General features: G+C 46.3%; 2 protein-coding genes across 3 annotated transcripts in view; one reads left to right on the forward strand and one right to left on the reverse strand.

Moving 5' to 3' along the window:
* Positions 1-3,962, reverse strand: part of LOC137304213 (NLR family CARD domain-containing protein 3-like) — an 87,213-nt gene extending 83,251 nt beyond the window's left edge. The window contains exon 1 of one of the 2 annotated variants that reach the window (XM_067972780.1): positions 3,208-3,962. The gene's annotated coding sequence lies outside the window, so the exon portion shown is untranslated. Of the gene's footprint in view, positions 1-3,076; positions 3,162-3,207 lie in introns of those variants that run through there. The other variant, XM_067972781.1, reaches the window with a different exon arrangement.
* Positions 3,963-42,123: 38,161 nt separating this feature from the next.
* Positions 42,124-105,151, forward strand: LOC137304215 (leupaxin-like). Its single transcript, XM_067972783.1, has 9 exons — positions 42,124-42,313; positions 53,872-54,071; positions 56,316-56,398; positions 72,037-72,136; positions 73,976-74,158; positions 93,850-94,023; positions 96,701-96,782; positions 98,707-98,855; positions 104,875-105,151. Exons 1-9 carry the CDS (start codon positions 42,301-42,303, stop codon positions 105,139-105,141), a joined length of 1,251 nt encoding a protein of 416 aa, XP_067828884.1. The 5' UTR covers positions 42,124-42,300; the 3' UTR covers positions 105,142-105,151.
* Positions 105,152-144,179: the final 39,028 nt, after the last annotated feature.

The raw sequence follows: 144,179 nt of genomic DNA on the forward strand, positions 1-144,179 counted from the left end.
AGGTGGGTCTGACCAGAACTGGACACAGTGCTCAAGCTGCAGTCTAACCAGAACTGGACACAGTGCTCAAGGTGGGTCTGACCAGAACTAGACACAGTGCTCAAGGTGGGTCTGACCAGAACTGGACACAGTGCTCAAGATGGGTCTGACCAGAACTGGACACAGTGCTCAAGGTGGGTCTGACCAGAACTGGACACAGTACTTGAGGTGTGGTCTGACCAGAACTGGACATAGTGCTCAAGGTGGATCTGACCAGAACTGGACACAGTGCTCAAGGTGGGTCTGACCAGGACTGGACACACTGCTCAAGGTGGGTCTGACCAGAACTGGACAAACTGCTCAAGGTGGGTCTGACCAGAACTGGACACACTGCTCAAGGTGGGTCTGACCAGGACTGGACACAGTGCTCAAGGTGGGTCTGACCAGGACTGGACACAGTGCTCAAGGTGGGTCTGACCAGAACTGGACACAGTGCTTAAGATGGGTCTGACCAGAACTGGAGACAGTGCTCAAGCTGCAGTCTGACCAGAACTGGACACAGTGCTCAAGGTGGGTCTAATCAGAACTGGACACAGTGCTCAAGATGGGTCTGACCAGAATTGGACACAGTGCACAAGGTGGGTCTGACCAGAACTGGACACAGTGCTCAAGATAGGTCTGACCAGATCTGGACACAGTGCTCAAGATGAGTCTGACCAGAACTAGACACAGTGCTCAAGGTGGGTCTGACCAGAACTGGACACAGTACTTGAGGTGTGGTCTGACCAGAACTGGACACAGTGCTCAAGGTGGGTCTGACCAGAACTGGACACAGTACTTGAGGTGTGGTCTGACCAGAACTGGACACAGTGCTCAAGGTGGGTCTGACCAGAACTGGACATAGTGCTCAAGGTGGATCTGACCAGAACTGGACACAGTGCTCAAGGTGGGTCTGACCAGAACTGGACACAGTGCTCAAGGTGGGTCTGACCAGAACTGGAAACAGTGCTCAAGATGGGTCTGACCAGAACTGGACATAGTGCTCAAGGTGGATCTGACCTGAACTGGACAAAGTGCTCAAGGTGGGTCTGACCAGAACTGGACACAGTGCTCAAGGTGGGTCTGACCAGAACTGGACACAGTGCTCAAGATGGGTCTGACCAGAACTGGACACAGTGCTCAAGGTGCAGTCTGACCAGAACTGGACACAGTGCTCAAGGTGGGTCTGACCAGAACTGGACACAGTGTTCGAAGTGGGTTTGACCAGAACAGGTCACAGTGCTCAAGTTGGGTCTGACCAGAACTGGACACAGTGCTCAAGGTGGGTCTGACCAGAACTGGATACACTGTTCAAGGGGGGTCTGACCAGAACTGGACACAGTGCTCAAGGTGGGTCTGACCAGGACTGGACACAGTGCTCAAGGTGGGTCTGACCAGAACTGGACACAGTGTTCGAGGTGGGTCTGACCAGAACAGGACACAGTGCTCAAGGTGGGTCTAACCAGGACTGGACACAGTGCTCAAGGTGGGTCTGACCAGAACTGGACACAGTGCTCAAGATGGGTCTGACCAGAACTGGACACACTGCTCAAGGTGGGTCTGACCAGAACTGGAGACAGTGCTCAAGCTGCAGTCTGACCAGAACTGGACACAGTGCTCAAGGTGGGTCTCACCAGAACTGGACACAGTGCTCAAGATGTGTCTGACCAGAATTGGACACAGTGCACAAGGTGGGTCTGACCAGAACTGGACACAGTGCTCAAGGTGGGTCTGACCAGAACTAGACACAGTGCTCAAGGTGGGTCTGACCAGAACTGGACACAGTGCTCAAGATGGGTCTGACCAGAACTGGACACAGTGCTCAAGGTGGGTCTGACCAGAACTGGACACAGTGCTCAAGATGGGTCTGACCAGAACTGGACACAGTGCTCAAGGTGGGTCTGACCAGAACTGGACACAGTGCTCAAGGTGGGTCTGACCAGAACTGGACACAGTACTTGAGGTGTGGTCTGACCAGAACTGGAAACAGTGCTCAAGATGGGTCTGACCAGAACTGGACATAGTGCTCAAGGTGGATCTGACCAGAACTGGACACAGTGCTCAAGGTGGGTCTGACCAGAACTGGACACAGTGCTCAAGGTGGGTCTGACCAGAACTGGACACAGTACTTGAGGTGTGGTCTGACCAGAACTGGAAACAGTGCTCAAGATGGGTCTGACCAGAACTGGACATAGTGCTCAAGGTGGATCTGACCAGAACTGGACACAGTGCTCAAGGTGGATCTGACCAGAACTGGACACAGTGCTCAAGGTGGATCTGACCAGAACTGGACACAGTGCTCAAGGTGGGTCTGACCAGAACTGGACACAGTGCTCAAGATGGGTCTGACCAGAACTGGACACAGTGCTCAAGGTGGGTCTGACCAGGACTGGACACAGTGCTCAAGGTGGATCTGACCAGAGCACTGGACAGTTTGCCTAGGATTTCCTTTGATGCATATTTTACTGTTCTATCTACAGTCGATTGGCTTTGATGATTGCAGCTCTGCAGTGGTCTGCAAATGTGACCAGTTTACATTTAGTTTCCAAATCCAAGTCAATGATGTAGATTAGGATCAGTCATGGTCCCAACACCAAGCCCTCGGCCACCCCACTTAGTACTATGTCCACACACCAACATAATTCCTCAAACAGTTACCTACTGTTTTCCACCCTTTAGGGAGAGAGGCAAACCGGGGAGTGGGGCTCTTGTGAGGGGAGGGGGTGAATCTGGGAGTGCGGCTCGGGGTTGGGTGGGGGGCGGGGGGGGGCGGTGGGGAGGGAGTAGGGAAAGAGAGGGAGGGTGTTCTGGGGGAAGACTGAGACACAACAGTCAGTGCACTGATATCTCCCTGAGGGAGAGGGGACTGAGACACACCAGTCAGTGCACTGATATCACCCTGAGGGAGAGGGACTGAGAGACACCAGTCAGTGTACAGATATCACCCTGAGGGAGAGGGGACTGAGACACACCAGTCAGTGCATTGATATCACCCTGAGGGAGAGGGACTGAGAGACACCAGTCAGTGCGCTGATATCTCCCCGAGTCTGTACTTTACCTCCCACAGTTGTAACATCAGTTGCCTGAAAGATTGCCTTTACAATGAGAGCGTTTGACAATCGGAGCACAACAGGCAGGGCGATTCCATCTTTGGCTTAATTCTCATTTCACACTTTGTAGGCACTTTACCCAATATCTGTGCAATGGGGCAGTGATGAAATCCACGGATGAACTCAGATGGCACTTCCTCCGCTAAACTAAACAAAATAAAGATTATCAGGGGAGTGACATCGCCGTGGGTCCTGCCGGAGATTGCCGTGTTCTGCTGGAGATCGCCGTGTTCTGCTGGAGATCGCCGTGGGTCCTGCTGGAGATAGCCGTGGGTCCTGCTGGAGATCGCCGTGGGTCCTGCTGGAGATCGCCGTGGGTCCTGCTGGAGATCGCCGTGGGTCCTGCTGGAGATTGCCGTGGGTCCTGCTGGAGATCGCCGTGTTCTGCTGGAGATCGCCGTGGGTCCTGCTGGAGATCGCCGTGGGTCCTGCTGGAGATCGCCGTGGGTCCTGCTGGAGATTGCCGTGTTCTGCTGGAGATCGCCGTGGGTTCTGCTGGAGATCGCCGTGTTCTGCTGGAGATCGCCGTGGGTCCTGCTGGAGATTGCCGTGGGTCCTGCTGGAGATTGCCGTGGGTTCTGCTGGAGATCGCCGTGTTCTGCTGGAGATCGCCGTGGGTCCTGCTGGAGATCGAGGTGTTCTGCTGGAGATCGCCGTGTTCTGCTGGAGATCGAGGTGTTCTGCTGGAGATCGAGGTGTTCTGCTGGAGATCGCCGTGTTCTGCTGGAGATCGCCGTGGGTCCTGCTGGACAGGGCTGATCAGTTGCCGATCCTCCCGCACGGCCCCGCTCCCCCGGGTTGGACCTTAACCTTTACTCCGATTTAAGCCGCAGAAAGTTGAGCCTCGAACTGACCAGGAACCAGGAACTGCGGCGGAATGAGGAAGCGGCGGGGCCGCGCGGAATGGGAGGGTTCGGAGCCTGGCTTCATTCCAGCCCGGGCCAATTCTGTGTCACACACCGATGACTGTTTCAGAGAATGATACAGCAGATGAGGAGGCGCTTTATACCTGTGCTGGCTCTTTGAAAGAACTGTCCAATTAGTCCCCAATCCCCTGCTCTTTTCCCATAGCCCTGCAAATATTTTTCCTTCAAGTTTTTGTTATTCGTTCATGGGATGTGGGCGTCGCTGGCGAGGCCGGCATTTATTGCCCATCCCTAATTGCCCTTGAGAAGGTGGTGATGAGCCGCCTTCTTGAACCGCTGCAGTCCGTGTGGTGAAGGTTCTCCCACAGTGCTGTTAGGAAGGGAGTTCCAGGATTTTGATCCAGCCACGATGAAGGAACGGCGATATATTTCCAAGTCGGGATGGTGTGTGACTTGGAGGGGAACGTGCAGGTGGTGTTGTTCCCATGTGACTGCTGCCCTTGTCCTTCTAGGTGGTAGAGGTCGCGGGTTTGGGAGGTGCTGTCGAAGAAGCCTTGGCGAGTTGCTGTAGTGCATCCTGTGGATGGTACACACTGCAGCCACAGTGCGCCGGTGGTGAAGAGAGTGAATGTTTAGGGTGGTGGATGGGGTGCCAATCAAGCGGGCTGCTTTGTCCTGGATGGTGTTGAGCTTCTTGAGTGTTGTTGGAGCTGCACTCATCCAGGCAAGTGGAGAGTATTCCATCACACTCCTGATTTGTGCCTTGTAGATGGTGGAAAGGCTTTGGGGAGTCAGGAGGTGAGTCACTCGCCGCAGAATACCCAGCCTCTGACCTGCTCTTGCAGCCACAGTATTTATGTGGCTGGTCCAGTTAAGTTTCTGGTCAGTGGTGACCCCCAGGATGTTGATGGTGGGGGATTTGGTGATGGTAATGCCGTTGAATGTCAAGGGGAGGTGGTTAGACTCTCTCTTGTTGGAGATGGTCATTGCCTGGTACTTTTCATGCACGAATGTTACTTGCCACTTATGAGCCCAAGCCTGGATGATGTCCAGGTCTTGCTGCATGCGGGCTCGGACTTCTTCATTATCTGATGGGTTGCGAATGGAACTGAACACTGTGCAATCATCAACGAACATCCCCATTTCTGACCTTATGATGGAGGGAAGGTCATTGATGAAGCAGCCGAAGATGGTTGGGCCTAGGACACTGCCCTGCGGAACTCCTGCAGCAATGTTCTGGGGCTGAGATGATTGGCCTCCAACAACCACTACCATCTTCCTTTGCGCTAGGTATGACTCTAGCCACTGGAGAGTTTTCCCCCTGATTCCTTGGTGCCACACTCGGTCAAATGCTGCCTTGATGTCAAGGGCAGTCGCTCTCACCTCACCTCTGGAATTCAGCTCTTTTGTCCATGTTTGGACCAAGGCTGTAATGAGGTCTGGAGCCGAGTGGTCCTGGCGGAACCCAAACTGAGCATCGGTGAGCAGGTTATTGGTGAGTAAGTGCCGCTTGATAGCACTGTCGACGACACCTTCCATCACTTTGCTGATGATTGAGAGTAGACTGATGGGGCGGTAATTGGCTGGATTGGATTTGTCCTGCTTTTTGTGGACAGGACATACCTGGGCAATTTTGCACATTGTCGGGTAGATGCCAGTGTTGTAGCTGTACTGGAACAGCTTGACTAGAGGCGCGGCTAGTTCTGGAGCACAAGTCTTCAGCACTACAGCTGGGATGCTGTCGGGGCCCATAGCCTTTGCTGTATCCAGTGCACTCAGCCGTTTTTTGATATCACATAGAGTGAATCGAATTGGCTGAAGACTGGCTTCTGTGATGGTGGGGATATCGGGAGGAGGCCGAGATGGATCATCCACTCGGCACTTCTGGCTGAAGATGGTTGCAAAGACTTCAGCCTTGTCTTTTGCACTCACGTGCTGGACTCTGCCATCATTGAGGATGGGGATGTTTACAGAGCCTCGTCCGACTGTTAGTTGTTTAATTGTCTACCACCATTCACGGCTGGATGTGGCAGGACTGCAGAGCTTTGATCTGATACGTTGGTTGTGGAATCGCTTCGCTCTGTCTATAGCATGTTGCTTCCGCTGTTTAGCATGCATGTAGTCCTGTGTTGTAAGCTTCACCAGGTTGGCACCTCATTTTTAAGTACACCTGGTGCTGCTCCTGGCATGCTCTTCTACACTCCTCATTGAACCAGGGCTGATCCCCTGGCTTATTGGTAATGGTAGAGTGAGGAATATGCCGGGCCATGAGGTTACAGGTTGTGCTGGAATACAATTCTGCTGCTGCTGATGGCCCACAGCGCCTCATGGATGCCAAGTTTTGAGCTGATAGATCTGTTCTGAATCTATCCCATTTAACACGGTGGTAGTGCCACACAACACGTTGGATGGTGTCTTCAGTGTGAAAACGGGACTTCATCTCCACGAGGACAGGTAGATTGGTGAGGACGAGGTCAAGTAGGTTTTTCACTCGTGTTGGTTCGCTCACCACCTGCTGCAAGCCCAGTCTGGCAGCCATCTCCTTCAGGACTCGGCCAGCTCAGTCAGTAGTGGTGCTACTGAGCCATTCTTGGTGATGGACATTGAAGTCCCCCACCCAGAGTACATTCTGTGCCCTGCTAGCCTCAGTGCTTCCTCCAAATGGTGCTCAACATGGAGGAGGACTGACTCATCAGCTGAGGGAGGACGGTAGGAGGTAATCAGCAGGAGTTTTCCTTGCCCATGTTTGACCTGATGCCATGAGATTTCATGGGGTCCAGAGTCAATGTTGAGGACTCCCAGGGCCACTCCCTCCTGACTGTATATCACTGTACCGCCACCTCTGGTGGGTCTGTCCTGCCGGTGGGACAGGACATACCCAGGGATGGTGATGGAAGAGTCTGGGACGTTGGCTGAAAGGTATGATTCTGTGAGTATGGCTATGTCAGGCTGTTGCTTGACTAGTCTGTGGGACAGCTCTCCCAATTTTGGCACAAGTCCCCAGATGTTCGTGAGAAGGACTTTGCAGGGTCGACTGGGCTTGGTTTGCCTTTGTCGTGTCCAGTGCCTAGTGGTCCAATGCCGGGTGGTCCGTCCGGTTTTATTCTTATTATGACTTTTTTAAACGAGATTTTACAACTGGCTTGCTAGGCCATTTCAGAGGGCAATTAAGAATCAACCACATTGCTGTGGGTCTGGAGTCACATATAGGCCAGACCGGGTAAGGACAGCAGGTTTCCTTCCTTAAAGGACATTAGTGAACCAATCCGGTAGTTTCATGGCCACCATTACTGGTACTAGTTTTTTTTAAATTCCAGATTTTATTTTAATTAATTGAATTTAAATTCCCCAGCTGCCAGGAATTTAAATTCTGCCCCCTCTTTGCCCTTTACACTGTTACTGTCCCAGGCTATATTGGGATAATTGACGTCCCCCATTATCACTAGTCTATAGTTCTTGCATCTTTCTGTAATTTGCCTGCAAATTTTCTCCTCTATCTCCTTCCCACTATTTGGTGACCTATAGTACACACCCAGTGGCGTAATAGCTCCTGTATTGTTCCTTAATTCCAACCAAATAGCTTCTGTCTTTGACCCCCTCAACGACATCATCCCTTTCCAGTGCGAGAATAGTTTCTTTGATCAACACTGCCACCCCCCCCTCATTTCTTTCCTATCTTTCCTAAATATCTTGTAGCCAGGAATATTAAGTACCCATTAGAATCATACAAGTTTACAACATGGAAACAGGCCCTTCGGCCCAACATGTCCATGTCGCCCAGTTTATACCACTAAGCTAGTCCCAATTGCCTGCACTTGGACCATATCCCTCTATACCCATCTTACCCATGTAACTGTCCAAATGCTTTTTAAAAGACAAAATTGTACCCGCCTCTATGACTGCCTCTGGCAGCTCATTCCAGACACTCACCACCCTTTGAGTGAAAAAATTGCCCCTCTGGACCCTTTTGTATCTCTCCCCTCTCACCTTAAATCTATGCCCCCTCGTTATAGACTCCCCTAACTTTGGGAAAAGATTTTGACTATCTACCTTATCTATGCCCCTCATTATTTTATAGACTTGTATAAGATCACCCCTCAACCTCCTACTCTCCAGGGAAAAAAGTCCCAGTCTATCTAACCTCTCCCTGTAAGTCAAACCATCAAGTCCCGGCAGCATCCTAGTAAATCTGTTCTGCACTCTTTCTAGTTTAATAATATCCTTTCTATAATAGGGTGACCAGAACTGTACACAGTATTCCAAGTGTGGCCTAACTAATGTCTTGTACAACTTCAACAAGACATCCCAACTCCTGTATTCAATGTTCTGACCAATGAAACCAAGCAAGCTGAATGCCTTCTTCACCACCCTATCCACCTGTGACTCCACTTTCAAGGAGCTATGAACCTGTACTCCTAGATCTCTTTGTTCTATAACTCTCCCCAACGCCCTACCATTAACGGAGTAGGTCCTGGCCCGATTCGATCTACCAAAATGCATCACCTCACATTTATCTAAATTAAACTCCATCTGCCATTCATCGGCCCACTGGCCCAATTTATCAAGATCCCGTTGCAATCCTAGATAACCTTCTTCACTGTCCACGATGCCACCAATCTTGGTGTCATCTGCAAACTTACTAACCATGCCTCCTAAATTCTCATCCAAATCATTAATATAAATAACAAATAACAGCGGACCCAGCACCGATCCCTGAGGCACACCGCTGGTCACAGTCCTCCAATTTGAAAAACAACCCTCTACACCCACCCTCTGTCTTCTGTCGTCAAGCCAATGTTGTATCCAATTGGCTACCTCACCTTGGATCCCGTGAGATTTAACCTTATGTAACAACCTACCATGCGGTACCTTGTCAAATGCTTTGCTAAAGTCCATGTAGACCATGTCTACTGCACAGCCCTCATCTATCTTCTTGGTTACCCCTTCAAAAAACTCAATCAAATTTGTGAGACATGATTTTCCTCTCACAAAACCATGCTGACTGTTCCTAATCAGTCCCGGCCTCTCCAAATGCACGTAGATCCTGTCCCTCAGAATACCCTCTAACAACTTACCCACGACAGATGTCAGGCTCACCGGTCTGTAGTTCCCAGGCTTTTCCCTGCCGCCCTTCTTAAACAAAGGCACAACATTTGCTACCCTCCAATCTTCAGGCACCTCACCTGTAGCTGTCGATGATTGAAATATCTCTGCTAGGGGACCCGCAATTTCCTCCCTAACCTCCCATAACGTCCTGGGATACATGTCAGCAGGTCCCAGAGATTTATCTACCTTGATGCGCGTTAAGACTTCCAGCACCTCCCTCTCTGTAATATGTACACTCCTCAAGACATCACTATTTATTTCCCCAAGTTCCCTAACATCCATGCCTTTCTCAACCGTAAATACCGATGCGAAATAGTCATTTAGGATCTCACCCATCTCCAGTGGTTCCGCACATAGATGACCTTGTTGATCCTTAAGAGGCCCTACTCTCTCCCTAGTTACTCTTTTGCCCTTTATATATTTGTAGAAGCTCTTTGGATTCTCCTTTGCCTTATCTGCCAAAGCAATCTCATGTCCCCTTTTTGCCCTCCTGATTTCTCTCTTAACTCTACTCCGGCAATCTCTATACTCTTCAAGGGATCCACTTGATCCCAGCTGCCTATGCATGTCATATGCCTCCTTCTTCTTTCTGACTAGGGCCTCAATCTCCCGAGTCATCCAAGGTTCCCTACTTCTACCAGCCTTGCCCTTCACTTTATAAGGAATGTGCTTACCCTGAACCCTGGTTAACACACTTTTGAAGGCCTCCCACTTACCAGACGTCCCTTTGCCTGCCAACAGACTCTCCCAATCAACTTCTGAAAGTTCCTGTCTAATACCATCAAAATTGGCCTTTCCCCAATTTAGAATTTTAACTTTTGGGCCAGACCTATCATTCTCCATAGCTATCTTAAAACTAATGGAATTATGATCACTGGTCCCAAAGTGATCCCTCACTAACACTTCTGTCACCTGCCCTTCCTTATTTCCCAAGAGGAGGTCAAGTTTTGCCCCCTCTCTAGTCGGGCCATCCACATACTGAATGAGAAATTCCTCCTGAATACACTCAACAAATTTCTCTCCATCCAAGCCCCTAATGCTATGGCTGTCCCAGTCAATGTTGGGAAAGTTAAAGTCCCCTACTATTACCACCCTATTTTTCTTGCAGCTGTCTGTAATCTCCTACATATTTGCTCCTCAATTTCCCGTTGACTATTTGGGGGTCTGTAGTACAATCCTATCAAAGTGATCTCTCCCTTCTTATTTTTCAGTTTTACCCATATGGACTCCGTGGGCGAACCCTCGGATATATCCTCTCTCACTACTGCCGTGATGTTCTCCCTAATCAAGAATGCAACTCCCCCTCCTCTCTTACCTCCTGCTCTATCTTTCCTATAGCATCTGTACCCTGGAACATTGAGCTGCCAGTCCTACCCCTCCCTTAGCCATGTTTCAGTAATAGCTATAACATCCCAGTCCCATGTCCATGCCCTGAGTTCATCTACGTTGCCCATCAGACTTCTTGCATTGAAATAAATGCAGTTTAATCTGGACTTCCCTTGGTCTTTGCCCTGCTTTCTCAGACCATCTGTCCGGTCTTGTTTTGTACACTCTCCCTTACTGCCTTTTGTTTCTGTCACCACTTTACTTCCCACTGACTTCCTGCATTGGTTCCCATCCCCCTGCCACTTTAGTTTAAACCCTCCCCAACAGCACTAGCAAACACTCCCCCTAGGACATTGGTTTCAGTCCTGCCCAGATGCAGACCGTCCAATTTGTACTGGTCTCACCTCCCCCAGAACCGGTTCCAATGTCCCAGGAATTTGAATCCCTCCCTCTTGCACCATCTCTCAAGCCACGTATTCATCCTAGCTATCCTGTCATTCCTACTCTGACTAACCCGTGGCACTGGTAGCAATCCTGAGACTACTACCTTTGAGGTCCTACTCTTTAGTTTAACTCCTAACTCCCTAAATTCAGCTTGTAGGACCTCATCCCGTTTTTTACCTATATCGTTGGTACCTATATGCACCACGACAACTGGCTGTTCACCCTCCCCCTCCAGAATGTCCTGCAGCCGCTCCGAGACATCCCTGACCCTTGCACCAGGGAGGCAACATACCATCGTGGAGTCTCGGTTGCGTCCGCAGAAACGCCTGTCTATTCCCCTTACAATCGAGTCCCCTATCACTATCGCTCTGCCACTCTTTTTGCTGCCCTCCTGTGCAGCAGAGCCAGCCACGGTGCCATGAACCTGGCCACTGCCACCTTCCCCTGGTGAGCCTTCTCCCACAACAGTATCCAAAACGGTATACCTGTTTGAGAGGGGGATAGCCACAGGGGACCCCTGCACTACCTGCCTGCACCTCTTACTCTGCCTGGTGGTCACCCATTCACTTCCTGCCTGTACTCCCTTTACCTGCGGTGTGACCAACTTGCTAAACGTGCTATCCACGAGTTTCTCTGCATCGTGGATGCTCCACATTGAGTCCACCCGCACCTCCAGCTCCGAGATACGATCGGTCAGTAGCTGCAGGTGGACACACTTCCTGCACACATGGTCGGCAGGGACACTGGTAGTGTCCATGACTTCCCACATCTTGCAGGAGGGGCATATCACGGGTGTGAGGTCTGCTGCCATGACTTGCCTTAGCTTAGTTACCCCTTTTAAATTACGTTGAAATTTGAAAATGTTAACCATACCAGGGACCTAGGTTCACTAAAAAAAACACTACCTGCTGTAAAAGCTGCTTAGTTTCCCAGCTCTTAGTTTAAACCAATGCCCTAATTTAGAGAAAAAAAACAGTAATACTCACCAACCAATCACTTACCTGCTGTCCTGTGACGTCACTCCTTGGTTTTCTGTTGTTGTTTTTGATCCGTTCAGGTCCGCCGCCGCTCTGGTCTCGGGTCTCGGGCCGCCGCTCTTTTATCCCCGCTCTCGGTCTCTCTCCTCTGCTCCCGATCAGGTCCGCCGCCTCTCTGGTCTCGGGCCTCGGGCCGCCGCTCTTTTATCCCCGCTCTCGGTCTCTCTCCTCTGCTCCCGTTCAGGTCCGCCGCCGCTCTGGTCTCGGGCCTCGGTCCACCACTCTGGTCTCGGGCCTGGGGCCGCCGCTCTTTTATCCCCGCTCTCGGTCTCTCTCCTCTGCTCCCGTTCAGGTCCGCCGCCGCTCTGGTCTCGGGCCTTGGGCCGCCGCTCTTTTATCCCCGCTCTCGGTCTCTCTCCTCTGCTCCCGATCAGGTCCGCCGCCGCTCTTTGAGCCAGGTCTCTGTTATTGCCACTATATCATAGTCCCATGTGGCGACTTGAGCCTGCAGCTCACCAATCTTATTTACACGCATTTACAGTGCATTTACACACATGCTCACCAAACTCATCTTAGACTGCCTCGCATTTGACTCCTGTTTGATCCCTCCTCTTTCTGAACTATTCTTAACTCTAGTGCTACTTGTCCCTCCCAATCCTGCGCACCTTGTTTCTCCTCTTTAATGTTTCACCCTGGTGCCCATCCCCCAACCAATTAGTTTATACCCTCCCCCCACAGCACTAGTTAACCTCCCCATGAGGACATTGGTCCCGGCTCTGTTAAGGTGCAACCCATCCATCTTGAACAGATCCCTCTTGCCCCATAACTGGTCCCAATTATCAGGAATCTGAAGCCCTCCCTCCTGCACCATTTCTCCAGCCTGGTTTTAACCTGTCTTGTCTTACTACTGCTATACTCACCAGCGCGTGGCATTGAGGGTAATCTGCTTGTTAACTTCCTCCCTAGCTCCTGAAACTCTGACTGCAGGACCTTGACTCTTTTCCTTCCCCCATTCCGCCAGCTAGTCAATACCCGGAAGTGACCGTGTCGGCATGTTAGTCAACATAGCCGCCACCAACGCTGGCTCCACCTCCTCCGTGGGTCTCCCAGAGTGCAGCACGGCCTGAGCTGACGATCCAATGGGGCCTTTTCTCCGCTGCGCTGCATTGTGGGAAGGCAGGGCAGCCATTGGCATTACTGTGTATCTGCGCACTCCGTGTCGGCACTAAGAGTGGAGAGCAGCCCAGAGAAAGCGCAGGATTCCCCCCCCAGTGGCCGACCGCTTAAGGGGACACCTGCCCTCCGGGTCCTTACCTGCAGATCACTGTACTTGACTTGGGCAGGTGCGACACTCTGGCCCGTTTATATTTTTAAGATTTGTAACTGGATTGCTCTTACAAAGAACCGGGCATGGGCCGAATGGCCTCCTTCCATGCTGTAACCATTCTAAAATTTGATGATTCTATTGCTCTTTGGTAGTTAAGAGCTGTTGGCCCTGATGTCTTTCTTTGGTCTGCTCACCCCAACCTCCCAGCCCGATGGCCATCGACTCAATGCCCATTTCACTTTATAATTTGGATTACAGGAAACCTCATGATAGTTTACTCTCGGTGTTTTGGATCCATTGACCGTGGACTGGGTTGCAGCGACTGAGTTGGGCTTGTTTCATCACTACAAGACTGACTAATAATACTGGGACTTTCGGTTTTCTATAAACTCATTCTTTCACCCAGGTAGGTGAAGGTCATGTGCTATTTTTTACAGAACAGTCGGATATTCAGGATAATACCCTGAGCTGGAGCTGGCCTCATCCAAATGGGGGAGTGTTCTCTGCATCTGGATCCTTCCCATCACGCTCCCGTTTGTGGGCAGAGCTCTCATCATTCCAGTGGTCAATCAAGAGCTTAGTCTCCTTCAGCAAGATAGAGAATCTGGACTGTAGGACATTAAAGTGATGCATCACCTCCCTCTCGTTTTTACCATTACCCCAACCTCTTTCGAAGCAGTCACTTTCTGCCATCTGTACAGCACAGACCAAGTCCAGCCTGACATGGTGAACTCTATCGGAAGTGGTTGAGGGCCCATTCATTGAGAACAATCACTGGTGCAGATTACAGGTGAACCCACTGTGAACCGGGGTTGGATTCTTTTCCTGTGCTGAAACAGTAGGCTGTAATGATTAGAGGGTCAGTCCCAGTAATGGGATCAGAACCATCCAACTCCACTGATTAGTGTAAATGGATTGTATCAGCTAGATCCATGTGGGTACAGGGACTGGCCAGGATGGACTGCTCATTACAACTACAACTTTCATTTATATAGAGCCTTTAACTTAGTAAAACGTCCCAAGGTACTTCACAGGAGCACAATCAGACAAAAAATGATAAAGCCAAAGAAGGAGACATTAGGACAGGTGACCAAAAGCTAGGTCAAAGAGGTAGATTTTAAGGAGCGTCTTAAAGGAGCAGAGAGAGGTGGAGAGATTTAGGGAGGGAATTCCAGGGTTTAGGACCTTGACAGCTGAAGGCACGGCTGCCAAAAGTGGGCGAAGAAAGTGGAGGATACACAAGAGGCCAGAGTATGACCAACGCAGAGTTCTAGGAGGATTGTAGTGCTGGAGGCTGGAGGAGATTACAGAGATAGCGAAGGGCGAGGCCATGGAGAGATTTGAACATGAGGACGAGAATTTTAATATCGAGACATTGTGGACCAGGAGCCAGTGTAGTTCCACGAGCACAGAAGTGATGTTTGAACGGGACTTGGTGCAAGTTAGGATACGGGCAGCAGAGTTTTAGAGGAGCTCAAGTTTACGGAGGGTGGAAGATGGGAGGCCGGCCAGGAGAGCATTGGAATAGTCAAGTCTGGAGATGACAAAAGCATGGAGAGTTTCAGTGGCAGAAGGGGCAGATCTGGGCAATATTACGCTGTCTTTCTGATGGAGAGGATGTGGGATCAGGAGCTCAGCACAGGCTCAAATGGGACACCGAGGTTGTGAACAGTTTGGTTCAGCCCAAGACACTGGCCAGGGAGGGAGATGGAATCGGTGGCCAGAGAACGGAGTTTTTTACAGGGACCAAAAACAATGGCTTCAATCTGCCAAATGGAGGAAATGTTGGCTCTCCAGGACTGGACGTCAGACAAGCAGTTTAACAACACAGTACCAGTGGAAAGGTCGAGAGAGGTGGTGGTGAGGAATATCTGTCTGTCGTCAGCGTAAATGTGGAATCTGAGGTTGTATTTTCGGATGTTGTCGCCGAGGGGCAGCATGTAGATGAGAAATAGGAGGGGGCCAGGGATAGATCCTTGGGGGACTCCAGAGTAACAGTGCGGGAGTGGGAAGAGAAGCCATTGCAGGTGATTCTCTGGCTACGACTGGATAGATAGGACACAAACCAGGCGAGCACAGTCTCATCCAGCTGGAGCATAGAGGCGAGGCGTTGGAGGAGGATGGTGTGGTCAAACATGTCAAAGGCTGCAGCCAGGTCGAGAAGAATAAGGAGGGATAGTTCACCACGGTGACATTTACATAGGAAAGACACCTTTCCCACAACTCCATGTTTGAATGAGGTCTCTGTCCCTGCCACATCACTGAAACGGCCCTTATCAAAGTTACAAATTACTTTTAAAAAATTCGTTCATGGGATGTGGGCGTCGCTGGCAAGGCCGGCATTTATTGCCCATCCCTAATTGCCCCTTGAGAAGGTGGTGGTGAGCCGCCTTCTTGAACCGCTGCAGTCCGTGTGGTGACGGTTCTCCCACAGTGCTGTTAGGTAGAGAGTTCCAGGATTTTGACCCAGCGACGATGAAGGAACGGCGATATATTTCCAAGTCAGGATGTTGTGTGACTTGGAGGGGAACGTGCAGGTGGTGTTGTTCCCATGCGCCTGCTGCCCTTGTCCTTCTAGGTGGTAGAGGTCTCAGGTTTGGCAGTTACTGCAGTGCATCCTGTGGATGGTACACACTGCAGCCACAGTGCGCCGGTGGTGAAGGGAGTGAATGTTTAGGGTGGTGGATGGTGTGCCAATCAAGCGGGCTGCTTTGTCCTGGATGGTGTCGAGCTTCTTGAGTGTTGTTGGAGCTGCACTCATCCAGGTAAGTGGAGAATATTCCATCACACTCCTGACTTGTACCTTGTAGATGGTGGAAAGGCTTTGGAGAGTTGGGAGGTGAGTCACTCACCACAGAATACCCAGCCTCTGAACTGCTGTTGTAGCTACAATATTTATGTGGCTGGTCCAATTAAGTTTCTGGTCAATGTTGATGGTGGGTGATTCGGCGATGGTAATGCTGTTGAATGTCAAGGGGAGGTGGTTAGACTCTCTCTTGTTGGAGATGGTCATTGCCTGGCACTTGTCTGGCATGAATGTTACTTGTCACTTATCAGCCCAAGCCTGATGTTGTTCAGGTCTTGCTACATGTGGGCATGGACTGCTTCGTTATCTGAGGGGTTGCAAATGGAACTGAACACTGTGCGCAATGCTTGGTCAAAGAGGTAGGTTCAAAGGTTTTAAGCAGCATCTTAAAGGAGATAGAGAGACAGAGAGGTTTAGGGAGGGAATTCCAGAGCTAGAGGCCTCGACAGCTGAAGGTATGGCCACCAATGGTTGGCTGAAGGAAGTGGGGTCTGCACAAAAGGCCCGAATTGGAGGAACGCAGAGATCTCGGAGGGTTATAGGGCTGGAGGAGGTTACAGAGATAGAGAGGGACGAGGCCATGGCGGTATTTGAACACGAGGATGAGAATTTCAAAATCAAGGTGTTCCAGGACAGGGAGCCAATCTAGGTCACTGACAAAATAAGCTCAGAGAGGACAAAATGGGAAATAGGGGAACATAGGGAAATTCACAGGAATACAGTAACTGTTTAATTAGAAATAGAGGCCAGCGGAATCTAGGGCAATACAGTAACTTTTTAATTAGAAACACAGGACAGGTGAATTTAGGGGAATACAACAATTGTTTAGTTAGAAATAGAATAAAGGGAACTACAGGGGAACACAGTAACTGTTTAATTAGAAATGGGGACCCATGGAACATAGTAACTATGTATTTAGATGTAAGTGACGGGGAAGATAGTAACTGTTTAATAACGGAGGACACAGGAATGTCAGGGAAACACAGTAGTTAGAATTCGAAATAGAGAAACTCAAGGGAACACAATTATTTAATTAGAAACAGGGGACAGGGAATCACAACCATATGGGATTGAATTTGACACAGTAATGTAATCGTTAACTTGATCATGCCTGTGCTTTTTATTTTACCTGTTGATATTATTTGATGTGGTTGATTACACATTGCCTTCCCACGATTGTAGCTGGGTACAGGTGCATCGCTGACCGATGCCTGACTCGTGCCTTAAATGCTGTTGGTCATCTGAATCCAGTTAAATGAGAATGTGCCTGTTACACAGAACTGCCCGCAACACATCGCCACTTCCCCCAGATGCTGGATGTCAGCTGGGTTGGCAGAGGCCGGGCTCCACAGGACCTGCAAACATGTGGAGTTTGACTTTTGTGGAACCTCAGGATGAGGTGGGATGTTGAAGAGCGACGGCTAAAGGATATATCGAGTTTCATCGAAACTACAGCCCAGAAACAGGCCATTCAGCCCAGCTGGTCTGTGCTGGAGTTTATGCTCCACACCCGTCTCCTCCCTTCTTACTCCATCCTACCCCTATCAGCATACTCTTGTATTCCTTTCTCCCTCATGTGCTTATCTAGCTTCCCCTTAAATGCACTTATACTATTTGCCTCAACTACACCTTGTGGTAACGCATTCCACATTCTTACCACTCTTTCGGGAAAGAAGTTTCTCCTGAATTCCCTATTCGATTTATTAGCAACTGTTTTATATTTAAGACCTTTAGTTTTGGTCTCCTCCACAAGTGGAAACATTTTCTCTGTGTCTACCCTATCAAACCCTTTCATTATCTTAAAGACCTCTATCAGTCACCCCTCAGCCTTCTCTTTCCTAGAGAAAAGAACCCCAGCCCATTCAGCCTTTCCTGATAAGGATATCCTCTCAGTTCTGGTGTCATCCTTGTGAATCTTTTTTGCCCCCTCTCCAGTGCCTCTATATCCATTCTATAATATGGAGACCAGAACTGTTCATAGTTCTTCAAGAGTAGTCTAACCAAGGTTCTAAACAAGTTTAATAAAACTTCTCTGCTTTTTAATTCTATCCCTCTAGAAATGAACCCAGCACTTGATATCCCTTTTTTATGGCCTTATTAACCTGCGTCACTAGATTAGTGATTTCTGTATGTGTACCCCCAGATCTCATTGCTCGTCTATGCCATTTAGACTTATTATCCAAGCAGCCTGTGGCCTCCTTATTCTTCCTACCAAAATGCACTACCTCACTTACCTATATTGAAATTCATTTTGCCAATTACACGCCCATTCTGCAAGTTTATAAATGTCCTTGCATTTTGATGCATTCTTCATAAACCCCCCAATTTGGTGTTGTCTGCAAATTTTGAAATTATACTTCCAATTCCTGAATCCAAATCATTAATAAAAATTTTGACCAAATTTTGGCCATAATCTTCCAATCCTCCTTAGATATGGGGGTGGTGCCAGAGGACTAGAGAATTGCAAATGTTATGTCCTTGTTCGCAAAAGGGTATAAGGATAAACCCAGCAACTACAGGCCAGTCAGTTTAACCTCGGTGGTGGAGAAGCTTTTCGAAATGATAATCTGGGACAAAATTAATAGTCACTTGGACAAGTGTGGATTAATAACGGAAAGCCAGCATGGATTTGTTAAAGGCAAATTGTGTTTAACTAACACAATTGAGTTTTTTGATGAGGTTGAGAGGGTTGATGGGGGCAACGTGGTTGATGTGTATATGGACTTTCAAAAGGTGTTTGTTAAAGTGCCGCGTAACAGAGTTGTCGGCAAAGTTGAAGCCCATGGAATAAAAGGGGCAGTGGCAGCATGGATACAAAATTGGCTAAGCGACAGGAAATAGAGAGTACTGGTGAACGGTTGCTTTTTGGACTGGAGGAACCCCAGTGGTGTTCCCCAGGGGTCGGTACTGGGACCACTGCTTTTTTTATGTATATATTAATGGCTTGAACTTGGGTGCACAGGGCACAATTTCAAATTTGAAGATGACACAAAACTTGGAAGTGTAGTAAATAGTGAGGAGGATAGTGATAGACTTCAGGAGGACATAGACAGGCTGGTGGAATGGGCAGACACGTGGCAGATAACGCAGAGAAGTGCAAAGTGATAAAAAAAATTATCAGGAAGAATGAGGAGAGGTAATATAAACTAAATGGTAAAATTCTAAATGGTGTGCAGGAACAGAGAGACTTGGGGCTCTCTATGCACAAATCTTTGAAGATGACAGGACAGGTTGAGAAAGCGGTTAAAAAAGTTTACAGGATCCTGGGCTTTTTAAATAGAGGCATAGAGTACAAAAGCTTTATAAAACACTGGTTCGGCCTCAACTGGAGTATTGTATCCAATTCTGGGCACTGCACTTTAGGAAGGATGTGAAGGCCTTAGAGAGGGTGCAGAAGAGATTTACTAGAATGGTACCAGGGATGAGGGACTTCAGTTATGTGGAGAGACCGGAGAAGCTGGGATTGTTCTCCTTAGAGCAGAGAAGGTTAAGGGGAGATTTAATAGAGGTGTTCAAAATCATGAAGAGTTTGGATGAAATAAATAAAGAGAAACTGTTCCCATTGCTGGAAGGTAACCTGTGTGTGGAGGCGGAAGATGTGTGTATGGTTCTTTACAAATACTTTGCGTCTGTCTTCACAAAAGAGGAGGACAATGCAGGGATTGAAGTTAAGGAGGAGGAGTGTGAAGTATTGGATGGGATAAACATAGTGCGGGAGGAACTATTTTGGGGATTAGCATCTTTGAAAGTAGATAAATCGCCAGGCCCGGATGAATTGTATCCCAAGCTGTTAAGAGAAGCAAGGAAGGAAATAGCGGAGGCTCTGACCATAATTTTCCGATCTTCTGGCTATAGGCGTGGTACTGGAGGATTGGAGGATTGCTAATGTTGGACAGTTGTTAAAAAGGGAGAAAGGGATTGACAGAATAATTACAGGCAAGTCAGCCTAACCTCGGTGGAAGGCAAATTATTGGAATCGATTCTGAGGGACAGTATTAATCGTCATTTAGAAAGGCACGGATTAATCAGGGACAGTCAGCATGGATTTGTTAAGGGAAGATCGTGTCTGACGAACTTGATTGAATTTTTTGAGGAGGTAACTAGGAGGGCCGATGAGGGTAGTGCGGTTAATGTAGTCTACATGGATTTTAGCAAGGCTTTTGACAAGGCCCACATGGCAGACTGGTCAAAAAAGTAAAAGCCCATGGGATCCAAGGGAAAGACGCCATTTGGATCCAAAATTGGCTCAGTGGCAGGAAGCAAAGGGTAATGGTCGATGGGTGTTTTTGTGACTGGGAGGGCTCAGTACTAGATCCCTTGCTTTTTGTGGTATATATTAGTGATTTGGAGTTAAATGTAGGGGGCATGATTAAGAAGTTTGCAGATGATACAAAAATTGGCCATGTGGTTGATAGTGAGGAGGAAAGCTGTAGACCGCAGGAAGATATCAATGGACTGGTCAGGTGGGCAGAAAAGTGGCAAATGGAATTCATTCCAGAGAAGTATGAGGTAATGCATTTGGGGAGAGCAAACAAAACAAGAGAATGCACAATAAATGGGAGGATACTGAGAGGTGTAGAAGAAGTGAGGGACCCTGGAGTGCATGTCCACAGATCCCTGAAGGTGGCAGGATAGGTAGATAAGGTGGTTAAGAAGGCATACGGGATACTTTCCTTTATTAGCCGAGGCATAGGCAGGGTAAGAGCAGGGAGATTATGTATAATCTCCTGTATAAAACATTGGTTAGGCCACAGCTTGAGTACTGTGTACAGTTCTGGTCACCACATTACAGGAACGATGTGATTGCACTAGAGAAGGTACAGAGGAGATTTACGAGGATGTTGCCAGGGCTGGAGAATTTTAGCTATCAGGAAAGATTGGATAGGCTGGGGTTGTTTTCTTTGGAACAGAGGAGGCTGAGGGGAGATTTAATTGAGGTGTATAAAATTATGAGGGACCGAGATAGAGTGGATAGGAAGGACCTATTTCCCTTAGCAGAGAGGTCAATAATCAGGGGGCATAGATTTAAAGTGATTGGTAGATGGATTAGAGGGGAGTTGAGGAGAATTTTTTTCACCCAGAGGGTGGTCTGGAACTCACTGCCTGAGAGGGTGATAGAGGCAGAAACCCTCAACTCATTTAAAAAGTACTTGGATGTGCACTTGAAGTACTATAACCTACAGGGCTACGGCTCGATAGCTCCTTTTTGGCCGGCACAGACACAATGGGCCAAGTGGCCTCCTTCTGTGCAGTAAATTTCTTTGATTCTATGATAAGGGTCGAGAACCAGAAGACAAAGATTTAAGATGATTGGCAAAAGAACCAAAGGCGACATGAGGAAAAACTTTTTTACATAGTGAGTAGTTATGATCTGGAATGCTCTGCCTGAAAGGGCGGTGGAAGCAGATACAATCATGGCCTTCAAAAAGAAATTGGATAAATACTTGAAGTGAAAAAGTTTGCAGAGTGGGGGAATGGAACGAACTGGATTGCTTTTACAAAGAGCTGGCACGGGCTCGATGGGCTGAATGGCCTTCTTCTGTGCTGTACACATTCTATGATTCCAACAGTGGTCCCAGCTCCAATCCATGTGGAACACCACTTCCCACCTTTTGCCAATCTGAGTAACTACCCTTAACCCCTACTCTCTGTTTTCTGTTTTGTAGCCAACTTACTATCCATTCTGCTACCTGTTCCCTGACTCCACATGATCTGACCTTAGTCATGAGTCTACAATGTGGTACCTTATCGAAGGCCTTTTGAAAATCCAGATATCCAAAAATCCACCTACTGCATTACCCTTGTCTACTTTTTCTGTTATTTCGTCAATGAATTAAATAAGGTCGGTCAAGCATGACTTTCCCTTTTGGTTTCTAGATTTTTTTTTATTACATCTTTGCATAAAGATTTAATTATCTTTCCTACCACCAATATTAAGCTAACTGGTCCATTGTTCCCTGGACCATCTTCAGCCAGAAGTGCCGAGTGGATGATCCATCTCAGCCTCCTCCCGATATCCCCACCATCACGGAAGCCAGTCTTCGGCCAATTCGATTCACTCCACGTGATATCAAGAAACGGCTGAGTGCACTGGATACAGCAAAGGCTATGGGCCCCGACAACATCCCAGCTGTAGTGCTGAAGACTTGTGCTCCAGAACTAGCTGCGCCTCTAGCCAAGCTGTTCCAGTACAGCTACAACACTGGCATCTACCCGACAATGTGCAAAATTGCCCAGGTATGTCCTATCCACAAAAAGCAGGACAAATCCAATCCGGCCAATTACCGCCCCATCAGTCTACTCTCAATCATCAGCAAAGTGATGGAAGGTGTCGTCGACAGTGCTATCAAGCGGCACTTACTCACCAATAACCTGCTCACCGATGCTCAGTTTGGGTTCCGCCAGGACCACTCGGCTCCAGACCTCATTACAGCCTTGGTCCAAACATGGACAAAAGAGCTGAATTCCAGAGGTGAGGTGAGAGTGACTGCCCTTGACATCAAGGCAGCATTTGACCGAGTGTGGCACCAAGGAGCCCTAGTAAAATTGAAGTCAATGGGAATCAGGGGGAAAACTCTCCAGTGGCTGGAGTCATACCTAGCACAAAGGAAGATGGTAGTGGTTGTTGGAGGCCAATCATCTCAGCCCCAGGGCATTGCTGCAGGAGTTCCTCAGGGCAGTGTCCAAGGCCCAACCATCTTCAGCTGCTTCATCAATGACCTTCCCTCCATCATAAGGTCAGAAATGGGGATGTTCGCTGATGACTGCACAGTGTTCAGTTCCATTCGCAACCCCTCAGATAATGAAGCAGTCCGAGCCCGCATGCAGCAAGACCTGGACAACATCCAGGCTTGGGCTCATAAGTGGCAAGTAACATTCGCGCCAGATAAGTGCCAGGCAATGACCATCTCCAACAAGAGAGAGTCTAACCACCATCAACATCCTGGGGGTCACCACTGACCAGAAACTTAACTGGACCAGCCATATAAATACTGTGGCTACGAGAGCAGGTCAGAGGCTGGGTATTCTGCGGCGAGTGACTCACCTCCTGACTCCCCAAAGCCTTTCCACCATCTACAAGGCACAAGTCAGGAGTGTGATGGAATACTCTCCACTTGCCTGGATGAGTGCAGCTCCAACAACACTCAAGAAGCTCGACACCATCCAAGATAAAGCAGCCCGCTTGATTGGCACCCCATCCACCACCCTAAACATTCACTCCCTTCACCACCGGCGCACTGTGGCTGCAGTGTGTACCACCCACAGGATGCACTGCAGCAACTCGCCAAGGCTTCTTCGACAGCACCTCCCAAACCCGCGACCTCTACCACCTAGAAGGACAAGGGCAGCAGGTACATGGGAACAACACCACCTGCACGTTCCCCTCCAAGTCACACACCATCCCGACTTGGAAATATATCGCCGTTCCTTCATTGTCGCTGGGTCAAAATCCTGGAACTCCCTTCCTAACAGCACTGTGGGAGAACCTTCATCACACGGACTGCAGCGGTTCAAGAAGGCGGCTCACCACCACCTTCTCAAGGGCAATTCGGGATGGGCAATAAATGCCGGCCTTGCCAGCGACGCCCACATCCCGTGAACGAATAAATAAAAAAAAACTTGTTCTATCTCCCTTTTTAAATACGGGAATAACATTAGCTGTCCGCTAGTTCTCTGGCACTATTCCCTTTCCTAATGAATTTTTATATACATGTAATAATGTCTCTGCAATCACCTCCCTAACTTCTTTTAATTGCTTGGATGCAATCCATCCAGACCAAGGATTTTATCCTCTCCGAGTTTAATTAGTTTATCAATTATTCCCCCCACCTTTCTATCTTAAATGTTTTTATGTCTCATTTGATCTCTTTTTCTGATGTCATGCCCACCTTTTTAATCTCCCTGTTCGATACTGAGGCAAAGTAATTATTCAATATTTCTGCCATTTCGCTGTCATTACCTGTGAATTTATCTTGTGCATCCCTTTGTGGCCCTATTCCTATCCTGATTTTTCTTTCATTATTTATGTGTCTGTAGAATACTGTACTATTTCTTGTTATATTCCTTGATAATTTAATTTCGTAATTCCTTTTTGCTTTCCTAATTTTTTTTCTTTTACTTCTTTCCTAACCTCTTCATATTCCCTTTTGTCACCCTCCTTTATTTTCTACGTACTGAGAGTATGTAAGAGTATGTTCTTTAGTTTCAATTTTACCCGCACCTCTTTATTCATCTATGGTGTTTCATTATTGGCTGGTTTGTTGCTTTTTAGAGGACTTGTTATCAAAATTGAAGCCCATGGGATTAAAGTGTGAACATGGTGACTGACCATGTCTTGGACCAGTTCTTCAGTGCATCTTCATCATGCACATCGCATGCTGATTGCTTCACGTGCAACACCTCAGAACATAAGGACATAAGAAATAGGAGCAGGAGTAGGCCATCTGGCCCCTCGAGGCTGCTCCACCATTTAACAAGATCATGGCTGACCTTCTACCTCAATGCCATTTTCCTGCACTATCCCCATATCCCTTGATGCCTTTACTATCTAGAAATCTATCGATCTCTGTTTTGAATACCCCTCTGGGGTAGAGAATTCCAAAGATTCACCACCCTCTGAGTGAAGAAATTTCTCCTCATTTCAGTCCTAAATGGCTGACCCCTTACTCTGAGACTGTGACCCTGGGTTCTAGACTCCCCAGCCAGGGGAAACATCCTCCCTGCATCTACCCTGTCGAGTCCTATAAGAATTTTGTCTGTTTCAATGGATCACCTCTCTTCTAAACTCTAGAGAATACAGGCCTAGTCTACTCAATCTCTCCTCATACGACAATCCCGACATCCCAGGAATCAGTCTGGTGAACCTTCGTGGCACTCCCTCTATGGCAAGTATATCCTTTCTTAGGTAAGGAGACCAATATTGTAAACAATACTCCAGGTGTGGTCTCACCAAGGCCCTATATAACTGCAGTAAGACATCTTTACTCCTGTATTCAAATCCTCTTGTAATGAAGGCCAACATACCATTTGCCTTCCTAATTGTTTGCTGCACTTGCATGTTAGCTTTCGGTGACTCATGTACAAGGACACCCAGGTCTCTTTGAACATCAACCTCTGTACGCACAGCGATATCCCAAGATCATGCAGCATGAGATATCCGATACGAGCCATTCCTACCCTTTCTGGCTATCTAGCAAAAGATTGCAGGGTCCAGAGGTGTTTGATTCAAGTTTCCCCCTTCATGGTCCTGATGTTATATATCCAAGCTATCAAAGACATTCTTCTCATTGTTCAGTAAACGGGTAGGAAGAGGAGGGGTGGGGCCAATTCAGGGCCGAAAATGAGATTTACTCATGGAGGCAGATGGCATTTTGTCTTTACCAAGGAAGAAGATGCTGCCAAAGTCTCAGTAAAGGAGGAGGTAGTTGAGATACTGGATGGGCTAAAAATTGATAAAGAGGAGGTACTAGAAAGACTAGCTGTACTTAAAGTAGATAAGTCACCCAGTCCAGCTGGGATGCATCCTAGGTTGTTGAGGGAAGTAAGGGTGGAAATTGCGGAGGTACTGGCCATAATCTTCCAAACATCCTTAGATTCGGGGGTGGTGCCAGAGGATTGGAGAATTGTAAATGTTACACCCTTGTTTAAAAAAAGGTGTAAGGATAAACAGGCCAGTCAGTTTAACTTCGATGGTGGGGAAACTTTTAGAAACGATAATCCGGGATAGAATTAGCAGTCACTTGGATGAGTGTGGATTGATTAGGGAAAGCCAGAATGGATTTGTTAAAGGCAAATCATGTTTAACTAACTTGATGAGGTAACAGAGAGGGTAGATGAGGGCAATGCGGTTGATGTGGTGTATATGGACTTTGAAAAAGCATTTGATAAAGTGCCGCATAATAGGCTTGTCATCAAGATTGAGGCCCATGGAATAAAAGGGGCAGTAGCAGCATGGATACAGAATTGGCTAAGTAACAGGAAGCCGAGAGTAGTGGTGAACGGTTGATTTTTGGACTGGAGGGAGATGTGCAGTCGTGTTCCCCAGGGCTCGGTGCTGTGACCACTGCTTTTCTTGATATATATTAATGACTTGGACTTGGGTGTACAGGGCACAATTTCAAAATTTGCAGATATACAAAACTTGGAAGTGTAGTGAACAGTGAGTAGGATTGTTAAAGATTTCAGGAGGCTATAGACAGGCTGGTGGCATGGCCGGACACATGGCAGATGAAATTTAACGCAGAAAAATGTGAGGTGATACATTTTGGTAGGAAGAATGAGGAGAGGCAATATAAACTCAAGGGCACAATTCTAAAAGGGGTACAGGAACAGAGATCTTGGTGTACATGTACACAAATCGTTGAAGGTGCCAGGGCAGGTTGAGAAATCAGTTAAAAAAGCATACGGGCTTTATAAATAGAGGCATAGAGTATAAAAGCAAGGAAGTCATGATGAACTTTTATAAAAAAACTGGTTTGGCCACAACTTGAGTATTGTGTCCAGTTCTGGGTATCACACTTCAGGAAAGATGTGAAGGCCTTAGAGAGGGTGCAGAAGAGATTTATCAGAATGATTCCAGGGATGAGGGACTTTAGGTACATGGATAGATTGGAAAAGCTGGGGCTGTTCTCCTTGGAACGGAGATGGTTGTGAGGAGATTTGATAGAGGTATTCAAAATCATGAAGGGTCTAGACAGAGTAGATAGAGAGAAACTGTTCCCATTGGCGGAAGGTGGTGGTGGACAATTAAACAACTAACGGGAGGAGGAGGCTCTTTAAACATCCCCATCCTCAATGATGGCGGAGTTCAGCACGTGAGTGCAAAAGACAAGGCTGAAGCGTTTGCAACCATCTTCAGCCAGAAGTGCCGAGTGGATGATCCATCTCAGCCTCCTCCTGATATCCCCACCATCACAGAAGCCAGTCTTCAGCCAATTTGATTCACTCCACGTGATATCAAGAAACGGCTGAGTGCACTGGATACAGCAAAGGCTATGGGCCCTGACAACATCCCGGTTGTAGTGCTGAAGACTTGTGCTCCAGAACTAGCCGTGCCTCTAGCCAAGCTGTTCCAGTACAGCTACAACACTGGCATCTACCTGACAATATGGAAAATTGCCCAGGTATGTCCTGTCCACAAAAAGCAGGACAAATCCAATCCGGCCAATTACCGCCCCATCAGTCTACTCTCAATCATCAGCAAAGTGATGGAAGGTGTCATCGACAGTGCTATCAAGCGGCACTTACTCACCAATAACTTGCTCACCGATGCTCAGTTTGGGTTCTGCCAGGATCACTCGGCGCCTGACCTCATTACAGCCTTGGTCCAAACATGGACAAAAGACCTGAATTCCAGAGGTGAGGTGAGAGTGACTGCCTTTGACATCAAGGCAGCATTTAACCGAGTGTGGCACCAAGGAGCCCTAGTAAAATTGAAGTCAATGGGAATCAGGGGGAAAACTCTCCAGTGGCTGGAGTCATACCTAGCACAAAGGAAGATGGTAGTGGTTGTTGGAGGCCAATCATCTCAGCCCCTGGGCATTGCTGCGGGGGTTCCTCAGGGCAGTGTCCTAGGCCCAACCATCTTCAGCTGCTTCATCAATGACCTTCCCTCCATCATAAGGTCAGAAATGGGGATGTTCGCTGATGATTGCACAGTGTTCAGTTCCATTTGCAACCCATCAGAAATGAGGCAGTCTGTGCCCGCATGCAGCAAGACCTGGACAACATCCAGGCTTGGGCTCATAAGTGGCAAGTAACATTCGCGCCAGACAAGTGCCCGGCAATGACCATCTCCAACAAGAGAGAGTCTAACCACCTCTTCTTGACATTCAACAACATTACCATCGCCGAATCCACCATCAACATTCTGGGTGTCACCATTGACCAGAAACTTAACTGGACCAGCCATATAAATACTGTGGCTACAAGAGCAGGTCAGAGGCTGGGTATTCTGCGGCGAGTGACTCACCTCCTGACTCCCCAAAGCCTTTCCACCATCTACAAGGCACAAGTCAGGAGTGTGATGGAATTCTCTCCACTTGCCTGGATGAGTGCAGCTCCAACAACACTCAAGAAGATGCTGTGAAGAATGGCGGCCTGTGCCTGGGCCGTGGGGAGCGACTGCAGAACCGACCCCGGAGAGGAAGCGGGGGGGTGGAAAGAAAGGGGGCGAGCGCTCGGGAAGCGGAGGGAACGCGAGACCCGATAACACACAAACTCGGGACCGAAGCGGCCTCTCAGGCCGGCCCGCCCGCAGCTGATCCGTCCGCCGACCTTCGGTCCTCACTGGCGCGGTCTCCCAGCAACGCTCCCGGCCCACAGCATCTGGAGAGAGAGGGCGGGGAAGAGCAACTGCTTCCGGGGTCAGCGCGCGCCTCCGGGCCAAGTTTAAAAGGTCAGTGGCGCGTGCCGCTCCCCCGCTGTTGCATTTTCTTAATAAAACCTATAAGGAAGGCACCAGGTTGTCCCAGGGTCATCATCCCAAAATAAAATAAATCCTAACAAAAGTGGTCACGTTTTTAGAAAGGGGGCGCAACTAATAAAGAACTTAAGCAAAAAAAAAACCAAAGGGAACTTAAATAATAATAATATTATTTGCACTATGCACAAGTTGTTATAATTCAGCAATGTTTCCTTTCAGGAAAAAAACAGTTTCGGCTGCAAAGTTACAACTTAAAAGTATGATGGATCAAACAAATGACATGGTAATTGTAGCCCGCGCATCTTTCTTTTGCAAGGAGGCGGCCTGTATCATTGGAAAATGTGACCTTTGTTCCTCCTTCTTTTCCCCCTCTTACAAAAGAACGTGTTTACGTTCAATCGGATTTACAGTTTGTCTCCCTCGTTGGTAGCTGTAGGTACTGTGTGTAAACATAAAACGTTACTTCTGTTTTAAGATTGCATCCATCAATCTTATTCATGAAGGGTGTGACGATAGATTTAGTTCAGGAGCAGCTGCAGTCTCAGGTCCTCTCTTAAGGTCTGATCCTTTATGTCTCCTTCGCTAATGAAAGGATATACTTGCCATTAGAGGGAGTGCAACAAAGGCTCACCAGACTGATTCCTGGGATTGTGGTATGAGGATAGATTGAGTAGACTAAGCCTGTATTCTCTACGGTTTAGAAGAATGACAGGTGATCTCGTTGAAACATATAAAATTCTTACAGGGCTCGACAGGGTTGATGCAGGGTGGACCAGCCACATAAATACTGTGGCTACAAGAGCAGATCAGAGGCTGGATATTCTGCGGCGAGTGACTCACCTCCTGACCCTCCCAAAGCCTTTCCACCATCTACAAGGCACAAGTCAGGAGTGTGATGGAATACTCTCCACTTGGCTGGATGAGTGCAGCTCCAACAAAACTCGAAGCTCGACACCATCCAGGACAAAGCAGCCCGCTTGACTGGCATCCCATCCGCTACCCTAAATATTCAGTCCCTTCACCATTGGTGCACCGTGGCTGCAGTGTGTACCATCCACAGGATGCACTGCAGCACCTCCCAAACCAGCGACCTCTACCACCTAGAAGAACAAGGGCAGCAGGTACATGAGAACAACACCACCTGCAAGTCACACACCATCCCGACTTGGAAATATATCGCCGTTCCTTCATCGTCCCTGGGTTAAAATCCTGGAACTCCCTACTGTGGGAGAACCTTCACCACACGGACTGCAGCAGTTCAAGAAGGCGGCTTACTCAAGGGCAATTAGGGATGGGCAATAAATGCTGGCCTTACCAGCGATGCCCACTTCCCATGAACGAATAAAAAAAAATGTTTCCCCTGGCTGGGGAGTCTAGAACCAAGGGTCACAGTCTTAGAATAAGGGGGAGGCCGTTTAGGACTGAGATGAGGAGAAATTTCATCACTCAGAGGGTGGTGAATCTTTGGAATTCTTTACCCCAAAGAGCTGTGAAGGCTCAGTCATTGAGCACATTCAAAACAGAGATCGATAGATTTCTAGATTTTAAAGGCATCAAGGGATATGGGGATAGTGCAGGAAAATGGTGTTGAGGTAGAAGATCAGCCATGATCTTGTTGAATGGTGGAGCAGGCTCGGGGGCCCGGATGGCCTACTCCTGCTCCTATTTCTTATGTTCTTATGTACTTTGTGGACTAGTGTCTCAGGCAGGACTAGAGTACAAGGGGGCAGAAGTTATGCTGCAGCTATACAAAACCCTAGTCAGACCGCACCTGGAGTATTGTGAGCAGTTCTGGGCACCGCACCTTCGGAAGGACATATTGGCCTTGGAGGGAGTGCAGCGTAGGTTTACTAGAATGATACCCGGACTTCAAGGGTTAAGTTACGAGGAGAGATTACACAAATTGGGGTTGTATTCTCTAGAGTTTCGAAGGTTAAGGGGTGATCTGATTGAAGTTTATAAGATATTAAGGGGAACAGATAGGGTGGATAGAGAGAAACTATTTCCACTGGTTGGGGATTTTAGGAGTAGGGGGCACAGTCTAAAAATTAGAGCCAGACCTTTCAGGAGCGAGATTAGAAAACATTTCTACACACAAAGGGTTGTAGAAGTTTGGAACTCTCTTCTGCAAACGGCAATTGATACTAGCTCAATTGCTAAATTTAAATCTGAGATAGATAGCTTTTTGGCAACCAAAGGTATTAAGGGATATGGGCCAAAGGCAGGTATATGGAGTTAGATCACAGATCAGCCATGATCTTATCAAATGGCGGAGCAGGCACGAGGGGCTGAATGGCCTACTCCTGTTCCTATGTTCCTAAGCTCGACACCATCCAGGACAAAGCAGCCCGCTTGATTGGCACCCCATCCACCACCCTAAACATTCACTCCCTTCACCACCGGCACACCGTGGCTACAGTGTGTACCATCCACAGGATGCACTGCAGCAACTCACCAAGGCTTCTTCGACAGCACCTCCCAAACCCGCGACATCTACCACCTCGAAGGACAAGAGCAGCAGACACATGGGAACAACACCACCTGCACGTTCCCCTCCAAGTCACACACCATCCTGACTTGGAAATATATCGCCGTTCCTTCATCGTCATTGGGTCAAAATCCTGGAACTCCCTACCTAACAGCACTGTGGGAGAACTTTCACCACACGGACTGCAGCGGTTCAAGAAGGCGGCTCATCACCACCTTCTCAAGGGCAATTAGGGATGGGCAATAAATGCTGGACTTGCCAGCGACGCCCACATCCCATGAACGAATAAAAAAAAATGGTCAAGAACCAGAAGACAGATTTAAGGTGATTTGCAAAAGAACCAAAGGTGACATGAGGAAAAACTTTTTCACACAGTGAGTGGTTAGGATCTGGAATGCACTGCCCGAGGGGGTGTTGGAGGCAGATTCAATCATGGCCTTCAAAAGGGAACTGGATAAGTACTGGAAAGTAAAAAATTATTGCTATTGCATAGAGCAGGCACGGACTCAATGGGCCGAATGGCCTTCTTCCATGCTGTAACCCTGCTATGATTCTATGCTGTACGCAAGGTCACAACCTTGAAAGCTGTCAATTAATTATCTTAACCATACTTTCCTGACTTTCACTAGATTGATATCTATTGGTGAGTGGTGCCCACCTGATTTAAGAAGGGACGGGCAGGATAGATGGAAGCAGACTGCTCCCATTAGTTGAGGAATCAAGAACTAATGGCCAAAGATAAAAGAATGAATGTAAGAGATTTAGAATGGAGGGTAGGAGAAACCTATTTACATAGCGAGTTGTGAGGCGGTGGAATTCACCAATGCGGAGAATATGTTGATTTTCAAGATTAAATTGGATAGATGGATGACTAATAATAAGTTGAAGATGTGTTGAGACAGGACGGCTAAAGAGATTGGATCTATTTGCTCGGGTGGAGGTTGGTGGTAGAGGCAGGGACCCTCAACTCTTTTAAAAAGTACCTGGACCTGCACCTGAAGTGCTGTAAGCTGCAGGGCTACGGACTGGGTGCTGAAGGTGGGATTAGAATGGGCACCTGGTTGTTCTTCGAGCCGGCACGGACACGATGGGCCGAATGGCCCCCTTCTGTGCTGTATCTTTTCTATGGTTCTAAGGATTCGTTGGGTCGAATAGTCTGTTCCCCTGTTTATAACATTCCAACATTTTGACGATCAGTTGAGATTTTAAGTAAACATCTGTAAACAGAGATGCCTAACGTCACATTGGCTAGTAAAGTTCCTACTGTCTCCATCATCAGACACTTATCAGGAGACAGGGCCCCTTGTATTGGGCCAGGAGACAAAAGGGAACAGGGGCCGGGGGGATACCAGCGCCTGCAACATTCACACCAAGATTACAGAAGAATTACAAATAACCACGACTGTAACACCCATTACTGTTTCTACACTAAAGGAAACTTTATCTATTAATTAAACTGGCGGGTCTTATTCCAGTACGTGCAGTGTAAGGCAGTTCACACTGACCCCATGTGTTCGATTCCGCTGTTCTCTCTAAATCTTGAACAACAAGTGCGCTGATTTAGCAGGAAACGATTATGTTCACCTGGGAAAAACAGTCAAACTCACATGTTTTCTGACAACTGTTAATTTTCACAAGAACAATCCATTTTCACCGTAACAGAAATAAAGCGAACCTAAAATGCAACACGGGCTGTAACTGAGCTCTCATTAGGACAGAAAGCTTTGGTTTGATTTTTACATTTTTTGTACCAATGTTAGAACTGTCCAAGGAGATCTGTTCACCATCTTTTGGAGCTCTTCCCTGAATTTAGTTGGGTAGCTGCATAAATACCGTCTTTGTACAAGAACGTGAATACAATGCGGTTTCAGAGGCGATGTATTCAGGAGCTGGATAATCCAGTCAGTAATGCACGGCCAGTTTGCGAAGCTAAAAAAACTCATGGGAGCTGTCAGCCACAACAGTATAAAACAGCCCGCAGCACTGAGCAGTAAAATGATGGATTTCTTTCGGTTCTCCATCTCTGGATCGCTCCGATTTTCACTGCTGTGACACCAGAGTCCCCTGTGGTATTATTGGCCACTAAAATGCGTCTGACTGTCAAACAATTAAACAGTGATATCAAGGCAAAAGGAATCCATGCAATGGAAATATTTTTAAACCAGATGTTCGCTTCACCTGGAGGCGATGTAAAAAAGGCCACACTGGGGTGGGAACACCAATTATTCGTTTATGTTCATATACAAACTAAAAGGGCAGATCTTCGAAACAAACCAGAACCGAGATTGTTGTTATAACTGCATCTGCTGTTCTTTTTCATTCGTTCATGGGATGTGGGCGTCGCTGGCGAGGCCGGCATTTATTGCCCATCCCTAATTGCCCTTGAGAAGGTGGTGGTGAGCCGCCTTCTTGAACCGCTGCAGTCCGTGTGGTGAAGGTTCTCCCACAGTGCTGTTAGGAAGGGAGTTCCAGGATTTTGACCCAGTGACGATGAAGGAACGGCGACATATTTCCAAGTCGGGATGGTCATAGAGTCATAGAGTCATAGAGTTATACAGCACGGATAGAGGCCCTTCGGCCCATCGTGTCCGCGCCAGCCATCAGCCCTGTCTACTCTAATCCCATATTCCAGCATTTGGTCCGTAGCCTTGTATGCTATGGCATTTCAAGTGCTCATCCAAATGCTTCTTGAATGTTGTGAGGGTTCCTGCCTCCACAACCCTTTCAGGCAGTGAGTTCCAGACTCCAACCACCGTCTGGGTGAAAAAGTTCTTTCTCAAATCCCCTCTAAACCTCCCGCCTTTTACCTTGAATCTATGTCCCCTTGTTATAGAACCCTCAACGAAGGGAAAAAGCTCCTCAGTATCCATCATATCTGTGCCCCTCATAATTTTGTACACCTCAATCATGTCCCCCCTCAGCCTCCTCTGCTCCAAGGAAAACAAACCCAATCTTCCCAGTCTCTCTTCATAGCTGAAGCGCTCCAGCCCTGGTAACATCCTGGTGAATCTCCTCTGCACCCTCTCCAAAGCGATCACATCCTTCCTGTAGTGTGGCGACCAGAACTGCACACAGTACTCCAGCTGTGGCCTAACCAGTGTTTTATACAGCTCCATCATAACCTCCTTGCTCTTATATTCTATGCCTCGGCTAATAAAGGCAAGTATCCCATATGCCTTCTTTACCACCTTATCTACCTGTTCCGCCACCTTCAGGGATCTGTGAACATGCACACCAAGATCCCTCTGACCCTCTGTCTTGCCTAGGGTCCTCCCATTCATTGTGTATTCCCTTGCCTTGTTAGTCCCTCCAAAGTGCATCACCTCGCACTTTTCCGGGTTAAATTCCATTTGCCACTGTTCTGCCCATCTGACCAACCCATCTATATCGTCCTGCAGACTGAGGCTATCCTCCTCGCTATTTACCACCCTACCAATTTTTGTATCATCAGCGAACTTACTGATCATACCTTTTACATTCATATCCAAGTCATTAATGTAGACCACAAACAGCAAGGGACCCAGCACCGATCCCTGTGGTACCCCACTGGCCACAGGCTTCCAGTCACAAAAACAACCTTCGACCATCACCCTCTGCCTTCTGCCACCAAGCCAGTTTTGTATCCAAAGTGCCAAGGCACCCTGGATTCCATGGGCTCGTACCTTCTTGACCAGTCTCCTGTGGGGGACTTTATCGAAGGCCTTACTGAAATCCATGTATACCACATCCACTGCGTTACCCTCATCCACACGCCTAGTCACCCCCTCAAAAAATTCAATCAAATTAGTCAGACATGATCTTCCCTTGACAAAGCCATGTTGACTATCCCTGATTAATCCTTGCTTCTCCAAGTGGAGACTAATTTTGTCCTTCAGAATTTTTTCCAATAATTTTCCTACCACTGATGTTAGGCTCACTGGCCTGTAGTTCCCCGGTTTTTCCCTACTCCCCTTCTTGAATAATGGTATTACATTAGCGGTTCTCCAGTCCTCTGGCACATCCCCTGTGGCCAGAGAGGTTCTGAATATATGTGTCAGAGCCCCCGCAATCTCCTCCTTTGCCTCACACAGTAGCCTGGGATACATTTCGTCCGGGCCTGGGGATTTATCTATTTTTAGGCCTGCTAAAACCGCCAATACCTCCTCCCGCTCGATGTTAATATGTTCGAGTATATCACAGTCCCCCTGTCGTATTTCTATGTCTACATCGTCCTTCTCCATAGTGAAAACAGATGCAAAAAATTAATTTAGAACCCCTCCTACATCTGCCGGCTCCACACACAGATTGCCATTTTTGTCCCTAATGGGCCCTATTTTTTCCCTAGTCATCCTCTTACCCTTAATATACTTATAAAACATCTTAGGATTTTCCTTTATTTTGCTCGCCAGTGTTATTTCATGGCCCCTCCTTGATCTCCTAATTTCTTTTTTAATTATCCCCCTGCACTTTTTGTACTCCTCTAGGGCTTCCTCCGTCTTTAGCCTTTTGTATCTGCCAAAAGCCCTCCTTTTTTTCCTAATCCATTCTCGTATATCCCCTGACATCCAAGGTTCCCTGGAGTTCTTGGAACCACCCTTGACCTTTACGGCAACATGTTGCCATTGTATGGTCTCAATCTCCCTTCTGAAAGACTCCCATTGCTCCGATGCGGATTTTCCTACAAGCAGCTGATCCCAGTCCATTTTGGCCAGATCCTGCCTTATCCTATTAAAATCGGCCTTCCCCCAATTTAGAACCTTTATTTCCGGCCCCTCCCTGTCCTTTTCCATGACCACCTTAAATCTCACCGAATTATGGTCACTGTCACCAAAGTGCTCACCTACTAGCACTTCTTCCACTTGGCCGGCCACATTCCCTAGAATTAGGTCCAGTACCGCCCCCTCTCTTGTAGGACTTTCTACATGCTGGCTCAAAAAGCTCTCCTGGTGTGTGACTTGGAGGGGAGTGTGCAGGTGGTGTTGTTCCCATGTACCTGCTGTCCTTGTCCTTCTAGGTGGTAGAGGTCATGGGTTTGGGAGGTGCTGTCGAAGAAACCTTGGAGAGTTGCTGCAGTGCATCCTGTGGATGGTACACACTGCAGCCACGGTGCGCCGGTGGCGAAGGGAGTGAATGTTTAGGGTGGTGGATGGGGTGCCAATCAAGAGGGCTGCTTTGTCTTGAATGGTGTCGAGCATCTTGAGTGTTGTTGGAGATGCACTCATCCAGGCAAGTGGAGAGTATTCCATCACACTCCTGACATGTGCCTTGTAGATGGTGGAAAGGCTTTGGGGAGACAGGAGGTGAGTCACTCGCCGCAGAATACCCAGCCTCTGACCTGCTGTTGTAGCCACAGTATTTATGTGGCTGGTCCAGTTAAGTTTCTGGTCAATGGTGACCCCCAGGATGTTGATGGTGGGGGATTCGGCGATGGTAATGCCGTTGAATGTCAAGGGGAGGTGGTTAGATTCTCTCTTGTTGGAGATGGTCATTGCCTGGCACTTGTCTGGCGTGAATGTTACTTGCCATTTATCAGCACAAGCCTGGATGTTGTCCAGGTCTTGCTGCATGCGGGCACAGACTGCTTCATTATTTGAGAGGTTGCGAATGGAACTGAACACTGAGCAATCATCAGCGATCATCCGCATTTGTGATCTTATGATGGAGGGAAGGTCATTGATGAAGCAGCTGAAGATGGTTGGGCCCAGGACATTGTCCTGAGGAACTCCTGCAACATTGTCCTGGGGCTGAGATGATTGGCCTCCAACAACCACTACCATCTTCCTTTGTGCTAGGTATGACTCCAGCCACTGGAGAGTTTTCCCCCTGATTCCCATTGACTTCAATTTTACTAGGGCTCCTTGGTGCCACACTCGGTCTAATGCTGCCTTGATGTCAAGGGCAGTCACTCTCACCTCACCTCTGGAATTCAGCTCTTCTGTCCATGTTTGGACCATGGCTCTAATAAGGCCTGGAGCCAAGTGGTCCTGGCGGAACTGAAACTGAGCATCGGGTAGCAGATTATTGGTGAGTAAGTGCTGCTTGATAGCACCTTCCATCACTTTGCTGATGATTGAGAGTAGACCGATGGGGCGGTAATTGGCCGGACTGGATTTGTCCTGCTTTTTGTGGACAGGACATACCTGCTCTGGAGCACAAGTCGTCAACACTACAACCGGGATGTTGTCGGGGCCCATGACCTTTGCTGTATCCAATGTACTCAGCTGTTTCTTGATATCATGTGGAGTGAATCGAATTGGCTGGAGACTGGCTTCTGTGATGGTGGGGATATCAGGAGGGGGCCGAGATGGATCATCTGTTTGGCACTTCTGGCTGAAGATGGTTGAAAACGCTTCAGCCTTGTCTTTTGCACTCACATGCTGGACTCTGCCATCATTGAGGATGGGGATATTTACAGAGCCTCCTCCTCCCGTTAGTTGTTTAATTGTCCACCACCATTCACGACTGGATGTGGCAGGACTGCAGAGCTTTGATCTGATCCGTTGGTTGTGGAATCACTTATAGCATGTTGCTTCTGCTGTTTAGCATGCATGTAGTCCTGAGTTGTAGTTTCACCAGGTTGGCACCTCATATTTAGGTACGCCTGGTGCTGCTCCTACCATGCTCGTCTACACTCCTCATTGAATCAGGGTTGATCCCCTGGCTTGTTGGTAATGGTAGAGTTCTCACTGGGAATGAGAATAGAACTAGGGTACCTCTACCACCTAGAAGGACAAGGGCAGCAGGTACATGGGAACAACACCACCTGCACGTTCCCCTCCAAGTCACACACCATCCCGACTTGGAAATATATCGCCATTCCTTCATCGTTGCTGGGTCAAAATCCTGGAACTCCCTTCCTAACAGCACTGTGGGAGAACCGTCACCACACGGACTGCAGCGGTTCAAGAAGGCGGCTCACCATCAACTTCTCAAGGGCAATTAGGGATCGCCAGCGACACCCACATCCCATGAACGAATAAAAAATAATGTGCACCAGAAGTGCCGTGATCTACAAGGTTACGGACCAAATGCTGGAAAGTGGGATTAAGCTGGATAGCTCTTTTTTGGCCGGCACGAACAAGATGGGCCGAATGGCCTTCTTCTGTGCCGTAAATTTCTATTATTCTATGATCCTATGATTAATGGGTGGTGTCTCCCTATATTTCACTGCTGCCCAGTATCTCTGCTCTATCTGTTGCTCTGGTTTTCATGGCTCACTGCAGTCTACTCCACAAGCCCAAACATCCTCGCTCTCCACACGGGTGCTGAATTTTTTTGACATCTGAGGTGACACCATAGAATCATAGAATCTTACAGCACAGAAGGAGTCCATTCGGCCAATTGTACCTGTACCTGCTGTTTGAAAGAGACATCCAATTCATTCCATTCCCCTGCTCTTTCTCCATAGCTCTGCAATAGTCTCCTTTTCAAGCATTTACCCAAATCCTTCTTGAAAGTTACTATTGAATCTGCTTCTACCATCCTTTCAGGCTGTGCGTTCCTCATCATTACAACTTCCTCCGTACAAAAAATCATCTTCATCTCCACTCTGGTTCTGTTGCCAATTATCTTAAATCTATCACCTCTGGTCACCGACCCTCTATGGAAACAGTTTCTCCCTAGTTACTCCATGAAAACCCCTCATAATTTTGAACGCCTCTATTAAATCCCCCCTTAACCTTCTCTGCTCCAAGAAGAACAACCTTAGCTTCTCTAGTTTCTGCACACAACTGAAGTTCCTCAACCCTGGTACCATTCTAGTAAATCTCCTCTCCACCACAAAGGCCATGACATCTTTCCCAAAGTATGGTGCCCAGAATTGGACTCCAAAATGACACATAATCAGTGATTTATGATAGTTTACTATAACTTCCTTGCTTTTGTACTCTGTGCCACTGTTTATAAAGCCAAGGATCCCATAGGCTTTTATACCAGAATCCTCCAACCCCAAGGAAGTGCATGTTTCTGTTGTATCCTCAAGCCTGGTATAAGGGTAGTTATGTTAATCATCTTTGTTTGTAGATCTCCTGCATTAATCAGACATTTGAAGAACGAGGCAGGGAATGCTCCATATTTATCAAAAATGCTCCATGTTTATCACAAATGCTCTATATTTATCACCAACAAACAAGGCCACGGCAGTCTTTATAAATTTCCAGCATGAAAATACAAAGTAGAAAGTACAAAGTAGAAAGGAAGATGAAGCATGCGCAGGAAAGCTCTCATCCGTATGATGTATAATGATCAACAACAACTTACTCTTATATAGTGCCTTTAACATGGGAAAACACCTCAAGGCACTTCACATGAGCGTAATCAGGCAAAAATTGACACAGAGCCAAAGAAGGAGCTATTGGGATGGTTGAGTAAATGCTGGGTGAAAGTGGTAGGAGTTAAGGAGCTTCCTAAAGGAGGAGAGAGACGATGACATTTAGGGAGGGACTTACAGAGCTTAGGGCCCAGACAGCTGAAAGCACGGCCGCCAATGGTAGGGCGAAGGAAGAGGGTGATAAACAAGAGTCCAGATTTGGAGGAACGCAGAGTTCTGGGAGGGTTGCAGGGCTGGAGGAGGTTACAGGGATAGGGAGGGGTGAGGGGCTAGATATCGACACTGACTGAGAGATAGGTTCACAAGTGGAGAGTGTAAAGAGACAGTTGATTTATCTTGTGTCTCATTGCCCATGATGCCCCATTTCTGCCACCTCCAGCACGATGCCACCACCAAACATGTTTCAGCTTCTGAAGGAACCATTCCTTCAGCGATACTCTGGTCCACTCGTCCATCACATCCAACACCCGCACCCCTTCCCACGGCACCTTCCCATGCAAGCACAGGAGATGCAACATCTGCACTTCCACCTTCTCCCTTCCCACCATCCAGGGTCCCAAATTCTCCTTCCAGGTGAGACAGCGATTTATTTGTTCTTCTTTCTGCTCATGAATTGGTCTCCTCTACATTGAGGAGATCAAACGCAGATTGAGTGATTGCTTTGCTGAACACCTCCGCTCTGTCCGCAAGGGTAACCCCGAGCTTCCGGTCGCTTGCCATTTTAATTCTCCATCCCCCTCCCGCTCTGACCTCTCTGTCCTCGGTCTCCTACACTGTTCCAATGAAGCTCAACGGAAGCTCGATTAAGCACTTTACAACCTTCTGGACTCAACATTGATTTCAATAACTTCAGATCATAACCACTGCTCCCATTTTTTTGGACAGCAGGTGCTGGTAATGGTTCTGCTGTTGCCATTTACAGCTCCTCTAGACCAATCTTTTGTTTTTTTACTTGTCCCATTCCCACCAACTTTGCCTCGCACCATCATCCCTTTTGTCATTAATCGCTCCTGCCCTCCACCCTATCACAGACCTTCCCTTTTGTTCTCCCATCCCTCCCCCCACCCCATTCCCTGGCTCTGTACTTGCTTAAAATCTGGTAAATATTCAACTTCTTCCAGTTCTGATGAAAGGTCATCGATCTGAAGCATTAACTCTGATTCTCTCTCCACATTTAGCACTGGAAAGGGATGATGCAGTTGAGGGGTCAAAGACAGAATCTATTTGGTTAGAATTAATGAACAATAGAGGAGCTGGGCATATACTATAGATCACCAAAGAGTGGAATGGAGATAGAGGAGAACATTTGCAGGCAAATTACAGAAAGATGCAAGAACTATAGACTAGTGATAATGGGGGACTTAAATAATCCCAATATAGACTGGGACAGTAACAGTGTAAAGGGCAAAGAGGGGGAAGAATTCCTGAAATATGTTCAAAAGAACTTTTTGGAACAGTGTGTTTCCAGCCCAACGAGGAAGGAAACACTGTTGGATCTAGTTCTGGGGAATGAAGTGGGGCAGGTGGAGCATCTTTCAGTGGGGGAGCATTTGGGGAACAGTGATCACATCATTAGGTTTAGAATAGTTATGGAAAAGGACAAGGAACAATTAAATGTGAAAATGCTTAACTGAAGGAAGGCAAATTTCAGTGAGTTAAAAAGGGATCTTGCCCAGGTGGATTGGAATCAAAAATTGGTTGGCAAAATATTAATTCAACAATGGGAGGCCTTCAAGGAGGAGATGGTTCAGGTACAGAGTAGACACATCCCTACGAGAGGGATAGGAAGGGTAGTCAAAGCTAGAGCTCCCTGGATGACTGAAGATATTGAGATTAAAATGAAACAGAAAAAGGAGGCTTTTGATGAATGTAAGGTTCATAATACAGTAGAAAACCAGGATGAATACAGAAAGTGCAGAAGAGATCTAAAAAGGAGAGAGTATGAGAATAGATTGGCGGCTAACATAAAAGGGAACCCAAAAGTCTTTTATAAACATATAAATAGTAAAAGGATAGACAAAGGAAACATCGGACTGATTAGGGACAAAAAAGTTCTTCTTGTGGAGGTAGAGGGCATGGCTGAGGTACTGAATGAATACTTCGCATCCATCTTCACTAGAGAAGAGGATGCAGACATTGTAGCAGTAAAGGAAGAGGTAGTAGCGATATTGGATAGGATAAAAATAGATAAAGAGGAGGTACTTAAAAGGTTGGCAGCGCTCAAAGTAGAAAAGTCACCCTGTCTGGATGGGATGCATCCTAGTTTTCTGAGGGAAGTAAGGGTGGAAATTGCAGAGGTTCTGGCCAAAATTTCCTTGGATGACTAAAGGTATGGAGATGCTGCCAGAGGATTGCAAATGTTACACCCCTTTTCAAAAAAGGGGAGAGGGATAAATCTGGCAATTACAGGCAAGTCAGCCTAACGTCAGTGGTGGGGAAACTTTTAGAGACAATAATCTGGGACAAAATTCATTGACATTTGAAAAAGTCAACACAGATTTGTTAAAGGAAAATCGTGTTTTACTAACTTGATTGCGTTCTTTGATGAAGTAACTGGGAGGGTTGATGAGGGTAGTGCAGTTGATGTCGTGTATGTGGACTTCAAATAGCATTTGATAAAGTGCCACATAATAGACTTATTAGCAAAATTAAAACCCATGGGATTAAACGGACAGAAAGCAGAGAGTAGTGGGAAATTTTGCTGGGCCATTGGGAAAGAGCAGGGGCCTGGGACTAATTGGATGGCGCCTTCAAAGAGCAGGCAAAGGCAAGATGGACCGAATGGCCGCCTTGTGTGCTATATGATTCAAGTCAATGTTGGGATTGTAAATCCATTTACACCATTTGAACATTTAATAGGAAACTTAACTCGCATCAATACCACGTGAATCAGCTACTGGGCGGAGTAAAGTAAACCCGAGGGTTCGGGTTAGACTCGACTGGAACTTTAGATTTGAGGAACATTTTAATGTGAGACGTGACAGCGAGGTCCAGGAGCGCTGGGCTCAGAGTGTGTGGAGCGGAGTCCCCGAGTCCCAGAGACCCAGAGAGCGGGGCGGCAGCAGTACGGGCGTGATCCAGTGAGGCTTCAGTCTTTTCAATGGACGAATTGGGTGAGTTACTAATGGTCTGATAGTGGGCATGGAAAAGGTAAAGAGAGAGTGAAAGTGAGGGATGGGAGAAAGAGATGCCTTAGTTATTTGAACTCGGAGTCCAGTATTATATAAAAGTAAACACATTAAGTGCAGAACTGTTTATTAAAAAAAACTGTGCAGGTTTCTGAATATCAGAATCATAGAATAGTATCATCGAATCTTAGACCATTCGGCCCATCCTGCCTGTGGCGGCTCTTTGAAAGAGCTATCCAATTAGATCTTAAATCTGTGCCCTCTGGTTATCACATATTAACCTTAAAATTATTTTTCTAATCATCCGTTTATCATTTAATAAATATCTTTAATTTTACTTAGCAGGTGTAAATATCAGAGAGAAACAGGCCCTTTAGATTAACTTTAAAAGTAAGGCGGGCCAAGAAGCTTTCAAGCGATCCTTTTAATTAATATCATTCTTAAGAAATGGCAATCATTGAAAGAAATTATAAATGTGTTCTTTGAAAAGCAAATAAAACTGAAGTGACACATATTTCGAAACACTTTTTTTTCATTTGGTAAGTTGTCAGCAAGTTCGGGGAACGGAAACGAGATCTGTTGCAGCATTAGCATCTGCTGCCTGCGGTTTGCAAACTGCAGACTGGACTGTGAAGTTTACCTGTCCCCATTCTCCCCTCACACACACGCTTCTGGGTGGAAACCAGATGGTGAGCAGAATTACAGATGACAGCTAACGCGGAGAATCAATCAACACCAAATGCTCGGGACCCCATTATTCTCAGGTGGATGTTAAGTCAGATTTAAGCCCTGTGCTACTTTAATCTAAACACAGTGGGATTGAATAACGATTCTTGTTAAAAAAACTGAAGGGGGAACTGAGTGGGTCTCAACATTTGTGCACCTGAGCGATACAAAGTAAAAGCAAAATGTTTAAACTTGCAGAGACAGAAGCAAACGGTTTCCGTTTGTGGGCAACTCATTTCCTCCAACTTTGGATCGATATGAGTAAGAGGTTTTTGCACTTCGCACGTAGACAGCACTTGCTGCGTCTGACTCAACGTTTGATATCGACATGTGTCTTCTGGCATTTTAACTTGTTAAATGCCAGTCTGTGTGGGATTTTAGAAGTTGGCATTGGTTAAAGGTTATATTTCACCATCCTGCCACTTCTCACCCACACAAAACACACCCACACACGCACACTGATATATAGACACAGTCTGTCTCTATCTCACACACAGTCACCCACTGATGCAATGTGTGTCTCTCTCAAATACACACACACTGAGATTCACTCACACACGCATCCCCTCGCTCTCTCTCACACGCATATTCATATTCACTCAGGGATATACTCACTCATTCTCTGCCTGTGTCTCATACACACACACTGAGTCACTCATGGATTCACACATCCTGTCTCTCTCTCTCACACACACACACACACACACACACTCATTGATACACTCGCACATTCTCTTTATCTCTGTTTTTCAAACAAACACACACATTGGGAGTCATTCCCTTATATACACACACATTCTTTGTCTGTGTCTCTGTCTCCCTCACACACACTCAGGCACTCATTGATATACACGCAATCTCTGACTCTCTCTCCCTGTCTCTCACACACACACACCCACACACTGAGTCATTCACTGATACACACAAGCATCCTTTGCTTCTGTCTCTCTCTCCCACATACATACGCACACTCCAAGTCACTCTGATACATGTATTCGCTCCCACACACATACACACACTCCGAGTCACTCTGTGATACATGTATTCTCTCCCACACACATACACACACTCCGAGTCACACTGTGATACATGTATTCTCTCCCACACACATACACACACTCCGAGTCACTCTGATACATGTATTCTCTCTCTCACACATACACACACTCCGAGTCACTCTGTGATACATGTATTCTCTCTCTCACACATACACACACTCCGAGTCACTCTGTGATACATGTATTCTCTCTCTCACACATACACACACTCCGAGTCACACTGTGATACATGTATTCTCTCCCACACACATACACACACTCCGAGTCACTCTGTGATACATGTATTCTCTCTCTCACACATACACACACTCCGAGTCACTCTGTGATACATGTATTCTCTCTCTCCCACACATACACACACTCCGAGTCACTCTGTGATACATGTATTCTCTCTCACACACACACAAACGCACTCAGATTCGCTCACTGATATACACATGCATTCTCTGGCTCTGTCTTTCACACACGCAAATATACACACTGATACATACACGCATTCTCTGTCTATCTCTCTCACAAACACACACACTTAGATTCACTCACTGATACACATAGGTATCCGATGTCTTTCTCTCACACACACACTCAGTCATCCACTGATGCACACAAATCCACTCTCACACAAACAAACTCAGATTCACTCACTGATATAGAACACACATTCACATTCCCTCTCTCACATACACACAGTCAGAGTCACTCACTGATACACACATATTCTCTGTCTCTCTCTCTCCCTGTCTCTCTCTTTCTCCCTGTCTCTCTCTCACACACACACACACACTCAGAGTCACCCACTGATACACACATATTCTCTGTCTCTCTCTCACACACACACACACACACTCAGAGTCACCCACTGATACACAGATCCACTATCTCTCTCACCCACACATAGACACTCATTGATATAGACAAACATCCTCTGCCTCTCTCTCTTTCTCACACACACACAAGCACACACACAGTGAGAGTCACTCACTGGAATACACATGCATTCTCTGTCTCTATATCTCTGTCTCTCTCATACAGACGCACTCAGATTCAATCACTGTTATACAGACCCATTCTGTGTCTCTCTGGCTAAGGGAAAATAAGCAGAGAGTATTGGTGAATGGTTGTTTTTCAGACTGGAGGGAAGTATACAGTGGTGTTCCCCAGGGGTCAGTATTAGGACCACTGATCTTTTTGATATATATTAATGACCTGGACTTGAGTATAGAGTCAAAGTTTGCAGATGACACGAAACTCAGAAATGTAGTAAACAATGTGGAGGATAGTAACAGACTTCAGGAGGACATAGACAGACTGGTGAAATGGGCAGTCACATGGCAGATGAAATTTAACGCAGAGAACTGTGAAGTGATACATTTTGGTGGGAAGAATGAGGAGAGGCAATATAAACTAAATGGTACAATTCTAAAGGGGGTGAAGGAACAGAGCGACCTGGGGGTGCACAAATATTGGCATCTACCCGCCAATGTGGAAAATTGCCCAGGTATGTCCTGTCCACAAAAAACAGGACAAATCCAATCCGGCCAATTACCGCCCCATCAGTCTACTCTCAATTATCAGCCAAGTGATGGAAGGTGTTGTCGACTGTGCTATCAAGCAGCACTTACTCACCAATAACCTGCTCACCGATGCTCAGTTTGGGTTCCGCCAGGACCACTCGGCTCCAGACCTCATTACAGCCTTGGTCCAAACATGGACAAAAGAGCTGAATTCCAGAGATGAGGTATCAGTGAGTACCTCTGAGTTTGTGTGTGTGAGAGAGGGACAGAGAGATAGGGGATGCGCTTGTGTATCAGATCTTTGAGGGTGGCAGGGCAAGTTGAGAAGGATGTTAAAAAAGCATATAGGATCCTGGGCTTTATTAATAGAGGCATAGGGTACAAAAGCAAGGAAGTTATGCTAAACCTTTATAAACCACTGATTAGGCCCCAGCTGGAGAATTGTGTTCAATTCTGGGCACCACACTTTAGGAAGGATGTCAAGGCCTTAGAGAGGGTGCAGAAGAGATTTGCTAGAATGGTACCAGGGATGAGGGACTTCAGTTTTGTGGAGTGACTGAAGAAGCTGGGGTTGTTCTCCTTAGAGCAGAGAAGGTTAAAGGGAGATTTAATTGAGGTGTTCAAAATCATGAACGGTTTTGACAGAGTAAATAAGGAGAAACTGTTTCCAGTGGCAGAAGGGTCAGTAACTAGAGGACACAGATTTAAGGTGATTGGCAAAAGACCCATGAGGAAATATTTTTTTACGCAGCGAGTTGTAATGATCTGGAATGCACTGAAAGGGCGGTGGAAGCAGATTCAATAGTGACTTTCAAAGGGAATTGGATAAATACTTGAAGGGAAAAAATTTACAGGCCTATGGGGAACGAGCAGGGGAGTGGGACTAATTGGATAGCTCTTTCAAAGAGGCATGATGGGCTGAATGGCCTCCTCCTGTGCTGTACCTACTATGATATGTACAAGCATCCTCTGTCTCTGCCTCTCTCTCTCTCTCTTGCGCACACACACACTCCGAGTCATTCAGTGATACACACTTGCATCCTCCATCTCTCTGACTCTCAAACAAATACACACACTCAGAACCGGTCACTGATATACACACGCATTCTCTGTCTCACATACACACTCAGAGTCACTCACTGACACACAAGCGCATCCCCTATCTCTCTGTCCCTCTCTCACACACACAAACTCAGAGGTACTCACTGATACCTCACCTCTGGAATTCAGCTCTTTTGTCCATGTTTGGACCAAGGCTGTAATGAGGTCTGGAGCCGAGTGGTCCTGGCGGAACCCAAACTGAGCATTGGTGAGCAGATTATTGGTGAGTAAGTGCCGCTTGATAGCACTGTCAATGACACCGTCCATCACTTGGCTGATAATTGAGAGTAGACTGATGGGGCGGTAATTGGCCGGATTGGATTTGTCCTGTTTTTTGTGGACAGGACATATCTGGGAAATTTTCCACATTGTCGGGTAGATGCCAGTGTTGTAGCTGTACTGGAACAGCTTGGCTGGAGCTAGTTCTGGAGCAAGTCTTCAGTATGACAGCCAGGATGTTGTCAGGGCCTTTGCTGTTTCCAGTGCACTCAGCCGTTTCTTGATATCACATGGAGTGAATCGAATTGGCTGAAGACTGGCTTCTGTGATGGTGGGGATATTGGGAAGAGGCCGAGATGGATCATCCACTCGGCACTTCTAGCTGAAGATAGTTGCAAACGCTTCAGCCTTGTCTTTTGTGCTCACGTGCTGGACTCCGCCATCATTGAGGATGGGGATGTTTACAGAGCCTCCTCCTCCCGTTAGTTGTTTAATTGTCCACCACCATTCACGACTGGATGTGGCAGGACTGCAGAGCTTTGATCTGATCCGTTGGTTGTGGAATCGCTTAGCTCTGTCTATAGCATGTTGCTTCTGCTGTTTAGCATTCATGTAGTCCTGAGTGACTGCCCTTGACATCAAGGCAGCATTTGACTGAGTGTGGCACCAAGGAGCCCGAGTAAAATTGAAGTCAATGGGAATCAGGGGGAAAACTCTCCAGTGGCTGGAATCAGACCTCGCACAAAGGAAGATGGTAGTGGTTGTTGGAGGCCAATTATCTCAGCTCCAGGATATTGCTGCAGGAATTCCTTAGGGCAGTGTCCTAGGCCCAACCATCTTCAGCTGCTTCATCAATGACCTTCCCTCCATCATAAGGTCAGAAATGGGGATGATTGCTGATGATTGTACAGTGTTTAGTTCCATTCGCAACCCCTCAAATAATGAAGCAGTCCAAGCCCGCATGCAGCAAGACCTGGACAACATCCAGGCTTGGGCTGATAAGTGGCAAGTAACATTCGCGCCAGACAAGTGCCAGGCAATGACCATCTATAACAAGAGAGAGTCTAAACACTTCCCCTTGACATTCAACAGCATTACCATCACCAAATCCCCCACCATCAACATCCTGGGGGTCACCATTGACCAGAGACTTAACTGGACCAGCCATATAAATACTGTGGCTACAAGAGCTGGTCAGAGGCTGGGTATTCTGCGGCGAATGACTCACCTCCTGACTCCCCAAAGCCTTTCCACCATCTACAAGGCACAAGTGATGGAATACTCTCCACTTGCCTGGATGAGTGCAGCTCCAACAACACTCAAGAAGCATGATACCACCCAGGACAAAGCAGCCCGCTTGATTGGCACCCCATCCACCTCCCTAAACATTCACTCCCTTCACCACCAGCGCACTGTGGCTGCAGTGTGTACCATCCACAGGATGCACTGCAGCAACTCGCCAAGGCTTCTTCGACAGCACCTCCCAAAACCGCAAACTCTACCACCTAGAAGAACAAGGGCAGCAGGCACATGGGAACAACATCGCCTGCACATTCCCCTCCAAGTCACACACCATCCTAACTTGGAAATATATCGCCATTCCTTCATCGTCGCTGGGTCAAAATCCTGGAACTCCCTTCCTAACAGCACTGTGGGAGAACCGTCACCACACGGACTGCAACGGTTCAAGAAGGCGGCTCACCACCACCTTCTCAAGGGCAATTAGGGATGGGCAATAAATGCCGGCCTCGCCAGTGACGCCCACATCCCATGAACGAATAAAAAAAAATACGCATGCATTCTCTGTCTTTATCTCCCTGTCTCTCTCTCTCACCCGCACACAGAGACACTCACTGATATACGCAAGCATCCTCTGTCCCTGTCTCTCTCGCACACACTGAGAATCACTCACTGATATACACACGCATTCTGTCCCTATCTCTATGTCATCGTCTCTCTCTTATGCACACACACGCACACTCAGATTCTCTGAGATACACAAATATTATTTCTCTCTCACACACACACTCACACTACGATTCACTCACTGATATACACACGCACTCTCTGTCTCTCTCTGTCTCTCTCTGACACACATAGGCACGTATCACTTCTGCCACTCTCAAAGCTGATTTTTGTAAGATCGTCATAATGTATGAAGTACAATAAGGGATTCTTTTTGTAAAAGGATATCTTTTAAATATGGCAGATTGATTCATTTATAACACAGGAGCCGGAAGTATTACATTGCTTTATCGGAATGTAAGAACATAAGAACATAAGAAATAGGAGCAGGAGTAGGCTAATCGGCCCCTCGAGCCTGCTCCGCCATTCAATAAGATCATGGCTGATCTGATCCTAACCTCAAATCTAAAATCATGTCCAATTTCCTGCCCACTCCCCGTAACCCCTAATTGCCTTTACTTCTAGGAAACTGTCTATTTCTGTTTTAAATTTATTTAATGATGTAGCTTCCACAGCTTCCTGGGGCAGCAAATTCCACAGACCTACTACCCTCTGAGTGAAGAAGTTTCTCCTCATCTCAGTTTTGAAAGAGCAGCTCCTTATTCTAAGATTATGCCCCCTAGTTCTAGTTTCACCCATCCTTGGGAACATCCTTACCGCATCCACTCGATCAAGCCCCTTCACAATCTTATATGTTTCAATAAGATCGCCTCTCATTCTTCTGAACTCCAATGAGTAGAGTCCCAATCTACTCAACCTCTCCTCATATGTCCGCCCCCTCATCCCCGGGATTAACTGAGTGAACCTTCTTTGTACTGCCTCAAGAGCAAGTATGTATTTTTTTAAGTATGGACACCAAAACTGTATGCAGTATTCTACATGACCAAAAAAGAAAAATTAATTCCATTTTGGCAGCCCAAAGAAAATGTCAAATCTTCCTGCGGTAAATGATACAAATTACAAACAGGCCTTGCTTAACAGCAGCTTTCTGTATTGTGGCCTTGACTTCAAATGAACTTCATGGAACTGGGCTCCAGTTTCCTTTCCCGGTAAACATTTAGAAAGACTTGCATTTATAGTGCGCCTTTCACATCCACAGGAAGTCCCAAAGAAGTACCTTTTGAAATGTAATCACTGTTATAATGTAGGAAACATTGTAGTCAATTTACACACAGGCAAGATCCCACAAATGAGATAATGATCAGATAATTTGGTTGAAGGATAAATATTGACCAGAACATGGGGAGAACTCCCCTGCTCTTCTTCCAATGGTGCAGTGAGATCTTTTGGGTCCATCTGAGAACGTTAATTTCTCATCTGAAAGATGGCACCTCCAACAATGTAGCATTCACTCAGTACTGCACTGGAGTGTCAGCATAGATTTTGTGCCCAAGTCTTTGGGGTGGGACTTGAGCCCATAACCTCTGACCCAGATGCAAGGGTGCTACAAACTGAGCCACGGCTGACATCTTGAACTATCATTCACCCTGAGGTCTCTGGAAACTCACTGGCTTCTCTCCATAGTAGTAACCCTCATCGACCTGGTGGTTTTATTCCATCAGTTAACTCATTGCAGTGTAAAGGCCCTTCCCCTGAATATAGTTCAAATTTTTCTCTGAAAAGGATGAAAATGAAGATAACTTTGAAAAGTGGAGAGTGGAAAATTCATGCGGAGAGGAAAGTGGGAACAAAGGTTACCTGGATTTATCGGATGATAGGTTCAAATAGATTTGCTTCAAAATGCAACATTTTAAATCACCACTTTGTTTTACTGATCTGTATTTTGAAGATTACGCATAATTCCCTCAAGTGAATTGTGCTTAAATTAACATTTTTTCCAACTTCTGCTAACCAAGTGACTCATCTTGCAGGTTCCATTGGAAACCAAGAGGCCACTCCCATAAGTAAATCTTAACAGTCATTGTGGACACATTAGCCCTCACGCATTTCGCAATCCACGCCGAGCTGAAGCCCCAGTGCTGTTTGGTAGCAAGCAACTGAACAGTGAAAGCGGACCACAACTTTAGTCTATTTTGTCTTATCCATAGTCACTGAGCTGGTATTAACAAACCCATAAGACCATAAGAGATAGGAGCAGGAGTAGGCCACTCGGCCCCTCGAGCCTGCTCCGCCATTCAATGAGATCATGGCTGATCTGATTTTTACCTCAACTCCACTTTCCCACCTTTTCCCCATATCCTTTGACTCCCTTGCTGATCAAAAATTTGTCTAACTCGGCCTTGAATGTATTCAATGACTCAGCCTCCACAGCGTTTTGGGGTAAAAAATTCCAAAGATTCATGACCCTCTGGGAGAAGAAATTCCTCCTCATTTCCATCTTAAACGGGCGACCCCTTATTCTGAGACTATGCCCCCTAGTTATAGATTCCCCCATGAGGGGTATCATCCTCTCAGCATCTACCCTATCGAGTCCCCTCAGAATCTTGTGTGTTTCAATAAGATCTCCTCTCATTCTTCTAAACTCCAATGAGGATTGACCCAACCTGTTCAATCTTTCCTCATAAGACAACCCTTCCATACCCGGAATCAACCTAGTGAACCTTCTCTGAACTGCCTCCAATGCAAGTATGTCCTTCCTTAAATAAGGGCACCAGAACTGTACGCAGTACTCCAGTTGTGGTCTTACCAGCACCCTGTACAATGTAGAATGATTTCCCTGCTTTTATACTCAATCCCCTTAGAAATGATTGTTTGCCTTCCGGATTACCTGCTGCACCTGTATGTTGACTTTTTGTGTTTCATGTACGAGGACACCCAGATCCCTCTGTACTGCAGCATTTTGTAGTATTTCTCCATTCAAATAATATTTTGCTTTTTTATTTTTCCTCCCAAAGTTGATGACTTCACATTTTCCCACATTATATTCCATCTGCCAAATTTTTGCCCATTCACTTAACCTGTCCTCATCGCAACTTGCTTTTCCACCTATCTTTGTATCATCAGCAAATTTGGTCACAAGACACTCTGATCCTTCATCCAAGTCATTGATATATATTGTAAATAGTTGAGGCCCCAGCACTGATCCCTGCGGCACCCCACTAGTTACAGATTGCCATTTTGAAAATGATTCTTTTATCCCGACTCTTTGTTTTCTGTTAGTTAGCCAATCCGCTATCCATGCCAATATATTACCCCCAACACCATGAGCTCTTATCTTGTGCAGTAATCTTTTATGTGACACCTTATCGAATGTCTTTTGGAAATCTAAATATACGGCATCCATTGGTTCCCCTTTATCATCTCTGCCCGTTACTTCCTCAAAGAATGCTAATAAATTTGTCAGACATGATTTTCCCTTCATAAAACCATGTTGACTCTCCTTGATTGTATTATGAGTCTCCAAATGTCCTACTACTACTTCCTTAATAATGGATTCCAGCATTTTTCCAATGACAGATGATAGACTAACTGGTCTATAGTTACCTGCTTTCTGTCTCACTCCCTTCTTGAATAGGGGTGTTATGTTTGTGGTTTTCCTATCTGCTGGGACCTTTCCAGAATCTAGTGAATTCTGGAAGATTAAAACCAATGGAAGATTACACTATCTCTGTAACCACTTCCTTTAAGATCCTCGGATGCAAGCCATCAGATCCAGGGGACTTGTCAGCCTTTAGACCCATTAGTTTATCTAGTACTTTTTCTCTAGTGATAGTGATTGTTTTTAGTTCCTCCCTCCCCTTTGCCCCTTGATTTTCTACTATTATTGGTATGTTATTTGTGTCTTCTACTGTGAAGACAAATACAAAATATCTGTTCAATTCCTCTGCCATTTCCTTGTTTCCATTATTATTTCCCCAGTCTCATCCTCTAAGGGACCAATGTTTACTTTAGCTACCCTCTTCCTTTTTATATACTTGTAGAAGCTTTTACTGTCAGTTTTTATATTTCTTGCTAGTTTACTCTCATAATTTATTTTCTCCTTTATTATTCTTTTAGTCATCCTTTGCTGGTTTTTAAAGTTTTCCCAATCTTTGGGCTTACCAGTAATCTTTGCCATAACTATTACACCTGAGATCTACATAAGGTGCATTACACAATCAGACACCACGGGGGTAATTTTATCTTAACTCGCCTGGCAGGAAACTGATGGGATCTTGTGGATAACTGGTTTTACACCCCAGTCAATATTACTCTCCGTTGATTTCAGACGGGCCTGGTTAAGTTAAAATTGCCCCCATGAATGAGTTTCCCTCCTGAGTCACTGAGAGCAAGTCAAGAGCAGAGCTGAATGAAAATGGTGCTGTTTTCTCTCTGGCCCGAGGTGAATCTGATTTTCCAGTGATGTTCACAAACTTTGTTCCGAACATTAAAAATGGCTGTTTATTTTTCCAGTGGGATTTCAACAACGGATGAAGTGCTTTGTAATACAGAATCTTTCAAGACTGAAATGGTAGTCTTTTCTCATGAAGCTTATTCAAAATTTGTTTTTAGCTCATTTTAATGCAGCGTTTTTAGCTCATTTTAATGCAGCGTTCCACCCAATCCTGTTAGTTTACTGCCAGGCAGGCAAGGTTAAAATTACCCCCTGTGTATTAATAGACAGCTTGAGGATTTTTAGTTTCTACCTGTTATTTTCCTGTCAAAATAATAGTTCCTTTTAAAAGTGAGAATTAATTCTTTGTAGGTAAAGAATTCCCTTGGGTGAAAACATAGGGTAGAAATTCATCATGAGCACATCTTCAAGTTGATGAAAGAATATTCTTCAACAAAGTCCAAGTCATGGCCAATGTTTTTACCCTTAGCCAAATAAGGGCTTGTGATAACTACTGATCATGCATTCATTCAGTATTTCCCTGTTCATTGGCCAAATAGATTTTAGAAGCTGATAAGTGTTAACAACTTAAGTTACATTTCTTCAGGGAAAGTTCAGTTTGTTTGGGTGTGTGACTAATGGCCAATGTGAATTAATGTTTGTTCCAATAACCATCTTGCCTTTCAGATATATTGCTAGCTGAACTTGAGAAAACGTCGGTGAGTGATTATGGAGGTAACCCGAATCACCCTGCTGTATCTGAGTATTCCTTGCTGAAAGCATTTACAACAACGGACAGTCCTTTACAGGCGCCAGTAAATACTAAAGAGTTGAACCAGCAGGCCGCTGGCAGTAGTCATGAGGCATCATCTCCGGCACCAATACCGGTAAGAAGCATGTTATCGTTACTGAAACTAAAAATAATGTACGGAATAGACAGGATTGATTGCTAAAAAATAATCATCTATGTTGCATGACTTGCTAGACTTGCTTGGACAAAACCTCGACTTGGTAGAATGTTTGGTCCCATATTGATACCCCAATCATGTGGATATTATTGCCAAGTTATTTGCTTCATAACAATAATGATAATAGATTCCATTTATTTAGTGCCTTTAATATCTCAAGTCTCTTCAGAAAGGTGTGAAGGGGCAAAAATAGGTTGCCATTTACCAGAAATTTAATTGCTTCCACGGTGACATATAAATACCAGAAAAAAAATCATGGGAACACCAGCACCGCCAAATGCCCCTCCAAGTCTCACACCATTATGACTTGAAACAACAGCACTATTTAATCATCATAGTTGGGTGAATATCCAAACATTCCCTATCTTAAACATTTATGGAACATTACTAAATGAGTAGTTTGCATCTGTCTTTACCAAGGAAGAAGATGCTGCCAAAGTCACAGTAAAAGAGGATGTAGTTGAGATACTGGATGGGCTAAAAATTGATAAAGACTAATGATAATCCTGGACAAAATTAATACTCACTTGGACAAGTGTGGATTAATAAGTACTAGAAAGGCTGGCTGTACTTAAAGTAGATAAATCACCCGGTCCGGATGGGAAGCATCCTAGGTTGCTGAGGGAAGTAAGGGTGGAAATTGCAGAGGTACTGGCCATAATCTTCCAAACATCCTTAGATATGGGGGTGGTGCCAGAGGATTGGAGAATTGCAAATGTTACACCCTTGTTCAGAAAAGAGTGTAAGGATGAACCCAGCAACTATAGGCCAGTCAGTTTAACCTCGGTGGTGGGGCAGCTTTTAGAAATGATAATCCTGGACAAAATTAATAGTCACTAGGACAAGTGTGGATTAATAAAGGAAAGCCAGCATGGGGTAAATCGTGTTTAATTAACGTGATTGAGTTTTGGATGAGGTAACAGAGAGGGTTGATGAGGGCAATGTGGTTGATGTTGTGTATATGGACTTTCAAAAGACGTTTGATAAAGTGCCACACAATAGGCTTGTCAGCAAGATTGAAGCCAATGGAATAAAAGGGGCAGTGGCAGCATGGATATCAAATTGGCTAATTTCGATATATATTAATTGGCTAATTTTGATATATATTAATGACTTGGGTGTACAGGGCACAATTTCAAAATTTGCAGATGACACAAAACTTGGAAGTGTAGTAAACAGTGAGGAGAGTGAGGAGATAGACTTCAACAGGACAGAGACAGGCTGATGGAATGGGTGGATATATAGCAGATTAAATTTAACGCAGAGAAGTGCAAAGTGATACATTTTGGTGGGAAGAATGAGGAGAGGCAAAATAAACTAAATGGTACAATTCTAGAGGGGGTGCAGGAACAGAGAGACCTGGGGGTATATACGCCCCAATCTTTGAAGGTGGCAGGACAAATTGAGAAAGCGGTTAAAAAAGCATACAGGATCCTGGGCTTTATAAATAGAGGCATAGAGTACAAAAGCAAGGAAGTTATGTTGAACCTTTATAAAACACTGGTTCGGCCACAACTGGAGTATTGTGTCCAATTCTGGGCACTGCACATTAAGAAGGATGTGAAGGCCTGAGAGAGGGTGCAGAAAAGATTTATTAGAATGGTTCCAGGAATGAGGGACTTTAGTTACGTGGATAGACTGGAGAAGCTGGGGTTGCTCTCCTTAGAGCAGAGAAGGTTGAGAGGAGATTTGATAGAGGTGTTCAAAATCATGAAGGGTTTAGATAAAGTAAATAAAGAGAAACTGTTCCCATTGGTGGAAGATTCGAGAACCAGAGGACACAGATTTAAGGTGATTGGCAAGAGAACCAAAGGCGCCATTAGGGAAAACGTTTTTACGCAGCGAGTAGTTATGATCTGGAATGCGCTGCCTGAAAGGGTGGTGGAAGCTGATTCAATCATGGCTTTCATAAAGAAATTGGATAAATTCATGAAGGAATGGAATTTGCGGGGCTGTAGGGAAAGAGCAGGGGAGTGGGACTAACTGGATTGCTCTTACAAAGAGCCGGCAGGGGCTCGATGGGCCGAATGGCCTCCTTCTGTGCTGTAACCATTCTATGAAATACAAATTATTTCTCCTTATGTTTGGTCTATTGCTATTATGAGTCTGTTTTAAGCACGCAGATTAAGACCTTTCTCGTTAATTTTGTATTTCCAATTACAGCCAGTCTACCTGTCCCTTGTCAGTGACGCGAAGGCAACGAGTAGTAAAAGAGAAGAACATAATGAATATGATCACCTTTGCAGGTGAGCTCGAATGATGCAAACGTTTACCCTTAGACTGTCTATGAAACTCTGCTGGTTCGCCACTCATTCCTCCTATTGTTACCAAATTTGTAGTTATCATGATCTCACAAGTAAAAGTACCAGTGCCCGGAATAATAGATCGATGGGGTGAAATTGGACATTGGAAGGGACGCAAAACAGGCAGTGTCGCATCGGTCGCCTATTATACGCTCCACATGATATTCAGTTCCACTGGCTTCAGTGGAAACGAATATCGGGTGTGTTGTATAACGGACGGGTAAAGTGATTCCGCCCGTTTTATGTCCCCGTCCATGCTGAATTTCAGCCTCAGAATTTCCTTTTCCCCTCAACCATAGGCTGAAAATTATGCGTTTTTCCCATTTTACCTTCCTGATCAATTCAAATAGTTATTGTATTTGTGGGAATCTGCATCACATATGAAATTTCAAAAATACATTTTGTTTATCCTTTCTGTACAAGGTAGGTTTCAATCCATGATAAAATAGAATGAAGACAATTATTGAGATATAAGTTTCAGAAATAAATCACTTAAAGTTATTTTTTGGGTAAACTTGTTCATGCAAATTAGGTGAGAATGCCTTTCATCATTCTGTTCCTCCCTAAAATATTATACATGTACCAAAGTTCATAATACTTATACACCAATTAGTAAGGGAAAGAATTTATTATCTTTCTCTGAGAGATTCTGACCTAATTCACCGAACCCAATTCTTCATATTAATATACAGAGAGAAGCTGTTGCTGTCATATCTTCACACTTCCCCCTTGGAGAATAGTATGAAGTAATGCAAGGATTTGCAGGCTGATTAGCAATCTGATAGGTCGTGATGTGAACACTCCTTTCATGGTCGCAACTATCTTCGTATCAGCCCATAGGGTTGTTAATCTTATAGGGCGGGAGAGTTTTATCCCACATTGGATATCAACCCAGATTCGTCGGGATTGTCTGGAGCAGAGCACCTTCTGAAGGTGAGAATTATATGATGAAGCCAAGAGCACACTCCTACAGGGTAAAGGGAGACAATTATCTAATGTAGGGCTATGTCAAAAATAGAAACGGTGAACAATTCATAATTACATTCAAAACAAAAATATTTACTTTTACTGAAAAGTTCAAATTATGACATTTGACTGGGAGGAAATATTTTCAACCAGATGGAAAGGGAATTGGCTGAAAGGTCTGGCAAATAAGAGTGGGATATTTTCCAGCCGGAGATATTTAGAGCCCAAACAAGACACGTTCCTTGGAGGTAAAGGGCGTGCAGCAAAAGCTGGAGCTCCTTGGACAAGTAGATACATTCAAAGGACAATTAGACTAAAGGAAAGTATTTGACAAAGATAGGGTTAGTAGTACAAAATTAACTCAAGCAGTCTATTAAAATATAGACGGAAGTGACAAGAAGATAGGGATCAGGAGAAAGGAGAGGGAATGAAGAAAGACTGTTAGATACCAGAAAGACAAATGAAAGGGTAGAAGCAGTGGAGCAATTAAACCGAATAATTATTAATAAGGAAGTAGTACTAAAAACAGTGCCGAAAGTCAGAGAGATAGGGGCACTGGGACCAATCGCCAAGCCTCCTAGGGAAATGACAGGGTAAACATCCAGGCTTGGGCTTATAGCATTCACGCCACACAAGTGCCAGGTAATTGCTAAAATTGGATAAAATACTAGAGCCTGGTCTTTAGTTGCTTCCAAGCCTTTATTCACAGAGGATTCACACACACCACACCCTAGATAAGCTTGCCGAGAAAAAGGATACAAGAGAGTCCCCAATTGATAACCACCACCTGAATACAATTAACATTAATTGATTTAAATCGTACAATTAACAGATTCCCTTCTCTTTAAAGAAAAAAAGTTAATCTTTATATATAGAATACAAACAAAAATTTCAAAAAATCAAACCCTTCCATACTCTTTACAACTTATACTATTGACCGCATTACGTTGTGAGGTGACCCTTCTCCAGGGTCTCGAATAATTCCTTCGTACGTGTACCTCTTAGTAAAACAATTTGACAGTTGATGGCTTGAGTCCACCCATTTGATTTTCGAGATTTCGGGGGGGAGAATTGAATAAGGCTTATTTTCAGGTGCGGGTCGGGCGATCTGCTACTAACCCAATGGCCCCCCGCGCAGGCAGGACCAGACTTCCATCTGACCTGGATGTTGGAAATCAGCATTGACATGAGGATTCAATGCAATTTGCATTTTCCAGCAAAGGGGGAACCCCAATTTCTTAAAGGGAGGATGGCTCTTAAAATCTCTTAAAGGTAGCTATTTGCTAAAAATAGCAGTTTGATTTCTGCATGGAGTCTGAACGGAGATCAGACATTGCACACGTAAAACAGATGCAGGTCCCGTCCCTATGTTTACAAACTGATGAGTTATGTTAAAAATTGAATCAAGGTTGCGCACTATTAAATCCCATCTCCTCCAATCTGCATGCCAGACCTCACCAATCTGCTGATCTGAGTTTGTACCAGGCCTGCGAGAGTGCATGCACCAAGGTTCTCTGCTGATGCACCTGAGGCCTTGGTGCAAGAGGTGGACAGAAGGAGGGACATTCTGTATCTGCGGGATGGGGGTGGTGGGGGCAGGGGGATGGGCAAGAGGCCCTCCAGACCCAAAAGACAGTGGGAGGCAGCGGGGGAGGAAGTCAATGCCAGGCGCACAGCATCATGAACATGGATGCAGTACAGGAAGAAGTTCAATGCTTTGATACGAGTGGTCAAGGTGAGTGAGGACAACTATCAAGTGGCGTCTCCTACCAACTGCACAATTAGCCTTTTCAGGTCATTTTCAGGTTGGCAGGCTGTAACTAGTGGGGTGCCACAAGGATCAGTGCTTGGGCCTCAGCTATTTATAATCTATATTAATGACTTAGATGAAGGGACCGAGTGTAATGTATCCAAGTTTGCTGACGATACAAAGCTAGATGGGAAAGTAAGCTGTGAGGAGGACACAGTGTCTGCAAAGGGATACAGACAGGTTGAGTGATTGGGCAAGAAGGTGGCAGATGGAGTATAATGTGGGGAAATGTGAGGTTATTCACTTTAATAGGAAGATTGGAAAAACAATATTTTTTAAATGGTGAGAAACTATTAAATGTTGGTGTTCAGAGAGACTTGGGTGTGCTTGTACAAGAAATCTGAGTTGGTACCAGGCCTGTGAGAGTGCGTGCACCAAGGTTCTCTGCTGATGCACTAGAGACCTTGGTGCAAGAGGTGGACAGAAGGAGGGACATTCTGTATCTGCAGGAAGGGGGACAAGAGTCTCTCCAGACATATATCCAAAAGGCAGTGGGAGGCAGTGGGGGACGAAGTCAATACCAGGTGCACAGCATCATGAACATGGATGCAGTGCAGGAAGAAGTTCAATGCTTTGACATGAGTGGTCAAGGTGAGTGAGGTCAACTGTCAAGTGGCATCGCCTACTAACTGCACCACGCATTACACCCCCATCACCCACATACCAATAAACTCACTCTTTCCATCAGTACTCAACTCTTCCAACCAAATGCTTCCTCTCACCCTTACACATTACCACTGTTTCAAGCTGCCCATCCACAACTCACAGGCCACACACACTGGCTGCTATTCAACCATGACAGGCACATCACCCAGACACACGTCCCGCTTTCTTGCAGGAGAAGGTTGCACATATCAGAAAGCAGCAATTGGCAGTGACATTTAGCCCCTCGAGCCTGTTCCACCATTCAATGAGATCATGGTGGACCTGTGACCTAACTCCATATACCCGCCTTAGCCCAATATCCCTTAATACCCTTGGTTCACAGAAATCAATCAATTTCAGATTTAACATTCACAAGTGAGCTAGCATCAACTGCCGTCTGCAGAAGAGCGTTCCAAACATCTCCCACCCTTTGTTGAAACATTTCCTAATTTCGCTCCTGCACGTCCTGGCTCTAAATGTTCGGCTATGCCCCCGCGTCCTAGTATCCAAGTCTAGGAGACCTCCAAAAACAGTTACAAATGTCTCGGCAGCCAGAAGCAATAATCCAGCGACTAACCTGTAAATCCTGCGTGGTCCCTTTAAATAGCGCTGGTGGGGGGTCCTCCAGGCACTCTAAGACATGTTCAGATGGTCGGGGTTAAGACCGTGTGTTGAGTTGAGCATTAAAGCCCAAAATGGTGTCTATCACTTTAAATCAGCATTGCATACTGATTGAAGCCATTTTCTCCCTACTTTACATGATTCCAGCGTTCGTTATCTGCGCCTGCGCTAACTCCTGTACCAAGATGACGTCCGGCCGCGTCATGCTGGAAATGTACGTGCGCATCCAAGACGTCAGAGAGGCCGTGTAGCGCCGAAACAACGGGCGCTACACGGCCCAATTTAGCGCCCTATAAAACCAGCCGCACTAGAATTCCCATGAGGGAGATTAACATGTGATGCATCACCAAAGATAACTAGCTTCATTTTCTTTGGGTCACCTAAAGATGGGAACTTAAGTACACATTTATCTATATTTAATTTTTGTAATGTTTTATTTGACCGTAAAACATTCTCTACTGTGGGGTGTTTCATTGAAGTACTTAACTCCAACACATCAAAACTTGCATCAGGTCTAGTCTGAGTGCACAACCAGTTCAACTGACCAAAGCTGTCTCTTTTTAGATATAACATCACCTTTCTGTGGTGACCTAGTACGATTCACCAGGATGGGAGTAACACTCTCTAAACAGGACTGTTGATTTAAAGTTATACCAGATACTGCTTAATATCAAAACCAATATATTTAAAAGCCCCACAGGCCTGACTCCCAATTTTAAATTGATTCTAATCTTATTAATGAAAAATTTCTCAAATTCCGCAGTAACTCCCCATTAGAAATCATCAACATGCATCACGAAGATACCTGAAAGTTTTCCGGTGTAATACCAATAAAATATCTGCTTTTAGTTGAACACAACCTACTTTCAGCAAAACAGATCTCACTGATAAACACCGTACTCTGAAGCATCATTCAGGCCATAGATACATGTGTTTAGTTTCCATAGTTATCCTTCAGCATCTGCTGCCTCTTTCGGCTAATTCAGAAACACTTCTCTCTGAAAAGTATCGCCCTGCAGAAATGTGGCTTTTATGTTAATTGACCGACATTCCCATGAAAATGTTGCCAAAAGAGCCAAAAAGATTTTTCAGATTACCTTTCCAGCAGTGGGAGAATCCTCTCGGTCACTGTATCACCCAGTTTCTCTTCCAAATCCCGAGCGACCAACCTCGCTTTAGCCTTTACGTCCCATCTGCAAGGACTTTTTCAGTACAAACCCATCTATGCGACAAAGCTGCTGACCCTTATCTATTATATCAGAATAAACTCCAAATTCTTTCCAACTATCTAACTCCCTTTGTTTTGCCTCTCTTACTTGTTTATCCTCAAGTTTATTGGCAGCCACCAAAACTTCACGATCATGACGACTTCTGCTTCTAGTTCTGCTACGTGATTGTTCTGTGGTCTTTGTTTCATTGTCTGACCTAGTCAATCTACGTCCTCTACTTCCCCTTCTATATCTGTAGGGACTATTACTGTGAGATCTCCCTCTTTCACCTCTGGATAGTGATTGTTTTCTGACGTGAGATTCACTTCCAGACTCCCTATCACTACCTGTACTCCGCTTTCGTACACTCCATTCTTTTACCCCATTCTCCCAGTCCATGGACCTTGCTTCATGGCCAACATCCTGAACATTCAACCAAAATTTAAACTTAACAGTAGCTTTGCCTGCACGTCCCAAAATTGTTGCATCCCTCCATTCATTAGTCCCTTCTGGAACATATGTCACTCGTACCTACTTTGGGTAATTGTTCTGTGGATGTGTTAGCTCTGTCATGTGTTTCTTGATCACTGATACTATCACTGTCTGTCTGGCCCTTGATCTACCTGTTTATTCTATTCTGTTCCTCAGGAACCTCATCAAAAAAATCATGAACATTTGAGGCACAATGTGCCTCGTTTACTTCTATCAACTGCTCAGAGTCTGAGATTTTATAATTAATTCCAATTAATCGTGAGGAATGAACCTTAACAGTTTGATTGCCATTTTGAACAATTACTGTCTTGCCATCATGACCTATAACCTTACCAGGGCCTTTCCATTCCCTATGACCCTCTCTTTTATAGTTTACCAAATCTCCTGAATTGAACTCTGTCTCAGATGGTCTAATACGATGCCTCAGAGCTCTATGAATTTTCTCTGATACCTCAGCCTGGATAAAAGCCTGTCTCCCTGCATGCATAGCATTTAAATGCTAAGAAAAAATGGCACTAATTGTAGCACCTTCTAGAGCAGGAGGATTATCACAAAGAACAGAAGGTAATTTGGGATTGGGCCCATAGACTAGTTGGTAAGAACTATATCCTCCAACCATCTGAAGAGAATTCTTTGCATGAACTGCCCATGCTCGGGCAGTTGACAATTTACACTGTTCGATCAGCCAAAATTTTATGCACCATGCTCTCAATCACAGCATGATTCCTTTCACAAAGACCATTGCTAAAAGGGCTCTCAGCTCCTCTATTCATGACAATTATATTCATATTCTCACACATATCTCTGAACTTCACTGTTAGTGAATTCACCTCCATCATCGGTCAAAACTTGGCTGGTGCCCCAAGTCCAGACCCTATCCATTTTTCCATAATTTTATCAAAAATAACCTTCTTCTCCTGACTATATATTAGTGTAGAAATACTGAATCTTGTAGCCAGGTCAATAAAATGTAAGATGAAAACATTTCTGTCTTTGTCCCATACCTTCAGATCCATGGCAACTACCTCGTTAAAGTCACATGCTAATGGAACACTTACAGTAGGATGTGGGGCGTTCGTCTATACTTCTTACAGATTTCACAGTTCTCACTAATCTCTTCTATGAGCCTCGTACATTCCTCATCAAATACACCTGCATCTTTCAGCAGGACCGACAAACGTTGACAAGTAGGGTGGGCAAATTGTCTATGTAACCTTAAGACAATTTGTTTCTTTCTCTCTCATCCTTATCGCCTGATGCCATTAATACTTGGCCTAACATGCTGATGAGAAACATCAGGTTTTATTAAGGTGATACAATAATGCCCTGACTGAGTAAGCAGCAGATCAATTGATTTCCCAAAAATGTTTGCCTCATCGTGTTCCACATCAAGTTTCATTTTTGTCTTTTTCATAGAAGGTTTACCCAAAAGCAAAGGTATCTCACTCGAGACTACATCCGTACTTATCTTACATGGAATTACCACTCTCTTGAGTGACCTCTTGGTGGTGTTATCTCCAAACCTAAAACATGTGGAAATTTTATATTCCTTAACGCTACTTCGATCCTCACTACTTAGTGAATCAAGATAACATTTTAACCAACCTCCCCTATACAGTTGAAGTACATGCACTATCTAACACCGCACAATTAAAGGAATCCACGACTAATACATTCATCACAGGACTAATGCTCCTGGTGACCAGTATAATCTGTTCATGTTCATCATTATCTTCATCCTTTTCCTCAGAAGTACTTTCTTCAAGCGTCATTTCAAAGACCTTGCTTCTTTGCTCTGGGCAATTCACCTCATAATGATACTTAGACTCACATCTAAAGCATCTACTGATTTTTCCTTGGGCATTCCTGGCATTCATTTGCCCGTTATTACTGTCCCAATTTTGTCTCCTGTTGATATAACTGGATCTGCTATATCTGCTTTCATCACCAATCTGGCTGTCATTAATCCTTCCATCATATTGATGCCTATGTCCGGTCTCTTGAAAATTTTGAAACCTGGACTGGTGCCTGCGTTTAGTATCTGGAACATTTCGAAACCTGGTAACCATATAATCTTCCATTCTTTGTGTCACAGCAGAAGATCCCATTTGTTCCCTGAAGGCTGAAAGGAATGACTGTTTCCCCAGGAATTTCTTTAAGGCAGTAGATATTTGATCCAACATAGTCTCCTTTTCCGAGAACCGGACACCAGTTAGGACCAGTTGCCTGTCCATATGACACACCTTAGCACAATCCAGTAATTTAAACGCTAGTACCAATCCAGGGATTCCCAATTGGAACTTTGTCAACCTTTGGTACAATTTGTTGAAGTTCATGATATACTCTTCCACTAAATGACCGTCCATGTTCCGAAATCTATCAAATGCATAGGCACTTAACAGGTCATCTGTCTTGTAGATTTTATCCAGAAATTCTATTAGAAAGGTAAAACCTTCATCATTATCCAAAAGATCTGCATCCATTTCAGAAAACACCGTACTTCTGATTTTACTTTGTTCAGAAAGGGACTTCGCCAAGGTCATGCCTTGTTTTCTCTTTAGTAGTGACCCATGTTCACATATCAACCTCATTCTTCCACTGGTCATACGGTTCAAACTCCGAGAACATCGGAGGGAAATTGTACCTCAACGATTGAAAATTGCCTTCTGCCATTTTCCATAATGGCCATCAGGCTTTCAAATAGAAAAGCAGTATATTATTTAAATGGAGAGAGATTGCAGAACTCTGAGGTACTGAGGGATCTGGGTGTCCTAGTACATGAATCACAAAAAGTTAGTATGCGGGTACAGCAAGTGATTAGGGAGGCAAATGGAATGTTGTCATTTAATGCAAGGGGAATGGAATATAAAAGTAGAGATGTTTTGTTACAGTTGTACAGAGTATTGGTGTGACCACATCTAGAATACTCTGTGCAGTTTTGGTCTCCTTATTTAAGAAAGGACATAATTGCTTTAGCGGTGGTTCAGAGAAGGTTCACTTGACTGATTCCTGGGATGAGGAGGTTATCTTATGAGGAAAGGTTGGACAAGTTGGGCCTGTATATACTGGAGTTTAGAAGAATGAGAAGTGATCTAATTGAAACATATAAGATCCTGAGGGGATTAGAAGGGGTAGATGCTGAGAGGATGTTTCCCCTTGTGGAAGAGACTAGAACTAAGGGCCACAGTTTAAAAATAAGGGGTCTCCCATTTAAGACAGAGATGAGGAGAATTTTTTGCTCTGAGGGTCGTGAGTCTGTGGAACTCCCTTCCCCAGAGAGCGGTGGAGGCAGGGTCATTGAATATTTTCAAGGCTGAGTTAGATAGATTCCTGATTAACAAGAGAGTCAAAGGTTATAGTAGGTAGATGGGAAAGTAGGGTTGAGGTCACAATCAGATCAGCCATGATCTTATCAAATGGCAGAGCAGGCTCGAGGGGCGAATGGCCTTACTCCTACTCTTAATTCGTATGTTCATAAGTTTTGCTTTGTATGTCCAAAAAAAATCGTAGTTTCCAACCTGCACCTTTAGGCATTCATCCTCTGCTACCATGCTAAAATTGGATAGCCATGTGATGAAGGATAGAATACTAGAGCCTGGTCTTTAGTTGCATCCAAGCCTTTATTCACAGAGAATCCCCTTACACACACACCACACCCGAGATAAGCTCTCCTATAAAAAGGATACGAAAGTCCCCAATTGACACCCACCACCTGAATACAATTAACACTCACTAATTTAAATCATACAATTAACAGCAATGACCACTTCCCCTTGACATTCAATGGCATTACCATTGCCAAATCCCCCATCACCAATATCCTGGGGGTTGCCACTGACCAGAAACTCAAATGGACCAGCCACATAAATGCCGTGGCCACTAGAGCAGCTCCGAGACTTACTATTCTTGGTGAGTGGCTCTCATCCTGACTCCCCAAAACCTTTCTAACACCTACTAGGCAGAAGTCAGAAGTGTGATGGAATACTCTCCACTTGCCTGGATGCAGCAGTAATAACACTCAAGAAGCTCAACACCATACAGGACAAAGCAGCCCACTTGATCAGCAGCCCATCCGCCACCTTAAACACCGACACCCTCCATCACCGGTGCACAGTGGCTGCAGTGTGTAACATCTACAGAATCTGCAGCAACTCGCCAAGGCTTCTTCAACGTAATATCATAGTGTCAGAGTAGGTACGGCACAAGATGAGGCCATTCGGCCCATCGTGCCTGTGCCGGCTCTTTGAAAGAGCTATCCAATTGACCCCATTTCCCTGCTCTTCCCCCATAGCTCTGTAAATTTCTCCCCTTCAAGTATTTATCGAATTCCCTTTTGAAAGTTATTATTGAATTTGCTTCCACCGCCCTTTCAGGCAGCGCATTCCAGATCAGAACAACTCGCTGCGTAAAAAAATGTTTCCTCATGTCACCTCTGGCTCTTTTGCCGATCACCTTAAATCTGTGTCCTCTGGTTACCAACCCTTTTGCCAATGGAAACAGTTTCTCCTTATTTACTGTGTTAAAACTGTTCATGATTTTGAACACCTCTATCAAATCTCCCCTTAATCTTCTCTGTTCTAAGGAGAACAATCCCAGTCTCTCCACATAACTGAAGTCCGTCATCCCTGGCACCATTCTAGTAAATCTCTTCTGCACCCTCTCTAAAGACTTGACGCCCTTCCTAAAGTGTGGTGCCCAGAATTAAACACAATACTCCAGCTGAGGTTTAATCAGTGTTTTATAAAGGTGTAGCATAACTTCAAAAGCAAAGTACTGCAGATGCTGGAAATCTGAAATAAAAACAGGAAATGCTGGAAATACTCAGCAAGTCAGGCAGCATCTGTGGAGATAGAAACAGAGTAAACGTTTAAGGTCGATGACCCTTCATCAGAACTGGAAGAAGCTGAAGATTAAACAGTTTTTAAGCAAGTACAGAGCCTGGGAAAAGGGAGGTGATGGAAGAGGAGGGAAGAACAAAAGGGAAGGTCATGGGATTGGGTATATCCTCTTCTCTAGTGAAGACGGATACAAAGTATTCATTTAGTACCTCAACCCATGCACCCTGCCTCCACAAGAAGATCTCCTCTTTTGTCCCTAATCGGTCCCATGCTTCCTTTGACTACCCTTTTACTATTAATATGTTTATAAAAGACTTATGGGTTCACTTTTATGTTAGCCGTTAATCTATTCTCATACTCTCTCATTGCCTTGTCATTCCCTTTTTTAGATTCCTCTGTACTTTCTGTATTCAGCCTGGTTCTCCACTGTATTATGAACCTCACATTTATCATAAGCCTCCTTTTTCTATTTCATTTTACTCTCTATATCTTTAGTCATCTAGGGAGCTCTAGCATTGGATGCCCTTCCTTCCCCCCTCGTAGGGAATGTGTCTACTCTGTACCTGAACCAACTCCTTCTTGAAGGCCTCCCATTGTTCAATTAATGTTTTGCCTACCAATTTTTGATTCCAATCCACCTGGGCAAGATCCCTTTTTAACTCACTGAAATTTGCTCTTCTTCAGTTAAGCATTTTCACATTTAATTGTTCCTGTTCCTTTTCCATAACTATTCTAAACGTAATGATATTGTGATCACTGTTCCCTAAATGCTCCCCCACTGAAACATGCTCCACCTGCCCCACTTCATTCCCCAGAACTAGATCCAACACTGTTGGATCCTGGTTGGGCTGGAAACACACTGTTCCAGAAAGTTCTCGAACACATTTCGGGAATTCCTCCCCCTCTTTGCCCTTTACACTGTTACTGTCTCAGTCTATATTGGGATAATTGAAGTCCCCCATTACTACACCATGGTTCTTGTATCTTCCTGTAATTTGCCTGCAAATGTTCTCCTCTATCTCCTTCCGATTCTTTGGTGGCCTATAGTATACACCCAATAATGTAATAGCTCCTCTATTGTTCCTTAATTTTAACCAAATAGATTCTGTCTTTGACCCCTCAACTACATCATCCCTTTCCAGTACTGTCAACCCCCCTCCTTTGTTTTCTTCCCTATTTTTCCTGAATACCTTGTAGCCAGGAGTATTAAGTACCCATTCTTCCCCTCTTTGAGCCAGGTCTCTGTTATTGCCACTAATTATAGTCCCATGTGGCGACTTGAGCCTGCAGCTCACCAACCTTATTTACCACACTATGTGCATTTACACACATGCACTCCAATCTCATCTTAGACTGCCTCCCATTTGCCCCCTGTTTAATACCGCTATTTCTGAACTATTCTTTACTCTAGTGCTACTTGTCCCTCCCAGTCCTCTGTGCACCTTGTTTCTCCTGTCCAATGTTTCATCCTGGTGCCCATCTCCCTGCTAAATTAGTTTATACCCTCCCCCACAGGACTACTTAACCTTCCCACGAGGACATTGGTCCCAGCTCTGTTAAGGTGCAACCCGTCCGTCTTGAACAGATCCATCCTGCCCCAGAACTGGTCCCAATTATCAGGAATCTGAAGCTCTCCCTCCTGCACCATTGTTCCTACCACGCATTAACCTGTCTTATCCTGCTATTGCTATACTCACTAGCGCGTGGTACCTTTGAGGTAGAAATCCTCAAGTTAACTTCCTCCCTAGCTCCTGAAACTCTGACTGCAGGACCTTGACCCTTTTCCTTCCTATGTTATTGGTTCCCACATGGACCAGGACTTCTGGCTGTTTCCCTTCCCTCCTCAAAATGTTCTGCACCCTCTCAGTGATGTCCTTTACCCTGGCACCAGGGAGGCAACACGCAGTGCGGGACTCACATCAGCGGTTGCAGAAACGCCTGTCTTTCCCCCGAATATCGAATCCCTATAACAACTGCATTTCTTTTGCCCCCCTGTGCAGCCGAGTCTCCCACAGTGCTGTGGATTTGCTCCTGACCGCACTCCCTCGAGGTGTCAACACCCTCACTGGGATTCAACACTGAATAACGGTTTGTGAGTTCCACACTCCCAGGGGATTCCTGCACTGCCTGCCTGGTCCTCCTAGTCGGTCTGGTGGTCACCCACTCCCTCTTCACCTGAACTCTCTATAGCTGCGGGGTGATCACCTCCTGAAACGTGCTATCCATGAAACTCTCAGCTTCCCTTATGCAATGTAGTGACGCCAGCCGCCCCTCAATCTCAGAAACTATCCCCCGCCCCTCAATCTCAGAAACTATCCCCCGCCCCTCAATCTCAGAAACTATCCCCCGCCCCTCAATCTCAGAAACTATCCCCCGCCCCTCAATCTCAAACTATCCCCCGCCCCTCAATCTCAGAAACTATCCCCCGCCCCTCAATCTCAGAAACTGTCCCCCGCCCCTCAATCTCAGAAACTATCCACGGCCCCTCAATCTCAGAAACTATCCCCCGCCCCTCAATCTCAGAAACTATCCCCCGCCCCTCAATCTCAGAAACTATCCCCCGCCCCTCAATCTCAGAAACTATCCACGGCCCCTCAATCTCAGAAACTATCCCCCGCCCCTCAATCTCAGAAACTATCCCCCGCCCCTCAATCTCAGAAACTATCCCCCGCCCCTCAATCTCAAACTATCCCCCGCCCCTCAATCTCAGAAACTATCCCCCGCCCCTCAATCTCAGAAACTATCCCCCGCCCCTCAATCTCAAACTATCCCCCGCCCCTCAATCTCAGAAACTATCCCCCGCCCCTCAATCTCAGAAACTATCCCCCGCCCCTCAATCTCAGAAACTATCCCCCGCCCCTCAATCTCAGAAACTATCCCCCGCCCCTCAATCTCAGAAACTATCCCCCGCCCCTCAATCTCAGAAACTATCCCCCGCCCCTCAATCTCAGAAACTATCCCCCGCCCCTCAATCTCAGAAACTATCCCCCGCCCCTCAATCTCAAACTATCCCCCGCCCCTCAATCTCAGAAACTATCCCCCGCCCCTCAATCTCAAACTATCCCCCGCCCCTCAATCTCAGAAACTATCCCCCGCCCCTCAATCTCAAACTATCCCCCGCCCCTCAATCTCAGAAACTATCCCCCGCCCCTCAATCTCAAACTATCCCCCGCCCCTCAATCTCAAACTATCCCCCGCCCCTCAATCTCAGAAACTATCCCCCGCCCCTCAATCTCAAACTATCCCCCGCCCCTCAATCTCAGAAACTATCCCCCGCCCCTCAATCTCAAACTATCCCCCGCCCCTCAATCTCAAACTATCCCCCGCCCCTCAATCCCAGAAACTATCCCCCGCCCCTCAATCTCAGAAACTATCCCCCGCCCCTCAATCTCAGAAACTATCCCCCGCCCCTCAATCTCAGAAACTATCCCCCGCCCCTCAATCTCAAACTATCCCCCGCCCCTCAATCTCAGAAACTATCCCCCGCCCCTCAATCTCAGAAACTATCCCCCGCCCCTCAATCTCAGAAACTATCCCCCGCCCCTCAAGCGCTAACAGTTGGCAGCACTTCCTGCACATGTAGTTTTCCAGAACTGGAGTGCCCACATGGCACAGGATGTGCATGCGACAGGCCCCAGCTGTCCTGCCATGTTATTTAAACTGTTGGTTTAGATTTAAGGCACTTTACTATTTATCTGGCACTAAAACACTAACCACTAAAAAACATTAACCAACCACTAAAAAACACTAATCAATGAACTAAATATTCACTGTCTTACCCTCGTCCCTCCTCCTTTCTTTGTTTTGATTCCTCGTGCGGCTCCCTTTATTCTCCGCTCAGTCTTAGTTTATAGTTCCTTGGTTTAAACCACTTAGCACCACCTTCCCCTTCTGCATCTAATTCCCACACTCACCAAATTCCCAGTTGAAAGCCCTCACTGTTAGTGCTTCACTCCGTTAAGGGTTCACTCTCTGTCTTTCCCAACCTCTGTGCTCAAACTTAGTTTAATTTCCTCGACTCCCCCTCTGCGCTGACTATCACCTCACCTTTTGAGATTTTTCCCCTCAATCTGTTTAACTGCTCTGGTTTCTTGCTCTTTTTTAACTGTTTATTTATCCTTAAGGCTTTTTAACTATAACTAACACACTAACCACTAAAAACACTACCATCCACTAAAGACACTAACCACTAAACACAATATCTACTAAAAACACTTAACAATAGACTAAATGCTTACACTGACTTACACTCGGCGCTGAAGGATATTATACTCTTAATAGTTAAAATAAATCATGAATTATTGCTGGAATATGGGATTAGAGTAGACAGGGCTTGATGGCCGGTGCGGACACGATGGGCCGAAGGGCCTCTATCCGTGCTGTATAACTCTATGACTCTCTATGACTCTAATTAAGCAATTAGCTCTAATTCTCTGGCCTCACCACTCCTCACTCTGTGCTCACTATGTCCTCACTTTTTGAGTTTTCCATCTCTTTGTTTTCCCTCTGGGTTAGGGTCTGAGTCTCCCGATAGGCTCTGCTGGAGCTCTTGCGCTGTTTAAATCTGCTGCTCTGAGTCTGCCAGATCCACAACCTCCAGCACCTCGAAGGACAAGGGCAGCAGGTGAATGGGAACAACATCACCTCCAAGTTCCCCACAAAGTCACACATCATCCCAATTTGGACATATATTACTGTTGCTTCATCGTTGCTGGGTCAAAATCCTGGCATTCCCTAACTAACAGCATTGCAGGGCAATAAGTGCTGGCCTTGCTAGTAATACCCATATCACTAGAAGGGAAAAAAACTCTGACCACAATGATTCATTGCTTTCACTGAAAATGAAAATCGGGTGGTTTGTACAATGGGCGCCCGATTGGCGACTCTGACTTTACGCCTGGGCAGCAGGTTGAAAGTCGACCTCTCTCGCTCCTTAACCACTAAAATGTGGCATTAATAAAATCTGCCTTATTCACTCATTTTGTTTCTCCTTTCTTTCAGTAAATTTCAGGGGCATCCTCCCGTTACCCCGGAAACCACTCTGTTAAGTCCAACATCAGCAGTCCAACAGCTGGAGGATATTATGGCCAATCTTGCTGATGTAAGTCACCTGACAGACAAGAGACGTTAAACAGCAATTGATTGAAAATATTTGTGGAGTTTACGGTGGTGGGGGGGGGGGTTAATTTTAAATTTGGGTGCTCATTATACTTTGATTTAGAGTGAAATCGGTCGGGTGTAAAACTAACGTTGTCCCTGATCCCGTCAGTTTTCCGATGGTGGGATAGGTTGAAATTGTCCCAATGGAACTAAATATCTGCTGGAGCATATAATAGGCGATCGATGTGATACGCCCTATTTTGCAGCTCTGCCCATGTCCAATTTCACCCCTGAATTCATTTTACAATGCTGCAAACCCGTATAGCTGAAATTTCATTGTCAGATCTATGTCGTACATTCATTAAGACATTGGGGCAAAATTTCACCATTTTTGCAACATCCCAGACCTTACCAATGCCGTAGTTTGAAATTTCACACTTCATAATCTTATGATCCTGGACAATGTGTATATTCTGCAGTAAACCTTCCACACACCAAACGGGTCCAAACTCTAATCCCACACAGAATTAATTTGTCTCTAATTCTACGATTTCACAAATTCATATTTTCCCAGCTTCACATGAAACACGAATTGAATTCCTAATAATCGCGATTGAGAATGGAAGCAATACCATCCCGAAATCACAGCAATATTATCAATACATGGAATTGTTCAATGATTAACAGTCGTTTTCCATCATGTATATTTGCACGATTCCATCAGCAGGTTCCTATCCTTCTGCTACTTTGACAGGTGCAGAATATTTTATACTTTATTAATGCGTCACAACTTCATGAATAATATAACGTTTTAGGGGTGGAAATTCAGCTTAGGCGGCAGCACATCGGCCCCTGGAATATACTTCACCCAATATTCAGTCTATATCGGCCCCTGGTATATACTCACCCAATATTCAGTCTATATCGGCCCCTGGAATATACCTTACCCAATATTCAGTCTATATCGGCCCCTGGAATATACTCACCCAATATTCAGTCTATATCGGCCCCTGGTATATACTCACCCAATATTCAGTCTATATCGGCCCCTGGAATATACCTTACCCAATATTCAGTCTATATCGGCCCCTGGTATATACCTCACCCAATATTCAGTCTATATCGGCCCCTGGAATATACCTCACCCAATATTCAGTCTATATCGGCCCCTGGAATATACCTCACCCAATATTCAGTCTATATCGGCCCCTGGTATATACCTCACCCAATATTCAGTCTATATCGGCCCCTGGAATATACTCACCCAATATTCAGTCTATATCGGCCCCTGGAATATACCTCATCCAATATTGAGTCTATATCGGCCCCTGGAATATACCTTACCCAATATTCAGTCTATATCGGCCCCTGGTATATACCTCACCCACTATTCTCAGTCTGTATCGGCCCCTGGTATATACCTCACCCAATATTGAGTCTGTATCGGCCCCTGGAATATACCTCACCCACTATTCAGTCTATATCGGCCCCTGGAATATACCTCACCCAATATTCAGTCTGTATCGGCCCCTGGAATATACCTCACCCAATATTGAGTCTATATCGGCCCCTGGAATATACCTCACCCACTATTCAGTCTATATCGGCCCCTGGAATATACCTCACCCAATATTCAGTCTGTATCGGCCCCTGGAATATACCTCACCCAATATTGAGTCTATATCGGCCCCTGGAATATACTCACCCACTATTCTCAGTCTATATCGGCCTCTGGAATATACCTCACCCAATATTCAGTCTATATCTATAAGCCCAACAGTCCGCCATTAAAAGGATCAGCTTTAGCGCTTCAGGATAACTTGGCTGTATTCTGCCGCAGGTCCTCAGCCCCACTGAGCCCACTCAGACCTTGCCAGATCCGACCCCCGAAGCGGCTCCACAGGGACCAGGGAATTCGCTGGACACCATGCTGGGAACCTTGGAATCTGACCTGCACCGACTTGGAGTCACCACCGACGCCAAAGGGGTCTGCAGTTCTTGCAAGAAACGCATCGTTGGGACAGTACGTAAGACAACATGGTACTCTTAGTGAGTACGGTCCATTAGCACCTAAGGAAACTTAAGGTGATGTTGGAATAGTCAAGTGTGACAAAGGCATGAATAAGGATATCAGCAGCTGATAGGATGAGGCGGAGGGCGAGATGTGTGCTGTTAGAGGTGGAAGTAAGCGATCTTTTTGCTGGCGAGGATATGGGGTTTGAAGCTCAACTCGGGGTCAAATAAGACATCCAGGTTGCAAACAGTCAGCTTCAACCTGAGACATTAGCTTTGGGGGAGGATATAATGGGAGGCGAGGGTACCGAGTTTCTGCTGGGGTTCGAAGATGATGGCTTCGGCTTTCCCAGTATTTAACTGGAAGGAAATTCCTGTTCATCGAGGACTGGGTGTTAGACAAGCAGCCTCACAACACTGGAGGGGTCGAGGGAGTTTGTGAAAAATAGATTGAGCGTCATTAGCATACATTGAGTTATATCAAGTTACATCGAGTCTACAGCACAGAAACAAGCCATTCGGCCCAACTGGTCTATGCCAGCGTTCGTGCTCCATGTGAGCCTCCTCCCTCCCTGCTTCATCTAACCCCATCAACATATTCCTTTCTCCCTTGTGTATTATCTAGCTTCCCCTTAAATACATCTGTGCTATATGCCTCAACTATTACTTGTGGTTACACATTCTTACCACTCTTTGGGTAAAGAAGTTTCTCCTGAATTCCTTATTGGATTTATTAGTGACTGAGATATTAAGGGGAACAGATAGGGTGGATAGAGAGAAACTATTTCTGATGGTTGGGGATTTTAGGAGTAGGGGGCACAGTCTAAAAATTAGAGCCAGACCTTTCAGGAGTGAGATTAGAAAACATTTCGACACACAAAGGGTGGTAGAAGTTTGGAACTCTCTTCCGCAAACGGCAATTGATGCTAGCTCAACTGCTAAATTTAAATCTGAGATAGATAGCTTTTTGGCAACCAAAGGTATTAAGGGATATGGGCCAAAGGCAGGTATATGGAGTTAGATCACAGATCAGCCATGATCTTATCAAATGGCGGAGCAGGCACGAGGGGCTGAATGGCCTACTCCTGTTCCTATATTCCGATGTTTCCTATGACTATCTTATATTTATGAGCTCTAGTTTTGGACTTCCGCATAAGTGGAAACATTTTCTCGACATCTACCCTATCAAACCCATTAAATCAAATTCATTATCTTCAAGACTCTATCAGGTCACCCCTCAGCCTCTCTTTTCTAGAGAAAAGAGCCCCAGCCTGTTCAACCTTTCCTGATAAGTATATCCTCTCAGTTCTGGTATCATTCTTGTGAATATTTTTTGCACCTTCTCCAATGCCTATATATCCTTTTTATAATATGGAGACCAGAACTGTGCACAGTACTCCAAGTGTGGTCTAACCAAGGTTCTATACAAGCTTAACATAACTTCTCTGCTTTTCAAAGACCAATATCCTTGCAGGGAGGTTTGCTAGTGCCGTTGGGGAGGGTTTAAACTAACTTGGCAGGGGGATGGGAACCTGAGAGGAGATTCGGAAGGGAGAGTATCAAAGCTGGAAGTGGAAAGCAGAAAAGTAGTAAGTGAAATTGGAAGGCAGCGGAAACAAAGGCCAGCAGCAAATAAGGTCAAAATAGGAAAAAATGTTAAAAAGGCAAAATTAAAGGCACTTTATCTCAATACACGCAGCATTCGCAACAAAGTAGATGAGTTGTTGGCGCAAATAGAAGTAAATGGGTCTGATCTAATTACCATTACGGAGATGTGGCTGCAGGGTGACCAAGGCTGGGAACTGAATATTCAAGGATATTTGACATTTAGGAAGGACGAGCAAAAAGGAAAAGGAGGTGGGATAGTGCTGTTAATAAAGGATGAGATCAGTACAATAGTGAGAAAGAATCTTGGCTCAGAAGATCAAGATGTAGAATCAGTTTGGGTGGAGCTAAGAAACAGCAAGGGGCAGAAAACATTTGTGAGAGTTATTTATAGGCCACCGAACAGTAGTGGTAATGTAGGGCACGGTATAAAACAGGAAATTAGAAGTGCATGGAACAAGGGTAATACAGTAATCATGGGGGACTTCAATCTACACATAGATTGGGCAAACCAAATTAGCACGAATACTGTGGAGGATGAATTCCTGGAATGTATACGAGATGGTTTTCTAGATCAGTATGTTGAGGAACCAACTAGGGAACAGGCTATTTTAGATCTAGTATTGTGCAATAATCTTGTTGTAAAGGAGTCCTTCGGAAAGAGTGACCATAATATGATAGAATTCTTCATTAAGTTTGAAAGTGATGTAGTTCAATCCGAAACTAGGGTCTTAAATCTAAATAAAGGAAACTACGAAGGTATGAGGTGCAAGTTGGCTGTGGTTGATTGGGGACCTACATTAAAAGGTATGACGGTAGACAGGCAATGGCTAGCATTTAAAGAATTGATGCATAATTTGCAACAAATATACATTCCTTTAAGGCACAAAAACCCAATAGGAAAAGTGGTCCAAATTAAAGACAGTATAAATCAAAGAAAGAGATATATAAAGTTGCCATAAAAAGCAGTAACCCTGAGGATTGGGAGCATTTTAGAATTCAGCAAAGGAGGACCAAGAAATTGATAAAGAAAGGGAAAATAGAATATGAGAGTAAACTAGCAAGAAATATTAAAGCGGACTGTAAAAGCTTCTATAGGTTTGTGAAAAGGAAAAGACTGGTGAAGGCAAATGTGGGTCCCTTACAGACAGAGACGGGAGAATTTATAATGGGGAATAAGGAAATGGCAGAGAAATTAAACAAATATTTTGGGGCCGATTTTCGGGTGGCGGAGCGGGTACTTTGGGGGCGGGAGGGCTCCGAAAATCGCTAAAATCCGGAGCGGGTTCAGAGCCCGGCTCCAACCCGCAGACTTCCGGGTTCCCCAGTGATGTGTCCGGGTGCGCGCACCTCCCGAATGCTGAGGTACTTGAATACTTGATTGACTCGACATTTTAGCAGTTGTGCGATTGTGAAGGATCCTCAGCATGTTTCCCGTGCTGTGGGAAACACTCCCTGTTGCAACAGACGTGTTTCAGTCAGCAGTCAGTGGGAGATGGAAATGATTCTTTGACAGGTGGGGAGAAAACCTCATTTATTGCAGCAGGGCACTCTGTCACTTCAGACAAAGTTTTGGCTGCAACACCTTTCTGTTTTCACTCAAAATTCTTACTTTCCACCCAAAACTCTGCTGTTCACACATATTTCACTACTTTGCGGATCCCCTCAAACTCACACCGTCAGGACCGGTGTCTCCATAGCTGCATTCATCACTTCATCCAAGGACGAGCAACATCACCGGCCTCGCCAGGCACACCGTCCACCTCCGCCACGTGGAGCTCCATAACACAGTGCTGCGCCACAGGCACCTGCACAACAGCAGGGAGGGCAACGACAGAGAAAGCGATGTCATAGAAGGCAATACCCTCGGCAGAGGGTCTACAGACCGAGGCTCAGCTTCCTGGACCTCTCTGATGATCAGTGCATACGGAGTCTGAGTCAGTCACCAGGTAGTCGCAGACACCTGCGGCCTCCTTCAAGCCGAGCTGCTCCCGGCTGGCCCAAGCAACATCTCCTTACCTGTTGCTGTCAAAGTCACCACTGCCCTCAACTTCTTCGCCTCCGGATCATTCCAGGGTGCCACCGGGGACATCGCCGGGATCTCTCAGTTGTCTGCACACAAGTGCATGAGGCAGGTCACCGACGGCTTGTTTCACAGGGCCTCGCACTACGTCAACTTCCCCATGGACGACCTCAGCCAGATGGAGAGGGCAGTGGGATTCCACGCTGTGACTGGCTTCCCACGGGTGCAGGGTGTAATCGATTGCACCCATATAGCAATACGAGCACCTCCCCACGAGCCAGGACTGTTCATCAACAGGAAGGGCTATCACTCCATCAACACTCAGCTCGTCTGTGACCACCGCAAGAGATTCCTTCACGTGTGCGCCAGATTCCCTGGCAGCTGCCACGATTCCTTCATCCTCCGGGAATCCAACATCCCGCCCCTCTTCCACGCACCCAACACCCGTAAGGGCTGGCTCCTCGGGGACAAGGGATACCCCCTGCACATGTGGCTCATGACACCTCTGAGGAACCCCATCACCGAGCAACAGCATCAATATAACGACAGTCACATCGCCACCAGGTCTACAATTGAGCATGTTATAGGGCTGCTCAAGATGCGCTTCAGGTGCCTTGATCGTTCTGGGGGAGCGCTTCAATACGCTCCAGACAGAGTGAGACGCGTTATAGTCGTGTGTTGTGCCCTGCACAACATGGCACAACAGAGAGGGGGGCCGCTTGAGGAGGCCCCATCCACATCTACCACCCACATTGAGGAGGAGGCAGAGAAGGAGGAGGAGCAACCCATGGGCAGAACAGCGGCTCACCTGGCTGCTCGTGAGGCCAGGGAGTCAATGATATGTGAACGGTTCTCCTAACATCAGACGGTGTGAAGAGTCCAGTCCTCACCACCTGGACAGAGCAGTGCCCACACCAGCTCCCGCTACCTCCCTGCACAAAGCAGTCCTGAAACTACACATACGCCAACTGTACAGTGATCCAATGGGTGGCATCAAGTGTGGATGTTCATAGTGAACCTCATGAAAGGGCCTTATGTAGAAGCCAGTAATGAATGGCCAAGACGTGGCAGGAGTGGTGACAATAATAATATTTAATGTGAGTTTAACAATAAGCAAACAAATAAAAAACATGACCAACCGTCAAACACCCTTGTGCATCCCCTTCGTGCTTAAAAAAACCTTTGCCTTTCGCTTCCAACTACTTCTACGTGGTGCTTCCCCTGTGGCTGCAGCAGAGGTTCTGGCAGGTTGCTCTTGTTCATGCCCTGACCGATTAGATGCTTTGGGCCTACGCCCTCTGGGGTTCGGTGCCCGTGAGGGCCCCTCCAAAGACTGCTCCACCTGCACTTGTGCAGGGGCTGAATCGGCCACCTGGAGAGGAGGCAGCATTGTGGGTACTGGTTGAGAGGGGGGCAACGGGTGAAACATGGGGGCGCATTGAGTGGCGTCCCCACTTCCATGTCCCCTTTCACCATCATCCCTCTCCTGGGCCAGGCCCACACCACTTCTACCACCCTGTTGGACGACAGTTTGGAGGACATGTGTGAAGCCTTGTAAGGCCAGTGCTAGTGTAACTGCCTGCCTGTTTAAGGTGGCACAATGTTGTTCACTGTGAGTCCGAACGGCCGTTGTCAGGGCCTGAATGAACTCATTTGTGAGCCGTGCTTGAAGCTCCATGGAGGCTAGCCTTCCCTCCATCGCAGACATTCCTGCACTTACCCGTGACACTATCTTTTTTTTATTCGTTCATGTATGTGGGCGTCGCTGGCAAGGCCAGCATTTATTGCCCATCCCTAATCGCCCTTGAGAAGGTGGTGGTGAGCTGCCTTCTTGAACCACTGCAGTCCGTGTGGTGACGGTTCTCCCACAGTGCTGTTAAGTAGGGAGTTCCGGGATTTTGACCCAGCGACAATGAAGGAACGGCGATATATTTCCAAGTTGGGATGGTGTGTGACTTGGAGGGGAATGTGCAGGTGGTGTTGTTCCCATGCGCCTGATGCCCTTGTCCTTCTAGGTGGTAGAGGTCGTGGGTTTGGGAGGTGCTGTCGAAGAAGCCTTGGCGAGTTGCTGCAGTGCATCCTGTGGATGGTACACACTGCAGCCACTGTGCGCCAGTGGTGAAGGGAGTGAATGTTTAGGGTGGTGGATGGGGTGCCAATCAAGCAGGCCGCTTTGTCCTGGATGGTGTCAAGCTTCTTGAGTGTTGTTGGAGCTGCACTCATCCAGGCAAGTGGAGAGTATTCCATCACACTCCTGACTTGTGCCTTGTAGATGGTGAAAAGGCTTTTGGGAGTCACTCTCTGCAGAATACCCAGCCTCTGACCTGCTCTTGCAGCCACAGTATTTATGTGGCTGGTCCAGTTAAGTTTCTGGTCAATATCTCAGAGATGCCCTCACGTCCCTGTGACAGTATCTCAGAGATTCCCTCATGTCCCTGTGACAGTATCTCAGAGATTCCCTCCTGTACCTGTGCCACCATTCCACTCATGCAGGAGTTGGACTCCTCCATCCTCTGCGCGATTGTGGAGAGTGCACGTGGCACTTGTTCCAGCACCTCAGCAATGTGCTGCTGCCCCTTGATCATTCTCCTTTTAAAGGAAAGCCCCCAGGGTTCAGTATCTGTGTCCAGCTGAGCAGAGCCTGGAGAAGAGTGCTCCCACCGATGCGGACTCTCCACAGCTGCTCCTGCCACCAGTGTCTGCTCGTGCTCACATCTGTGTGGTGACTCTCCATGTGCGACCCTAACTAAGTGAGCATGGGTACCCACCTAGGTGTGAGTATCTGCGCTGGTGGATGGCTCGCTCAGATGTGACGGTGCCCCCCTCAGAGGCTGGCAGGTCCTCTGAGGAATCGCCCTCTGCCATCACAGCGGCCGCTGAAGGCCCTGTAAGAGAACAGAAGGCAATATTAAGCATGAATCACAGATGTGTCATGTTGTGATGAGCATACTGAGGTGCTGAAGATGGCAAGGCATGTTACCATCAATTCATATTGTATGTGCTGAATGTTAAAGTTCTGTCACCGGACATTTGTCGGTTGCCAGACTTGGCGCTCGGCGTCCCCGATGGACAGGCATTCGAGGGTGCGGCTCAGCTCCAGCGCCTCCTGCTCCATGTCTGTGAGGACGACTATCTGTGGCGGCCCCCCCCCCTCCGGTCCTCACCCTCTCCCGTGCATTCTGGGCTCTCTTCTCCTATAAAGAGAGAAAGTACAGATGCGTGAGTGAGTGATGATGACGTGGCCAACTGATGAATGCATTGGGTTGGGTGAGGCTGACCGTGAAAGAGATGCATCAGAGGGTGAGTATGAGACAGATTGGATGAGGATTGGGTTGAGTGGTAGTGGTGGGATGAGTAATGGGGAGGTGAGGAAGTGGTGAGGAAGTGCAGGTAAGTTGAGGATGAGCTTTGAGGGGGTGTGAGGAGTGATGTGATAGAGTAGTGTTGGCAGTGCAGAATGAGTTGGGGGGTGGGGGCGGTGATGTGGAAGACGGAGTGTAGGGGAATGAGTAAGTGTACTCACTTTGACTGACCTAGTTAGGTCATTGAAACGCTTCCTGCACTGGATCCAGGTGCGGGAGACGTTGCTGCTGCTGGTGACCTCCTCTGCCACCTTGAGCCAGGCCTTCTTGGTGGCAGAGGCAGGCCACTTCCTCCCGTCCGCTGGGTAGAACACATCCCTCCTCCTCCTCACCCCATCCAGTAGCACTTGGAGTGAGGCATCATTGAATCTAGGAGCAGCCTTTTCCCTGGGCTGCTCCATTGTGCTGTGTGGGTGTTTGCTCCAGGAGCAGCCATTGGAGGACTGCCCCTTTAAATTGAGCTCCTCCAGCTGACAGCCTGTGATGCGGGTGCGCAGCCCGCCCGCTGCACAGCTTTCGGACGGCAAACCCGGAAGCCACGTTAAGTGGCTCCAATTTACCCCCGATCGCGTGGGGAACGGACAGGTTTTATTGGGCGGGTGACCCACACGCCCAATCGCCCCCCCCCCCCCCCCCCCCACCACCACTGCCGTCCGCCTCCCGCTAATATCGGGCCCCTTGTGTCTGTCTTCATGGAAGAAGACACAAAAAACCTTCAAGAAATATGAGAGAACCAAGAGTCTGGTGAGAATGAGGAACTGATAGAAATTAGTATTTGTAAAAAAGTAATACTAGAGAAATTAATGGGACTAAAAGTCAATAAATCCCAGGGACTTGATGATCTACGTCCCAGGGTTTTGAAAAAGGTGGCGATAGAGATAGTGGATGCATTGGTTGTCATCTTCCAAAATTCTATAGATTCTGGAATGGTTCCTGCAGATTGGAGGGTGGCAAATGTAACCCCACTATTTAAGAAAGGAGGGAGAGAGAAAACAGGGAACTACAGACCTGTTAGCCTAACATCAGTAATCGGGAAAATGCTAGAATCTATTATAAAGGATTTTTGGTAACAGGACACTTCGAAAATAATAATAGGATTTGGCAGAGTCAACATGGATTTATGAAAGGGAAATCATGTTTGACAAACCAATTGGAGTTCTTTGAGGATGCAACTAGTAGAATAGATAAGGGGGAACCAGTGGATGTGGTCTATTTGGATTTTCAGAAGGCTTTCGATAAGGTCCCACACAGGAGATTGGTGAACAAAATTAGAGCACATGGAATTGGGGGCAATATAATGGCATGGATTGAGAATTGATTAATAGAGAGAAAACAGAGAGTAGGAATAAACGGGTCTTTTTCAGGTTGGCAGAATATGACTAGTGGGGTACCGCAGGGATCAGAGCTTGGGCCCCAACTATTCACAATATATATCAATGATTTGGATGACACAAAACTAGGTGGGAATGTGAGTTTTGAGGAAGATGCAAAGAGGCTTCAAGGGAATATAGAAAGGCTAAGTGAGTGGGCAAGAACATGGCAGATGGAATATAATGTGGAAAAATGTGAAGAACAGAAATGCAGAGTATTTTTTAAATGGTGAGAGATTGGGAAATGTTGATGTTCAAAGGGACCGGGATGTCATTGTACATGAGTCACTGAAAGCTAACATGCAGATCAGCAAGCAATTAGGAAGGCAAATGGTATGTTGGCCTTTATTACAAGAGGATTTGAGTACAGGAGTAAAGATGTCTTACTGCAATTACATTGGGCCTTGGTGAGACCGCACCTGGAGTATTGTGTACAATTTTGGTCTCCTTACCTAAGAAAGGATATACTTGTCATAGAGGGAGTGCAACGAAGGTTCACCAGACTGATTCCTGGGGTGGTGGGATTGTCGTATGAGGAGAGATTGAGTAGACTAGGCCTGTATTCTCTAGAGTTTTGAAGAATGAGAGGTGATCTCATTGAAACATACAACATTCTTACAGGGCTCGACAGGGTAGATGCAGGGAGGATGTTTCCCCTGGCTGGGGAGTCTAGAACCCGGGGACCACAGTCTCAGAATAAAGGTTAGGCCATTTAGGACTGAGATGAGGAGAAATTTCTTCACTCAGAGGGTTGTGAATCTTTGGAATTCTCTACCCCAGAGGGCTGTGGAGGCTCAGTCATTGAGTACGTTCAAAACAGAGATCGATAGATTTCCAGATATTAAAGGCATCAAGGGATATGGGGATGGTGCAGGAAAATGGAGTTGAGGTAGAAGATCAGCCATGATCTTGTTGAATGGAAGAGCAGGCTCGAGGGGCCGGATGGCCTACTCCTGCTCCTATTTCTTATGTTCTTATGTTCTTTCCTTCTGGAAACGAACCCCAGTGTTTGATTTGACTTTTTTTGGCCTTATTAACTTGCGTCGCTACTTTTAGTGATTTGTGTATCTGGACCCCGAGATCCCTCTGCTCCTCTACCTCATTTAGACTCTTATTATCCAAGCAGTAGGTGGCCTCCTTATTCTTCCTACCAAAATGCACCACCTCACACTTATCTATATTGAAATGTATTTGCCAATTACACACCCATTGTGCAAAATTAATTGGCACTTGGAAAAGTATCGGCTAATAAATGAAAGTTTGTTAAAGGAAAATCGTGTTTTGACAAACTTGATTGAGTTCTTTGATAAAGTTATGGAGAGGGTATATGTGGGTAGTGCGTTGATGCGTATATGGACTTTCAAAGGTCATTTGATAAAGTACCGCATAATAGACTAGTTAGCAAAATTAAAGCCCATGAGATTAAAGGGACAGTGACAGCGTGGATACAAAATTGGCTATGGGACAGAAAGCAGAGAGTAGTGGTGAACGGTTGTTTTTCAGACTTGAGGGAAGTATACAGTGGTGTACCCCAGGGGTCAGTATTAGGACCACTGTTCTTTTTGATATATATTAATGACCTGGGCTTGGGTATACAGGGTATGATTTCAAAGTTTTCAGATGATGCGAAACTCGGAAATGTAGTAAACAATGTGGAGGATAGTAACAGACTTCAGGAGGGCATAGACAGACTGGTGAAATGGGCAGACACATGGCAGATGAAATTTAACACAGAGAAGTGTGAAGTGATACATTTTGGTAGGAAGAATGAGGAGAGGCAATGTAATCTAAATGGCACAATTTTAAAGGGAGTGCAGGAACAGAGAGACCTGGGGGTGCACATACACAAATCTTTGAAGCTGGCAGGACAAGTTGAGAAGGCTGTTAAAAAAGATTATGGGTTTCTGGGCTTTATTAATAGAGGCATAGAGTACAAAAGCAAGGAAGTTATGCTAAACCTTTATAAAACACTGGTTAGGCCTCAGCTGGAGTATTGTGTTCAATTCTGGGCACCACACTTTAGGAAGGATGTCAAGGCCTCAGAGAGGGTGCAGAAAGGATTTACTGGAATGGCACTGGGGATGAGGGACTTCAGTTATGTGGAGAGACTGGAACAGAGAAGGTTAAGGGGAGATTTGATAGAGGTGATCAAAATCATGATCCATTTTGATAGAGTAAATATGGAGAAACTGTTTCCAGTGGGAGAAGGGTCAGTAACCAGAGGACACAGATTTAAGGTGATCGGCAAAAGAGCCAGAGGTGACATGAGGAAACATTTTTTTATGCAGTGAGCTGCAATAATCTGGACCGCGCTGCCTGAAAGGGCGGTGGAAGCAGATTCAATAATAACTTTCAAAAGGGAATTTGATAAATACTTGAAGGGAAAACATTTACAGGGCTATGGGGAAAGAGCAGGGGAATGGGACAAATTGGATAGCTCTTTCAAAGAGCCAGCACAGACATGATGGGCCGAATGGCCTCCTTCTATTCTGCACCTACTATGATCTCCTGTATTACCCTTGTCTACTCTTTGTTACTTCTTCAAAGAATTCTTTAAGGTTGATCAAGCATGACTTTCCCTTCTGAAATCCGTGCTATTTTTTATTATATTTTCATTTACTAGAGTTTTTCTGTAACATCATTGAGGAAAGATTCCATTATCTTTCCTACCACCGACATTAATCTAATCGGTCTATAGTTACCTGGACTGGTTCTAACTCCCTTTTTAAATATAGGAATCACATTACCTGTCCACCAGTCCTCTGGCACTATTCCCCTTTCTAATGAATTTTTATATACATGTAATTGTGCCTCTGCTATCTCTTCCTATAACTTCTTTTAATAAGCGTGGATGCAATCCATCAGGACCAGGGGTTTTATCCTCTCGAAGTTTGATTAGTTTATCAATTATCTCCCCCCTATCTTAAATGTCGTTATATCTTTTTTGATCTCTTCTTCTAATGTCATAGAATCATAGAATGATGGAACGGTTACAGCACGGAAGGAGCCCATTCGGCCCATCTAGTCCTCGCCGGCTCTATGCAAAAGCAATCCAGCTAGTCCCACTCCCCCACCCTATCCCCGTAGCCCTGCAAATATTTTACTTTCAAGTACATATCCAGTTCCCTTTTGAAGGCCATGATTGAATCTGCCTCACCACCCCCTCGGGCAGTGCATTCCAGGTCCTAACCACTCGCTGTGTAAGAAGGTTTTTCCTCATGTCACCTTTGGTTCTTTTGCCAATCACCTTAAATCTGTGTCCTCTGGTTCCTGACCCTTCTGCCAATGGGAACAATTTCTCTCTATTTACTCTATCTCGACCCTTCATGATTTTGAACACCTCTATCAAATCTCCTTGCAACCTTCTCTGTTTTAAGGAGAACAACCCCAGCTTCTCCAGTCTATCCACGTAACTGAAGTTCCTCATCCCTGGTACCATTTTAGTAAATCTCTTCTGCACCCTCTCTAAGGCCTTCACATCTTTCCTAAAGTGCGGAGCCCAGAACTGGACACAATACTCCAGTTGTGGCTGAACCAATGTTTTATAAAGGTTCATCATAACTTCCTTGTCATTCCTGCCTTGTTAATCTCCCTGGTAAATTCTGCGCCAAAGTCATTATTCAATATTTCTGCCATTTCTCTGACATTTCCTGTGAGTTTATCGTGTGTATCCCTTAGTGGCCCTATCCCTGTCCTGATTTTTCTTTTGTTCTTTATGTGTTTGTGGAATACTTTATTATTTCTTTTTATATTCCTCAATAATTTAATTTTGTAGTTCCTCTTTGCTTTCCTAATTGTTTTTTTGACTTCTTTCCTAACCTTTTCATATTCCCTTTTGTCATCCTCTCCTTTATTGTCGATGTACTCAGAGTATGCCTTTTTCTTTAGTTTTCATTTTACTCTTATTTCTTTATTCATCCATGGTGTGTCATTATTGGCTAGTTGGTTCTTGCTTTTTAGAGGAATATATTTCTCCTGAAAGCTATTGATCTCAGTTTTAAATATTTACCACTGTTGTTCTAGCTGTCCGTCTGTCAACATTTTTTCTGGGTTTACCCTCCCTAGTTCCATTCCCATCCCCTTAAAATTAGCATTTTTCTAATCTATTACTTTGGTCTTTGTCTCACTTATGTCTTTCTCAATCATTATTTTAAACCTTATTACATTATGATCGCTATTGCTCAAATGTTCCCCTGTGCTTACTTCTCTTATCTGCTCTGATTCATTTCCCATTACTAGATCCAGCAGCAATTCCTCTTTTGTTGGGCTTCTTACACACTGGGTAATAAAGGAGTCCTGCACACACTGTAAAAACTCCAATCCCCTTTCCTTACCTCTTCTTGCCAGTTTATTTGGGGGTGGTTGAAATCTTCCATGATTATTATTCGATGTTTTTAACTCAATTCATAGATTTGCCTGCATATATCTTCCTTCGCTTCCCTTCCACTATTAGGTGGTCTCTAGACTATACCTATTAACGTGATTAATCCCCTCTTATCTTTTGTCTCAATCCATATGGATTCTGTCTCTATTTTAATACTAATTATGTCCCTTTTTTCTATTGCCATTATGTTGTCTCTAATTAGTACAGCTCTCCTTGGAGAGCTAAATATAAAAGAAGAGAAAAGGTGAAAAGAGGGGAATAGGATGGATGGGCTCGGGTCGGGAGCAGCAGCCACAGTGTGCACGTGAATGGACACAGGGAATCTCAAGTTACATAGGTGTGGTTACATAGCAAGACTGGGAGAGATATGTCCTGGTAATTAACAGGAAATAGAGAGGAGACCATAGGAGGGAGTCCAGGGTTAAAGTCAGAGGTCCTGCGGTGGGATAAAGTTGACGTAGATAGGGTGGAATCAGTTTGGAGCTTCGACAAACTGATGTCCAGATTCGGAGGCAGGTGTGGAGGGCGAGTGAGTCCAGAAGCTATTTGAAGAGTAGAGCATCTGAGGACGCACTGCTGGAGGTATTTCTGTGGGAATGAAGAGCCAGGAGGTGGACAGAATCGATCACAGGGCAGAAAAACGGTGGCAAAGTGGGAGGTCACTGTGAGATCCGGAAGCCCTCCCCTTCTTCCTTCCCTAGCCTTTCTAAATACATGTGGAAACTAACACAATGGCGGTCATTTTGACTTCATGCGACAGTGTAAAATGTGTGATAGTGAATCAGAAACCCATTTTACATCTCTCCCAATTTTTATTTCCATTGAAGTCACAGCTCTGGTTTCTTTGTGCACAGTCGAGGTGAAGGTTATTAGGATGAGCAGCGCAATCTGTTTTAAGACCTTCTATTCTTATCCAGGACGATATGCGCATCCATCTTGAAACTCCAATTTTAGAGATAACTGCGCCGTACATTGTTGGTCGATGGTTCCTCGGCTGGCTGTTCCCGAGGGAGCTTCTTTGCTGTGCATCTCTCTCCTTGGCCGTCCCTTGCTGTCCTTTGCCCATTCTCCCCCAATCTCCTCTCTTCCACTCTTTAGGTTCCCCTGGCTCTAATAGTGGTGCATTTTAGCCCTAACTATAAGTTCAAGCTGCAACTTTAAAGTTACCTGGGCCCCACTGCCCATCCCCCGACCAGGCCTGCTCTTTATTTTCATTGGTGGGCACTCGATTTTTGCTCAAATTTGGCTTCCAAATTCGTGGACGTCTCTGCTGCCACTGGACGACACTATAAGACTCAGCAGCTGTGACTCTGATCTCTCATTCAGTTGCTTAGGAGGTAACTTTGTCTAGCCTACAACCCATCCCCCACCATTGCTGTTACCTGCTGAGCTTATGACTGTCCTATTGATCCTATGGTTTTTCAGCTTTATTTTACTTCAGTGTGGACCCGGCCAGAGATTCATCCTCCTGGACTGTGGTCCATTTCTTCACCGCTTCCGGATCTCACAGTGACCTCCCACTTTGCCACCGTTTTTCTGCCCTGTGATCGATTCTGTCCACCTCCTGGCTCTTCATTCCCACAGAAATACCTCCAGCAGTGCGTCCTCAGATGCTCTACTCTTCAAATAGCTTCTGGACTCACTCGCCCTCCACACCTGCCTCCGAACCTGGACATCAGTTTGTCGAAGCTCCAAGCTGATTCCACCCTATCTACGTCAACTTTATCCCACCGCAGGACCTCTGACTTTAACCCTGGACTCCCTCCTATGGTCTCCTCTCTATTCCCTGTTAATTACCAGGACATATCTCTCTCAGTCTTGCTATGTAACCACACCTATGTAACTTGAGTTTCCCTGTGTCCATTCACGTGCACACTGTGACTGCTGCTCCCGACCCGAGCCCATCCATCCTATTCCCCTCATTTCACCTTTTTTCTTCTTTTATCTTTAGCTCTCCAAGGCTCCTCTCTCCTGTCATCAAGCCACCTTTCATTTCTCCCCTCTCGGGTGCCCTGCCCTCTCAAATCCCTACCCTGACCCTTCAGCACTCCTCGACCTTCCTACTCTCCTGCCACTGTGCCAGGCCTGATTCCCTCTTAGATAAGTCTATAGCTTCCCTCTGTGCCTCTCTCAGCATCCTCCGAAGTGCACATCGAGGCACTCGTCGCTACCTCCTTAAGAACTGCAATCCCAACTGCCCCATCCTACTTTCTTGCCGACTTCCCCACCCAGTGTGCCTGCTCGGGGCTAATCTTGCTAATCTCCTTCCCTTCCCACTCACCCCTCCCAGCGCTGACCCTGTGGACTCTGCCAGCGGATCGGCAATCACCGCCCCTCTCCGCATCTCCCTCCAGAATGTCCAGTCACTTGTAAACAAGGCCCTTGTCATCCATGAGCTTATTGTGGATGATTGCATCAACATCATGGCCTTGACAGAAACCTGGCTGACGGGTGATGACATCTTCCCCCTTAATGAAGCCTCCTCGCCTGGCTATATCTTTCACCACTTGCTCCACTCAGACCGCCGCGGCCCTTATCACCAAGTCATACCTTGGTCTGTCCCCCTACTCCATCTCTTCCTTTGAGCATCTCACCTTGTTCCACCCCTCTCACCTCCTTTAAAATCCTCGTTCCCAACCATCCACCCATGTACCACGCCAAGTTTCTCACCACGATCGCTTCACTGCTTTTCTCCATTAACCTCTGCACCGAGCGACTTCTCATCCTTGCCGATTTCAACCTCCATCTCAACTCATCCTGCTCTCTCTCCTCTAAGTTCACTGCCCTCCTATCCTCCCTTAATCGCTCCTTCCATATAAACTCCCCGACCCATATTCACGGCCACCACCTCGACTTTGCCATCTCACGTGGCCTCTCTACTCCCATCGTGTCAATCACCGATAAGGCCATCTCTGATCACTTCCTTGTATCCCTCTCCACCCTCATCCCCCTCAACCCCACTTCCTTCTGTGTCCGTCCCTCGAAAATAATCTCCCATAAGTCACTTGTAGTGGCACTTTTAAATTCCCAACTGTCTAGCCTTTGACCCTCCATTCACCACAACATTTCTGCAGCTACCGATCTGCTCAATCACACCCTCACCTCCACCTTTGATGCCCTTGTCCCCATTAAAACCATTACTCTCTCTCACCTGGGTCGTTCCCCCTGGTATGGCCCTCATCTTCACTCCCTTAAGTCCAAGGGACGCAGTTTTGAATGTTTATGGTGGACAAGTGGTTTAGCTATTCATTGCCAGATCTGGCTGGGTACATAAAGCACTATTGGGTCCTGTTCTCCTCTGCCAAAACTGCTCACTATTCCAGGATCATCCTGGAATGTAAAGATAACCCCCGGCTGCTTTTCTCCACTACAAACCGTCTTCTTAAAGCCCTCTTCCCTGCCTCCTCCATCCTCACCTCAAATAACAAGTGTGAGGAACTCATGGGCTTCTTTGTCACTAAGATTGAGACTATCCATTCAGCTGCCTCTGCCATTTCCCTCCCTTCCCCTAGCCCACCAAGCCAAACTTCGCCTACAGGTCCCCCCTGCCGTAACCCCGAACTCCATGTTTGAATCCTTCCAATCAGGTTTCAGTCCCTGCCACAGTACTGAAATGGCCCTTATCAAAGTCACAAATGACATCCTATATGACTGTGACCGTGGTAAACTATCCCTCCTCATAGTTCTCGACCTGTCTCCAGCCTTTGACACGGTTGACCACACCACCCTCCTCCAGTGCCTCTCCATTGTCCAGCTGGTGGGACTGCGCTCGCTTGGTTCCATTCTTATCCATCCAGCCGTGGATGGTGGTGGACATTTAAACCACTAACGGGAGGAGGAGGCTCTGTAAACATCCCCATCCTCAATGATGGCGGAGTCCAGCACGTGAGTGCAAAAGACAAGGCTGAAGCGTTTGCAACTCTCTTCAGCCAGAAGTGCCGAGTGGATGATCCATCTCGGCCTCCTCCCAATATCCCCACCATCACAGAAGCCAGTCTTCAGCCAATTCGATTCACTCCACGTGATATCAAGAAACGGCTGAGTGCACTGGATACAGCAAAGGCTATGGGCCCCGACAACATCCCAGCTGTAGTGCTGAAGACTTGTGCTCCAGAACTAGCCGCACCTCTAGCCAAGCTGTTCCAGTACAACTACAACACTGGCATCTACCCGACAATGTGGAAAATTGCCCAGGTATGTCCTGTCCACAAAAAGCAGGACAAATCCAATCCAGCCAATTACCGCCCCATCAGTCTACTCTCAATCATCAGCAAAGTGATGGAAGGTGTCGTCGACAGTGCTATCAAGCGGCATTTACTCACCAATAACCTGTTCACCGATGCTCAATTTGGGTTCCGCCAGGACCACTCGGCTCTAGACCTCATTACAGCCTTGGTCCAAACATGGACAAAAAAGCTGAATTCCAGAGGTGAGGTGAGAGTGACTGCCCTTGACATCAAAGCAGCATTTGACCGAGTGTGGCACAAAGGAGCCCTAGTAAAATTGAAGTCAATGGGATTCAGGGGGAAAACTCTCCATACTTAGCAGAAAGGAAGATGGTAGTGGTTGTTGGAGGCCAATCATCTCATCCCCAGGACATTGCTGCAGGAGTTCCTCAGGGCAGTGTCCTAGGTCCAACCATCTTCAGCTGCTTCATCAATGATCTTCCCTCCATCATAAGGTCAGAAATGGGGATGTTCGCTGATGATTGCACAGTGTTCAGTTCCATTCGCAACCCCTCAGATAATGAAGCAGTCCAAGCCCGCATGCAGCAAGAACTGGACAACATCCAGGCTTGGGCTGATAAGTGGCAAGTAACATTTGCGTCAGACAAGTGCCAGGCAATGACCATCTCCAACAAGAGAGAGTCTAACCACCTCCCCTTGACATTCAACGGCATTACCATCGCCGAATCCCCCACCATCAACATCCTGGGGGTCACCATTGACCCGAAACTTAACTGGACCAGCCATATAAATACTGTGGCTACAAGAGCAGGTCAGAGGCTGGGTATTCTGCGGCGAATGACTCACCTTCTGACTCCCAAAAGCCTTTTCACCATCTACAAGGCACAAGTCAGGAGTGCGATGGAATACTCTCCACTTGCCTGGATGAGTGCAGCTCCAACAACACTCAAGAAGCTCAACACCATCCAGGACAAAGCAGCCCGCTTGATTGGCACCCCATCCACCTCCCTAAACATTCACTCCCTTCACCACCAGCGCACTGTGGCTGCAGTGTGTACCATCCACAGGATGCACTGCAGTAACTCGCCAAGGCTTCTTCGACAGCACCTCCCAAACCCGCGACCTCTACCATCTAGAAGGACAAGGGCAGCAGGAACATGGGAACAACACCACCTGCACGTTCCCCTCCAAGTCACACACCATGCCGACTTGGAAATATATCACCGTTCCTTCATTGTCGCTGGGTCAAAATCCTGGAACTCCCTTCCTAGCAGCACTGTGGGAGAACCGTCACCACACGGACTGCAGCGGTTCAAGAAGGCGGCTCACCACCACCTTCTCAAGGGCAATCAGGAATGGGCAATAAATGCTGGCCTCGCCAGCGATGCCCACATCCCATGGATGAATAAAAAAAAGTCGTCGCCAGAGAATCGCCTACAATGTTTCTTTTCGCACTCCCACACTGTTACCTCTGGAGTCGCCCAAAGATCTATCCTTGGCCCCACCCTATCGCCCCTCGATGACACCATCCGAAAACACAATGTTAGATTCCACATGTACGCTGATGACACCCAGCTGTACCTCACCATCACTTCTCTTGACCCCTCCACTATCTCTTACTTGTCACACTGCTTGTCCAACATCCAGTACTGGATGAGCAGAAAATTTCCCCCAACTAAATATTGGGAAGACTGAAGCCATTTTCTTTGGTCCACACTGCAAACAATGTTCCCTAGCCACCGACTCCATCCCTCTCCCTGGCTACTGTCTGAGGCTGAACTAGACCGTTCGCAACCTCCTATTTGACCCTGAAATGAGCTTCCAACCACATATCCCCTCCATCACCAAGACTGTCTATTTCCACCTCCGTAACATCGCCCGTCTCCGTCCCTGCCTCACCTGTTCTGCTGCTGAAACCCTCATCCATACCTTTGTTACCTCTAGACTCGACTATTCTAATGCTCTCCTGGCCTCCCATCTTCCACCCTGCAAAACTTGAGCTCATCCATAATTCTGCTGCCCGTATCCTAACTTGCACTAAGTCCTGTTCAGCCATCACCCTCCGTGCTCGCTGACCTACTTGGTTCCCGGTCCGGGAACGTCTCGATTTTAAAATTCTCATCCTTGTTTTCAAATCCCTCCATGGCCTTGTCCCTCCCTATCTCTGTAGCCTCCTCCAGCCTGAGAACCCTCCGAGATCTCTGCGCTCCTCCAATTCTTACCTCTTGCGCATCCCCGATTTTAATCGCTGCACCATTGGTGGCCGTTCCTTCAGCTGGAATTCCCTCCCTAAACTTGTCTGCTTCTCTACCCCTCTCTCCTCCTTTACGACGCTCCTTAAAACCTCCCTCTTTGACCAAGCTTTTGGTCACCTGTCCTAATGTCTCCTTATGTGGCTCGGAGTCAAATTTTGTTTGATAATCACTCCTGTGAAACGCCTTGGGATGTTTTACTCCATTAAAGGAGCTATAAAAATACAAGTTGTTGTTGTTCTCCTCCTCTACTGGAATGAAGGCTGGTGCAAGGTAGTCATTCAAAGCATCTAAGCGGAGAGCTCAGAGGACGATCTGGTGGGGAAGATTACACCTCCTTTACAGAACCCGTCAGATATTCCCTTACCTTCATTTAAATGGAAGTAAAGTCAGGGGTACAAATGTCCTCACCCAGATTTTCCTCTGGGGAAACCTAACCCCAGACTTGTATAGTGAATGAGCGATTACTCACTGTCTTTGTCTATTAATGCTAAAACTATGTATTTTTGGATTTTCAGATTGTCACAGCAATGGGTTTGACCTGGCATCCAGAACACTTTGTCTGCGCTCACTGTAATGAAGAAATCGGATTGAAGGGGTTTTGCGAACGGGATGGTCGGGCGTATTGCCATAAGGATTACCATAACCTTTTCTCCCCACGCTGTGCCTACTGCAGAGGCCCTATTCTGGATGTAAGTCTGCTGAAACTAAATTGGAACTGACATCTCAGTGTGTATTGATTATATCTAACAATGTGAGTCACTTAATGATTTCAAAACATTCCTTTGCAAAGCTGGAAGCCTGGTAAAATAGTACAATGCACATCATATTTAGCATACATTTCAATAGTAGAAGAACGAACTTGTGGGTGAAATTGGACATGGGCAGAGACGCATTCTTTGTCTGTTATATGCCTCACTCAATATTTAGTTCCATTGACTTCAATAAAACTCAATATCAGGCGTGTTATATAATGGTCGGAAAATGCGATTCCACCTGTTTTGCCTCCCCCTGAAGTCCAATTCCAACCCGTTGTATTTATATAGCGCCGTTCATGACTTCAGGTAATACCAAAGTAATTTACAGCCAATGAATTACTCATGAAGTATAGTTAGTCTTTTATAGGAACTATACTATAGCTTTCATAGACTAAAGCTTTCTAGTTCCCCAACCACCTGAATCTTTCAGGTCTATTTTCTCGATATTCTGCTACTGTCCTCTGTGGTCTTCTGATGTTTTTTATTCGTATAGATTCTAAGCAGCACATATGGGATGTGCATTTTGTGCAGTTAAAACTCATCTGACAGTCTCCCACTATTAATGATTATTTGCCTGAATCTCAGAATGGTGGAATTTCTTAAGTCCTTCATTATGTTCTGCCTCCCGCCATCTTCTGTGATCTAAACTGGAAAATGAATTTGCCGCGTTCTTATCCATTCATTTCTAATTGAACTTACTGCTGTAAATTATTTAATGATTCAGCTGTGACCTACATTAGGAGTTTAGTGCATGATGTTCATGGTTTCTGTGATTTGAGCCATTGTGTATTAGTAACCTATTGGTAGATTGACCTTATCAGTGAGTGAAAGTCGGCTTTCATAGAATCACCGAACAGATAATGGGAGTGGAATCAGACATGGGCAGTGACGCAAAACAAGCGGAACCGAATTCACCGACTGTTATACCACACGCCCGTAGATCGCCGATCATTATACCACACGCCCGGAGTTCACCGACCAATGTACCATCTGCCTGGAGTTCACCGACCGTTACACCACACGTCCGGAGTTCACCGACTGTTATACCCCACGCCCGTAGATCACCGACCGTTACACCACACGCCCGTAGATCACCGACCATTACACCACACGCCCGGAGTTCACCGACCGTTATACCACACGCCCGGAGTTCACCGACCGTTATACCACACGCCCGGAGTTCACCGACCGTTATACCACACGCCCGGAGTTCACCGACTGTTATATCAATGCCCGTAGATCACCGACCGTTATACCACACATCCGGAGTTCACCGACCGTTATACCACACGCCCTGAGTTCACCGACCGTTATACCACATGCCCGGAGTTCACCGACTGTTATACCCCACGCCCGTAGATCACCGACCGTTATATCAATGCCCGTAGATCACCGACCGTTAGACCACACGCCCGGAGTTCACCGACCGTTATATCAATGCCCGTAGATCACCGACCGTTACACCCCACGCCCGGAGTTCACCGACCGTTATACCCCACGCCCGGAGTTCACCGACCGTTATACCCCACGCCGGGAGTTCACCGACCGTTATACCCCACGCCCGTAGATCACCGACCGTTATACCCCACGCCCGGAGTTCACCGACCGTTATACCCCACGCCCGGAGTTCACCGACCGTTATACCACACGCCCGGAGTTCACCGACTGTTATACCACACGCGCGGAGTTCACCGACCGTTATACCACACGCCCGTAGATCACCGACCGTTATACCACACGCCCGGAGTTCACCGACTGTTATACCACACGTCCGGAGTTCACCGACCGTTAGACCACACATCCGGAGTTCACTGACCGTTATACCACACGCCGGGAGTTCACCGACCGTTATACCACACGCCGGGAGTTCACCGACCGTTACACCACACGCCCGGAGTTCACCGACCGTTATACCACACGCCCGGAGTTCACCGACCGTTATACCACACGCCGGGAGTTCACCGACCGTTATACCACACGTCCAGAGTTCACCGACCGTTATACCACACGTCCGGAGTTCACTGACCGTTATACCACACGTCCGGAGTTCACTGACCGTTATACCACACGTCCGGAGTTCACCGACCGTTATACCACACGCCGGGAGTTCACTGACCGTTATACCACACGCCCGGAGTTCACCGACCGTTATACCACACGTCCAGAGTTCACTTCTGTTGAAGTCAAGTAACTGTAACAGGCCAACGATGCGATACCCAGGCTTTGCGTTACTGCCCAACACAAATTTCTCCCCCAGTTAGTTTTGCACATCTAATCGAGTGGGTTCAATGGAAGAGAACAGGGAGCAAGTTGGCATTATTCTGAAACTTCAGCTTGAAACATTATCACCAGGGGACTGCAAAACTGGCAGTGTTGCGTTGGCTGCCTGTTACAGGCACCGCCAGATATTCAGGTCCATGGACGATAATGGCGATGAATATTGAGCTGGGCATAAAACGGGCGGCCGATGCGTTTCCGTCCGAGGTGAATGTCTACCCCAGTGAGCAGGAAATAGTTACAGGTGAGCAGTGAATGGCCGATGACCACTATTTCTGAAAATGCCAAAGGATCAAGGATTGTTTTCACTTCATTTGATTTTGCCTATTTACAGAAAATCCTCACGGCCTTGGATAAAACCTGGCACCCAGAACATTTTTTCTGCGCACACTGCGGCGATGTATTTGGGAATGAAGGTAAGTTTACCAGAGCTCCTAAGGAGTTACCATTCAATTTGTTGGAAGTGGTCCATTAATTTTTGAGTTCAGTCAGAACGGTTTTATGAATCCTAATTTCAGTCAGTGAGGTTTTATGAACTTTGGTATAACTCTGCTCTTTCTCTCTGCCTATTTACTTACACCTGTGCCTGTAAGAAGGCTGTAATTTATTATATGAGTTAAATACAATTGGAGTCATTGGAACTTTGGAGCAATGGTGTAAAACGAGCGATATCGAATTAGCCGTTTGATTTTCCTTTCCAATGTAAGTCAAAATCAATTTGATATCGCCCATTTTGCACCATTGTTGCCATTGGTTTGAAAGAACCCTGATCAAATTATAATTCAGAGCAATCTCCTTGTGGATTCATATGAAAGGCTTTCGGACATGCTGGTTCAATTTTAGCCTAACCCGCCCATCTGGAAACTGACCAGATCAGGTGCAATGCTGGTTTTACACTCTACCCGATATAAATCTCCACTGAAGTCAATGGATATTGGGCAATTCTCTGATGGGAAATTGTATCGGTAACAAGCCCTTGTTGTACGTCTACTTGGTTATTTGCCTCAGATTGATTTCACACTAACTTCACACTGTGCCATGCAATTCCGAAAAGCTGGCCCACCTCATGTTTAGATCTTCCAACAAGACACAAATCATCTTAATTTGTCGTTCTAAATAAAAAAACCTAAAGAAATACCTTGTGCTCATCAAAATTAAGTCATGGGATACTAAAGCCGATGTCTGCCTGAAATTCCATTCCCCCGCTATTTCAGCGAAAGTCTTAACCAAACTATAATAAATTAAAAATCTTAGATCTGGCCCCACTTCCTGATTCCTTGTTGTCATGTTTTAAAACACTTTTGGTGTTAATTTTTCCCATCATAAATTCCTATGTCCACATTTATAATGGGAACTACTTTGTGACGTGCATACCAAGGCTCGATATCTCCTCCCTCCCCCTGCCCACCAAGCTTCATTTGAAGACCATACTTGGCCTTGACTCCAGGTCTGCAAGGCCCAAGGGAATCGATTCAGTTATTTTAAAAGGCCACGGCTTATGCCAGATATTGGAGAGAAGTGTTTAGTATGAACATCTACCTTAGTATACTATGGCTTTAAATTACAACGAATGCTTGAAATAATTTCCTGAATTGAACGCCATTTGGGGAAATGTCTTTTCACTACACATTGGGGATAATTTTAGCTTTGAGCGATGTTGTAAAATGGGCGGTGTTGAGTTAACCACACATTATACACCACACCCGACCTTCCTTCCCATTGAATCATGGCCGGATATTTCGATATCATTTTAGACCACCGTCCAAACTTAAAATTAACCCCATAATACCAAATGTCAGTCAACAAGGCAATAAAGGTACAATAATCTCAAACTGAGAATGGGGCGTGCCTGTTGGCTAAGTGTCCACTATGTAGATCTCAGGTACGTACAATGACTAAATGTCAAGCGAATACAAGACTTTGAGTTATGGGCAGCAGCTGTGATATAAAAGAGATTCATTCAAAACACTTCCTCTACTTTTTGTACTTTTCACCTGTTCCGTTTATCTTACAATCATTATGGAAAAACATAAAATCTGGGAAGGAGTGTTGCAATTAGGGTGAAATTTGAAATGGGGCAGTGATGCAAAAAAGGTGGAATTGCATTGGCCGCCCGTTATAGGACACACCTGATATTCACTTCTATTGAAGTCGAAGGAATGAAACCTCAGACAGAGCATATAGCAGGTGACCAAGGCCACACCGCCTGTTTTGCATCTCCACCCTTGTCGTATTTCATCCCCACTATCTTGCTTGTTCTTTGTGCTGTTTCAGATCACGACTGATTCATTTCCCCATATGTGCACTTCTTGTTTTTTCCTTCTTCTTTTGTATCCTCAGGTTATCATGAGAAACATGGGAAACCATATTGCCGCAAAGACTATTTCAACATGTTCGCTCCCAAGTGTGGCAGCTGTGATCGGCCGGTTTTGGACAACTATCTGTCCGCACTCAACAGCGTCTGGCACCCGGAATGCTTTGTTTGCAAAGTAAGTGCCAGTGGTTGGAGAGGACACTTTAGATATCCCTCTGCATTTGTAAAAGAGGAGAAAGGACTTGCATTTATATAGCGCCTTTCACGGCCTCAGGACATCCCAAAGTGCTTTACAGCCAATGGAGGACCTTTCACATGTAGTCACTGCTGTAATATAATGAAACGTGGCAGCCAACTTTCGCACAGCAATATCCCACAGTGTTTGTTTTAGTGATGAGGGATAAATATTGGCCAGGACTGGTGAACTCCCCTGCTCTTCGAAATAGTCATGATGTGGAGATGCCGGTGATGGACTGGGGTTGACAAATGTAAGGAATCTTACAACACCAGGTTATAGTCCAACTGTTTTATTTGAAAATCACAAGCTTTCGGAGGCTTTCTCCTTCGTCAGAAGAAGGAGAAAGCCTCCGAAAGCTTGTGATTTTCAAATAAAACAGTTGGACTATAACTTTGAAATAGTGTCATGGGATCTTTTACATCCACCTGACAGGGCAGACACCTCATCTGAAAGACGGCACCTCCGACAGTGCAGCGCTCCCTCAGTACTGCACTGCAAGTGTGAACAGCGAGGGCCATATGCAATGGTTTTTAAATTACAGATTATGGCGGTGAAATTGGACGAGTGGTAGCTCTAAGTAGGCGGAATCGCTTTGGCTGACCGTTATAGTACACGCTCGATATTCAGTAATACTGAAGTCAGTGGAGAAGAATATTGAGCGGACGTATAACAGGCGACCGAAACAATCCCGCCTGTTTTGCGTCCCCACCATTATCTAATTTCAACCTTTTGCCTGTGGGCTAAGCACTTGGGAGTCACGGTTATGCTTTCTGTCACAATCCTTCGTAGCCTAGAAATTACTGTTGGTGATGTTAGTGTACGGACGCAGGATTCTCCAGAGACAGATTTTCCTTTTCAGCGTCACATTGTACGAGATTGTTGGGGTCAAAGTGGTGGTAGCAAATTGGAGTACAAGCTACTCACAATACAATGCATTCACCTTAATTTGCTCAAAGACATGAGCAGCTTGTGTGGAAGAAGAAATTCTACTCCAGGGACTCACACTTGTATTGAAATGCTGGGCGTAAATACTTTACAGGATTGCATTATCTGACTTCTCTGTTTAGACACCAAGGCTCCAAGATGTTAGTTGTGATTCTAGCTACCGAAATTTAGAAAAGGTGTTTAAAATGATAGAGGTTCAATAGGGTAGATGTAGAGAAACCATTCCCATTGGTGGGAGAATCCAGAACAAGGAACTTCGGGGTGAAACTGAACATGGCCGGGGACGTCGAAACGGTGGAATTGCATTTTCTGACCATCATACGTCGCAGCTGATATTCAGGTCTATTGAAGTCAATGCAACTGACTATCCGGTTTAGCATAAAAAACCTGGTTTAGCATAAAACAGGTGATCGATGTGATACTGCCTGTTTTGCATCCCCGCCCACGTTCAATTTTACCCCAACGATCTTAAAACTAGAGCCAGGGCATTCCGTAGTGAAATCAGGAAGCACTGTTTCACACAAAGGATATTAGAAATCTGGACCTCTCTCTCCCACAAAAGGCCATGGAAGCTGGGGGTCAATTGAAATGTTCAAGACTGAGATCAATAGATTTTTTTGGGGTAAGGGCATCAAAGGATTTGGAAAACAAGCACGTAAATGGGGTTGAGGTGCAGATCAGCTAAATGGATGGGGGAGCAGGTCGAGGGACTGAATAACCTACTCCTGTTCCATGTAACAGGCCCGAGGGTCTGAATGGCTTACAAAACTAAAGGAAAGAGCATACAAAAGTGTGAAGAATACTGTCAATCCAGGGGACTGGGAGAGATATAAAGATAGTAAGAGTTGCAAAAAGGGAATATGAAAAGAAACTTGTGAGGGAAATGAAGATTAACACAAAAAGTTTTTATTATATTAGAAGTAAAAGGGCAGTCAAGGGCAATGAGGGCCCTTTAAAAACAGATACGGGTGATATTGCTAATAAAAATAAGGAAATGGCAGACTTGTTGAATAATTGCTGTGTGACAATCTTCACAGTAGAGGAAGAGGATAATATACCTGACATTCTAGGGAAACTAATAATGAACCAAGGACTGGAACTCACTAAAATTAATGTAAGCAAGAAAATAATATTACAAAAAATAACGGCACTAAAGACTGACAAATCCCCAAGACCTGATGGTTTCCACCCCTGATGGTTTTAAAGGAAGTAAATGAGGAAATTGCAGATGCTTTAGCCATAATCTTCCAAAGTTCTCTCGATTCAGGAATTGTCCCTTTAGATTGGAAAATTCCAAATATACCTGCACTATTTAAGAAAGGTGAGAGAGAGAAACCAGGAAATTAAAGACCTGTTAGTCTAACATCTGTTGTGGGGAATAATTGGAATCTATAATTAAGGACAGACTGTCTGAGCACTTAGAGAAATTTGAGCTGATTAGAGAGAGCCAACATGGATTTGTAAAGGGTAGGTCATGTCTGACGAACCTAATTGAATTTTTTGAGGAAGTAACTAAAGTAGTAGACAGGGGAATGTCTATGGATATAGTTTATATGGACTTCCAGAAGACATTTGATAAAATTCCACATAAGAGACTGTTAGTTAAAATTAAAGCTCATGGAATTGAAGGCAAATTATTGACCTGGTTAGGAAATGGGTTAGGCGGTAGAAAATAGAGAGTATAATGTGTATGTTCTCGAATAGGAAGGATCTGTGCTGGGGCCTTAACTATTCACTATATTTATTAATGACTTATATTGCACAATAGAGAGTCATATATCCAAGTTGGCCGATGTTTTAAAGATTGGTGGCATAGTAAGTAGTGTTGATGGGAGCATAAAATTACTAAGAGACATTGGTAGATTAAGTGAGTGGCGGAACTGTGGCAAATGGATTTCAATGCAGGTAAGTGTGAGGTCATCCACTTTGGACCAAAAAAGAATTGATCAGAGGATTTTTTAAATGGTGAAAAGTTAGGAACAGTGGAGGTCCAAAGAGATTTGGGGGTCCATGTACACAGATCACTAAAATGTAGTAGTCAGCTACAAAAAATAATCAAAAAGGCTAATGGAATGTTAGCCTTTATATCTCGAGGGCTAGATTTATATAAAGGGGAGGAAGTTTTGCTACAGCTATACAAATCCATGATGAGACCACATCTGGATATAGTTCTGGACGCCGCACCATAGAATCGTAGAAGGTTATAGCACAGAAGGAGGCCACTCGGCCCATCGAGTCTGGGCCAGCTCTATGCATGAGCAATCCAGCTAGTCCCACTCCCCCGCCCTATCCCTGTAGCCCTGCACATTTTTTCATTTCAAGTACTTTTGAAGGCCATGATTGAATCTGCCTCCACCACTCCCTTGGGCAGTGCATTCCAGATCATAACCACTCGCTGTGTAAAAAAGTTTTTCCTCATATCACCTTTGGTTCTTTTGCCAATCACCTTAAATCTGTGCCCTCTGGTTCTTGACTCTTTCGCCAATGGGAACAGTTTCTCTCTAACCACTCTATATAGACCCTTCATGATTTTGAACACCTCTGTCAAATTCCCTCTCAACCTTCTCGGTTCCAAGGAGAACAATCCCAGCCTCTCCAGTCTATCCATGTAACTTAAGTCCCACATCCCTGGAATCATTCTAGTAAATCTCTTCTGCACCCTTTCGAAGGCCTTCACATCCTTCCTAAAGTGCGGCGCCCAGAACTGGACACAATACTCCAGTTGCGGCTGAATCAATGTTTTATAAAGGTTCATCATGACTTCCTTGTTTCTGTACTCTATGCCTCTATTTATAAAGCCCAGGACCCTGTATGCTTTTTTAATGGCTTTCTCAATCTGCCCTGCCACCTTCAATGATTTGTGTACATATACCCCCAGATCTCTCTGTTCCTCTATCCCTTTTAGAATTGTGCACTCTAGTTTATATTGCCTCTCCTAATTTTTCCTACCGAAATGCATCACCTCACATTTTTCCACGTTAAATTTCATCTGCCACGTGTCTGCCCATGCCACCAGCCTGTCTCTATCCTCTTGAAGTCTATCGTTATCCTCCTCACTGTTTACTACCCTTCCAAGTTTTGTGTCATCTGCAAATTTTGAAATTGTGCCCTGTGCTCCCAAGTCCAAGTCATTAATATATATCAAGAAAAGCAGTGGTCCTAGTACCGACCCCTGGGGAACACCACTGCACACCTCCCTCCGGTCCGAAAAACAACCGCTCACCACTACTCTCTGTTTCCTGTCATTTAGTGAATTCTGCATCCATGTTGCTATTGTCCCCATTATTCCATGGGCCTCAATCTTAATAGCAAGCCTACCATCTGGCACTTTATCAAACTCTTTTTGAAAATTCGTATACACTGCATCAACTGCATTGCCCTCATCGACCCTCTCTGTTACCTGATCAAAAAACTCTATCAAGCTGGTGGAACATGATTTGCCTTTAACAAATCCGTGCTGGCTTTCCCTAATCAATCCACACTCGTCCAAGTGACTGTTAATTCTGTCCCAGATTATTGTTTCCAAAAGTTTCCCCACCACTGACGTTAAACTGACTGGCCTATAGTTGCTGGGTTTATCTTTACACCCTTTTTTGCAATTCTCCAATCCTCTGGCACCACCCCCGTATCTAAGGAGGATTGGAAGATTATGGCCAGTACCTCCGCAATTTCCCCCCTTACTTCCCTCAGCATCTTAGGATGCATCCCATCTGGACCGGGTGACTTATCTACTTTAAGTACAGCTAGCCTTTCTAGTACCTCTTCTTTATCAATTTTTAGCCCATCCACTACCTTAACTATATCTTCCTTTACCGAGGCTCTGGCAGCATCGTCTTCCTTGGTAAAGACCGATGCAAAGTACTCATTTAATACCTCAGCCATGCCCACTGCCTCCATGAGCAGATCTCCTGTATGGTCCCTAATCAGCCCCACCCCTCCTCTTACTACCCGTTTACTGTTAACATGTCTGTAGAAGACTTTTGGATTCCCTTTTATGTTGGTCGCCAGTCTATTCTCATACTCTCTCTTTGCCCCTCTTATTTCCTTTTTCATTTCCCCTCTGAACTTTCTATATTCTGCCTGGTTCTCACTTGTGTTATCGACCCGACATCTGTCATACGCCCCTTTTTTCTGCTTCATCTTACTCACTATCTCCTTTGTCATCCAGGGAGCTCTGGCTTTAGTTGCCCTACCTTTCTCCCTCATTGGAATGTACCTCGACTGTACCCAAATCATCTCCTCTTTAAAGGTCGCCCACTGTTCAATTACAGTTTTGCCTGCCAAACTATGATTCCAATTTACCCGGGCCAGGTCTTTCCTCATCCCTTTGAAATTGGCCCTCCTCCAATTGAGTATTTTTACTTTAGAGTGGACAGGAAAGGATATTTAGGCTTGGAAGGAGTGCAGCGCAGATTCACCAGAATGTTATCAGCTCTACACGAGGAAAGATTAGATAAACTAGGCTTGTATTCCCTGGAATATAGAAGGTTAAGGGTAATTTGATTGAGGATTTTAGGATTTTGAAAGGAATTGATAAGGTAGATAGAGAGAAACTTTTCCCGCTGGTGGGGGAGTCTAGGACAAGGGAATATAACCTTAAAATCAGAACCAGGCCATTCAGGGGAGAAGTTAGGAAACATTTCTTCGTACTATGGGTGGTAGAAGTGTACACCTCTCTCCCGTAAAAAGCAGTAGATACCAGCTCAATTAATAATTTTAAAATCTGAGATAGATAAATTTTTGCTAGCCAAGGGTTTTAAGGGATTATGGAGCCAAGGTGGGTGGATGGAGTTAGATACAGATCAAATGGCGGAATGGGCTCGAGAGGCTGAATGGCCTACTCCTGTTCCTATGTTACTATGTTCCTAATCCTGTTCCTCTATAAAAGGCTCGAGTGGTTGAATGGCCTTCTCCTGTTCCAAATTAAGAGGCTCAAAGAACAGAATGGCCTCCTGTTGCTCCTATGTAACACAGAAGTTGGTAATGCCTCTCGTTTCCATCTGTCACGTAGGACTGTTTCACCTCATTTGAGAGTGCCAGTTTCTTTGAGGTTGACGGAATGCCCTACTGTGAGCTGCACTACCACCAACGCCAGGGGACCTTGTGCACCGGATGCCAGAAGCCCATCATCGGGCGCTGTATCGCTGCCATGGGAAGGAGATTCCACCCGGAGCACTTCGTCTGCGCCTTTTGCCTTAAACAGCTCAGCAAAGGCGTCTTCAAGGAACACAATGACAAGCCTTACTGCAACGCATGCTTTAATAAACTGTTCTTTTAACAATAGACAAGAGCTCAATGAATTGTCTTTACTCTTGTGTCTCATTGCAAACGGAGATTCGCTCGCCAGCCTGTCCAAAGGATAGAAAGTTAATTATCCAGAAATGTATGTCACTGCAACCTTTTCATGAAAATCATAAGAACATAAGAAATAGGAGCAGGAGTAGGCCATACGGCCCCTCGAGCCTGCTCCGCCATTCAATAAGATCATTGCTGATCTTTGACCTCAACTCCACTTTCCAGCCTATCCCCATATCCTTTGATTCTCCTGGAATCCAAAAATCTATCCATCTCAGCCTTGAATATACACAGCGACTGAGCATTCACAACCCCCTCGGGTAGAGAATTCCAAAGATTCACAACCCTCTGAGGGAAGAAATTCCTCCTCATCTCAGTCTTGGCTGACCCCTTATCCTGAGACTATGCCCCCTAGTTCTAGACTCTCCAGTCAAGAGAAAACAACCTCTCAGCATCTACCCTGTCAAGCACCCTCAGAATCTTATCTTTCAATGAGATCACCTCTCATTCTTCTAAACTCCAGAGAGTATAGGCTCATTCTACTCAATCTCTCCTTATACGACAACCCTCTCATCCCAGGAATTAATCTAGTGAACCTTTGTTGCACCGCCTCTAAGGCAAGTATATCCTTCCTTAGATAAGGAGACCAAAACTGTACACAGTACTCCAGGTGAGGTCTCACCAAAGCCCTGTATAATTATAGCAAGACTTCCTTACTCTTGTACTGCAGCCCTTTTGCAATAAAGGCCAACATGCCATTTGTCTTCCTAACTGCTTGCTGTATCTGGATGCAAACTTTCTGTGTTTCTTGTACGAGGTCACCCAAATCTCACTGAACACCAACATTTAATAGTTTCTCACCATTTAAAAAATATTCTGTTTTTCTATTCTTTCTACCAAAGTGAATGACTTCATATTTCCCCACATTATACTCCATCTGCCATCTTCTTGCCCACTCACTTAGTCTGTATATCTTTTTGTAGGCTCTTTGTGTCCTCCTCACAGCTTACTTTCCCACCTAGCTTTGTATTGTCAGCAAACTTGGATACATTACACTCGGTCCCTTCATCTAAGCTTGTAAATAGCTGAGGCCCAAGCACTGATCCTTGCAGCACCCGACTAGTTACAGTCTGCCAACTGAAAATGACTCGTTTATCCCTACTCTCTGTTTTCTGTCTATTAACCAATCCTCTATCCGTGCTAATATATTACCCCCAACTCTGAGCCAACAATTAACCACACTTAGTTATAATTGGCTACTTTTAACTTGGCAGCTCGTTTTATGCAATTACATTTTTCCCTCTCCATGGCCGGGTCCTGCAGATATTGGAAAGGATGTTGAGTGCTTGTGGGGGGAGTTTTAACCTAACTCGCCCGTTGAGAAACTGATGAGATTGGGTGCAATTCTAGTTTTACAGCCTCTAACAAATACAATTTCTAGGCCAAATCATAGTCATGTATCCCATCTTGCAAAGCTTTAGGTGCTTGGCTAAAAAGTAAAGCCTTGTGTCTGTGAGAATAGTAAACAATTTTACAACACCAAGTTATAGTCCAGCAATTTTATTTTAAATTCACAAGCTTTCGGAGGCTTCCTCCTTCCTCAGGTGAACGTCATTTCCAACAATGTTCACCTGAGGAAGGAGGAAGCCTCCGAAAGCTTGTGAATTTAAAATAAAATTGCTGGACTATAACTTGGTGTTGTAAAATTGTTTACAATTGTCAACCCCAGTCCATCACCGGCATCTCCACATCTGTGAGAATACAAATCCGCATTCCGCAGGAAATGATATGCCCGACCTCAGGCCATCAGGCAAAGTGATTGGGAACATTGCAGAGACAATAGAGGGTGTGAAACATTTGCCTGAGGAAGGAGAAAATCTCCGAAAGCTTGTGAATTTAAAATAAAATTGCTGGACTATAACTTGGTGTTGTAAAATTGTTTACAATTGTCAACCCCAGTCCATCACCGGCATCTCCACATTGTGAAACAGACACAGTGAAGCCCAATTGTCAGAAACAGATAACAAAACGTCCCAAGGCATAATCAAAGACTCAGGCCATGGACACAGACTAATCCTGTTATGTTAATTGCAGGAGCGTTGTTCATTTAATTAGGTAACCTTCGTGATTGGCATACACAGGATGAGACATCTTCAATGCCTGTATCTGAACAATCCAAATAGAAGGAAAAGGCATGTTCCTCCCCCATATAATGGACAGAATGGACAACAGTTAATCCCTTAGAATGGATGTTTCATGTCTGGAACATTGGGCACCCTGGGGAGGAGATGTCGGGACAGACGACAACATGGCACTGATGTCATTAAGCTACCAGAAGCAAATATGCTTTAGAATTATACATAAACTGGGACACTGTCCCACTAAAGTTAGTAGCAGCTTCCTGGGACGGCGGAGGTCCACATGTACCTGAGCAGCTTGAAACTTCCTAGGGGCGGGTTGTACCATCCTTGTTTTTTTGATATAACTGTATTAGAATGTTGTGATTCAAATACTTCTTGTTTGGTCTAACTGCATTAGAACGTTGTTCTTGTGTCCATAATAAAGCTTACATGTTCGGTCACACTCGGGCCCGAATCATTGTGGAAGTTATTAAGAAGGATTAACAACACTTGATAGCATTAATAATGACATATTTCCAACATTTCTGGCGTCGCTGGGTGGGCACGAGTTTTAAGTGATTGTAATACGTGAGATTTATTATAAGACGACTCCGAGGTAAATTAGACGAATGGGAGGAGTGTACGGTTGTAGCCGATTCCTCTGGAGGAGTGTACAGTTGGAACCGAAAAGAGGTGACCGATTCCTTAGTAGAAATATGGATATATATCTCTCTTTACAGAAACCATGCCAAAGATGCAAAATGGTTTGATGTCAACACTTCAGAAATATGTCGATGGTAAATTAGGGTTATGTAGAAGCCTGGTAAAAGATATTGATAGTATTGAAGACTTGGAGGTCCTGGTACGGATCCTCACTAAGGAAAGGAATCTTAAGAAAGGTAATTGGAAAGCTGTCTTCTTACTGTGGCAAACTCTACAGAGAAGCAAGTTCAAGACAGAATCAAGTAAACGTGAAGTAGAAGGGGAAAAAAGTCAAAAGTTACGAGTCGACAAAACCTTGTGTTGCGAAACTCTCATGGCGCCAGGAGCCTGGTTGCAGACAGATAGTAGATATAAGACACGACAAATGGGAGAATACCAGGCACCCCTAGAGGAAAAAATGGAGCTACAGAGAAACTCGAGGTTAAAGTGGAGGAATTAGTGTCCGTGCTGCGAGGGTGCTTAATCAGAGTCAAAAAGATCAGCGTAAGGCCGACAAACAGGGTAATCATGAACCATGTCAAAAAGAGATTAGTGAATTAAAAGAGCAATTGAAACAATTGTTACTGTAATGTTTGCAGTAACCAAAAGGCAAATTAGTCCAAATAATAGTGGGAGTGGGTCCCCCTGGGAGCAGATACGCTATAAGGATTTGGCTGAGGCAGCCTATGAGTATGAGAACAGGCAGGGGAAAGAAAGAAAGAGGGAGCCACTGAATGAGGGAAAAACTGGCTGAGGTCCCAAGGCTACTACGATGCTGATGAAGGCACTTCAGCTGAGTGGGACAGGGGAACCCATAAGGGAAATGACCACCTCATCACGATAGCCGGCAGTTAAAAGAGATGGCGCCTGACATCCCAATTATAAAGGTCTGAGAGGATCCTGGTACCAGCCTGGCTATCTTCGAGCAAACCTTCGATCTACACGAATGTGATAACAAGGAAAGAATAGAATTACTGTTTCACATATGTCACCCGAGGTACATAAGGCACTGCCAGGAGACCTTAAAAATGGAGCACGGAACAGATTCAAACCAGACAGCCTTGAAAGAGTTATTCGAATGTAGGCAGGAAAATAACAACCCACAGGCTTTGCAGACAGGTTATGGAACCATGATAAAGGTGACTGCCTGGAGGAAGACCATAATGGTTTCATAGACTAGAATGATAGAATGGTTACAGCATGAAAGAAGGCCATTTGGCCCATCGAGACCGTGCCAGCTCACTGTAAGAGCAACCCAATTAGTCCTGCTCCCCCACCCTTTCCCCGTAGCCCTGCACGTTTTTTCCCTTCAAGTACTTATCCAGTTCCCTTTTGAAGGTCACGATTGGATCTGCCTCCACCACTCCCTCGGGCAGTGCATTCCAGATCATAACCACTCGCTGTGAAAAAAAGTTTGTTCTCATATCGCCTTTGGTTCTTTTGCCAATCACGTTCAATCTATGTCCTCTGGTTCTTGACCCTTCCGCCAATGGGGACAGTTTCTCTCTATCCATTCTGTCTAGACCGTTCATGATTTTGAATACCTCTATCAAATCTCCTCGCAACCGTCTCTGTTCCAAGGAGAACAATCCCAGCTTCTCCAGTCTATCCACGTAACTGAAGTCCTCATCCCTGGAATCATTCTAGTAAATCTCTTCTGCACCCTCTCAAAGGCCTTCACATCCTTCCTAAAGTGCGGTGCCCAGAATTGGACACAATACTCCAGTTGTGGCTGAAACAGTGGACGACCCCGGCACAAGGCAGTGGGTCCAGTATCTCCTCGGGGCATTAAATGATAAAGATGGGATCATTAATGACATTTATGATCCCACGGTAGCAGCCCATGATGAGGCATGGGTAGTGGGGTGGATGAACCACAAATGGGAACACTAGAAGGCAGGGATGGCCAAGATACAGGGTACAACCCCAGAGAGGCTCAATGGCCCCACTCTGGAGGAACGAGGGAAGATCCCAGTACCGTCCTGCCCCATCAGCCCCAACCAGAGACCAGTCAGAACCAGAGTTTTGGTGTTGCGGCCAGGCAGGTTATTTCTCCCAGCAATGTGGCGGGCGTAGCTTCCCAAACAGAAATAGTAAGGAAGGGGAGTCAGAAATAGAATGCTTGAGGAAAAAAGTGAAACAACTGGAAAGGCATGTGGGTAATTCCGGAAGAGGGGGCCAGATAGATCGCACCCAGCCATTCAATACGGATTATCATGGCCAGCAGACAAGTTGATAGTCCTTGGCCTCAACGATAGGGGGATCTATTAGTCGATTACATATGGACCCCCACCATACACCCCATGTAGATGCATGGGTAGGAGGCCGTCCCAGAATATTACTAGTTGACACCGGGGCATCTCACACGTGTCTGCGGAGAGACAGACCACAACAGTTTGGTTTTAAGGGATTTATAGAATTAGGAGGATTTGGAGGAGGTGGAGAGAAAGGGGAAATAGTGGAAACAGTCCTAACCGTAGGAAATACAATGACACGTCATAATATAGTGCACACTAGAATGCAGGGAGAGTCAGAGGATGGTATATTGGGAGTGGACTCTCTAGGTAGCCATGACATTATGGTGGATCTGGTTAACTACTGTCTGTGGCAAGTGGTAAAAGGGGCAAAACAAGGAGGAATAGCTATCAAACATGAGGGGAAGATCTGGTCTGTGGGGACAAAATGAATGTATGACCTGGGGTGCCGTTTACAAAATGAATGGGTGGACATTGAGGCCACAATGAGGAATGCGAGTTGCTGGGCTACACATAAGGGTGGATCGCGAGGTCCAGGTATCAGGACCTGATCCCCCGTGGCCAGTTAGGCAATATCGCTTCCCAAGGGAGGTGGAAGAGCCAGTGAGGAATGTAGCACACTCACTCGTTGAGCAGAGCGTACTACGCAAAACAGCCAGCACCTGCAATTCCCTAATCTGACCAGTCAGGAAACCTGATGGTTTGTGGCGTTTCACCATAGATTACAGGGAGATTAATAAATACACCCCGGCCACAGACCCAATAGTTGCCTTGTCCCTCAAACCCTCATAAAGACCTCGATGGAATCCACCATCTTCTCAGCATTGGACATTTCAAATAGATTTTGGTCCATTCCCCTGACCCAAGAGTGCCAATATAAGTTCACTTTTACCTTAAGCGAGCAGCAATATAAGTGGACCTGTTCACCCCAGGGATTTCATAACTCCCCATCGATCTTTCATCAAATTTTGCGAGATCAATTGATAAACTTCTGGCGACCATACGCCCTAGTCCAGTATGTAAACAACCTTCGACTCCATACCAAAACCTTACAGGACTGCATGGAATTGCTGCAAGAGCTATTTGACATAATAACTCAGGTTAAAATTAAACCCACGTAAGGCGCAGGTTGCTCAACTGCAGGTAGCCTTCTTGGGAGTAAAAGTAAAAAATAGCCACAATAAAAAGTATCCCTACCCCAGCCAATATTCCCTCCCTAAGGTCGTTTCTAGGGATGGTGGGATATCACAGGCAATTTGTGGAAGATTTCGCAGCGAAAACCGCCCCATTATACGCACTACTAAAAAAGGGTCCCCATGGAAGTGGGGACTCCAACAAGATTGAGCAACAATAGCTGTAAAACAAGCTATAGCCCAGGCACCTGGTGCTTTAAACACCAGGAGCCGGAAGGGACTACTCCATTGAAGTGGCCATCAATGACATGGCAATCTGGATAGTTGTGAGAGGAGAGGCCTGGATGCCAGGTATATGGTGACATATGGTTCATGGGGGCTGACCCTGGTCTCCCGGTATATGGTGACATATGGTTCACAGGGGCTGACCCTGGTCTCCAGGTATATGGTGACATATGGTTCACAGGGGCTGACCCTGGTCTCCAGGTATATGGTGACATATGGTTCACAGGGGCTGACCCTGGTCTCCCGGTATATGGTGACATATGGTTCACAGGGGCTGACCCTGGTCTCCAGGTATATGGTGACATATGGTTCATGGGGGCTGACCCTGGTCTCCAGGTATATGGTGACATATGGTTCATGGGGGCTGACCCCCGGGGAACAAACTGACAATGCCTGCAAACATCACGTGCTGGCGGTGCATTGGGCCACCAATAAATTTGCCTATAACACAGGGCTTGACAAAGTAATCCTATTCACAGCCCATAACCCCAACAAATTACTACCATCCGGCAAATTGAAAGACAGGACCGTATCTAATAATCACTTTGCGCAGTGGATGTTGGGTCTCCAAGAACGCGACTTGGAGGTCTGATACATTTCCACCCCAGGATCACTCCATGAATGTACGATTAATATCCCGGAGCCTGGGGAGGGCCACTTTAGCCCTCACCCACTGTCAGACTCAGTGCAGGTGTTTGATGACGGCTCCAGCATCTTAGCCCCTAAAGGCCCGATAGCTGGCTTCGGTGTTTACGTCCCAGAACTCAGGATAGAAAAAGCAGCACTCCTTGCGGGAGGCCGCTCAGCCCAAGAGGCAGAATTGGCAGCCGTGGCATATGTTCGCCAGATGAACTTAGGCCAGAGATCCCTAACAATTTTCTCCGACAGTCATTTAATATGCCTATCACTAACAGACTACTTGTCCATCTGGGAAAAGTGGGGTTTTACCTGGGCCGATGGTAAACCATTCCCCACCGCTAACCTATTGCAAGATATCTTGATGATGGCCAAGGGGCACGCGCTTCCAATTGCTATAGTAAAGGTAAAGGCACACTCTAAAACCCCCCCCGGGCAGATGAAAATGGAGTAGCAGACAACTTGCCCGCACTTTCCAGCAGAGTGATGAAAGTTGGAGCCCAAACCTCCCCGATTATGCCCCAATGACCCCCGTCACCCCTACCCCAAACCAACTGAACTTAATAGAGTTACAGGACCAGGATTCCTGGCCATTACGTGGCCTCCTAAAGCCCCTAAAAATGGTGAGCGACTCACAATCAGCCCCGATGGCTTGGTATGTTACCAAGAACGAGTCGTAATTCCCACCACCTTATGCATGGAAATTGTCCAGTGGCCTCATACGGACATCAGAAGGGAGATGGCCTGATTCAGAGGCTACTCCAGAATATGTGGAGGCCACAATAGGCATTGTTGGGGAAGTGTAAACCAATGTATCACTTGTGCCCAAATTCCAGCTGGACATGTTAAAGCCGCATCAGGGCCATGGAAATGCCTGCAGATTGACGACATTGGGCCCTTGCCTTTCACTGCGTGAAAAAGGGAAGATGCCCTGGTAATGGTGGAGTGTTTCTCAAGATGGGTAGAGGCCTTCCCAGTAGTAAGAAACATTGCCTATCAAACACTGAGGGTCCTGATTGAACATGTATTCACCCGGTTGTCAGAAGCTACTGATTCAGATAGAGGAACCCATTTCACTGGGGACGTTATGCAAGAAACACTCATTATTAGGAATCCAGCAGCAATTCAACATTCCATATAATTCTCAAGCGGTGGGAATAGTGGATCGAATGAATCGAACCATAAAGAATAGATTAGCCAAGTCCCTTTCCGATTCAGGAGAATGATGGGATAGCTTACTGTCCCTCCTTCTAATCGCCATTCGAGACCCCTTCTAAAATCATGGGGTACAGCCCGTCCAAAATAATGAGTGGTAGAAAGAGGTGCCTCCTGAAGTGTGGATGGCAGTTCATTTATCGGTGCCTCAGCTAGAGGGTGTAAAAATGGACACCTGGATGCAGCAGTTACAACAGTACTTACAACAAGTGCAACTATTGGCAGCCTGAAATATGGGACACATCCGAGTAGGCCCACTGGGCCAGGCTCAAACCAACTCAGAAGGATATGAGATCGGCAGCCAAGTGATGGTCCACCTTAACAGGAGTGAGGGGAAATGGAAAACAAAATTTGAAGGCCCGTATCTCATTATCGACAAATTAAGTCCATAGGTATCCAAAATACATTGTCAAGAACCTACCCGTCTCACCATCGCTGGGTTCATTCAAATCAGCGAAAATGGTACAATGGAGATTTACAACAATAGAGTGCGGATGACTGGTGGCCGTGCCCCGATTCTATGAACGCAACAAACATGGAGCTTCGAGCTTGACCTAGCATGAAAGCACGGTGACTTGCCTCAGACCAGTATGTCTGTAATGTGATGTCCCTTCAACGGAAACTAAGAAGGAAGGTTAGGAGGATGTGGATTACTCTTTGATTCAGTAAACAGTAACTTTGCTGATGACTTGACATCAAGAATGCTACAAATGTTTAAAAAGCTGCAGCATTTCTTTCGTTTAAAATCTTTTTAAAACATTTCTGTTTGATGTTGTTTTCGGTGTCGGCTCCGCCCTCTTTTCGTCCCACAGTGCTAAAAGCAGTTTATCCCTCTGTGGTCTTGTCTTTCGTAACAGGATTTTAAAATCATTCTTGCTACAAGTATATAAAAGATGTTCATTTCAAATTAAATTTTAGGAAGACTTTTGTGCTTTACATGGGTACAAAACATCATTTTATTAATTTGGTCAAGGCAAGTCATATGTTACACGCTTGTCGTATAAATAAATTAATAATGGTATCAGATAATCACCAAGAGCATATTTTACATCTTGCAGGTATATTCCACATTACCGAGGTTGGATCATGAACATATTGGTGGCCTGCCGTGTTGGGATGCGTCTTGTTCCCCGGTGAAGCCGAGCACCTTCAGAACGACTGGGTCTGTGTTGTCACGAGTTATACCACCAATGATACCAGGCCGTGGTCAACACGGGACTTTTTGACACAAGTACCTGCAGGAAAAGAGCTCCGATTAACATGGGTATGTTTATCAGGGAGGGAAAAGAACCAGCTACTATCCAATGGTATCGGATGAGTGCGAACACCAGTAAGGACAGGGACCTGGTGCCTTTTGGCAGGCCCTATGGGGGACACTAAGGGCACCTTTGCGTTCCCTAACAAGCACTCTGAATTTCTCTCAGGTCTGGAAGCGAAATGCCGATTGTTATGGGTGCCTACTCGGTAAGAAACCAGAATCCTGGTCCTTCTGCTTTAAAGTAATCGAGAATGCAAAGTTTTGAGAAGCGACCGCCCATTCGGCCTCCACCGGGTGCCTGGTTATGGACAAAGGTCCCAGCAATGGCTTACTGGTTTTCAATACATATCAAACCCTGAACAATGATGTGAGATTTGACATCTTCCCTGTTCTGATTAATTTTTGAAAAGTTGTTCTGTTGCCAGGTTTGTGTCATGAAACTTATAAGAGATTCTACCAACAGATGTTGTCTGAGAAACTTAGACAGCTTATGGAGAGAAACTCAGGTCAGGACATAGACCAAGTCCCAAGGAATAACCCGCCCCCCACCACCACCACCCTGTAGGCAAAAACAAACGGGAAGTGGCTGAATGGTTGGGTGTAGGGGCTATAACAGGAATGGTCGCTCGGAACAAGATAGACATCGAGACCATGTGGGAACACAATGAAGCCATGCGAAAGCAATTAAAAGACATTATGAAAGGAGAGAATGGGGCAGTGACAGGGTCATTGTATGAACAGCAACAAGTTTTAGTGTCTCTGAAGGAAATGGTCGACAACTTTTGACAGGAAAAAGTTAATAAAATGATCAGTGACATGGAGATATCTAAGATTCAGATCGCCAAAGGAATTCCGTGCAACACATACGGTGGGTCTATGCTGTCTCAGGTGCAGAAGGCATTAAGGAAAATTGCATCCCTGGTTTTATAATGGAGGAACAGCTAGATAAATGGACTTGGGAGAATGGAGGAAGCCATTGTAAAATCAGGCGCCTGGGATCTGTATACCCAGTGAAACACTCCTGTGGAGATAGAAAAGACAGACACATTTTCATGGTGACTATGGCCATTCCACACCTTTCACCTGATCAGAAGCCTTCAGAGGCCTTTAAGGTGGAGTCCATAGGCTTCCTTGAAGGTGACATACATAAAGAATTTGTCAGCTATCCAAAGGATGGTGAAAACTGGGTGACACCAGACTTATCTTGCTGTACTTGGATCAAGGGCACGAGGATGTGTCGGTGCGATGTCACCCAGAACAGTGGCCCAGCTTGTGGTTTCACCCCTGATGAGCACTCCTCTAACTGTACTGTTAGTATTAGAAGATGAAAATCGGGACAGGCAAAGCACGGATACATGGGAAGAGGTCACTACTGTGTGATGACATCAGACTTGACTGACCGTCATAGGAATCAGGAGTGCTCTGCACTAACTCCATTGTTTTGCTTTATCCCTGAGTTACCCACGACAGTTACGAATTCAGTCCTAATCCCAGTGAACATTCATAATGCTACGGAAATTCATGTGGAAATCAGTTTAAGAGAAGAAGCTCAGAAGGCGTGTCTGACTAACATGATTGAATTTTTCGAGGAGGTGACAAGGAGGATCGATGAGGGTAGCGCGTTTGATGTAGTCTACATGGATTTTAGCAAGGCTTCTGACAAGGTCCCACATGGCAGATTGGTCAAAAAAGTAAAGGCCCATGGGATCCAAGGGAAAGTGACAAATTGGATCCAAAATTGGCTTAGTGGCAGGAAGCAAAGGGTAATGGTCGACAGGTGTTTTTGCGACTGGAAGGCTGTTTCCAGTGGGGTGCCGCAGGGCTCGGGACTAGGTCCTTTGCTTTTTGTGGTATACATTAACGATTTGGACTTAAACATGATTAAGAAATTTGCGGATGACACAAAGATAGGCCGTGTGGTTGATAGTGAGGAGGAAAGCTGTAGACTGCAGGAAGATATCAATGGACTGGTCAGATGGGCAGAAAAGTGGCAAATGGAGTTCAATCCGGGGAATGCATTTGGGAAGAGCAAACAAGGCAAGGGAATACACAATAAATGGGAGGATACTGAGAGGTGTAGAGGAAGTGAGGGACCTTGGAGTGCATGTCCACAGATCCCTGAAGGTAGCAGGACAGGTAGATAAGGTGGTTAAGAAGGCATATGGAATGCTTTCCTTTATTAGCCGAGGCATAGAATATAAAAGCAGGGATGTTATGCTAGAACTGTATAAAACACTAGTTAGGCCACAGCTTGAGTACTGCATACAGTTCTGGTCACCACATTACAGGAAGGATGTAATTGCACTAGAGAGGGTGCAGAGGAGATTCATGAGGATGTTGCCAGGACTGGAGAATTTTAGCTATGATGACAGATTGGATAAGCTGGGGTTATTTTCCTTGAATCAGAGGAGGCTGAGGGGTGATTTGATTAAGATGTACAAAATGATGAGGGGCCTAGATAGAGTGGACAGGAAGGACCTATTTCCCTTAGCAGAGGGGTCAATAACCAGGGGGCATAGATTTAAAGTGATTGGTAGAAGGATTAGAGCGGAAATGAGGAAAACATTTTTCACCCAGAGGGTGGTGGGGGTCTGGAACTCACTGCCTGAGGGTGGGAGAGGCAGAAACCCTCAACTCATTTAAAAAATACCTGGATGTGTGACCTGAAGAGACGTGACCTGCAGGGCTATGGACCAAATGCGGGAAAGTGGGATTAGGCTGGGTGGCTCATTTCTCAGCAGGCATGGACACGATGGGCCAAATGGCCTCCTTCTGTGCTGTAAATTTTCTATGATTCTATGATTCTAATGCGATTATACAATTTGGACATCTGATTCCACCACTGTCACTGAATTTTAAAGCCGTACTCGACCAGATGGTCACCTCAGTGCATCACCTAATTCACCTACAACAATTAAATGAGGCCATAGAAGGACAGCTAGGGGAACCTAAATTGTGGGAAATAGTATGGAATGTAGGACAACATCCTTGGGCCATAGTAAGCATATTTGTTGAAAACAATCAAAAAGTGACAAGAGCTAATAAAATTTATTAGATTTGAATATAAAATATTAACTGATTAAAGCATTATCTCAGTGAAATAAGTACATTTGTTGATAACAATCAAAAAGTGACAAGAGCTACTATAATTTACTGGATTTCAAGATCAAATGCTAATCCTTGAAGGAAAAAAACTTTATCTTTGTGAAATAAGTTCATTCATTAAAATGATCAGAAAGTGACAAGAACTACTAAAATTTACTAGATTGGAAGATAAAATGTTAATCCCTGCAAGAAAAAGCTTTATCTCAGAGAAACATGTATATTTGTTGAAAGCAACCACAAAGAAACCTAAGAAATACTAAAATTTACTAGATTTGAAGATCAGATGTTAACCCTTGAAAAAAAAGGCTTTATCTCAGTGAAATAAGTACATTTCTTGAAAACAATCATAAAAATGACATGAAATACTAAAATTAACTAGATTTGAATGTAAAATATTAACTCGTGAAAGCAAAAAGCTTTTCTCAGTGAAATTATTACATTCGTTGAAAAACGTCAGTGGTCAGGGGCAGGAGGGTGTGACTGTGAGCGAGGCAGGTAAGGGGATCGAGAAGGTAGAAGTGGAGGAGCCTCAGCCTTTGCAATTGTCCAACAGGTTTGAGGTGCTTGCAGTCTGTGTGGACGAAAGCGGGGGCTGCAGGGTGGATGAGCAAACTGACCGTGGCATCATGGTACAGGAAGCCATTCAAGAGGGGGGAGTTAGTAGGAATGTAGTGGTAGTAGGGGACAGTATAGTCAGGGGGATAGACACAGCTGTCTGCAGCCAAGAATGAGAGTCCAGAAGGTTGTGTTGCCTGCCCGGTGCCAGGGTTTGGGAGGTCTGCTCCGGGCTGGAGAGGAACTTGCAGTGGGAAGGGGAGGATCCAGTTGTTGTGGTCCATGTAGGTACCAACGACATAGGTAGGACAAGGGAAGAGGTTCTGCTTAGGGAGTATGAGCAACTAGGAGCTAAATTAAAAAGCAGAACCTCAAAGGTAATAATCTCTAGATTATTACCTGAGCCACGAGCAAATTGGCATAGGGTAAAATAAGATTCGAGAGTTAAATTCATGTCTCAAAGATTGGTGTGGGAGAAATGGGTTTCGATTCATGAGGCATTGGGAGCTGTACCGTTGGGACCTTCATCTGAACCGTGCTGGGGCCAGTGTTCTGGCAAATCGTATAACTAGGGCGGTAGAGAGGGCTTTAAACTAAATAATGGGGGCGCAGGGTCAAGTAAGGGAAGATGTGAGAAATTAAAGAAAGAAGACAAGGCAAGAGAGCAAGGTAGCAATAAGGAAAATGATAATCAGAGTGGCAGGAAGGGACAGAGCATGCAAACTTAAGAGTGCACCAGCAGATAAGGCTAGAAGTTGCAAAAATAGTAAAAAGACAGCACTAAAGGCTTTGTATGTGAATCCGCGTAGCATTCGTAACAAAATGGATGAATTGACAGCTCAAATAGAAATAAATATGTACGATCTGATAGCCATATTAGAGACATGGCTGCAAGATGACAAAGGCTGGAATCTGAATATTCAAGGGTACTTGACATTTCGGAAGGACAGGAAGCTCGGAAAAGGTGGAGGGGTAGCTCTGTTAATTAAGAATGACATGAGCATATTCAAGAGAAATGTCCTTAGTTCTAAAGACCAAGATGTAGAATCAGTTTGGGTAGAGATAAGAAATAGTAAAGGCAAGAAGTCACTTGTGGGAGTAGTTTATAGATCCCCTAACAGTAACCACACTGTAGGACAGGGTATACAGGAAGAAATAATGGAGCCTTGTGAGAAGGAGCAGCGATAATCATGGGTGATTTTAATCTACATATAGATTGAAAGAATCTGATTGGCAAAGGTAGCCTGGAAGATGAGTTCATAGTGCTTTCAGGACAGTTTCTTAGAGCAGCGCATTCTAGAGCCAATCAGAGAGCAGGCTATTCTAGATCTGGTAATGTGTAATGAGGCAGGATTAATTAATGACCTCATTGTAAAGGAGCCTCTCGGTAGCAGTGATCACAATATGATTGAATTTCACATTCAGTTTGAGGACGAGAGGAGTAAGTCTAAGACTAGTGTTTTAAACTTAAATAAGGGCAATTATGAGGGCATGAAGGCAGAGCTGGCTAAAGTGAACTGGGAAATTAGGTTAGGGGATAGGTCAGTAGAGATGCAGCGGCACTCAGCAAAGATACATTCCAGTGAGAAAGAAAGACTCTAGGGGAAGGACGTACCATCCGTGGCTAACTAAGGAAGTTAAAGATAGTATCAGATTGAAAGAAAAAGCATACAATTCCGCGAAGATTAGTGGCAGGTCAGAAGATTGGTCAGAATATAAAAAACAGCAAAGAATGACCAAAAGAATAATAAGGAGGGAGAAATTAGAGAACAAGAGAAAGCTAGCTAGAAATATAAAAACAGATAGTAAGAGTTTCTGCAGGTATTTAAAAAGGAAAAGAGTAAGTAAAGTGAGTGTTGGTCCTCTAGAGAGTGAGTCTGGGGAATTAATAATGGAGAATAAGGAAATGGCGGATGAATTGAACAGATATTTTGTGTCCGTCTTCACTGTAGAGGATACAAATAACATGCCAGAAATAATTGTGAATCAAGATGTGAAAGGGAGGGAGGAACTTAAAATATTTACAATCACCAGGGAAAGGGTTTCGAAAAAATTATTAGAACTAAAAGCTGACAAGTCCCCAGGTCCTGACGGACTTCATCCTAGGGTCTTAAAAGAAGTGGCTGAAGAGATAGTAGATGCATTGGTATTAATTTTCCAAAATTCCCTAGATTCTGGAAGGGTCCCATCAGATTGGAAAATAGCGAATGTAACTCCTCTATTCAAGAAAGGAGGGAGTCAGAAAGCAGGAAACTACAGGCCAGTTAGCTTAACATCTGTCATCGGGAAAATGCTAGAATCTATTATTAAGGAGATTATAGCAGGGCACTGAGAAAATCTCAATGCAATCAGGCAGAGTCAACACGGCTTTGTGAAAGGGAAATCGTGTTTGACTAATTTATTAGAGTTCTTTGAGGAAGTAACAAGCAACGTGGATAAAGGGGATCCTGTGGATGTGGTGTACTTGGATTTCCAGAAGGCTTTTGACAAGGTACCATATCAAAGGCTGCTACACAAAATAAGAGCTCATGGTGTAGAGGGTAACATATTAGCATGGATAAAGGATTGGTTAGCTAACAGGAAACAGAGAGTAGGCATAAATGGGTCATTTTCAGGTTGGCAAGATGTAACGAGTGGAGTGCCACAGGGATCAGTGCTTGGGCCTCAACTATTTACAATCTATATCAATGACTTGGATGAAGGGACCGAATGTATGATTGCTAAATTTGCTGATGATACAAAAGTAGGTAGGAAAGTAAGTTGTGAAGAGGACATAAGGAGTCTGCAAAGGAATATAGATAAGTTAAGTGAGAGAGCAAAAATTTGGCAGATGGAGTATAATGTGGGAAAATGTGTCCACTTTGGCAGGAGGAATAGAAAAGCAGTATATTATTTAAATGGAGAGAGATTGCAAAACTCTGAGATACAGAGAGATCTGGGGATCCTAGTACATGAATCACAAAAAGTTAGTATACAGGTACAGCAAGTGATTAGGAAGGCAAATGGAATGTTGTCATTTATTGCAAGGGGAATGGAATATAAAAGTAGAGATGTTTTGCTACAGTTGTACAGGGCATTGGTGAGACCACATCTAGAATACTGTGTGCAGTTTTGGTCTCCTTATTTAAGAAAGGATATAATTGCTTTAGAGGCGGTTCAGAGAAGGTTCACGCGACTGATTCCTGGGATGAGGGGGTTATCTTATGAGGAAAGGTTGGACAAGTTGGGCCTGTATATACTGGAGTTTAGAAGAATGAGAGGTGATCTTATTGAAACATATCAGATCCTGAGGGGATTAGAAGGGGTAGATGCTGAGAGGATGTTTCCCCTTGTGGGAGAGACTAGAACTAAGGGCCACAGTTTAAAAATAAGGGGTCTCTCATTTAAGATGGAGATGAGATGAAATTTTTTCTCTCAGAGGGTTGTGAGTCTGTGGAACTCCCTTCCCCAGAGAGCGGTGGAGGCAGGGTCATTGAATATTTTAAAGGCTGAGTTAGATAGATTCCTGATTAACAAGGGAGTCAAAGGTTATAGTAAGTAGACAGGAAAGTAGGGTGGAGGTCACAATCAGATCAGCCATGATCTTATCAAATGACTGAGCAGGCTCGAGGGGCTGAATGGCCTACTCCTGCTCTTAATTCATATGTCTGTATGTTCGTATGTAACTGACAAGAACTAATAAAATTTACTAGAATTGAACATAAAATATAAATCCATAAAAGGAAAAAGCATTATCTCAGTGAAATAAGTACATTTGCAGACAACAAACAAAAAGTGACAAGAAACACTAAAATTTAGTAGATTTGACGTTAAAATATTAACCCATGAAAGAAAAGCTTTATCTCAGTAAAATAAGTACATTTGTTGAAAACAATGAAAAAGTGACAAGAACTATTAAAATTTACTTGATTTGAATATAAATATTAACCCATAAATGAAAAAAGCATTATCTCAGTGAAATAAATACATCTGTTGTGAATCAAAAAGTGACAAGAACTCCTAAAATTAAGTAGATTTGAAAGTAAAATGTTAACCCATGAAAGTGAAAAGCTTTTCTCAGTGAAATAAGTGCATTCGTTGAAAAGGATCAAAAAGTGACAAGAGCTATTAACCTTTACTAGATTTGAATATAAAATATTAACCCATGAAGGAAAAAGCATTATCTCAGTGAAACAAACACAATGGCTGATAACAATTAAAAGTGACAGGAACTATTATAATTTAATGGATTTCAATACATAAAATATTAACCGATAAAAAGAAAAAAAGCATTATCTCAGTGAAATAAGTACATTCATTAAAAACAATCAAAAAGTGACAAAAACTACTAAAATTAAGTAGAATTGAATATAAAATATTAACCGATGAAAAAGCTTTATCTCAGTGAAATAAGTACATTTGTTGAAAATGATCAAAAAGTGAAAAGAACCATTAAAATTTACTAGTTTTGAATATAAATATTCACCCATTAAAGAACAAAAGCACTATCTCAGTGAAATAAGTACATCTGTTGTGAATCAAAAGGTGACAAGAGCTACAAAAACTTATTAGATTGGAAGATAAAATGTTAACCTTTGCAAGAAAAAAGCTTTATCTCAGTGAAACAAGTGCATTTGAAAACTATCAAAAAGTGACAGGAAGTTCTAAAATTTACTAGAATTCAAGATAAAATGTTAACCCATGAAGGAAAAAGCTTTATCTGAGTGAAATAAGTACATTTGTTGAAAAGGATTGTTGGCCAGGGACTGCAGAAACTACTGAGTTTATTCCGAACTGCTGACACACAGGCAAAAACAACTTTTGAACTGAAGTAACCTGAGTTCAGTCGCTGGCCTGAGCTGGCTGGAACCAGTTTGAATTAGCTAAGTTTTGTGAAAGACAAAGGAGATGTGATAAGACACAAGTCGTTATTTAGAAAAGGAGTAATGAGGTAATGCTACCTAAGTCCTTGGGACAGAGCCAATGAGGAGAAGACACGGACTAGGCGAGCAAGCCTAAGCCAACGGGAGAGAGAGACAGCACAGCTTGAAGAGATAAGATTCGGAATAAGAATGAGGAATCTCGAGCGTGGAGCCAGCGAAGACTCCGGAGACCAACCATCGTGGAAGTGGAAGAACCTTCGTCAGGGACGTAGAGACGACGTCGAAAGAGAAAGAGAAAACGGAACGCCTGGCCAGCGTCAGCTCTCCTTTTCGGGTATTAGCCTTTATATTCTGTGACCACTCAGGGAGTGTCAGAAAAACCTAGTGGGTGTGCGTTTAGATCCTAGTTTGGGTATAAAACTGTATAACCTGGTGCAAACTGCATGTCTATATCCAACCAGATGTATAAGCTTTATGTATATGATCTAACGACGTGAATCAAGCGAATTGAGAGTTAAGAGAGAATTGACTCTTCTCCTCTTTGTACTAAGCCAATAACCGTAATCGGTGATAATAATAAAGACAAGGTGCTGGAATTACCAAACATAACTACCACAATAATAGACACAAGGTGCTGGAATTAGCTCATAACCATTATAATAATAGTAAACAATTTTACAACACCAAGTTATAGTCCAGCAATTTTATTTTAAATTCACAAGCTTTCGGAGACTTCCTCCTTCCTCAGGTAAATGTTTCAGGAGCTCCTTGAAGCCTACGCATTTATACATATAGAACAATACATGGTGTTTACAGACTGCCCCTGCAACTGCCCGTTGCCAAGGCAATCACCGTGTTCAGACAGAGAGGTGTCACCTACAGAACCCCCGAATACACATTCAACAAAAAAACAAACAGGGAAAAAAAACAGAGAAAAAAAACAGAGAGAGGCAGAAACATCCGGAAGGCAGAGAGAGCCAGCAAATGACCCGCAACATCGTCATCAAACCAGCGGACAAAGGAGGAGCCATAGTCATACAGAACAGAACAGACTATTGCAAAGAAGCATACCGACAACTGGACAACCAGGAACACTACAGACGGTTACCCGCAGATCCGACCAAAGAACACACCCACCAGCTCAACAAACTGATCAAGACCTTCGATCCAGACCTTCAAAGCATCCTACGCACTCTCATCCCACGTAATCCCCGCGTGGGAGACTTCTACTGCCTCCCAAAGATACACAAAGCCAACACACCCGGACGTCCCATCGTATCAGGCAACGGAACCCTGTGTGAGAACCTCTCTGGATACATCGAGGGCATCCTGAAACCCATCGTACAGGGAACCCCCAGCTTCTGTCGCGACACTACAGACTTCCTACAAAAACTCAGTACCCACGGACCAGTTGAACCAGGAACACTTCTCACCACGATGGACGTCTCGGCACTATACACCAGTATCCCCCACGATGACGGCATCGCTGCGACAGCATCAATACTCAACACCAACAACAGCCAATCTCCGGAAGCCATCCTACAACTCATCCGCTTCATCCTGGATCACAATGCCTTCACCTTCGATAACCAGTTCTTTACCCAAACACACGGAACAGCCATGGGGACCAAATTCGCACCCCAATACGCCAACATTTTCATGCACAAGTTCGAGCAGGACTTCTTCACTGCACAAGACCTCCAACCAACACTATACACCAGATATATCGACGACATTTTCTTTCTATGGACCCACGGCAAGGAATCACTAAAGAGACTACACGATAACATCAACAAGTTCCATCCCACCATCAAGCTCACCATGGACTACTCCTCAGAATCAGTTTCTTTCTTGGACACACGAATCTCCATCAAAGACGGGCACCTCAGCACCTCACTCTACCGCAAGCCCACGGACAACCTCACGATGCTCCACTTTTCCAGCTTCCACCCTAACCACGTCAAAGAGGCCATCCCCTATGGACAGGCCCTGCGAATACACAGGGTCTGCTCAGACGAGGAGGAACGCTGAAAGACGCCCTAGTAAGAACGGGATATGACGCTCGACTCATCGATCGACAGTTCCGACGGGCCACAGCAAAAAATCGCATAGACCTCCTCAGGAGACTAACACGGGACGCAACCAACAGAGTACCCTTTGTCGACCGGTACTTCCCCGGAGCGGAGAAACTACGCCATGTTCTCCGCAGCCTTCAACATGTCATCAATGAGGACAAACACCTCGCTATGGCCATCCCCACACCTCCACTACTCGCCTTTAAACAGCCACCCAACCTCAAACAGACCATCGTTCGCAGCAAATTACCTAGCTTTCAAGAGAACAGCGTCCACGACGCCACACAACCCTGCCACGGTAACCTCTGCAAGACATGCCAGATCATCGACACAGATACCACCATCACACGAGAGGACACCACCCACCAGGTGCATGGTTCATACTCCTGTGACTCGGCCAACGTTGTCTACCTCATACGTTGCAGGAAAGGATGCCCCAGAGCATGGTACATTGGCGAGACCATGCAGACGCTGCGACAACGGATGAACGGACACCGCGCAGTCGGGGAACACTTCAGCAGTCATGGACATTCATCCACCGACCTTCGGGTAAGCGTACTCCAAGGTGGCCTTCGAGACACACGACAACGCAAAATCGTCGAGCAGAAATTGATAGCCAAGTTCCGCACCCATGAGGACGGCCTCAACCGGGATCTTGGGTTCATGTCACGCTACACGTTACCCCACCAGCGAACAAATGTTATCTGTTTTTAATATAATGGGTCATTTGCTGGCTCTCTCTGCCTTCCGGATGTTTCTGCCTCTCTCTGTTTTTTTTCTCTGTTTTTTTTTCCCTGTTTGTTTTTTTGTTGAATGTGTATTCGGGGGTTCTGTAGGTGACACCTCTCTGTCTGAACACGGTGATTGCCTTGGCAACGGGCAGTTGCAGGGGCAGTCTGTAAACACCATGTATTGTTCTATATGTATAAATGCGTAGGCTTCAAGGAGATCCTGAAACATTTACCTGAGGAAGGAGGAAGTCTCCGAAAGCTTGTGAATTTAAAATAAAATTGCTGGACTATAACTTGGTGTTGTAAAATTGTTTACAATTGTCAACCCCAGTCCATCACCGGCATCTCCACATCATGATTATAATAATAGACACAATGTGCTGTAATTAGCACATGACCATTATAATAATAGAAACAAGGTGCTGTAATTAGCACATAACTATTATAATAATAGACACAAGGTGCTGGAATTAGCACCGATAACTTATAATAACAGACACACATGCTGGAATTAGCATATTACTATTATAATAATAAACACAAAGTGCTGGAATTCACACACATAACTACTATAATAATAGATACAAGGTGCTGGAATTAGCACATAATAATAATAATAATGATAGACACAAGGTGCTGGAATTAGCACACAACCATTATAATAATAGACAGAGGAAGCTGGAATTAATACATAACGATCATAATAATAGACACAAGGTGGTGTAATTTGCACATAATTCTCATAATTAGAGACACAAGGTGCTGGAATTAGCACATAACGATTATAATAATAGACACCAGGCGGTGTAATTAGCACATAATTCTTATAATAATAGACACATAATTCTTATAATAATAGCAAATAACTATTATAATAATAGACACAAGGTGCTGGAATTAGCACATAACTATTATAATAATAGACACAAGGGGCATCATTTTAGCACCCGCTATCGGGTGCGTTCCTGGTGGGGGGGGGGCCCCGAAAATCGGGAAATCCCGGAGCGGGACCGGAGCCCGCCTCGAACCCGCGCACTTCCGGGTTCTCCACTGACGCGCCGGCATGCGCGCGCAGCCCCCGCTGGTGGGAATCACGCAGGCAATTAAAGCCAGCGGGATGCCACTTGACGCTATTTTCTTTGCTTGTTCAGGTCATTAACTGACCTGATTAAGGGATTATGAGAGGAGGGGTGGGATTTTAAAGCAAACTGGGACTGTTTCCCGTACTGGGGGAAACACTCCCAGTTCAAATGGACGTGTTGCAGCTGTCAGCCTGTGGCAACTGCAAAGGTCCATTTGACAGGTGCGGGGGGGAGACCCTCACTCATTGCAGGAGGCCACTCTGTCACTTGGGACAAAGTTCGGCCTCCCCCACCCTCCTCCTGACAGTCAAAGTCACCAACTTGCACACTTACCCCGGGGTCCAGAGACATGTACCTACCTTGCAGACCCCCTCGGATGTACATCTTGTGGATGGGGGCCGCCGTAGCTGCAGTCATGACCTCCTCGGAGGGCGAACAGCATCACCAGCCTCATCAGCCTCGCCGGCCACGCTGTCCACCTCTGACACGTGGAGCTCCACAACACAGTGCTGTGACACATCCACCTGTACAGCAGGAGGGAGGGCTACCGCAGAGAGAGATGCATCGCAGAGTGCACTACCCTCGCCACAGGGTCCACAGACCGAGGCTCAGCTTCCTGGACCTCTCTGAGCAGCAGTGCACACGGAGGCTCAGAGTCACTTGACATGTAGTCGTGGACATCTGCAGCCTCCTTCATGCCAAGCTGCTCCCGGCTGGCCCGAGCACCATCTTCTTACCTGTCGCTGTCAAAGTCACCACTGCCCTCAACAACTTCTCCTCCGCATCCTTCCAGGGTGCAACTGGGGACATCGCTGACGTCTCTCAGCCGTCTGCAGAAAAGAGCCCTGCAAATACACCTACACCCACTCTGCAGTGACACAATGGGTGTCATCAGTTGTGGGTCTTCATAGTGATCCTCAGGAAAGGGCATTATTGCACAAACCAGACAAGATTTGCGAAGACGTGGCAGTAGTGGTGCCAATATAATATGTGATGTGAGTTGTTCATAAATTCAATATAAGTAAAAACCATGACAAACCCTCAAACACCCTTGTGCATCCCCTTCATGCTCACGACACGTTTGCCTTACGCTGCCTACTGCACATATGTGATGCATGCCCTGTGGCTGCAGCACAGGTAGTGGCAGGTTGAGTGAAGCTGGCCGTGAAAGAGATGCACGAGAGGGTGAGTATGAGATAGAGCCATGAGATTGTATGAGGATTGGGTTGAGTGGTAGTGGCGGGATGAGTACTGGCGAGGTGAGTAGGTGCAGGTAAGATGAGGATGAGGTTTGAGTGGGTATGAGGGGTGATGTTGGCAGTGCTGAAGGAGATGTGGGGTGGGGGCGGTGATGTGGCAGACGGAGTGTAGGGGAAAGAGTAAGTGTACTCACTTTGGCTGACCTACTGAGGTCATTGGAGCGCCTTCTGCATTGTGTGCAGGTGGGCGATATGTTGGTGGTGCAGGTGACCTCCTCTGCCACCTCGATCCAGGCCTTCCTGGTGGCAGAGGCAGGCCGCTTCCTCCCGCCCACCGGGGGGAAGATCTCTGTCCTCCTCCTCACCCCATGTATTGATACCTGGAGTGAGGCATCATTAAACTGGGAGCAGCCTTCCCCCTGGGCTGCTCCATGCTGTAATTTTTTCTATTTATGGCAGCATCTGTCAGTGGAAGACTGCCCCTTTAAATAGAGCTCCTCCAGCTGACAGATCTTACTGCGCATGCGCAGCCCGCCCGACGCACAGATCAGCAGTTGGGAACCCGGAGGACCAGGTAAGTGGATCCAATTGGGCTACGATCGCGCGGGAGCTGACTGATTTCGCCGGGCGTGTTACCCATGTGCCCGATAGCCCCCCCGCCGAGAACCGACAGCCCTGGTAACATCGGGCCCAAGGTGCCATAATTAGCATACATAACTATTATAATAATATACACAAGGTGATGGAATTAGCACTTAATTATTGCAATAATAGACACAAGGTGCTGGAATTAGCACAGAACTATTACAATAATGGATACAAGTTGCTGGAATTAGCACATAACTATTTTAATAAAAGACACAAGTTGCTGGAATTAGTAGATAACAATGATAATAATAGACACAAGGTGCAGGAGTTAGCACATAACTACTATAATAATAGACATAAGGTGCTGGCTTGAGCACATAACTATTATAATAATAGGCACAAGGTGCTGGAATTAGCACACATAACTATAATAATAGACAGAGTGAGCAGGAATTAGCACATAACTATCATAACAATAGACACAAGTTGCTGGAATTAGCACAAAACTATTATAATAAAAGACACAAGGTGCTGGAGTTAGCACATAACTATTATAATAATAGACACAAGGTGATGGAATTAGCACATAACTATTATAATAATAGACACAAGGTGCTCTGATTAGCACAAAACTATTCTAATAAAGGACACAAGTTGCTGGAATTAGCAGATAACAATGATAATAATAGACATAAGGTGCTGGCTTAAGCACATAACTATTATAACAATAGGCACAAGGTGCTGGAATTAGCACACATAACTATAATAACAATAGACACAAGTTGATGGAATTAGCACATAATTATTATAATAATTGACTCAAGGTGCTGGAATTGGCACCTAACTATTATAATAATAGACAAAACGGGGTTCGAATTAGCACATAACTATGACAATAATAGACACAAGGTGCTGGAATTAGTAAATAACTATTTTAATAATAGACACAAGGTGCTGGAATTAACACATGACGTTTAGAATGATAGACACAAAGTGCTAGATTTAGCACATAACTATTATAATAATAGACACAAGGGGCCCGATTTTAGCACCCGGTCCCGGGTGCGTTCTCGGCGGAGGGGCCTCTAAAATCCCGGTTTCGAGGAGCGGGACCGGATCGCGCCTCGATCCCACCCACTTCCGGGTTCCGCGCTGACGTGCGGGGGTGCGTGCGTTGGCCCCGCTGGTGGGAATCCCGCAGGCAATTAAAGCCAGCGGGGTTCCACTTGAGTGTATTTATCTAGGTATTTCAGGTCATTAAATGACCTGATTGAGCTGTTTATTTAACAGGTGTGGGATTTTACGGTGAAATGAGACTGTTTCCCATACTGGGGGAAACACTCACACTCTCAACGGACGGGTTGCAGCCAGCAGCCTGTGGCAGCTGCCAAGGTGCATTCCACAGGTGGGGGCGGGGGGAGAGCCTTCACCAATGCAGGAGGACACTCCGTAACATTGGGCAACGCCTGCCCTCCACCAAGCAAGAAGATTCACCGGCGTGGAAGTGCAACCCCTGTGCGAGGACACACTTTTCTAGCGTGCACAACCCCGCAAACCTAAACCTGCCAGATGGGTGCTGCGTTGACATCCTCGGAGGACGAACAGCATGACCAGCCTCAGCAGCCTCGCAGTCCACGCCGTCCACCTCAGAGACGTGCATCCCCACAACACGGTGCTGTGGCACATCCACCTGCACAGCAGGATGGAGCGCATCCGCAGAGAGAGATGCGTCGCAGGAGGCACTACCCTCGCCACAGGGTCTACAGACCGAGGCTCAGCTTCATGGACCTCTCCGAGGAGCAGTGCATACGTAGGCTCAGAGTCACTCGCCAGGTAGTCGCCGACATCTGCAGCCTCCTCAATGACGAGCTGCTCCCAGATGGACCATGCAGCATCTTCTTACCCGTCGCCGTCAAAGTCACCACTGCCCTCAACTTCTTCGCCTCCGGATCCTTCCAGGGTGCCACGGGGGACATCACCGGGGTCTGTCAGTCGTCTGCACACAAGTGCATAAGGCAGGTCACCGATGGGTTGTTCCACAGGGCCTCGACCTACATCAACTTCGCCATGGATGAGCGCAGCCAGACGGAGAGGGCGGTTGGATTCCATGCTGTGGCTGGCTTCCCACGGGTGCAGGGTGTAATCGACTGCACCCACATAGCAATACGGGCACCTCCACATGAGCCAGGGCTGTTCATCAACAGGAAAGGGTATCACTCCATGAACACCCAGCTCATTTGTGACCACCGCCAGAGATTCCTACACGTGTGCGCCAGATACCCTGGTAGCTGCCACGATGCCTTCGTCCTCAGGGAGTCCACCGTCCCGCCTCTCTTCCACGCACCCAACGCCGGCAACGGCTGGCTCCTCGGCGACAAGGGATATCCCCTACACACGTGGCTTATGACACCTCTGAGGAACCCCATTACCGAGCCGCAGCGTCGGTATAATGACAGCCACATTGCGACCAGGTCCACAATTGAGCAGGCTATAGGGCTGCTCAAGATGCGCTTCAGGTGCCTTGATCGTTCCGGGGGAGCACTCCAATACACGCCATTCAGAGTGGGACGAATTATAGTTGTCTGCTGTGCCCTGCATAACATGGCACTACAGAGAGGGGTGCCGCTGGAGGAGGCCCCATGCACACCCGCCACCCACATTGAGGACGACAATGAGGAGGAGGAGGAGGAGGAGGAAGAGGAGGAGGAGGAAGAGGGAGAGGAGGAGGAACGACCCATGCGCCGAACACCGGCTCACCTGCGTGCTCGTCAGGCCAGGGAGGCACTCATATGCCAACGGTTCTCCTAACATCACACTGTGTGAGGCGTTCACATGTCATAACGTGCACAGACGAGGGTCCATACAGGCTCCCTCCACAGAAGAGTGGTGCCTGTACACCTGCACCCACTGGATTATGCCCAATGGGTGGGACGGGGTGGTCGTCGTCATGATGAGGCGCACGGAAGGGACATATTGCACAAGCCGCAGAATTATGGACAAGAGGTGGCTGCATTGGTGAGAAAAAGTGAGTTTATTTTGTGGTGACATTCAAACAGTGGAAATTAAAAAAAAACAAATAGACAAACACCCTGGTGCAATCCCTGTGTGCTCACGGAACTTTAGGCTTTCGTTTCCGGGTACCCCTACGTGGTGCTACCCCTGTGGCTCCAGCAGAGGTGGTGGCAGGTTGCTCCTGTTCGTGCTCTGACCGGGTAGATGCCCCCTGGGTTTCGGTGCCCGTGAGGGCACCTCCACAGACTGCTCCTCCTGCACCTGTGCAGGGGCAGACTCGGCCACCTGGAGAGGATGGACTATTGCGGGCACTGGTTGAGAGGGGGGCAACGGGTGAGACGTGGGGGCGCCTTGAGTAGCGTCCACACTTCCATTTCCCCGTTCACCATCTTCACTCTCATGGCCAAGGCCCACATCACTCCTTCCACCCTGCTGGACGGCAGTTTGGATGACGTGGGTGAGACCTTGCAAGGCCACCTCCAATGTATCTGTCAACCTGTTGATGGCAGCAGAATGTTGTTCACCCTGAATCCGAACAGCCGTTGTGAGGGCCTGGATGGACTCATTGGTGAGTTGTGCGTGACGCTCGAGGGAGGCTAGCCTGTCCTCCACCGCAGACGTTCCCACACCTACCCGTCACACTATCTCAGAGATGCCTTCGCGTCCCTGCGACACTATCTCTGCGATACCCTCCTGCACCTGTGCCACCATTCCCCTCATGCAGGAGTTGGACTCCTCCATCCTCCGTGCGATTGTGGAGAGTGCGCGTGGCACCTCTCCCAGTACCTCAGCAATGTGCTGGTGCCCCTCGACGACTCTCCTTTTGACAGGTGGCCTCCTGGGTTCAGCATCTGGGTCCGGCTGAGCAAAGCCTGGAGAAGAGTGCTCCCACCGACGCGGACCCTCCGCGGCTGACCCTGCCACCAGGGTCTGCTCATGCTCACGTGTGCGCGGTGACTCACCATGTGCAATCCCAACTAATTGAGAGGGGGGACCCACCGAGGTGTGTGTATCTGCGCTGGTGGATGCAAGGCTCATGTGTGACGATGCACCCTCAGAGACGGCCATGTCCTCTGAGGAATCGCCCTCAACCAAGACGTCGATCGCAGACGGCCCTGCAAGAGAACAGAGGGAAATATCAGGCATGTGACCAAATGTGGCGGTGTGGCATATGCCATGTGATGCTAAGATCATTCACGATCATGAGTGATGAGTGCCAGCTTTCCCTTACCGGCCGTTTCGCCAGAACCAGACTCGCCATCCGCCATCGACAGGCAATGCAGCGTGCAGCTGATCTCCAGTGCCTCGACCTCGGCGTCTGTCAGGGCCACCTCGTGTGGCGGGCCCCCTCCGGTGCGTGCCCTATCGCGTGCGTTCCTGGCCCTCTTCTCCTGTGAGGGCAAAACACAAAAACGTTATTGAGTGATGATTGCATTGTGAGACGCTTCAAGCATTGGTGTGAGTGGGTTGAGCGTGTGCCAGATGGATGGGCATTGGGGTGTGTGGTAGTGGTCGAGTGGGGACAGGGACGGTGGGTACGTGCAGGCACTGTGAGGCTGATAGTTGGGTGGCTGTGAGGATTGGTGCGGGAGCGCAGTACTGTCAGTGGAGATGGGGTTGTGAGGTGTTTGAGGTGATGTGGAAGACGGAGTGAGGCAGAGTGCGTTAGTGTACTCACTTTCCCGGACCTGGTGAGGTCATTGAATCTCTTGCGGCACTGAATCCAAGTGCGGGTGGTGTTTCCCCTGCTTGTGACCTCCGCGGCCACCTCCTCCCATGCCCTCTTGGTGGCGCTGGCAGGGCACCTCCTTCCATCCGTGGGGAACAGCGTCTCCCTCCTCATGCGGACCCCATCCAGCAGCACCTGGAGGGCGTGGTCCGTGAAACGGGGAGCAGCCTTACCCCTGTGCTCCTCCATCCTTGATGGAGTACAGTTTGTGGCTGGAGGGGCTTTGGTGGACTGCCCCTTTAAATAGAGCTCCAACATCGCTCAGACGTCAATGCGCATGCGCAGGCCGCCGGCACGCAGCTGAGAAGCGCGGAACCCGTAACTGCCGGCTAATTACATCAATCATCCCGCGATCGCGCGCGCAACGCACTCAATTTGGACGGTGCGTTTTCCTCGAGCCCGCCTGACCACCCGCTGCCAACCCTCACCCCTGGTAAAATCGGGCCCAAGGTGCTGGAATTAGCACATAACTATTATAATAATAGACACAAGGGGCCCAATGTTAACAGGTGAAATTAGTCAGCTTCCCGCGCGATCGTAGCATCCAATCCACTATTTGGATCCACTTACCTGCTCCTCCAGGTTCCCCACTGTTGATCTGCACGTCGGGCGGGCTGCGCATGCGCAGTAAGATCTGTCAGCTGGAGGAGCGCTATTTAAAGGGGCAGTCCTCCACTGACAGATGCTGCAACAAATAGAAAAAATCACAGCATGGAGCAGCCCAGGGGGAAGGCTGCTCCCAGTTTAATGATGCCTCACTCCAGGTGTCAAAAGATGGGGTGAGGAGGAGGGGGAGGACAGAGATCTTCCCCCTGGCGGGCGGGAGGAAGCGGCCAGCCTCTGCCACCAGGAAGGCCTGGCTCGAGGTGGCAGAGGGGGTCACCAGCACCACCAACATATCGCCCACCTGCACACAGTGCAGGAGGCGCTGCAATGACCTCAGTAGGTCAGCCAAAGTGAGTACACTTACTCATTCCCTTACACTCCGTCTGCCACATCACCGCCCCCACCCCACATCTCCTTCAGCACTGCCAACACTACTCTGTCACATCACCCCTCACACCCACTCAAACCTCATCCTCATCTTACCTGCACTTACTCACCTCGCCAGTACTCATCCCGCCACTACCACTCAACCCAATCCTCATACAATCTCATGGCTCTATCTCATACTCACCCTCTCGTGCATCTCTTTCACGGCCAGCCTCACTCAACCTGCCACTACCTGTGCTGCAGCCACAGGGCATGCATCACATATGTGCAGTAGGCAGCGTAAGGCAAACGTGTCGTGAGCATGAAGGGGATGCACAAGGGTGTTTGAGGGTTTGTCATGGTTTTTACTTATATTGAATTTCTGACCAACTCACATTACATATTATATTGGCACCACTACTGCCATGTCTTCGCGAATCCTGTCTGGTTTGTGCAATAATGCCCGCTCCTGAGGATCACTATGAGGACCCACAACTGATGCCACCCATTGTGTCACTGCAGAGTGGGTGTAGGTGTATTTGCAGGGCTCTTTTGCGCAGACGACTGAGAGACATCGGCGATGTCCCCGGTTGCACCCTGGAAGGATGCGGAGGAGAAGTTGTTGAGGGCAGTGGTGACTTTGACAGCGACAGGTAAGAAGATGGTGCTCGGGCCAGCCAGGAGCAGCTCGGCATGAAGGAGGCTGCAGATGTCCACGACTACATGTCGAGTGACTCTGAGCCTCCGTGTGCACTGCTGCTCAGAGAGGTCCAGGAGGCTGAGCCTCGGTCTGTAAACCCTGTGGCGAGGGTAGTGCCCTCTGCGATGCATCTCTCTCTGCGGTAGCCCTCCCTCCCACTGTGCAGCTGGATGTGTCACAGCACTGTGTTGTGGAGCTCCACGTGTCAGAGGTGGTCGGCGTTGATGGCGAGGCTGGTGAGGCTGGTGATGCTGTTCGCCCTCCGAGGAGGTCATGACTGCAGCTACGGCGGCCCCCATCCGCAAGATGTACATCTGAGGGGGTCCGCAAGGTAGGTACATGTCTCTGGACCCCGGGGTAAGTGTGCAGGTTGGTGACTTTGACTGTCAGGAGGAGGGTGGTGGAGGCCAAACTTTGTCCCAAGTGACAGAGAGGCCTCCTGCAATGAGTGAGGGTCTCCCCCCCCCACCTGTCAAATGGACCTTTGCAGCTGCCACAGGCTGACAGCTGCAACACGTCCATTTGACCTGGGAGTGTTTTCCCCCAGTGTGGGAAACAGTCCCAGTTTGCTCTAAAATCCCACCCCTCCTCTCATAATCCCTCAATCAGGTCAGTTAATGACCTGAAATAGCAAAATAAATACTGTCAAGTGGAACCCCGCTGGCTTTAAATGCCTGCGGGATTCCCACCAGCGGGGGCTGTGTGCGCACGCCGGCGCGTCAGCGGGGAACCTGGAAGTGCGCGGGTTCGAGGCGGGCTCCGGTCCCGCTGCGGGATTCTCCGATTTTCGGAGCCCCCCCGCCACGAACGCACCCGATAGCGGGTGCTAAAATGATGCCCAAGGTGCTGTAATTAGCACAGATAACTATTGTAATAATCGACACAAGGTGCTGGAATAAGCACAGATAACTATTATAATAATATACATGAGGTGCTGGAATTAGCACATAACTATTATGATAATAGACACAAGGTGCTGGAATTAGCACATAACCATTATAATAATAGTAAACAATTTTACAACACCAAGTTATAGTCCAGCAATTTTATTTTAAATTCACAAGCTTTCGGAGGCTACCTCCTTCCTCAGGTGAACGATGTCGAAATGAAATCCTCGAAATGAAGTCGCATTTATAATTCACAGAACAATGCTTGGTGAGTACAGACAGTTTTTTCAACTGCCCGTTGCCAAGGCAATCAGTGTGCAGACAGACAGGTGTTACCTGCCAGGTCTCACAGAATATACAAATCACCAAAAAAACAACAAACAAAAAAAAACAGAGATAGAGAGGTAGAAACATAGAAAAGACAGCAACTGACCCGTTATATTAAAAACAGATAACATTTGTTCGCTGGTGGGGTAACGTGTAGCGTGACATGAACCCAAGATCCCGGTTGAGGCCGTCCTCATGGGTGCGGAACTTGGCAATCAATTTCTGCTCGACGATTTTGCGTTGTCGTGTGTCTCGAAGGCCGCCTTGGAGTATGCTTACCCGAAGGTCGGTGGCTGAATGTCCTTGACTGCTGAAGTGTTCCCCGACTGGGAGGGAACCCTCCTGTTTGGCGATTGTTGCGCGGTGTCCGTTCATCCGTTGTCGCAGTGTCTGCATGGTCTCGCCAATGTACCATGCTCTGGGGCATCCTTTCCTGCAACGTATGAGGTAGACAACGTTGGCCGAGTCACAGGAGTATGAACCATGCACCTGGTGGTGCATGGTTCATACTCCTGCAGGACTTCTTCACTGCACAAGACCTCCAACCAACACTATACACCAGATACATCGACGACATTTTCTTTCTATGGACCCACGGCGAAGAATCACTGAAGAGACTACACGATAACATCAACAAGTTCCATCCCACCATCAAGCTCACCATGGACTACTCCTCAGAATCAGTTTCTTTCTTGGACACACGAATCTCCATCAAAGACGGGCACCTCAGCACCTCACTCTACCGCAAGCCCACGGACAACCTCACGATGCTCCACTTTTCCAGCTTCCACCCTAACCACGTCAAAGAGGCCATCCCCTATGGACAGGCCCTGCGAATACACAGGGTCTGCTCAGACGAGGAGGAACGCAATGGACACCTACAGACGCTGAAAGACGCCCTAGTAAGAACAGGATATGACGCTCGACTCATCGATCGACAGTTCCGACGGGCCACAGCAAAAAATCACATAGACCTCCTCAGGAGACTAACACGGGACGCAACCAACAGAGTACCCTTTGTTGTCCAGTACTTCCCCGGAGCGGAGAAACTACGCCATGTTCTCCGCAGCCTTCAACATGTCATCAATGACGACGAACACCTCGCTATGGCCATCCCCACACCTCCACTACTCGCCTTTAAACAGCCACCCAACCTCAAACAGACCATCGTTCGCAGCAAATTACCTAGCTTTCAAGAGAACAGCGTCCACGACACCACACAACCCTGCCGCGGTAACCTCTGCAAGACATGCCAGATCATCGACACAGATACCACCATCACACGAGAGGACACCACCCACCAGGTGCATGGTTCATACTCCTGTGACTCGACCAACGTTGTCTACCTCATACGTTGCAGGAAAGGATGCCCCAGAGCATGGTACATTGGCGAGACCATGCAGACACTGCGACAACGGATGAACGGACACCGCGCAACAATCGCCAAACAGGAGGGTTCCCTCCCAGTCGGGGAACACTTCAGCAGTCAAGGACATTCAGCCACCGACCTTCGGGTAAGCATACTCCAAGGCGGCCTTCGAGACACACGACAACGCAAAATCGTCGAGCAGAAATTGATTGCCAAGTTCCGCACCCATGAGGACGGCCTCAACCGGGATCTTGGGTTCATGTCACGCTACACGTTACCCCACCAGCGAACAAATGTTATCTGTTTTTAATATAACGGGTCAGTTGCTGTCTTTTCTATGTTTCTACCTCTCTATCTCTGTTTTTTTTTGTTTGTTGTTTTTTTGGTGATTTGTATATTCTGTGAGACCTGGCAGGTAACACCTGTCTGTCTGCACACTGATTGCCTTGGCAACGGGCAGTTGAAAAAACTGTCTGTACTCACCAAGCATTGTTCTGTGAATTATAAATGCGACTTCATTTCGAGGATTTCATTTCGACATTGTTCACCTGAGGAAGGAGGTAGCCTCCGAAAGCTTGTGAATTTAAAATAAAATTGCTGGACTATAACTTGGTGTTGTAAAATTGTTTACAATTGTCAACCCCAGTCCATCACCGGCATCTCCACATTATAATAATAGACACAAGGTGCTGGAATTAGCACATAACCATTATAATAATAGAAAAAATGTGCCGGAATTAGCACATAACTGTTATAATATTAGACACAAGGAGCTGGAATTAGCATATAACTATTATTATAATAGACAGAAGTTGCTGGAATTAGCAAATAACTATTATAATAATCGACAGAAGGTGCTGGAATTAGCACATTAATGTTATAATAATGGACACAAGGTGCTGGAATTAGCACCCAGCTGTTATAATAATAGACAAAACGGGGTTCGAATTAGCACATAACTATGACAATAATAGACACAAGGTGCTGGAATTAGTAAATAACTATTATAATAATAGACAGAAGGTGCTGGAATTACTCCACAACTATTATAATAATAGACACAATGTGCTGTAATTAGCACAAAACTATTATAATAATAGAAACAAGTTGCTGGAATTAGCACATAGAACTAATGTAATAATAGACACAGGGTGCTGGAGTTAGCACATAACCATTATAATAATAGACACAAGGCGGTGTAATTAGCACATAATTCTTACAATAATAGACACAAGGTGCTGGAATTAGCACATAATGATTATAATAATAGACATAAGCTGCTGGAACTGGCACATAACTATTATAATAATAGACACAAGATGCTGCAATTAGCATATAACTATTGTAATAAGACAAAACGTGCTGGAATTAGCACATAACTATTATAATAATAGACACAAGGGGCCCGATTTTAGCAGGGCTGCGGGTTCTCGGCGGATGGGCTAGCGGGCGCGTGGGTAACGCGCTCGGTGACATTTGTGGGTTTCCCGCGCGATCGTAGCAGGCAAACCGATAATTGGAGCCACTTACCTGCTCCTCCGGGTTCCCCACTGTTGATCTGTGCGTCGGGCGGGCTGCACATGCGCAGTAAGATCTGTCAGCTGGAGGCGCTCTATTTAAAGGGGCAGTCTTCCACTGACAGATGCTGCAACCAATAGCAAAGATGACTGCATGGAGCAGCCCAGGGGGAAGGCTGCTCCCAGTTTAATGATGCCTCACCCCAGGTATCAATACATGGGGTGAGGAGGAGGGGGAGGACAGAGATCTTTTCCCTGGCGGGCGGGAGGAAGCGGCCCGCCTCTGCCACCAGGAAGGCCTGGCTCGAGGTGGCAGAGGGGGTCACCAGCACCACCAACATATCGCCCACCTGCACACAGTGCAGGAGGCGGTCCAATGACCTCAGTAGGTCAGCCACAGTGAGTACACGTAGTCCTTCCCCTACACTCCGTCTGCCACATCACCGCCCCCACCCCACATCTCCTTCAGCACTGCCAACACTACTCTGTCACATCACCCCTCATACCCACTCAAACCCCATCCTCATCTTACCTGCACCTACTCACCTCGCCAGTACTCATCCCGCCACTACCACTCAACCCAATCCTCATACAATCTCATGGCTCTATCCCATACTCACCCTCTCGTGCATCTCTCTCACGGCCAGCCGCACTCAACCTGCCACCATCTGTGCTGCAGCCACAGGGCATGCATCACATATGTGCAGTAGGCAGCGTAAGGCAAACGTGTCGTGAACTTGAAGGGGATGCACAAGGGTGTTTGAGGGTTTGTCATGGTTGGTACTTGTATTGAATTTCAGAACAACTCACATCACACATTATATTGGCACCACTACTGCCATGTCTTCGCGAATCCTGTCCGGTTTGTGCAATAATGCCCGCTCCTGGGTATCACTATGAGGACCCACCACTGATGCCACCCATTGTGTCACTGCAGAGTGGGTGTAGGTGTATTTGCAGGGCTCTTCTGCGCAGACGACTGAGAGACATCGGTGATGTCCCCGGTTGCACCCTGGAAGGCTGCGGAGGAGAAGTTCGAGAGGGCAGTGGTGCCTTTGACAGCGACAGGTAGGAAGATGGTGCTCGGGCCAGCCGGGAGCAGCTCGGCATGAAAGAGGCTGCAGATGTCCACGGCTACATGTCGAGTGACTCTGAGCCTCCGTGTGCACTGCTGCTCAGAGAGGTCCAGGAGGCTGAGCCTCGGTCTGCGGAACCTGTGGCAAGGGTAGTGCCCTCTGCGACGCATCTCTCTCTGCGGTAGCCCTCCCTCCTGCTGTACAGGTGAATGTGTCACAGCACTCTGTTGTGGAGCTCCACGTGTCAGAGGTGGACGGCGTGGATGGCGAGGCTGGTGAGGCTGGTGATGCTGTTCGCCCTCCGAGGAGGTCATGACTGCAGCTACAGCGGCCCCCATCCGCAAGATGTACATCTGAGGGGGTCCGCAAGGTAGGTACATGTCTCTGGACCCCGGGGTAAGTGTGCAGGTTGGTGACTTTGACTGTCAGGAGGAGGGTGGTGGATGCCAAACTTTGTCCCAAGTGACAGAGTGGCCTCCTGCAATGAGTGAGGGTCTCCCCCCCCAACCTGTCAAATGGACCTTTGCAGCTGCCACAGGCTGACAGCTGCAACACGATCATTCGAGCTGGGAGTGTTTCCCCCAGTGTGGGAAACAGTCCCATGTTGTTCGAAAATCCCACATAGCCCCTTAATCAGGTCAGTTAATGACCTGAAATACCTAACTAAATATTGTCAAGTGGCATCCCGCTGGCTTTAATTGCCTGCGTGATTCCCACCAGCGGGGGCTGCGCGCGCATGCCGGCGCGTCAGTGGAGAACCCGGAAGTGGGCGGGATCGAGGCGGGATCCGGTCCCGCTCCTGGATTTCCCAATTTTCGGGGCCCCCCCGCCGAGAACGCACCCGATAGCGGGTGGTAAAATCGAGCCCGAGGTGTTGGAATTAGCACATAACTGTTATAATAATAGACTCAAGGTGCTGGAATTAGCACATCATTATTATAATAATAGACTCAAGGTGCTGGAATTAGCACATAATTATTATAATAATAGACACAAGGTGCTGGAATTAGCACATAATTATTATAATAATAGACACAAGGTGCTGGAATTAGCACATAATTATTATAATAATAGACACAAGGTGCTGGAGTTAGCACATAATTATTATAATAATAGACACAAGGTGCTGGAATTAGCACATAATTATTATAATAATAGACACAAGGTGCTGGAGTTAGCACATAATTATTATAATAATAGACACAAGGTGCTGGAATTAGCACATAATTATTATAATAATAGACACAAGGTGCTGGAATTAGCACATAATTATTATAATAATAGACACAAGGTGCTGGAATTAGCACATAATTATTATAATAATAGACACAAGGTGCTGGAATTAGCACATAATTATTATAATAATAGACACAAGGTGCTGGAGTTAGCACATAATTATTATAATAATAGACACAAGGTGCTGGAGTTAGCACATAATTATTATAATAATAGACACAAGGTGCTGGAATTAGCACATAACTATTATAATAATGGACACAAGATGCTGGAATTGGCATATACGATGATAATAATGTACACAAGATGATGGAATTAGCACATAATTATTATAATAAAAGACACAAGGTGCTGGAATTAGCAAACGTAAATATTATAATAATAGACACAAGGTGCTGGAATGAGCACATAACTATTATAATAATAGACACAAAGTGGTGTAATTTGCACATTATTCTTATAATAATAGACACAAGGTGCTGGAAAAAGCTCATAACTATTATAATCATAGAAACAAGGTGATGGATTAAGCATATTATTATTATAATAATAGACACAAGGGGCTTGATATTAGCAGGGCTGCGGGTTCTCGGCGGGGGGGCTATTGGTGAAATTAGTCAGCTTCCCGCGCGATCGTAGCATCCAATCCACTATTTGGATCCTCTTACCTGATCCTCCGGGTTCCCCACTGTTGATCTGCGCGTCGGGCGGGCTGCGCATGCGCAGTAAGATCTGTCAGCTGGAGGAGCTCTATTTAAAGGGGCAGTCCTCCACTGACAGATGCTGCAACAAATAGAAAAAATTACAGCATGGAGCAGCCCAGGGGGAAGGCTGCTCCCAGTTTAATGATGCCTCACTCCAGGTATCAATAGATGGGGTGAGGAGGAGGGGGAGGACAGAGATCTTCCTCCCGGCGGGCGGGAGGAAGCGGCCTGCCTCTGCCACCAGGAAGGCCTGGCTCGAGGTGGCAGAGGAGGTCACCAGCACCACCAACATATCGCCCACCTGCACACAGTGCAGGAGGCGCTGCAATGTCCTCAGTAGGTCAGCCACAGTGAGTACACTTACTCATTCCCCTACACTCCGTCTGCCACATCACCGCCCCCACCCCACACCTCCTTCAGCACTGCCAACACTACTCTGTCACATCACCCCTCATACCCACTCAAACCTCATCCTCATCTTACCTGCACTTACTCACCTCGCCAGTACTCATCCCGCCACTACCACTCAACCCAATCCTCATACAATCTCATGGCTCTATCTCATACTCACCCTCTCGTGCATCTCTTTCACAGTCAGCCTCACTCAACCGGCCACTACCTGTGCTGCAGCCACAGGGCATGCATCACATATGTGCAGTAGGCAGCGTAAGGCAAACGTGTCGTGAGCATGAAGGGGATGCACAAGGGTGTTTGAGGGTTTGTCATGGTTTTGACTTATGTTGAATTTCTGACCAACTCACATCACATATTATATTGGCACCACTACTGCCATATCTTCGCGAATCTTATCTGGTTTGTGCAATAATGCCCGCTCCTGAGGATCACTATGAAGACCCACAACTGATGCCACCCATTGTGTCACTGCAGAGTGGGTGTAGGTATATTTGCAGGGCTCTTTTGTGCAGACGGCTGAGAGACGTCAGCGATGTCCCCGGTTGCACCCTGGAAGGATGCGGAGGAGAAGTTGTTGAGGGCAGTGGTGACTTTGACAGCGACAGGTAAGAAGATGGTGCTCGGGCCAGCCAGGAGCAGCTTGGCATGAAGGAGGCTGCAGATGTCCACGACTACATGTCGAGTGACTCTGAGCCTCTGTGTGCACTGCTGCTCAGAGAGGTCCAGGAAGCTGAGCCTCGGTCTGTGGACCCTGTGGCGAGGGTAGTGCCCTCTGCGACGCATCTCTCTCTGTTGTGCAGCTCCACGTGTCAGAGGTGGACGGCGTGGATGGCGAGGCTGGTGAGGCAGGTGACGCTGTTCGCCCTCCGAGGAGGTCATGACTGCAGCTACGGCGGCTCCCATCCGGAAGATGTACATCTGAGGGGGTCCGCAAGGTAGGTACATGTCTCTGGTCCCCGGAGTAAGTGTGCAAGTTGGTAACTTTGATTGTCAGGAGGGTAGTGGAGGCCAAACTTTGTCCCAAGTGACAGAGTGGCCTCCTGCAATGAGTGAGGGTCTCCCCCCTCTGCACCTGTCAAATGGACCTTTGCAGCTGCCACAGGCTGACAGCTGCAACACGTCCATTTGAGCTGGCAGTGTTTCCCCCAGTGTGGGAAACAGTCCCAGTTTGCTCTAAAATCCCACCCCTCCTCACATAATCTCTTAATCAGCTCTGTAAACGACCTGAACAGGCAAAGTAAATACTCTCAAGTGGCATCCGTCTGGCTTTAATTGCC

The sequence above is a fragment of the Heptranchias perlo genome, chromosome 36 (genome assembly GCF_035084215.1).
Source record: "Heptranchias perlo isolate sHepPer1 chromosome 36, sHepPer1.hap1, whole genome shotgun sequence".
Taxonomy (NCBI): Eukaryota; Metazoa; Chordata; class Chondrichthyes; order Hexanchiformes; family Hexanchidae; genus Heptranchias; species Heptranchias perlo.

Excerpts from the sequence above, each read along its gene's own strand:
- LOC137304215 (XM_067972783.1), top strand. Across the intron at positions 54,072-56,315 it reads CATCTCCGGCACCAATACCG|CCAGTCTACCTGTCCCTTGT; the intron begins GTAAGAAGCATG and ends TTCCAATTACAG. Across the intron at positions 74,159-93,849 it reads AGAAACGCATCGTTGGGACA|ATTGTCACAGCAATGGGTTT; the intron begins GTACGTAAGACA and ends TTGGATTTTCAG.